Source organism: Eulemur rufifrons, chromosome 18 (genome assembly GCF_041146395.1).
Source record: "Eulemur rufifrons isolate Redbay chromosome 18, OSU_ERuf_1, whole genome shotgun sequence".
Taxonomy (NCBI): Eukaryota; Metazoa; Chordata; class Mammalia; order Primates; family Lemuridae; genus Eulemur; species Eulemur rufifrons.
Window position 1 is genome coordinate 614,878 of NC_091000.1, and position 140,727 is coordinate 755,604.

At 49.9% G+C, this 140,727-nt stretch overlaps 1 protein-coding gene across 1 annotated transcript; it reads left to right on the top strand.

Annotated features, from left to right (window-relative positions):
* The first annotated feature begins 2,170 nt into the window (after window positions 1–2,170).
* On the top strand, window positions 2,171–67,815 carry CPE (carboxypeptidase E). Its single transcript, XM_069493346.1, has 9 exons — window positions 2,171–2,438; window positions 55,829–56,025; window positions 57,719–57,886; window positions 59,518–59,635; window positions 60,167–60,349; window positions 63,230–63,369; window positions 64,594–64,693; window positions 66,154–66,272; window positions 67,717–67,815. The coding sequence occupies exons 1-9, from the start codon at window positions 2,171–2,173 to the stop codon at window positions 67,813–67,815; spliced, it is 1,392 nt and encodes a 463-aa protein (XP_069349447.1).
* The last annotated feature ends 72,912 nt before the right edge of the window (window positions 67,816–140,727 follow it).

The following is a 140,727-nucleotide window of genomic DNA, read 5'->3' on the forward strand; positions in this document are numbered from 1 at the left end:
GGATACAACCTTCTGCATAATTGTCTGTGAAGCCACAAACAAGTAACAGCTGACCTACACCTAAAACAGCCCAGACACTTGAAGACCAAGTTTTAGTTCCTTCAAACTGATGCCTTGGTGTATGTAGTATGCCCAGTAATTCATGAGGAGTGCTACCATTTACCAGATGAGGGGGAATTTACTTCAAACAGAGAACTTCCAGAATGTGCATTTTAGATCTGGAAGAGACCTTAGAGAACTTACAGGATGTTACTTCTCAAAGTGTGTTTGTCAATCAAACATTAAAATTAGAAACAACTGCTTTTCTTGTTGAAACCTAGAAGCTTGTTAATACGGGAAACCCACGTCAGACCTAATGAATTGGTGGGGGCTTGAGAATGGGCACATTTTACAAACTCTCCAGGTACTCTGTTGCACTCAAACGCTAGAGAATAGATAATATAATCTATTTGAAACCCCTCAAATGAGACCACATAGTAGTTATGATTCTACCCATTAAAAAATATTTTAAAAACCCCGTAAAATTGACATTTTGGAGAAAATAGAAAATTTGCCCTTTCTTGAAAGAGGCAGCTGAGGAGCAACACAGCACTTCAGTGAGTAACATGTTGTTTATATGTGTAGTTACTAGTCAATATGCCCCACCTAGCCACAAATTAGTGTGGTTACTTTAAATTACTAACATGAAAATCTTAACCTCCTACTTCTGAAGTTATTGGTTTTAGCTACTCTATTTTTTTCCTCTAGGTTTCCAAGGTTTCTGTTTGGGGGATGATTTTAGAAATATAATTATAACTCTGGTTTCAGACTTCTGGACCATGTAATCAAACACAGACTGGTCATAGTGGAAAATATACAGTTCCTGGCTCTCCCTACCCTGAGGAGGAAAATGGCTGGACCCACATCAACTCCACTGAGCGCTGTGTCTACACTGGCAGCTTCCCCCAAAGAAGATCCGTGCTGCTGGGGGATGTGTAGACGGTCAGGGAAGTTGCAGCCACCCTCTCCAGCAGCACCTCACCAACCGTGTCTGTGCTTTCAGTTTTGATCCAATAAAATCATCTAAATATCTGGATCCTTTTCCAGGTGAAAGTTCTTATTCTGTGCAATGCATTGTTAAACAGGTGGAGAAGGAGCAAGTTTAGAAAAAAATGTCTAACATGAAAAATAACCCACGTGGTGTCCAGTTTTCCCGCCTGGTTGCAATACCCAGTGGATTATTTATTTAGATTCGTGCTGTCCTCAGATCCCAACAGCAGCCTCCTCAGGGCAACATGGGCTACAGGAATACAAATCCTGGCTACGGGCGGGGCACTTAAAGCTGCAATAATTTTATATTTTTATAATAGCTTTGCGAAAGGAATGGAGGTGTCCCTTATCACCACCAGTTTCCTTTCTGGGACAGGGTTTAACCTCAGTGCCCAACTACACCCTTTGTCTGGCGAAGCCGCAGTCCTTGCGCGTGGCTGTCCCCGCGCGTGACAGAGGAGGCCGGTGCGCGCACAGACAGACATTCCTATCTGGGTTTTTTTCTTTTTCCAGGAATGTGCACAAATATAATTAAAGACAGTGTCTGCAAATTGCTAGAAAGCATTTCTAGTCTCTTAAACTTCTCAATAACAGGGCCTGGTGTTCTGATTTCTAGCCAGACTCTGCAGTAAGCGAAACCCGCCCCTGGGCCGCGTTCGGGCCGTGGATGCGGAGCAGAAGGCGAGCGGCGCCTGCCTTGTCCCTTCTCCCTGGAATAGTCTCCAGTTCTGGTGCAGGATGGACACCGATGGGCTTGGAATCCATGTCCCTTTAAAAGGCTCCGCTAACCATCCGGGAATATTTCTGCATATGCAGCGTCGTGGGTGGGTCACGGGTCTCTCGACGTCAGCGCCGCTCCGAGCCAGACCCCGGCTGTCGCCTCACCTGCGCGCAGCGGGCGCCATTGGCTCCGGCGGTTCCGACCCCGCGAGTCCCGCGCGGCGCCGCCCAGCAGCGGTTCCCCGGCGCTGTCCCCGGCGGGGGCGGGTGCGGAGCCTGCGGTCCCCAGCGCGGTCCCCGGCGCGGGCGGGTGCGGAGCCTGCGGTCCCCGGCGCGGTCCCCGGCGCGGGCGGTGCGGAGCCTGCGGTCCCCGGCGCGGTCGCGGGCGCACCGGTGCGGAGCCGGCGGGAGGCGGCGGGCCATGGCCGGGTGCGGGGCCCGGGCGCTGCTGGCGCTGGGCGCGCTGGCCGCCTGCGCGGGGCTCGTGGGCGCCGAGGCAGGCGCGCGGCGCCGGCGCGGGGACGGCCTGTCCTTCGAGTACCACCGCTACCCCGAGCTGCGCGAGGCGCTGGTGTCCGTGTGGCTGCAGTGTACCGCCATCAGCAGGGTCTACACGGCCGGGCGCAGCGCGGAGGGCCGGGAGCTGCTGGTGCTGGAGCTGTCCGACAACCCAGGTGTCCACGAGCCGGGTAAGGGCGCCGCGCCCGCCCTGGGGCCCGGGGGCGCGGGGCGGGGGGCTGGGGAGCCCCTGTGCGGTGTCTGGGGCGGGAGGTGGGAGGCGGAGGGAGGCAGGAGGTGGGGAGGACCCGGCCCAGGGGCTGCGGGAGGCCGGGCCGTCCCGAGCCGTCTCCCCGCGGTCGTGGGCTGGGGGCCGCGGGGGCCGCGCGCTCGGTTTGCGGCCGTGAAACTCCCGAGGGAATAACTGTCAGCCCCCGGGGGGTCTGGGGGAGTCGGCCCTCCTGGCTCACCGGGGTACAAGGATGAAGCAGAAGGCGGGGCTTAGGGGACAAGGCAGAGTCGTCTGTTAGGGTTCCTAATTCCCAGGACCCGCTCCTTGGGTCCCGCAGGCTCCGCGTGCGCATCTCCACCTGGACGTGCGCGAGGGCGGGGGGAGGGGGTGCACACGGGGCCGCGGGTGATCGAGGACGTTGGGGTGCTCGCGGGGCGGGGGGTGCTCTCGGGATGGGGGGGCGGGTGATCGGGGACGTTGGGGTGCTCGCGGGGCGGGGGGTGCTTTCGGGATGGGGGGCGGGTGCTCGGGACGTTGGGGTGCTCGCGGGGTAGGGGTGCTCTCGGGATTGGGGGGGCGGGCGCTCGGGACGTTGAGGTGCTCGCGGGGCGGGGGTGCTCGCGGGATGGGGGGCGGGTGCTCGGGGACGTTGAGGTGCTGTCGGTCGGGGCGGTGGTCTGTGCGGACTCGCAGGTCCTCCTACCAGGGCGGAAAAGTGGGCTCTGATAAGCGTTCCCATTTTGAAACTGCACGTGGTCTTTCTAAGGAGAAAGGACAATTCCATTTTGCCTGCTTTTAATCACGTAAGATGAATTGTTTGTCACCTGGTGTTTATTCCAACTGATATTCCCAAATAGCCATCCTATGCATCTTCCTTATAAGTGTGTCAAGGCACGTCGTAATTCATGTTAAATGTGATGTATTTAGTATTAATAAAAAGGTGTTTTAAAAATGTTGTAGGGGCTTTTTTCATTACGTTCTGCTGTTTGGAAATGATTTAGGCCTGGTCTTCTGATAATAAGGTGCTGCTAAAGTAATCTGGGCTAATAATATCAGCATGCAATGCTTATTTTTTTTTTTAATGACAAAGGAAGCAAGAAAAGTAGGCTAAAAATTCTCAAGAAAGGGCCAGAAGAGTTCTGTAATGATACATAGGGACGAAGCTGAGAAGGGATTAAAATAAGTGGTCAATAGACATTTTGATTTTCAAATGTATATGTATGGGTTGATCAAGAATAAATCTTCAGGAAATATTTCTTACCTTCAAAGAATATAAGAAAAAAGGTTTGCATAAGTTTGCTTTCAAAACCCCAAAATCAGATCCCAGAAAACATTTAATATAATGTACTCTAGTAGGATACGGCATGTAGAATAAGAAATTTTGAAAATTAGTTCATGCTATTTTCTGAAGATAAAGAAAAATTTTAAATGGACAACTTATTTTCAGGTAAATCAAATAAGTGAGGCCAAGACATCCCAGGCATAGTTAAAACTAATGTAAATATTTGTGATTATCCTGCTGCTACTTACTTAGAACCTTTGTTATCTACTTTTTGTAGATTGGTCCTCAGTTTGTTACATTGTTACTTCAAAGAGATTACATGAAAGCTAATGTTTAACTTTTTGTTGTCTTGTTTCAAATTTGGAAACAAAATGATAAAGTGATGTTACTGTTACAATGTGATATGCTTTTGAAAATGAAAACAATGGCGGTGGCTCATGCCTGTAATCCTAGCACTCTGGGAGGCCGAGGTGGGCAGATTGTTTGAGCTCAGGAGTTCGAGACCAGCCCGAGCAAGGGCAAGACCCCATCTCTACTGAAAATAGAAAGAAATTATATAGACAGCTAAAAATATATATATAGAAAAATCAGCCGGGCATGGTTGCACATGCCTGTAGTCCCAGCTACTCAGGAGGCTGAGGCAGAGGATAGCTTGAGCTCAGGAGTTTGAGGTTGCTGTGAGCTCGGCTGACGCCACGGCACTTTAGCCCGGGCAACAGAGTGAGACTCTGTCTCAAAAAAAAAAAAAAAAAAAAGAAAATGAAAACAATGATTCTTTTGCTTCAATATTTGGAATGTATAGTTCATCAAGATTTGCAAGTCCCTGATTGTGAACTCTATGATGTAGTGACTTTTTCTCCAGCATCCAGCTCAGGTTTGGCACATGGCAGGCCTGAATATACATTATGGAATAATATATATTATGGAAAAATATTCAATATATATTAATATTATGGAAAAAAGAATCAGTCAATAGCTGGATAACAGTGTTTTGATATAAAATGTTTTATTCCTCATCCACACAAAACATGTAGACTTAATTCATCTTACAAAAACAAACTCAGAAATGTACAATATGAGCTTTACAATTTCTTGTTAAATGAAGGAGACTTTAAGCCCATGGTATTCCTTACTAGTAGAATATAGAATGTTTATATCCATTGTATTTTTAAAAGTAGAAATAAACTATTATGAACCAACAGTAAAAAAACCTGTAAGGGCGATTTTCCCTCCACCACCTCTTATGAGCGGCAAGTAGGTTAGACACTTTCAGAAAGCTCATAAATCGGAGGTCTGGTCAGTACATACATTTGATAGTACTTGTGTAAATTCACAGGAAGTTTGGATAAAGGAAAATGTCCACCATTCTTAAGTGACCTTCAAATTCCTTTTAGATTAATTTTTTTTTTAATTAAAAACGAATCTCCCTACTATTGTGAGGCAGAAATGTGCTCGTTCAGTGTTTTTTGAGCACCTGGCCTCTCCATGTGGACCAGATGTCTGTGTGTTGCTCAGTGCCACACTGGGGAGCAGCCCCGGCCGCAGAGGATGCGAGAGTCAGAGCTTGAAGGACGGTGTGAGGACGTGTTGGGGACTCGGGAAAGGAAACTGGGGAAGCTCGTCGGGGGACTGGGTTACTGATGAATGGAGGACGAGAAGGCAGGACATGTGTAGATTATGGAAATCTACAAATTCCAAAGCAGCTCACATAGATGCATCTTTACGGAGTCCCTGCTTTTGGAAAAGGGCAACTAACTGTCTTAATTATTTTAGCCCTTTTGTTTGAAATAACATTCTGATTCAGCTTTAGAAAATAACGTTCAACTTAAATTCATTTACTTGACTCAAACTTTGATGAAGTTGCTCACACCCATTTTATTTTCCAGCAAGAGAGAGGTGCCAAGTTTGTTAATTAGTTTTCTTAATCTAGATTCTTTTCCTGAACTTCGAAAACAATGTAGCTAATTTCTAAGGGTTTAGTTATCATAATAGAAGAACTCCAACACAACAAAACAGCATGTTCCCGTACAGCACTTCCCAGTGGTAGAACAGCCAGTGAGAGGTGTACTTGGTTAGATTAGCGGTTTACAGACGGAGAAGTTTGTTGACACACCCAGCCTCTTCCTGAGTGGAAAGAAGTGATCTTATACCGGTTGGTGCAGGCTGTGGGCTGCACTTGAATTTATCTCCTGAAATGATTCAATCAGATGTTCAACATTTGAATTCATTACAAAAGGAAGAAAATTCCATTTTGACTTGATCAGCAAGGACCATCTACACCTGTTCTGTGATGACCCCATAGGAATCAGCTTGGTTCTTGCCCGGCTGAATGTTGGGTCTCAGTTGTCATTTTGTGTCACTTCGGGGATCTGCAATATCTGTGGGAGGAGGGTTGTGGGTATCAGCCAGCTTCAAGCAGCAGGACCACAGAGGGTCCTGACACGGTCACATCTCACACCCTGAGTCCGGACCCGATGGTTCCCGCTGTACTGAGAGTTTGTGCTTGCCACCGGCTTAGGGACCAGGTGAAGACTGTGCTTAGGCCGGGCCAGGGGCTGATTCCAGGCGCTCAGATAAATCCCCACTAGATGTGATACCTGCCAGGCACGATCATTTTCCTCACTTTCCTTTCCTTTTACTTATATTTTATACTTTTTTCTTATTTCCACACATAAGGACCCATGTGTTCCAAGCCAGACACATGTTTTCCTAGGCATGTGTATCCATTTTGAAACACAGTGTTCATGAAAGAAACCTTCATTGTGTCTGAGCGATGGAATCGTATTCCCAGACCACGCCTCCCAGAGTGAAACTCGAGTTAAGATTCGTTTATTTGAAACACTATTTCTTTTATATGTAGTTCAAGATTGCTTTTGGGAAGTAAATCTGACTTATAGCTGAAATGCTATCTCAAAAACATTCTTTAGAGCATGGATTTTTCTCTCTCGAAGGCTGTAATGATTATTTTGGACTTATTCCTCCCCTCCTCCTTCCCTGTGAATTTATATGCTTTAAAGTTTGAAGTGTATAAATGCCGGCATGCATTGGCCAAATATTGTGATGGAACATTTAATGTTGGCAAAATTTCTACACAACTTGAAAAAACAAGCTGGGGATTTTGATTATTTGTGTGGCCTCTTTTCATAACAGACCAGTATCTATTTGTGGGAAATGATTACAATTAAGTAACACCTTATAGGTGGTGAAGATAGATGTTAGATTTGGGGGAAGAATCTAGATCTACCTCATGTGGTCAAGAGCTATTTTTAGACTGAGTGCGTCAACACAGCTTTTGCCAGAAGTCCTGCTCTCGACTGGCTTGTGATTGGCTGATGGATGAGGGGGTGGGGCTCCCCCAGCCTTAGATCCTTTGTTCAGAGGGAGGCAGCTTCTGAGAAAGCTGATTGGAGAGGAGGCAGGTGGATCCCTGAACCTGGTTGCCTGTGGTGAAAGCCCCACTCTGCATGCTCCTCCTTTGGGAGAGAGATTATTAAGAAATACAAACTGGCCCCCGTAAGGAATGACACACCAACCCAGCTTTTCCCAAAGCGTATTCAGTGGAACCTTAGATCAGCAAGGTTTGATAGGTATTAGGTAAGAAAAGATAAACAGGTTTGTATGTTGCAAGGCTTACCAGAGCTCTGAATATGCTAATGTATGTTTCAAATCTCCAAGTTAGATGCACATTGGGCAGTATTTTCCAATCGTCTTTCACCATGGAATTCCCACCCCCCCTTCTTATTTAAAAAGGAAGCTGATCTTGAAGCTGGTGCTGCACTAGCTTGAGAAACAGCCTTGGCGTCAGCACTGGTCACCATGGCACTAAGATTGGGGGGGGCAATTCTCCAGCAGAGGGTCTTGTGCAGGGAGCACTTCCCGGTGGGGAATGTGTTTCCCATTTTCCCCCATAAACAGCTGGGATAGTGGTTTATGTACAGAAAGCTCTTGAGATTACGCTTACTGCATTCAGAGCTCGATTCTGAGGTCACGAGACTTGGACATACGACAGATCATTCTGACTGGGAAGATAAAGTTAGACAAATGCGTCCCAGCTCATCTTTGATTGTTAAATAGCCTCATGCTTCTAACTTCTGTTTCCCTCCTTTTCTTGTCTATAAAATGGGAATACTTTACAACTCAGACCTCACAGGATTGCCCTGAGGCTGAAGTAGTGTAGTATTTATATGTAGAAATAAAATTAATGACGTTGCTTACATCTGGTTATTAAGAAGACGGCTAATTTGTAAACTTTTTTTTCTTTTACTTTCAGTTGGTCTGAAAAGTGTGCTCCCTGGGGTTCATAGTCATTTAGTATGGACACCCTTGGGGTCTGTGCCTCCCCCCGCCCCCCACCACTTGCCACACGAAGACCCCCGAGGACAGTGCCCACAGGCCTTGCTGACAGCCCCAAGGACTCTTCCCTCTTCTCACTGTTTTCTCTTCCTCCCCCCCCTCCTCCCTCCCTTCAGAGTCTCACTCTTTCACCCAGGCTGGAGTGCAGTGGTGTCGTCATAGCTCACAGCAGCCTCAAACTCCTGGGCTCAAGCAATCCTCCTGCCTCAGCCTCCTGAGTAGCTGGGACACAGGCCCGGTTAAGTTTTTTCTATTTTTAGTAGAGGCGGGGTCTTGTTCTTGCTTAGGCTGGTCTGGAACTCCTGAGCTCGAGTGATCGGCCCACCTCGGCCTCCTAGAATGCTAGGATTACAGGCGTGAGCCACCTCGCCCGGCCCCAGTGGCTAATTATTTTAAGAATGGATGCAAGTCATTTATTCTCTACCTGAGCCTAAATATAATTTTACTTAAATTCAGGTTGCTAAAAAATCCCTTGCTGTGGTTACACATGTCAAGGTGATTGAGAGAAATGACAATTATCTCATTTATTGGCCCAGTGGAGGCAGCTCCTCATATGTTCAGATCCCAAAGCGATGCTGTCTGATTGGACCACCCAGTTTCTCTTCCTACATAGCTTAGACTGTGCAAAACCAGAAAATCTTTCCTTCCCTATGCAGCTGCTATTTGCTGACATTATATAATTTTTTTTCTAAGAAATATCCTAGAGATAATTCTCAACAACTTGCACAAATTATAACCGTTTTTTTGTTTTTTTTTTTTTTTTTTTAGACAGGGTTTTGCTCTGTTGCCCAGGCTAGAGTGCAGTGGCATCATCACAGCTCACTGTGGCCTCAAACTCCTGGGCTCAAGGGATCCTCCTGCTTCAGCCTCCTAAGTACTGGGATTACAGGTGCCTGCCACCATGCCTGGCTAATTTTTCTATTTTTAGTAGAGACAGGGTCTTACTCTTGCTTAGGCTGGTCTCGAACTCCTAGTCTCAAGAGGCCCTCCTGCCTCAGCCTCCCAAAGTGCTAGGATTACAGGCATGGGCCACTGCACCCAGCCTCAAATCATAAACTTTGACCATGAGTTTAGGGCACCAAAACTTCAATACAAAAGTTGAGTTGTCACCTCCCTGGGTGTGTCCTGAATACCCTTTTTCTTTTTCTTTTTCCTAGCCAAAGGGTAATTTCTAAAACAACCTTTCCTTGTAACTATTGCTGTATAGCATTCCACGCTGAAATCGACTTTCCGTGGTGAAAACATAGGCCTTTGTTAATATAATTAACAATTTCAGTTTAATTTAGGGAACATTTAATGAACACCCACTATGTGATGCTGTTTTACTCTATCTGCCGGCCACCCTTTGAAGCAAGTCTTGAAGTGTGTTGTTGTATCGCGTGCTTTGGAGTCACCGTTTCACGCAGGCTGAAGCTGCACTTGCACTGCGACCCCGGGCCCCGCGGTTCTGCGAAGCTCTGCTGCGTGCAGACACAGAGGTCAAGGGCTTCCTTCCATACCCGTCCTTGACACAGCAAACATGAAGACAGTATCCGTGGGGGGCTGCGGAGAATGTTAAAGACATTTGCAAAATAAAATATTTTTTGTTTATTTTGTGTGTGTTTTAGGTGTGGTGCTGGACATCTGACTTTAAAGTACAACAGTCCTATTGAAATAGTTTCATTTGCTTCCAATCGTGACATTGTTCAGTACAGATTTTTGTTTTTTGAAGTTTACTAGAAGAAACCAGCCTTACTCGTTATGGGAACTCAGTAAATGTTAAGCCAGATTCTCGACATAATTAGCATCGTGGGAATTAAGTTAATGCACTTTTGGAAACTGCATCAACTCCACAAGATCTCACACAAAGAGAAATCAGCATGTTAAATGTCTTTTCTCAAGAATCAAATTCAGTTTTTGGAAAATACCAAAGCAGTAAAAAAATATAGATATATGATTCTCATGTGAATACTTGTAGATCTATAGTGAGGGATACTCTGTTAGACATATAGACTAAAATACTATCTGGACGTGTAAGTTTTGTCTAGGTTTTGATAATGGCCAGATAATTGTGAATGCAGAAGGCATCTTAAATTGTTTTAGATTTAAAATTAGTGTATTTATAGATTTCACTTGGCTCTACAAAATAACCTTCTTTTTTTTTTTGAAACAGTGTCTCACTCTGTTGCCTAGGCTACAGTGCTGTGGCATCAGCGCGGCTCACAGCAACCTCAAACTCTGGGCTCAAGAGATCCTTCTGCCTCAGCCTTCCCAGGAGTTGGGACTACAGGCATGTGCCACCATGCCCAGCTAATTTTTTCTATATGTTTCAGTTGTCCAGATAATTTCTTTCTATTTTTTTAGTAGAAATGGGGTCTCGCTCTTGCTCAGGCTGGTCTCGAACACCTGACCTCGAGCAATCCTCCCGCCTCAGCCTCCCAGAGTTCTGGGTTACAGGCATGAGCCACCGCACCCGGCCTGAATATATTAAATTTATATATACTGTTTGAAATGTTTAAAATAATTTACTTAATTAAGTGGCCAAATCTCTTTTTAAAGTGAGTATAGAATTTGTTATATTTTTAAATAGATTAATACGATTTGTAAACTGAAGTTAAGTGTTTACGGATGAACTAAGATTTTCAATTTATAAGTTGTAACTAATAAACTGAATATTGATTTAAAAAAATTTTTTTTTCTGGAGGCCTAGTATACAGTGTGAATATTGATTTTAAAAGACAAAGTTAATTTCCAGTCTTTTCTATTCATACAAGTCACCCTCCAGGGCATCCGAAAGCTTGCATTTAACGTTAGTTTCTGCCCATCAGGGCCCAGACTCAGAACTTAAATTAGGGAGTCTTTTCTTAAAGTTTTTTTCTTTTTGTCTTTTTTGTTTATTTTTTTATTTCAGGATATTATGCAAATGTTTACATTACACATATTGCCTTTGCCCCACCTGAGTCAGAGCTTCAAGCGTGTCCATCCCCCAGACGGTGCACACCATACCCATTAGGTGTGAATATACCCATCCTCCCCTCCTACCTGCCTGACACCCAATGAATGTTATTACTATATGTGCACATAAATGTTGATCAGTTTTTACCAATTTGATGGTGAGTACATGTGGTGCTCATTTTTCCATTCTTGTGATACTTCACTTAGTAGAATGGGCTCCAGCTCTATCCAGGATAATATAAGAGGTGCTAGATCACCATTGTTTTTTGTGGCTGAGTAGAACTCCATGATATACATAGACCACGTTTTATTAATCCACTCATGTATTGATGGACACTTGGGTTGTTTCTACATCTTTGCAATTGTGAATTGTGCTGCTATAAACATTCTAGGGCAGATATCTTTTTTATAGAATGTCTTTTGTTCCTTTGAGTAGATGCCCAGTAATGGGATTGCTGAATCAAATGGTAGTTCTACTTGTAGCTCTTTGAGGTATCTCCATGTTGCTTTCCACAGAGGTTGCACTAGTCAGTCCCACCAGCAGTGTCTCTCCACATCCACACCAACATTTAGTGTTTTGGGACTTTTTGATAAAGGCCCTTCTCACTGGAGATAAGTGGTTTTGATTTGCATTTCCCTGATGATTAGAGATGTTGAGCATTTTTTCATTTGTTTATTTTGGCCATTATTCTGTCTTCTTTTGAAAAGTTTCTGTTCATGTCCTTCGCCCACTTGTCTGCCTGTTTGTTTTTTTCACTTTCATCTAAAATCTATCTTTCTTGCAGAGACGCTCTGGCTGCTTTTTCTTGTCCGCCATCTTGCCTCCCCTCAGGGAGTCTTTTTCTGAAAGAATTTTTGTTATTTCTTGATTCCAAATGCAGGAGCTGCAGAAGATTTTGGAGGTGTTGAACATGTCCAAAATACCTGCTCGAAATGCTTGCTTCTATGTGTTAATGTGCTGGAAGGATATTCTACAAGCTTTCCTCAAAATATCTTCCTTCAGGTTAGAATAACTCCGGGCTGAGTGTTGCTGGGAGTGGTCTCCCCAGAGTGTGGACTGGCCAGAGTCGCACCTGCGGGTAAGCGCGTTGTGCGTTTTCATATGCACAGGCTGTGCCCAGGGTCCCTGTGCCCCTCACCTGCTTCAGCCCCTGCTGTGCTCTCTGTGGGTGAGCTGTGGACTGCGCCGGGGACACTGTATTAAAAGAGCATGTTAATTTTACTCGTGTGTCTACACTGGGGGACTGTCTATTGAGGACGACTCTAGGGCTTCCTCTGGCAGTAAAACCGTGGACTGTGTGGTAATTACGGTTAGTATTTCGAGATCCCTTTTCCGTTATTCTCAGGCTTCTGGGACGCTGTTTGCAGTTGGTTCAGCTTGCTGGGTAGACGGGTGTTGAGGGCACCTCCTACTGTTTTAACAAACGTTTCCCCTTCTCCTTTGATGCAATTTCAGTTTGCACAAATCGTATCTTGAAAAATCACATCTAACTTTCAGGAACATCAGTTCAGTGTGAGTTTGGGGATATTTTTTCCTGAATAATTTAGAAACTCTTATTTTTGTTGCTGTTATTATTTTAACATTGAAGCTGAACCCGGTGGTTGCTGTAATTCCGTGACCTCTCTGCGCAGGGAGAGCGAGTGAATGGGAGTGTGTTTCTTAGAGAGTGTTCGGAAGGGTCAGACTTGCCAGTATTTTCTCAGAAATTCACGGGGTAAAGGAACGTGTTTCCGGGCTCCATAAAGACAGCAGCATAAGGAAATCATTCATCCCTCTGCCAACATTTCCGAAAGGCCAGGAAGGCTCTGGTTTGTGGAACCCACACACTTTCCAGGCTGTGCCCGGGTCTCAGGCCGAGTAACAGGAAAGCTTTGCTATGGAAAGGCCCCGCTAGCAGCTCGCAGGTGTGAATCAGCCGAACTGGACAGGTCACCGAGAAAAAATAGAGCCATTCATTCAGCAGGCGTTTGGAAATACCGGAGAGAAACGCTCCCAAACCAGTTCTCATTCGGAAATCTCGCTCCGGAGCAGGGGAGGCCATAGTGAGGTGCCGCGTCTCGTCTGTGCGTGGCCGTGTCTGTAGCTCCACGTGCTTATCTAACCGCGACAGCCCGGGGCCTGCTCTGAGTGACACTCTGCGAATCGAAGAGCTATTTCCAAAGGGAGAGGCAGCAACAGGCTCTCGCCAACACGCGGTGTGGGGCACCGGCCCGTCCGCGGGCTTGTGACGGCGGGAGGTCAGCAGGGGGGGCGTTCGGGGGCCGTGGGGTCTGAGCAGGGTCTGAAGGACGAATAAAACCTGGGACGCAGGAGTGAGGACGTCACTCTCAGCCGTGAGAGATCATTCACACTGTGTCCTTTTCCTCATTGTCTGGAGTGTGGTGACAGAGAAGCACTCAGCACGCGTGTGCCAGACAGTTGTGTCACGTTAACGTGGAATCTTCATCTTGTTGGAGAAGACAGTTTTCAGGATGTCGGCCTTGGGGTTGGTTTCCCTCATCTGGCCGGTGGAGCTACTCGAATGGAGCTTGTGCTAACATATGCGTGTATGTTAGCATGTGTGTGTGTAATGTAGGTAAGTCAGGCACACAATATGGTTATAGGACATATTGTATAAGTGTATATTCAGCATGTAATGTATTATTAATACATTGTAATAAGCAACAGTTGATTGCTAATACTTTTCCACCTAGGTAGCTGTTACTGAACACTCTCTAAAGTCATGGAGGAAAAAGATGTAATTTTGTTGGGCTAATTTCCAGCCGTTAAATATAGCTCAATTCTGTTCTGTTTTGACTATATAATTCAAAAGCTATGTTTAAAAACAAAACTACAAAAATAAGAACAGCAAACAAAAAAAGCCATGTAGTTTGAGTTACTGAAGGAGAACTGAGCACAGAGCTGTTCTCCGTGCATTGGCAGCTGTTCTAGAACATTCCTCCAGCTGCGTTTGAGTAACGATCATGTAGCTTGTCAGATGCCTTGGGAGAGAAATTCGCTATGCAGAAATATTTAGTGCTTAACCAATGTTTCCAATTATAGGCTTTTGATTAGGGTGAGTTTATATTGAATTACTCCTAATGTCAAACCCAGTCTTCGTTAGTGCCCCATAGAATTGTGAGAGAATTATAGAATTTTCTGTCCTAGCTGGAAGGAACACTCTCATTTTACAGATGATTAGGTTGAGCTCTAGAGAGAGATTAAGCACCCTGCCCCCAGTTGTGACGCGAGGAGCCTGGACTTGTTTCCTGCTGCACGGCAGGTGCTCCCTTTAGAGCCCGTCCCAGGACAAGGCACACGGGGGTGGGGGGTGAACATAACTGTTTCTTCCGTGGTCAGCGAGGACCGTGAGCTGTTGCGTGAACTGAAGTCTGGGAAGGGTTCACTGGAATGTGACTTATCAGTGTGTTTTCAAACCCTCAGGGCAGAGCCGCCTCCTGTGCTCTGTGAAGGGTCCGGGTGAGGCTCGAGTGGGTGGACGGGCCGGGGTAGCGGAGTCAGGAAAGCACTGGCATAAGTCACTCCCGAGTGTGTGCGCTCTCTGCAGGCACACGCAGAAAATGCTGTTTTTCTTGGCAGCAGAATCCACTGTCTAGGAAGAAACAGGCTTTTGTTGGAAGACTGCTCTGATGCAGGGCTGGGTCTGCAGGGCTGAGGATGAGCTGTGCTGGATGGAAAGGTCGAGAGTCAGAGGAGGAGGGAATGACGTAAGGGCTGGTGGCTTCAGAGGGACTTTGGGGATAATAGAAATGTTGGATGGGGACATCAGCAGAATCTATTATGTGCCACAGAGATTTGTGGAGTAAATTTCTTTGGAAGATGGGACGAAGTGCTTTGTCTTGCTGCAAGACAGGCATTGGCAAAACCCAAGATTGTCCCAGGAAGGACAGTTTCATGTACGTTGCAATACGACTGAGAGAGCTATGAGCAGAGACCAGAAACCCACCACACTATGGTGCTTCCTGGAACACAGACACGCAATCTCAGGGGGAACTTAAGCCAGGCATCTCCCACTTCCCTGACCATTCAGGTGCCTGAATTACATAGTCCAGATTGGACTCCTGGTCCCCCTGGGCCTTAGGATGGGTGCTGTGGCTTGTGGGGGCAGCCCTCGGTGAGTGCCACGCAGGAGTTGTGTGTGTGGTGCTGGCAGTTAGGGGTGGATGAGGCTTCCTTTTAAAAAATCGTACGTGTGTGGGTCCGTTCCTGTGTCTGCATTAAATTCTAATGTGGAAATGTTATCTGTGCTCAAGGAGATGACAGATGTGTTTAGCATGTTTTGCAAATCAACGATCATTACGCAGTTTCTCAAAGAACTTTATTTCCATATTTGTGAATTTCTTATAAAACATGTTAAAATGTCATAAGAATTATTGATGTTATATTGCATATTTAATAAATATCCTTTATTAAAAAGAACAAATATGTATAGAAACTATATCTGGAATAAAAGGGCCTCCTTAAATTATAGTGCGGATAATAGTGGTATACATCATTGTTAGAATTTAAGAATATATATGAAATACATGTGAGTGACATTTTTTGTTTTGATTTTTGTCCTAAGAGTAACTCCACCAAAATGATTAGATGTTATGTTCTGTGGGTGGTTCATGGTCAGGGTATCGGCCAGCAAGACATCCCCGAGTCTCCAGGCTGGTGTTCGAGTGACAGGGCGTGTTTTCATGTGAGCAGGAAATGGACGAATAATGCAGTGAAGAGACTTGAGATAATTTCACAGTTAATTTGGGGTAAAATGACTTTCATTTTGGTTATCACTTTACGCCTAGTGAAAGTATTGGGTCTGAATTATTCAGACAATTGCAGCAATTGCCCGCTGCATCTGCGTGTAGCCATAACCTTGGGTGTTAATGGGAGTGGGGTCGGGACCCGGTCGGGGGACGGGGTGGAGAAGAGGGTCTGTGTGTGGGGTCGGCGCCCACCACTGGAACGATCCGACTGGACAGTTTTATTAGCAGCCACTTACTTGACAGTCTAAAAACAAATAACTTTCGGGGGCCCTTTTTCAACTTCTGTTATGTAAATGGATTATGATGAAAAGAGTGTGTACCAGATTTCATCTTGTTTCTTGCTTTCTGTTAAATATGTTATATTCAGGTTAGAAGCTAAATAGCACAGGATAAAACTTGAAATAGTAGGTTCTGTGCATTATCTGAAGTTCAAAGGTATTACATGTCAATTCACAGGTAGAGAATTGTACAGGACAGTTGGGAAATGTCTTTTAACCCTCAGAGGAAGCTCCCTGGGCACACGCAGACCCGTAGGTGCGTGCGGTGCTTTGGAAGCAGAATTGCTAAAAAGCAAACTTGCAGTGCAAAGCGTGTAACCCCGTCTTGCAGGCCTGCGCCAGAGCACGGGCTAACTCTAACACGAAGACAAGTCCTCCCTTCTCCTAAGTTACTAAAACACTAGATGGGTTTTTACCCAGCCAGTTATTCTAAATCCACGACAACTTTTTCCTCTCACAAAGGTGTTGCTTTAAAGATGTTTCATTTACTTTGCCCTCCTTTTTTCCTACTCCCTCCAAAGGAAAAAAGTGTGTGGGGGTTGAAATTTCAAAGACAGCAGAGTTTTCATTAAAAAAACAACCACTTTTCAGACAATCAGATTTGTTCTCTGCACATGAGGTTTTTAGTCCTTGGGAGACACGTGACATCACGTCCCTGAGCGGGTTTCTGGAGTCCCCGGTAGCAGAGCTGGGGCCCTGGGTGGTGCGGGGACTGGGTGTGGGCGGCGTCAGGTGCTGACGATATCACATAAGTTAGGATGATAGAGATGGTTAAAAAATACGAAGACACAGAAAATAACATTTAAAATGAAGGAAGAAAGTGAAGGCAACTGAAAACAAAAAGCTTTAAAACACAGAGTAAGTTAGAAAATAAAGGAAAAAAATTAAAGTTTGAAGATGAGCTGAGCAAAAATGTTTAGGTGTTGTGGAGAGAGAATGAATCCGCTTTACATGTTTTGCCCACACTTATGTAATGCTTAGTGTATGCTGTTTAAAAACTTAACTCATCCACATAACCCATGATCCGTGTGGGGTTGGTACTGCTATTATTGCCACTCTGTTAGGAAACTGAGGCCCAGAGAGGTTCAATGATTTGTTTAATATCATGAGTTTGTAAGTGGCAAAACCAAGATTAGACTGTATGTATACATAGCTGCCTTGTTAAGTAAATGCACAGCTCAGTGAGTTAGACACCTGTTTGTTTTGTCTTCCTCCCTTCCGAGACTGGCTCCTCTCTGCTTACCCTTCTCCCAACCCTTTGTGGGGAAATGTTCCTTCTTAGGAAGTGATTTGAGTGGCAGTCCCTGCCCTCTTTCCAAGCTCTCAACACACACATCTTTCTACCTCACCCTCGTATCTCGAGTCTACATATATTTCCAGACGTTATCTTAGATTTTCTACATTTTCATCAGATAAAAAAATATAATTCCCTTTTATGGGTCAGATTGTCATTGCAACTTAGACATGGAGCTGTATTAAAAGTAAGATTTAATTGTTATTTTGAACAATTCATATGAGGTAACTTAGAGGCTGGAAGCAATAAGAGCATTATTCTGATATTTTCTACATTATTTATTTCATTGTTCACTGAAGTCGGAGACACTGTTAGTAAAAGACTGATAAGACCATGTACCAGTGAGAATTTTCTAAGACATTAACATCTGTCTTTGTATTCAGGACTGTCAGGCCCACACGTGCACGCACAGGCACACACACGTGCGCCTTTAATCTAGGAACGCAAGGAAGTCAGGAACCCAACGGAGACGAATGTTTAAGCATGGAGGAGCACATGGCTTTTCAAGAGAGCCCTGGTTTGAGGTCAGTGAAAAAAATCTAGGCAGTGACAATACTTTAGCTAAAGTATCTGATCATTATAGCTTCGAGGATCTGAAATTTTAAGGTGGGTGGCTTATTTCACTCGAAAATCCAGTATTTTTTCTGAAGTGGGTGTTGCCATGGTAACAGAATGAAGACTGATTTCACTGGCTTCCTGTTTGTACATTAATACTGGCCTCCTGCTGGTTTTTATTGAGGAGACCATCTGGCGGGGCTGGGTTAACGGCACAGCTCTGCTGAGAATGGCAGGGGGGCACACTCAGGTGGGAAGGACAGGCTTTGCAGACATCAGTTGTTTTAACCAGGCCGTGACCAGGAAGTTCCCCTTCAAATCACTGCCCATTAGAGCCAATCAATTTCATGACTCTAGGCTTTGACACTAGAAACTAAAGGGCTAAACGTTGGTCCCCACGGGAATGTTGGAGAAGTCTCTTTAGGAGGCGCCGCGGGAGCGGGTGGTTTGTGGATAATCTCGGGCCTTCGCTGGCCGTGGTGCAGCCCCAGAGCAGCTCGGCCCCCCTTCCGTCTGTGTCGTCGCAAAGGTGCCCCCCGCCCCTGAGCTCTGGGCGCCTGGGCGCGCCGTGGAGGGGACGGTGCCCTGGAGGCGGCGGGGTCAGGTCACGGAACACGATGTCGCGGGGGGGAGGCGGTGAGGGTCCCCGCCCGCCCCCGCCTTGCACGCAGTCGTGACCCGCAGGTTGAGGCCGTTTGTATGAGAGACTAAAACTAAAGGGTGGACTCAGTTTGGCTGTTTTTTGACCCTGAGTCTTTCAATGCGCAGATGAAATCTTGATCGGGAAAGATCGATAAGAGGATGTGCCAGCGTTTTTCTGCTACTGTGGTGGCCTCGCCCTGGCGCCAGCCTGGATGGACCAACCGTCTTGGGCTGCAGTTTCTTTACACTTTGCGCTCGCCCGGACCCTCCCCGCTGCTGAATTCTCTGAAACTTCATCGCGGGAGCGTGTGTGAGCGCATGCATGTGTGCACGTGTGAGCATGTGTGTGAGCGTGTGTGAGTGCGTGTGTGCACGTGTGTGCGCACATGTGTGAGCACGCATGTGCTTTGGGGCCATGTTTCTGTGGGTGCGTCAGGATCTGAGGCTACAGGACCAGCAGAAGCTGGGTTTTAGAGGGTGTCAACGGCACCTTCCCAGCCTCGTTTGCGGATAAATCTGAGGGCACAGAGCACGGTGAACGGAGAACGTGGCGTAGTCTTTCCAGTCCTGAGGGACAGGGGAGTGATCCCTTCACATGCCCGGGGATCTTGGCCGTAACATTGCTTAGGATAAAATCCGCCTCACTGTTTCTGGGAGTTGGTCTCTTTCTCCTCTCTAGCGGGATTCCCCTCCCACTTCTTTCCCCACCTCTGTGGAAAGAAATTATTAAAACAAAAAGGTATGTTGGAAGGGAGTTTTTAGCAGCGTCAGAGAGGCGCTGTCAGGACTTATTGGAAAGTGGACTGTCTTTGTCGACTTCCCGCTATCATCCCTCCTCCCCTCCCGCCTCCCCCTTCCCTGATCCCTCGTTTTATTCAGTTTATCTCATTCTGCGGAGCTCACAGGTCACGGGGTGACCTCCTGGTAGGTGCACTTGACATTCTGCGCAGCCGGAGGTCGGTGCCGTAGAAGTTGTTTAGTGACCGGCCGGGAGCAGCCCTGACCAATGAGCGTATCTTCCCATCTCACCCTTCTGACCAATGAGCGATCTTTCCATCTCACTCTCCTGATCAATGAGCAATCTTCCCATCTCACCGTCCTGACCAATGAGCGATCTTCCCATCTCACCGTCCTGACCAATGAGCCATCTTCCCATCTCACCGTCCTGACCAATGAGCGATCTTCCCATCTCACCGTCCTGACCAATGAGCGCATCTTCCCATTTCACCGTCCTGACCAATGAGCGATCTTCCCATCTCACTCTCCTGACCAATGAGCGCATCTTCCCATCTCACCCTTCTGACCAATGAGCGATCTTTCCATCTCACTCTCCTGACCAATGAGCGTATCTTCCCATCTCACCCTTCTGACCAATGAGCGATCTTTCCATCTCACTCTCCTGACCAATGAGCGCATCTTCCCATCTCACCCTTCTGACCAATGAGCGATCTTTCCATCTCACTCTCCTGACTAATGAGCGCATCTTCCCATCTCACCCTTCTGACCAATGAGCGATCTTTCCATCTCACTCTCCTGACCAATGAGCGTATCTTCCCATCTCACCCTTCTGACCAATGAGCGATCTTTCCATCTCACTCTCCTGACCAATGAGCGCATCTTCCCATCTCACCGTCCTGACCAATGAGCGATCTTCCCATCTCACTCTCCTGACCAATGAGCGCATCTTCCCATCTCACCGTCCTGACCAATGAGCGATCTTTCCATCTCACTCTCCTGATCAATGAGCGATCTTCCCATCTCACCGTCCTGACCAATGAGCGATCTTCCCATCTCACCGTCCTGACCAATGAGCGATCTTCCCATCTCACTGTCCTGACCAATGAGCCATCTTCCCGTCTCACTGTCCTGACCAATGAGCGATCTTCCCATCTCACTCTCCTGACCAATGAGCGATCTTCCCGTCTCACTGTCCTGACCAATGAGCCATCTTCCCGTCTCACTGTCCTGATCAATGAGCGATCTTCCCATCTCACTCTGCTGACCAATGAGCGATCTTCCCGTCTCACTGTCCTGACCAATGAGCGATCTTCCCGTCTCACTCTCCTGACCAATGAGCGATCTTCCCATCTCACTCTGCTGACCAATGAGCGATCTTCCCGTCTCACTCTCGGTCGCCTGGAGGCGGGGCTGGCCGCCTCCGCTGCTGGGAATGGCCCCGGAACTCCCATTCCCTGGAGTTCACCTGGAAGCCCTGCGACGTGCTTGAGGGTGTCTCGTGGGGACCTGGACACTGTCAGGAGGTCGGGCGCTTGGCAGATATTTTGTCTGTCTGATCAAGGATCAGCGCAGTGAAGCATCATCGAAATTCGGCCCGTGGTGAGCAGCTCGGATTGCGGCTCTGCCCAGGGCAGCGCTGCGCTTGCTGCTGGCTTCACCGGGGAGGGGGCGGGGAGGGGGCAGCGTGGGGCAGGGGTGGCTGCCCGCGTGGGCCCAGACTCCTCCGGGAGCCCGCACCACCTCTGTAACTGGCAGCGCTGTGTGTGCACAGGGGAATCGTCTCTGCAATCACCGGTAACTAACTGTCTTGGCACAGTGAATGGCTGCGTACCAGCCACCATGGTTGGGGCCATATGTCTTTCCCAGGTGTCGAGCCTGCTTCCGACTTTCACCCTGGAGCAGCCTCTGTCTACAAGCACAGCAGATTCGGTGATTCTCGGCATTTGGGCCTCAGCCGGCCTGAAAGTCAGGGTTTGCAAACGTGCTCAACAGGTTTTGTTTGAAAGGATGAAGTGCACTGTGGAAAAGTCGAGGAAGAAACAAAAGAGAAAGAAGCTAACTTTATGTTTGTAAGAACAGAAATGTGCTTAATTCAGAGATTGTGGATTTTTAAAAATATGATTTATTTGGTGATGGGGAAATGGTAGATATAAAATATATTTTATAGTTATATTGACACCTTATAATGACATAGTCCTTTATAATTTTCAAATAAATACTAACATTAATAAGCATCTGCTACATACCGGGCAAAATTCTAGATGGAAATAGGACAATGAGTAAAACAGGCATTAGTCCATGAAATCCTCTCAGGAAAGCCTACAGGTCAGGTACCATTCGTATCTCTCTTTTACAGATTAGGAAGCTGAGGCAGAGTTGCATAACTCGCCCAAAGTCCTACAGTTAGGACTGGGGGAGTTGGACTGAAACCCAGACTCGTCCCAGAGCTGTGGTCTGCATGACTGCACAGCCCGTCTAGGCAGGTGGCACTGTCCCCCGTGTGGCTTATCTTAACCCTAAAAACATGCCAGGCGTGGTGGCTCACGCCTGTGATCCCAGCACACTGGGAGGCTGAGGCAGGAGGATCACTTGAGGTCAGGAGTTGGAGACCAGCCTCAGCAAGAGCAAGACCCCATCTCTGCTAAAAATAGAAAAATTAGCCAGGCATGGTGGTGCCCACCTGCAGTCCCAGCTACTTGGGAGGCTGAGGCAGGAGGATCACTTGAGCCCAGGAGTTGGAGGCTGCAGTGGGCTGTGATGACACCATGGTACTCTGGCCCAGGTGACAGAGCGAGACTTTGTCTCAAAAAAACAAAACAAACAAAAAACCCAACTCCTGAGGGAGGCAGGAAAGGTATTTTTTTCATATTTTTCAAAAAATAAAATATTAAAAAAACTGAGAAGTGACTTATTGAAAGTCATGTGTTGGGAGTTCTAGTGTGGCCTCCTCCACCTCTTGCCTTGTTGACGCCTCGTCACTGGCACCGCGAATTGGCCACGTTCCTGCACTTCCCTCCTCTACGTCATGACAGAGTGAGGCTTGCACACGTGAAGTCCGTGTCGTTCCTCTGTCCACACTCCAGTGACCCCTGGTGCACCCGGGGTCAGGCCAGGCTTGTCCCGAGCTGCCGGACGCTCCTGGGAGGCTGCTCACCTGTGCGCTCCGGCCCTAGAGCCTCCCTCAGGTGACAAGATGAACAACGCTTGTTCTGCGTGTGGCTTCCTCTGCCTCAAACGTCCTTTCCTTCCCCTCCCTCTTCCTCTGCGCCCTTCTTAAGTGACTCTTCCTGTTCCTTCTTTAAATCTCCACCTGGCATGGCCCGGCTCACCCACCACCTTCCCCGGCCGGGACCCTGCGGTGGGGACAGAGTGAGGCGGGTCACGCTGTGCCTGCCAGCACCTGCTGCGTGCCGAGGAACGTGATGTGTTTGCACAGTGGCTCAATTGACAGAGTCTTGTGAACACCGGCTTTATCAGAGGTGATGCCCGCTTTGGGGCAGAAACATAGTATAATGGAGAATTTGAGGGGCTTTGGAGTCAGATGGCTCTTAACTGAACTCTGCCTTTGTGACTTATTACCTTTGGAACTTTAAGGAAGTCACTTAACTTTTCTGGACTTGTTTTCTGAAAAAGCAAGGGTCCCTAAAATGCTTGGAGACGTCTGTGCGGGGAACCGGTGTGTGAATAGGTGATGACGGTGCGTGCTGGGTGCTGTGACACGGACAGGAGCAGAGTGCGGTGGGGACACAGGACAGGACGGCCAGCACGGCTCATGCGGGCAGGGAAGATGTCATCAGCTTTTCTTTGTCCTTCTCAGGGCTTCTGGCACAGACTAACTGCAAATACCCGAAACCCGGGCTGCTTCCCCTCTGTCTGGAAATGCTTAGTCAAAGGTCTTTCTCAGCATGGGACGGAGCAATGATCTTCCATTCATGCATATTTATGATTCTGTTCTAAGTTAAATTATTAATAGCACTTGAGAAATACTCTATTTTTATATGGACAAGAAGAATGTTCAGTTTGAAACATTTCCTGAGCCTGCCTATACCATGCTGAGAAAAAATGTCCTGGTTTTGTTATGTTCAAAAGATTTGTATGTTTTTTTCCTGCAATATAATAGCAAAAATAAAATTCATAAATGATCTAGAATGTTAAGGTTATATAATTCATGTTCTAAGCCTTTACTGTTTCAGACATTCCTATAATAATTTGAGGAATTACTATTTAAAGAGAGGTTTTTCTATCAGGTTGATCAGATCCAATTTATCTTGAAAATAGTTATGCATCTTTGGATAAAATCTCTTTTATTCCAAAGAAAGCTTTTTTTATGACAAATAAAAACAAAGGTATAAATTTTTAAGAATATTATAAGGAATAAGATGACCTGCTTTGCAGAAGGGTGAATTTAAATAATCTGAGTGTACTTGTACACACCTGGAGGTCAGATGTTTGAAAAACCAGTGATGCAGTCAGGAAGCTACGAGTATTTTCTTGCATAAATTTTGTGAGTGCGTGTGCACATGTGTGTGCGTGTGTGTGTGTGTGTGTGTGTTAACAGCTTGAATGGTATTCTCTGACAGGCCCCCTGGTTCTCCCATTAAGGTAGTTTGATGAATATCAACTGGTTTACACAATTCGACTTAAATGTTGAACAAAAATAACCCAGAAGAGATGTATATAGTATAATAATTTATATAGACATGTACATTGCATATACGTACATACGTACAGTATTAATATGCAGTAATTAGAAGAGTTCGTCCAGAAATAAAACGGAGCTTCACAAGCACCGCCTCACCTACTGCAGGGGCAGCTGGTTATTTTCTCAGGATCGATTTGCATTTTGAAGTGAGCTGCAGCGACATTGCAAAGTGCCAGATTTGGAAAGCAGGAAGCCAATTTTTTAAAAAACAAAATATAATCAGCACTAGAAGAATGAGTTTTCTCATAATTACCTCATCATCATAAATTAATTCCAAATGAATGTGCTTGGATGAGACATTGGTTTTGAATCCTTCATTCGTTTTGTCCTTAGCCTTGTTGCTGACAAATCACAAATGAGTAAAATCAGTGACGATGTTGACAGTGTCAAACCTGAAATGTCCCCAGGTCACTAACCTTCTGAGTGGTGGAAAAACCTTCAAAGAAAGATTTTACAGGTTTCCATGGCAGTGAGTTAATCTGCATCTTCTCTAGGGAGCTACTGTGTAAGAACTGACTTCAAAGCCACTGCTATCTAGAGGGTAATTTTAATAAATACTTTTGTCGCCTGGATTAAATACAGCAAATGAGAGCAGCATTATTCAAAGGAGCTGAGCTGTCACCACGATTTTTAATATTTTCTCTGCATTATTTCCTTTAAAGTATATTTTGGGACAATAATGACTAATACTGAAATTTTCACTATGAGTAAAAACTTGTTGGTAAACATTTATGTTCCATGTCTCTCTCTTATTCCCTAATTATTTCACCTTATCACCTAATTATTTCATAACCCAAAAGCTTATAAACTATATAGAAATGTCTAAATCAAAATGAATACAAATATATTCATATAGTGACATATTACGTGTTGTATTGTCACATACGGTCCTTTATCTTCCTTTCAAGGGGTGTGGGAGAATGAACTAAACGTCCATTTGTTTCTGTGTCCCGTCCTCAGGTGAGCAAGGTCTTCTGTGTTTGTCTGTTTGCTTGTTTAGTTTCCTTCCGGATCTAGATCCACCAGAGGTAAACACTGATGCAGAACAGGGAGTAGAACCTGGCTCTGGGTTGTCCAGTTCTAGGCATGGCGTTAATGCTTTCTGGGACACTCAGGGCCTGGGCTAGACCAGGGGTGCTCCCGCTGTGCTCCTCTGTCCACGCAGCCCCCTCGGTGCTTCTGCGCCAACTCACCCTAACTTCAAATGGCACCGAATCACGGCCTCAAGGTCAGGTGTAAGGAAGCTTTCTGGCCTCAGTGAAGCTAAGCCCAGTCTTCCAGCTGGGCAGTGGGGGGGGAGGGGACAGCCTCTGGCCCTGCCCCTGCCCCCCCACCCCATTCACCTTCCCCCTGGGGGTCCCCCTCTGTTGCCACGGCCACTACTGGGCTAGCTGGGGGGTGGGGGGTTGTTCCTTTTAATGCTTTTCCCCCTGGTTGGGGGGGACACAAAATACTGTTTTAAATTTCCGGCAGTGTAGCTCATGGCAGGCGGAGCACTCACAGCAAAGGGTGCTGGAGGCTTCGGGGTAACAGGACGGAAACCAGCAAAGGGAGAAAGTGCGGAGACACCTTCAGCTCCTCGATGTAACTGGCTCATGTCCGGAGCCGCACTCTGTTCCGCCCCGGGCTGTGCACGTGCCGTTTCCTCGCTCGCGCTGGTCTTGCCGTCACCGCCGGGCTGTCTTCCTCCCCGTCACTGGATTTTGTGTAGGGCTCTGTCTTCCTGACCCCCAGGCCTGTCCCTATATGGTCCTACATGTGCCTCCTCGTAACCCTGGTTTGCGGTTTGTCCTGTTACCCGCACGCTCAGTGACAGCGGGCACCTGGTCTGTGTCAGCACCCTGGACAGGGCCTGGCGCACAGTAGGTGCTCAACACTTTCCGGTGAGTTGAATGAACGAGTCAGTGGGAGAACAGAATTCCAGAAAAAAGGAGTCAAAATTCTGACATCCAGCTTCTCCTCACCGTAGGGGAGGCTTCTTTCTTTCGCAATAACCGTGCAGAACTGGGGTTGGGTTTTATTTACAAAGCTGCCACGAAAGGCGCAAATCAACCGCGAGGCTTAGGAGGCAGGAGGAAGGGCCATTTTCTCAGACTAGAAAACGGTGCTGTGGAATGATTGGGGTGGAGGGAGGAGTGGGCGAGGGGGCTGGAGGAGCAGCAGCAGGTGGGGCATTAATAGTTATGAAAATTGGGAAACTGTCCAAGTCTCCTTAGTTTGAACTTTTTTTTTTTTTTTAAAAAAAATGAGTGATTTTCCTAGAAGCCAAATGTAACCATATAAAAATATTTGGGCCAAGTTAAATACAATTGCCTTGATATCATTGCATGACATTTGCCTTAGAGACAGAGCTACTGATCGCTGAGCGATTCCCCAGGGTCGGGGCTCCATGGAGATGATCTCCCTTAACACAGCCGTGTGCTGAGCGGGAGTCACGCTTCTGCGTCACAGATGAGGACACGGGCTGAGAGGGTCGGGTCGCTGAGGGGCTGGGGACCTGCGGAGGGGCAGCCGCTCACTCGTTCTTTCACTGCACACATTTATTGGCAGAAAACACTTTTGTCATTAGTTTCATCTTTTCTGATGGTGACGAGTGTGTTTCACTGAGAACCGTGATCTTAACCCAGAGAAAGCTTTGCAGAGACAGCACTAAGCTAAGTAGGTCACGTCGGCATGAGGCGGAAGCCTCCCACCTCACTCGTCCCTAAGTGTCTGGACCTTAAGTTCGTTCCTTTTATTCCCGCTTGAATATTTTGTCCGTTTTTGTTTGTTCGTTTGGTTGGATTTGCCCCTGAGTCCCAGCCCGGGAAGGGTGCCCGGAGCTCGGTGGGAACTCAGCAAGTAACTCATAGTGGGTGGAAAGACTGGGAACACACAGTCGTGTTCTGCTCAGGACTCGGAGTCTGACCTGGTGGTGGTGGCTCTGTGCGAGCGCGTCGACTCCAAGGTCAAAGCCACGTGTCACTGCCACACTGCCGTTGGAACCGCATTAGGAACGGAGGGTTTTGTGCTCTGACCTTTCGCACTGAGACACATGACATCCATGCCAGGAGTCATCGAGAAGAACGGATTCGGGTGGCAACGAATGTGCCGTTTGAAACACGGACGTCACGGCCAGGGCTGGTGCAGACCCACCGCGTGGTGAGAACCCGCCGCCCACGCACGCAGGGCCGGAGAGGTCGGGAGGCCGAGAGTGGGGAGCAGGGAGCCGGTGGGATGGGAGCGGAGACCCAGAGACCCAGAGACCCAGAGGGCCGGAGGGCCGGAGACCCAGAGACCCGGAGACCCGGAGACCCGGAGACCCAGAGGGCCGGAGGGCGGTGAGGGAGATGCCAGACAGCAGCCTGCGGGAAATAAACAGGCCCAGAAAACTCCCATTTGGCCTTAAAAAGAGGCAGATGGTGACAGGAAGTGTTCAGAGAGGAGGGATTGTGCTAAAATCACGAAGACTGTAAAATTATCCATCTGTAGTTTGAGGTTTTAGGGCAAAATGAAAACTCTTTGCTAGTATTTCACGGAAGGGGGTCGGTACAGAAACAGAATATCAAGTGAGTGAGTATTTGTGTCCGGATAACAGGATGTGAGGTGCGTTTTTCCATTAGAATAGAAGTTTTGTCCACTCAGAGACTGTGACCAAAATTATAAAAAGTGTTTTGTTTTGCACAAAAGCAGCTGGATTTGTATGAAATCTGTTCTTTTAACATTTTTGATGTAAGAAAGGATTCTCCTAAGGATGTTAGTAGGTTGCTAAGGTAGCAATGGTAATTTTCTAACTGAAAGAACATGTTAAACATTCTTCCTCCCCCGGCCTTTTTTCCCTTAGAAAGATCTTTGGAATGGAGTTTAGAAAATGACAAAAATAATGTTGAGCTTTACAGTAAAAAATTTTAATTTGAAAGTTGAGAGAAAATTATAGCCGAGGAAACTGGTAATTTGGAATGGTATAGGAAGAATTTGAAAAAAATTCATTGTAGATGTTTTAAGATAGACATTATTGAATATTTAGAATTGGGAAGGGTTTTTAAATTAAAGGACCTGGTTTTCTGTGCTTAAATGTTAATTCCAAACTACTTATTCCATTTTCATGTGGCAGCGTCCAACTTCAGTAACCAAACACACCTGGGATTTTACAGCCTCTGCTGATGTGTCCCGCGATGTGCTTGAGTATAAGTCTGTGATTTCATGCACAAGAACGATTAGATGCCCATTCTCCTTCTTTAGAAGAAATAGCCATTTAATATATTGTGTTCCTGTCTGTTTTTGTTGTTTATTCCTTGGATTTTTAGCCACACTTACTCAAGAGTAAGTTTTATATTTTGAGTTTAAATGAATAAAGTACGATGCTGGGAGATATGTGGGTGGTGATGCTTCTGCCCTTTTTCTTGACAACTGAAGGAGAAAAATAAAATATATTATAAAAATTTGTTTTATTTTTAAAGACATGGTTTTCCAGACAGAGAAACAAGCTCATGTATCCATATATTTTTAAATGAACTAGAACATGAAATCTAGGCACTTTACATGTATCATTTTATTTAATCTTCAAAATAATCTTTTAAAATATTAAATAGTTATTTTCATCCGTGTTTTATAATTGGGGAACTGGAAGCTCATGTCTCCTAAAGTCACACACCTAACAAGTCTCAACAAGCGTCAGGAGTTGCACTCGGTTCTGAGTGTCTGCCAAGCCCTCCCTGTGGCCATGCTCCCGGCAGGAGGGGCTCGCGCGTGACACTGGGGTCCCGTTGTCCTTTGGCTCAAGTCGGGGGTGCCCGGGCACGTGTGTGTGGACCAGGCTCTGGGAGATTCTGATCCGAACCTCTCGTTGGAAACTGCCGCATCCAAATCTTCACCAACCGACCAAGCAGCCTTCTTGCCTGGTGGCAGGTGAGGGCGTGAGCAGTGTTTCTGCATTGGCTGCCAACTGGCTCAGTCTTCTCCACGGAATGATGTTTTTAACCACAGATTTGGAATGTCTTTTTATCAAGTATGAAAATGAAAAATAGGTTATTTCTGAGAAACACACACATGATTATTTCTCACTTCTTGGGCTTACGCCATTTTTTTCGCTTTTGTAGTCTTGTGTGTGGAAACCTCTTAATGTCTCAAAGGACCAGTGCTGTATCCATCCTTGTCCTTAGATTTCATCTCTTTAATAATTTTCTGTGTTTTGTTATTCCCACCAGTGTGTCTTCTAGGAGGTCTTCAAATCTTTTATCATGTAACAAAATTTCCCTCTTTTATTTTGAGTGAAAATGCACCAAAGTATGAGTCTTGGAAAAATGAAAATATTTTACATCTTTTGTTTCTCAGAAAAGTGTAGCAGTTGTGTTAATATTGGTAGCATCTCCTCATTACAGTCATCACTATACAAACAGTATTTTTATTGCTGCTGTGGATAAATGTTCTTTCGTTATATTTTTAACTCATTATTGCTGGGGTAAAAGAACGATTGATTTTTCATATAAGTATCTTGTTTTTGGCCATTTTACTGAACTCTGAATTCTAATGGCTGTCTATTGATTCTTTCTGGTTTTTCTGAGTATCCTGTATAATTTGTACCCAATGTGTGCGTTTTATCTTTCAAAGCTTATACATGTGATTTACTCATGAGCACAAGTGAACAGTCGGGTACGCGGTGACCGCAGTGGGCACCTCTCCCCTGGTGTGAGTGTCCCTGTAGGCCACACACGCTCACACGCTACCGACCACACTGCCCAACTTGCAGATCGGATATGTTAGGTATTTGGAATAATTCATTAGTTTTCATTAAATGTCATTTTGATTTGAGATAAATTTTTATTTAAATGATACTAAGAATAAACTCTTGGGTGTGTTATTCTTTTAATGTATTTCTATTTTCTGATACTTCACTTAGATTTTCATATCTATGTTCATAAAGGAAATTGGCTTGTACTTCTCCATTTTATACAGTTTTTGTCAGATTTAGAATTAGAGTTGTAATTTATTTTCAGAAAATCATTTCATTGAGTTCTACCTATTGATAAATGTAATGTGAAATGGTTCATTTAGGTCTGTGTCATGCAGGAAAATTATAGTTCCTAACACTCTACGTGATTATTATAATAGTTACTTCTCCTTAATTACTGGTTTCTTCTCCTTAGCTACCTAAAACTGATCAAATTAAGCACGATCTTAAGGCAGAAACTCCTTGAGTGTGCAGCAGAAAGTAGAAAATATTTTGCAGTTGCTTTTTTCTAACTCCCGCACTGGGATTTGGGGACGTCATTGCTGTGCTCTGCGGGCTGGTGGCAGCAACAGGCGTGTTGGTGAAGGGGGCACCTCCGGCCTGCCCGCCTGCCACGCCTGCCCGTCCCCCGGGGCAGTGGGTGTGCGGGCTGCGTCTCTTGTGAGGCTGGTCCCCAAATATCTTCTGCCTCAGTTCCCTCCCCGGACTTGGCGTTCCTGCCTCTGTCCTCTGTGCCTGGCGGACCGAAGTGCGGCCCGTTCCGAGACTGGTGAATTCCTGTGCTCCAAGTTTGCCCACGGAACCCCCACATTTACCTGACACCCCCTAGGTTTCCTGCTCCTACAGTAGGGATCCCCGAAGTGTCCTTGTCACCCTCACCCGGGAGAGGACAGTTCGAGTTGTAGTTACAGAGCACTAGGCTAAACTTTTTGTGCTCACATTTTTACTCATCTTATGTGTCTTCATAACACCATGCCTGGGTTAGAACACGGGCCGTGTGAACGGGAGGCGCGTCTGGGAGTTGGAACACGGGCCGTGTGAACGGGAGGCGTGTCTGGGTGGCCGGGCCGTCTCATGTCACCTTCTCCCAGTTTCAATAACATCGGTGCGCACAGAATTCCATGTTAATGCCTTTTCCTCTGTTCATCTCATTATTTCCATTTCATTGTTTCTAATTTAATTATTTGTTTTTTTTTTCTTTAATGGTTTTGCAAGAAGTTTGTCTAGTTCAGCATTTTGCGAGCTGTCCTCAGAATACTAAAAAAGATAAATAAGCTTAGGAAATCGCACCCCCACCCTTCTTCAGGGTTCAAAGGACATATTAACATAAGGAAAGGTCCCAGAAGTTCTAAAGTAAAAGGCAAAACTTTTGAAGTCTGTTTAGTGATTAAAAGAACTTAAAAATAAAGAACTTATTTGTGTAGACGGAGACTTTTTCTTGGCACAGTTATTAATATCCTCTGGGATAGATTTTCATTTTTTAACACCAGTTTCAGAAGTGCCAATCTGTTTCATCATCACTGTTGTTTAAATAAGGAGCTTTGGAATTTATTTATTCAATTCATTGCTTTTCTTTCTTGTGACTATTTTTCACGTATATTTAATTATTTTTTACCTTTTTAAAGGAATTTTTTCTTGTTTTTACAATTTAAAAATTGTATAGTTCGTTTATTTTTATATTTTAACAGGGGAAAAAATTAAAGCTATGACAATGTCTCTGAGTTTGCCTTTGAACAATCCTAAAGGTTTTGATGTTTAGCAACCTCATTATTGCTATTTTATAAACTATTTGTCTTTAGGGTTTTTTTAATCTTAATTTAAAGAAAAAGTTTTAAATTTTCCAATTTTGTGCCTCTTTTCAAAGTTTTATTAATATCGGTTTCATTATATAGTAATTAGAGAATGTGATCTGAATGTTTTAATTCATTTTGTTTTTCTTTTTGTAATCTCTGCTGTTCTTGTTTTTGTCTGCTTGACCTACCGTAAACAGGGGCAGGTGGTTTGGCCTCTGTGGGTCTGATTATTTTTTGCTTCTACCTTATATGGTCTTGTTGCATTATCCATCCTCATTTACTCATATTTTACCTTTTCAACATGTATTGTCTTTTCACCTGCTTACTGCTTTTTAAAGAAATGGTAAAGTTTAAGATAATTAGTTTATCTTTCTTGTTTTATATTTTTGGGTTTACCTGACATGCAGGTACATATTCTGTTTGGTTTTTTCTTTTTAGTCTTTCCATGTCATTTGTTTTAGGTGTATTTATCAGAAGTCGCAGATTAATTATTTCTTCACCAGGTCTTAGGCTTTTTCCCTGTGACAGGAAGATACAAATGATTTATGTTGATAGCCATAATTATCACGTTTTATCTTTTTATTTTATGGTTTTATCTTTTATTACTATTTGTTTTCTCTTCTGCATTTTGCAATAAAGTACTTCTTTTACTTTCTGTTTCTATAATGATTTAAAAAGTAGAAAACTTTTTAATTGCACTGTTGCTTACTGTAAAGATAATATAGATTTATAACCTCTTTATTGTTATGAAAACATAAATCTTTCAACATTTATTGGTTCTTTGTATTGAACTCAGGAGGCTTTACTCTGATTTTTAAGCCTCTATGTTTTTATCTTGTTAAAAACCATGACCAGTGCTTCTTTATTGGATCTTCTGGTTCTTGAATCAGTCCCCTGGCTCCAAGGAACCTGCAGAGCTCCGCTGCGGCCATGTCTCGGCCCGATATTCCCTTTCTGTGCTCACAGGCGGGAGAGGGGTGAGGCCAGCTTTGCTGTCCGAAAGGCGCCACGTGCCCGTGTCCGAGTTAGACAAACAGGAGCAGGACGAGAAAACAGTCTGCCAGGGTCACTAGACATCGACCATAAAGTCAAATCATCGAAAGACTGATTAAAATCAGATCTGTTTAAAAGCAGAAGGTTTCCTCAAAATATTTTGTTTTCGCTTAATTCCAATAAAGTCAGAGAAGTTTTAGGTTAGTGGTTCTCAGCTGGGGGAAGGTTTGCTGCCCAGGGGACCTCCAGCTTTTCTGGAGACGTTCTTGGTGGTCACAGCTCTGGGGAGGGGGTGGGGGTGGGGTTGTGGATGCTGCTCAACCTCCTACAAGGCCCCCCAAGCAGAGAGCGCTGGGTCCCAGTGTCACTCCTGCTCCGCCCTGGGTCCCAGTGTCACCCCTGCTCCGTCCTGGGTCCCAGTGTCACGCCCACTCCGCCCTGGGTCCCAGTGTCACGCCCGCTCCGCCCTGGGTCCCAGTGTCACGCCCGCTCCGCCCTGGGTGGTGCCCGTCGGTGCCCGTGTGAGTTACCTGCAGGCTGGGCAGTGAACTTCCTGGTTGTTCTCTGTCTTTGGGATTTCCCGGCTCTCACAAGCTGTGCTCTGGAGTCTTTAGCCAGATCAAAATAACTGATAATTTCCGCCCACTGAAAAAGTTTTCCAGGAGAATGTCTTCCAACCCTAGAGTTTTAAGGCCCTATTCCTAGTGGCTCAACCAAAACTTTATGTACATTTGTAAATACTGTTCCTTCAAGAAGGATATTGTAGCAAGCGTCATTTCTGTCTCTTTAAAACGTAAAATCGAGGGTTAGGTTATTGGAGCAATTCTTTTACCTGAATTAAAGTTTTAGGTTAGCCTTTGTGTTATGTAATGACTTATTCTGTTTAAACGGGAAAAGTGCCCAATGCAGCGTCTGGCCACAGGGATTATGTCATCCCAGGTGCTCTTGGGCACCGCCTCCCCCTATTCTTTCCTGCTACGCAGACTGTGGTCCCCGCGCCCTGGGCCCCGCCAACCACTGCCACACCTGAGGCTTGTGGGCAGTGGGGGTTGTCCGCCCCACCAGACTCCCAAACCAGAATCCACGGTTAACAAGGTCCTCAGGTGGTTCATGCGCACGTTGAAGTTTGATGTGCACCTCTTTTGGCCTTGGTTTTATTTTCATTTTCAGTGGTCTGCTTCCTGTAATGGAAAACTGTGTCAGCTGCCTCAAATTTAGAAGTAGGAAAAGGCAAACATCTTTTGTGTCTGCATGAAGTAGGCCATTATCTGATTTATAAAAAAAAATACATACAGATGTTTGCAAAAACTGAGAAAAGTGTAAATAATTTAACCACAGCTAACCTTCAGCAACTACCTTTTTGTCCTTTTCCTATGCATGTACGTATGCGTATGTTACAGTTTTGTCCGGCCTTTTGAAAACATTGTGTCCTGAACATTTCTCAACCGTTTTCTATAGTATTTGTAGGACATAATGGTTGCATAATATTCCATTTTATGGACAGAGCATAATTTACTTAATCATGTTGTGGAGTATAATTTCTAAATTAAAAACAGAAAATTAATATGGGCATTGGCGTAAGAACCTACAAATATTTTGAATGATTTTTTTCAGAGTATGAGCTCCCCTAAAGGAGACGCTGTCTTCAGCAGTAGGCACAGAGCTCCTTGTCTGCGAGGCTTTGTTCCCCCGAGACTGTCAGGACTTCCCCACTGAGGCCAGGCGCGAGAAACATAAGCGGATGTAACACTCCTCAATATTGTCTATGGCATTTCTTCTGGCAATAGGTGAGAATGATTTAGAGCCTTCATTAATTTCAAGGTGTAGCTCAAAGCACCCATACCTTGCACATTTGATATTTATTTTAGATATAATTTTCTTCTTGGAAAAAAAAATCATGTGACTTTGTATTGCATACTATAATACAAAAATAATGTTCTTTATTACTTCCTAGTGAAATGGACACTTTTCCATAAGTTTTCCTTAAGATTATGCATCTTTATGCCATATTTTCTTAAACTCCTTGCCAAGGCATCAGTACTCCAACGTGAAAACACATTGTACCTCCAGAGAACTGAACTTCTGCTCGAAGAAAAAGGCCTCACCTGTAATGGAGGTACTTTGCCCTCAACATCACAGCACAGAGACACGCAGTGTCCCGGACACAGGTGTTCCCGTTGCAGTATTTCCTGTCCTTTTAAACGTACTTTAAGAATATTAAGCCTCTGTCGTGTTACAAACACTTCAAGTTCATAAGAAGGATGAAATACACATACACATAACGTAAAATCAGTAATAAGCAACCAAGATGAATCGTAAAAAATTACAAATATTTGCTTATGCTGTGCTTGTACTTGGGTTTGTTTTTTTTCAATGCCATATAGATGAGTAACAGGTAGGAAAAAATTTGTGCTTAACATCTAATCCCCAAGGAGATAGTAGCCTCGGTCGGCGTCAGGCCCTGACGGTGCTGGGAGAGATTCTGCAGCTAATTTCCAAGCACCGAGAGAATTTCTGATTATTTGAAAGCTGAACGGAAATATCAAAGAGAAATAGAAACAATGATATTATTGTTATTGTGCTCTTTAAAATGGATTGATTGTGATCTCACTTATTTTTTAGTAATTACAGAAATCACATAGTCTAGAGGCAGTTTTCCTCTCTGAAAAATCACTGCTTGCAAGTCAGCGTACGTGGCCAAATGGATCATGTGTGCTGACTCAATCTTTGGAAGAGGTGACTTAGTCAGACTTGCTACAAGACCTTCTTGTTCTCTGAGGAAAATGTCACTTCAGGAAATTTACAGGAGAACTTTCAAAGTAGTGCAAAACAGCATGTGACAAAATAGCATAAAAATATTTTTTTGGCTTGATTTTCCAAATGCAAGTGCTCGTGTGGGATTCAGATTGACGTTTATACATGGTTTATACACTTGTCAAGCAGGATCTCACTTCGCTGACGCTGGGAGGGAACAGACTAGAAGTGTTACCAGTTAATATTGACACGTCGCCATTTCTGGCGCAAATCCCAAAAGGACGACGATAAGGACTTTTAAAATTTCACAGTATGATTGATTGATGGTTGGAACCGTGTGGTAGTAAAATACACACTTTTCACTCCGCGTTGGGTTGGAGGGACGGGCGGGCTCTCCCAGGGGCAGCGAGGAGCTGTCTGCACCGACCTCCACGCCTGCCCGGGTCACGCCCACCCTGGGGGTCACGCCCACCTGGGGGTCACGCCCACCTTGGCCACGCCCACCTTGGCCACGCCCACCTTGGCGTCACGCCCACCCGGGGGTCACGCCCACCCGGGCCACGCCCACCCGGGCCACGCCCACCCTGGCCACGCCCGCCCTGGCCACGCCCACCCTGGCCACGCCCGCCCGGGCCACTGGAAAGGCAGAGCCGCCGCAGCCCCCGGGCAGTTCCCCCCACGCCCTGCCGTCCGCTTCCATCCGGAGATACCCTGGGACAGCGCCTGCATTTTCCAACCTTGGTGTCTAACTATTTAAAGTACAGCATTTTGTTATTATTATTATTTTTTTTTTTGCTTTTTCTGAAACATGTTAATAACTTCCTCACCCTAAATTTCATTCTCTTAGTAGGTCTGAAAAATATATATCCTTAAATAACTTCCTTTTTACATTTCTTCTTATGAGGCATATATTAAATATAAATAAAAATCGGGGGTGCAGGGGGTGTACGGGGTGCAGGGGGTGTACGGGTGCAGGGGGTGTACGGGGTGCAGGGAGTGTACGGGGTGCAGGGGGTGTACGGGGTGCAGGGGGTGTACGGGGTGCACGGGGTGCAGGGGGTGCACGGGGTGCAGGGGGTGTACGGGTGCAGGGGGTGTACGGGGTGCAGGGGGTGCACGGGTGCAGGGGGTGCACGGGGTGCAGGGGGTGCAGGGGGTGCACGGGTGCAGGGGGTGTACGGGGTGCAGGGGGTGCACGGGTGCAGGGGGTGCACGGGGTGCAGGGGGTGCAGGGGGTGCACGGGTGCAGGGGGTGCACGGGGTGCACGGGGTGCAGGGGGTGCACGGGGTGCAGGGGGTGTACGGGGTGCAGGGGGTGTACGGGTGCAGGGGGTGTACGGGGTGCAGGGGGTGCACGGGTGCAGGGGGTGCACGGGGTGCAGGGGGTGCAGGGGGTGCACGGGGTGCAGGGGGTGTACGGGGTGCAGGGGGTGCAGGGGGTGTACGGGTGCAGGGGGTGCACGGGGTGCAGGGGGTGCAGGGGGTGCACGGGTGCAGGGGGTGCACGGGGTGCAGGGGGTGCAGGGGGTGCACGGGTGCAGGGGGTGCACGGGGTGCACGGGGTGCAGGGGGTGCACGGGGTGCAGGGGGTGCACGGGGTGCAGGGGGTGTACGGGGTGCAGGGGGTGTACGGGTGCAGGGGGTGCACGGGTGCAGGGGGTGTACGGGGTGCAGGGGGTGCACGGGTGCAGGGGGTGCACGGGGTGCACGGGGTGCAGGGGGTGCACGGGGTGCAGGGGGTGCACGGGGTGCAGGGGGTGCACGGGGTGCAGGGGGTGCACGGGTGCAGGGGGTGTACGGGGTGCAGGGGGTGTACGGGTGCAGGGGGTGTACGGGGTGCAGGGGGTGTACGGGGTGCAGGGGGTGTACGGGTGCAGGGGGTGTACGGGGTGCAGGGGGTGTACGGGTGCAGGGGGTGTACGGGTGCAGGGGGTGCACGGGGTGCAGGGGGTGTACGGGTGCAGGGGGTGCACGGGGTGCAGGGGGTGCACGGGGTGCAGGGGGTGTACGGGTGCAGGGGGTGCACGGGGTGCAGGGGGTGCACGGGTGCAGGGGGTGCACGGGTGCAGGGGGTGTACGGGTGCAGGGGGTGCACGGGGTGCAGGGGGTGTACGGGTGCAGGGGGTGTACGGGTGCAGGGGGTGTACGGGTGCAGGGGGTGCACGGGGTGCAGGGGGTGCACGGGGTGCAGGGGGTGTACGGGGTGCAGGGGGTGTACGGGTGCAGGGGGTGCACGGGGTGCAGGGGGTGTACGGGTGCAGGGGGTGCACGGGGTGCAGGGGGTGTACGGGTGCAGGGGGTGTACGGGTGCAGGGGGTGCACGGGGTGCAGGGGGTGTACGGGTGCAGGGGGTGTACGGGTGCAGGGGGTGTACGGGTGCAGGGGGTGTACGGGTGCAGGGGGTGCACGGGGTGCAGGGGGTGTACGGGTGCAGGGGGTGTACGGGTGCAGGGGGTGTACGGGTGCAGGGGGTGCACGGGGTGCAGGGGGTGCACGGGGTGCAGGGGGTGTACGGGGTGCAGGGGGTGTACGGGGTGCAGGGGGTGTACGGGTGCAGGGGGTGTACGGGGTGCAGGGGGTGTACGGGTGCAGGGGGTGTACGGGTGCAGGGGGTGCACGGGGTGCAGGGGGTGCACGGGGTGCAGGGGGTGTACGGGGTGCAGGGGGTGTACGGGGTGCAGGGGGTGTACGGGGTGCAGGGGGTGTACGGGTGCAGGGGGTGCACGGGGTGCAGGGGGTGCACGGGGTGCAGGGGGTGTACGGGGTGCAGGGGGTGTACGGGTGCAGGGGGTGTACGGGGTGCAGGGGGTGCACGGGTGCAGGGGGTGTACGGGTGCAGGGGGTGTACGGGGTGCAGGGGGTGTACGGGTGCAGGGGGTGTACGGGTGCAGGGGGTGTACGGGTGCAGGGGGTGTACGGGTGCAGGGGGTGCACGGGTGCAGGGGGTGTACGGGGTGCAGGGGGTGTACGGGTGCAGGGGGTGTACGGGTGCAGGGGGTGTACGGGTGCAGGGGGTGCACGGGGTGCAGGGGGTGCACGGGTGCAGGGGGTGTACGGGGTGCAGGGGGTGTACGGGTGCAGGGGGTGTACGGGGTGCAGGGGGTGCACGGGTGCAGGGGGTGTACGGGTGCAGGGGGTGTACGGGGTGCAGGGGGTGTACGGGTGCAGGGGGTGTACGGGTGCAGGGGGTGTACGGGTGCAGGGGGTGTACGGGTGCAGGGGGTGCACGGGTGCAGGGGGTGTACGGGGTGCAGGGGGTGTACGGGTGCAGGGGGTGTACGGGGTGCAGGGGGTGTACGGGGTGCAGGGGGTGTACGGGGTGCAGGGGGTGTACGGGTGCAGGGGGTGTACGGGTGCAGGGGGTGCACGGGGTGCAGGGGGTGTACGGGTGCAGGGGGTGTACGGGGTGCAGGGGGTGTACGGGGTGCAGGGGGTGTACGGGTGCAGGGGGTGTACGGGTGCAGGGGGTGCACGGGGTGCAGGGGGTGTACGGGTGCAGGGGGTGTACGGGTGCAGGGGGTGTACGGGTGCAGGGGGTGTACGGGGTGCAGGCGGTGTACGGGGTGCAGGGGGTGTACGGGGTGCAGGGGGTGTACGGGGTGCAGGGGGTGTACGGGTGCAGGGGGTGTACGGGTGCAGGGGGTGCACGGGGTGCAGGGGGTGTACGGGTGCAGGGGGTGTACGGGTGCAGGGGGTGTACGGGTGCAGGCGGTGTACGGGGTGCAGGGGGTGTACGGGGTGCAGGGGGTGTACGGGGTGCAGGGGGTGTACGGGTGCAGGGGGTGTACGGGTGCAGGGGGTGTACGGGGTGCAGGGGGTGCACGGGTGCAGGGGGTGTACGGGGTGCAGGGGGTGTACGGGGTGCAGGGGGTGCACGGGGTGCAGGGGGTGCACGGGGTGCAGGGGGTGTACGGGGTGCAGGGGGTGTACGGGTGCAGGGGGTGCACGGGTGCAGGGGGTGCACGGGTGCAGGGGGTGTACGGGTGCAGGGGGTGTACGGGGTGCAGGGGGTGTACGGGGTGCAGGGGGTGTACGGGGTGCAGGGGGTGCAGGGGGTGCAGGGGGTGTACGGGGTGCAGGGGGTGTACGGGTGCAGGGGGTGTACGGGGTGCAGGGGGTGTACGGGTGCAGGGGGTGTACGGGGTGCAGGGGGTGTACGGGTGCAGGGGGTGTACGGGGTGCAGGGGGTGTACGGGTGCAGGGGGTGCACGGGGTGCAGGGGGTGCACGGGGTGCAGGGGGTGCACGGGTGCAGGGGGTGCACGGGGTGCAGGGGGTGTACGGGTGCAGGGGGTGTACGGGTGCAGGGGGTGTACGGGTGCAGGGGGTGCACGGGGTGCAGGGGGTGCACGGGGTGCAGGGGGTGTACGGGGTGCAGGGGGTGTACGGGTGCAGGGGGTGCACGGGGTGCAGGGGGTGCACGGGGTGCAGGGGGTGCACGGGTGCAGGGGGTGCACGGGGTGCAGGGGGTGTACGGGTGCAGGGGGTGTACGGGTGCAGGGGGTGTACGGGTGCAGGGGGTGTACGGGTGCAGGGGGTGCACGGGGTGCAGGGGGTGCACGGGGTGCAGGGGGTGCACGGGGTGCAGGGGGTGTACGGGTGCAGGGGGTGCACGGGGTGCAGGGGGTGTACGGGTGCAGGGGGTGTACGGGTGCAGGGGGTGCACGGGGTGCAGGGGGTGCACGGGGTGCAGGGGGTGCACGGGGTGCAGGGGGTGCACGGGGTGCAGGGGGTGCACGGGTGCAGGGGGTGTACGGGGTGCAGGGGGTGTACGGGTGCAGGGGGTGTACGGGTGCAGGGGGTGTACGGGGTGCAGGGGGTGTACGGGTGCAGGGGGTGTACGGGTGCAGGGGGTGCACGGGGTGCAGGGGGTGCACGGGGTGCAGGGGGTGTACGGGTGCAGGGGGTGTACGGGGTGCAGGGGGTGTACGGGTGCAGGGGGTGTACGGGTGCAGGGGGTGTACGGGTGCAGGGGGTGTACGGGGTGCAGGGGGTGTACGGGGTGCAGGGGGTGTACGGGGTGCAGGGGGAGCGGCTGTCAACAGGGACGAAGCCTCGCTCGCTCACCTGCCGCTCACCTCCTGCTGCGGCTGGTTCCTAACAGGCCACAGGTGGCACCTGTCTGTGGTCCAGGGGTTGGGGCCAAAATGAGAGAGGTGGATGTAGCAGATAGGAAAATAACATTCAAACATCTTCCTTTCCTGTTAATGCCCCTCCGTTAAAAACAATCAACACCTAATGGAACAAGGAATGTAAGATAACAATGTTAAGATTATCAGGATGGTGCCAGAGAAAAAGATCAGGAAAGAAAAGGCAGTTCCAAAATATATCTTCAGTACCCAAAAAACCAAAAGCCGACTGCGAGGGAAGAGCTGTTTGCTCCTGTCCCTCTTCACAGGCTGTTCTGTGTGGGCCAGGAGACAGCAGAGGAGCTGAAGGAATTGCAGAATTTTTAATAAAACTTGTCAATAGTCAGAAAAGTTTCAAAGCGAGGAATAAGAATCTGCGAGTCTCCCTTCCGCCAGCAGTTTATAGGTTCCAGGCGGATGGATCTTGCTTGTCCCGAAGTGCAGCCCTCCTGATCCGCCCCACCACCCTGTTCCTTCTCGACTCCGGCTGCCTACACGGCTCCCCCAGGAACCAGGAGTTATTCCGGTGCCGCCTCCTCCCTCGCACCAGCCACCACCAAGCCCCGTCCGTCCCTCTTCACTTTCTCGCGTCCCCACGACGCCCACGGCCACCTAGTCCAAGCCAAGTGCAGCTCCTGCTCCGACTTGTCAAAAGACAAAGTTACAACAGACTCGAAGATCTCAGTCGGCCTCATTGCGAATCGGGCAACACTGTATTCCACGGAACAGAACAAGGGTCCACGCAGAGCAGGTTGGCTTCAGAGACAGAGGACGCGGAGAGGAAAGCAGCACACGAGTGTTTTGTCCTTTCACAGGCACGTTCCCTGTCGGGCAGGGCAGGGAGACAGCAGAGCGAGAGCCGACTGGTCAGCACCGGCTGCCGCAGTGAGGGATCGGACAGGGGCTTCAGTTCACGTCGCCTGGCTTGTTGGGGAAATCGGCCCTTCTGTCCTGATTTTGCAGAAGGTAGGGTCACTCGGTTTGGTGACGAGGAAGCTCCGCACGGGTGACTCTGTCTGAGTTTTAGTCTGGTCTGTGTGGCCCAGGGCGGGAGCTCCGTCCCAAACACGAGGACTCTTTAGTTTTCATTTAACAGAATCCCCTGACTCCTTTTCCTCATTATCCTCTCAGGCCCCCTCCGCCCCAGTTCATTCTTAACTCCAGGTGTCCACACAGTGTTTCTGGAAAGGGCCAGATAATGACGATTTCCGCCTTCTGGGCCACAGAGTCTTGACGCTGCCACTTATAGGAGAAAGTGGCCATGGCCGGGGTGTCAGCAAACAGGTGCCGCGGCTGCCGGGGAAACGTCACTCACCGAACAGACCACGGCAGGGTCTGGCGTTCCAGTCCTGCGTCCCTGGTCCCCGCGCCTCAGACCGGAACCAGTGCGTGGCCTGTCGGGCACCGGGCCCCACGGCAGGAGGAGAGCGGAGCTCCGTGTGTGTTTGCAGCCGCTCCCCAACCTGGCATCGCCGATGAGCCCCACCTCCTGCCAGATCAGCGGGGGACTGGTCCTCATAGGAGTGGGGACCCCACTGTGCACTGCCGTGCGAGGGGTCTAGGTCGTGGTCCTTGTGAGAATCTGATGCCTGGCGATCTGGGGTGGAGCTGACATGGTGAAGCCAGCGCTGGGGAGCGGCTGCAAACACAGATTGTCACCAGCAGAGAGGTCTGACTGCACAATAAATGTGATGCGCTTGGATCATCCCAAAACCATCCCCTGACGCCCCCGGTCCTTGGGAAAATTGTCCTCCATGAAACCGTCCCTGGTGCCACTGAGGCTGGGGACGGCTGCTCTGGTCAGGCTGTCGAGGGCCCTGCCCCCTGCAGCTCGTGGTCCTCCCCTAGCACAAAGGGGTCCCGTCAGGCCCTGACGAACGCTGTTTAGCGACCACTCTGCCCAAGGAGAGAAACCCGCGGGGCCTTGCGTCCTCATCCTGCGGATTCCAGCCCTTCCTCCCTGCTCCGCGTGTCCCTGTCACCGTCCCCCATCCCGACCTCGGCTGCCTCCTGACGGCGTCTGCGCCCGCCGTGCGCCGGGGCTCCCGGGGCTCCTCACTCCCACTCAGCCTGTCCTCGGCTTCAACGTCACTCTCTCGGGAAAACCTTCCTTGTCCTTCCAGACGAGTTTGGCTTTTCTTCTGCTAGACCCATACTGTTTTCACAACTTTTATCTCAATTTTAATTAAATAGAAGTATGTGTGTGATTTTTGTCTAAAATTTAGCTCTTGGGGACTATCAGCTCTCAGGGTCAGGGATCACGTCTGAATTCTCAGCATCTTGCCCGGTGCTTTGCGCAGTGGGCACTTAGCAAATATTGCTACATAAATACATTTAAAGCTGTGATTTCTATCTACAACCTGAACGCTGATGTCAGAGGAACGGTTTCGAGGGGGTAAGCCAAGGTGGAACAGAGACACTGTCCTCAACTTGCACCCCCAGAGGACACACAGAGTTTGCAGGAGAAACTTCTAGGTTGAACCACACGAAACAGCCCATATCTGACTATTCTTGACCTACAGAAAGCCTATTTCATGTGCCCCAATCTAACACTAAACACCAGGTGCTCCCTCCCTTAGCTCCTTGGTTCCAGCAGTCCCGGAGCCCACGGGCATGGTGAGCGCCAACGTCACCACGGCGTCCGCGGCCCGGGTTGCATCGAGCACCGTATTTAATTAGTTCCCGATGGACAGTTCTGGAAGTCAGAGAGAGGGACCTGCAGTACCAAGGTGCAGGCAGGAAGAGGCTGAGCGTGTGATAACAGACGTCCGTGATAGTCTGGTCTGTCTGTCTCCTCCGAGTCTCACGTGGGAATTTGGTCCTCAGTGTCGGGTGTTTGGGTCACGGGGGTGGATCCCTCATGAAGGGCTTGGTGCCGTCCTCACGGTGACCAGTGAGCTGTCACTCGTTAGTGTCCACGAGAGCTGGCTGTGAGAAAGCGCCTGGCACCTCCCTCCTTCTCTCCCCCTACGATCCTGCACACGCCGGCCCCTTTGCCCTCCGCCCTCCCCGTCTCGGGCAGCAGACGCTGGCACCAGGCTTCTGTGCAGCCTGCGGAACCGTGGGCCGAGCAAACTCTTTTCCTCATGGCTGCTCAGCCGTAGGTGTTCCGTTATAGCCACACAGGTGGACTGAGACAGCATCTTTGGCGTTAGCTGGCCAGAGCTGTAGGAAAAAGGACAGGAAAGTGACATTCTCAAATAATTCATACCACCTCCAGGAAGTGGAACCGGACCATGATTTTGCACATAGCGGCTTTCTGAGACAGCTGAAATGCTGGTGCCTTTCAGGCTACAGGAAAAAAAAAAAGACTTTGGAAAAGAGCTCAGAGAAGCAAAAGAAAAAAGGATGAAAGCTTGAGTTTGTGTTTATGTAACAGCAGACAGGGAATTCATTTATTAATGGAATGTGTTATGAGCCATTTTATCATAGGAAAATCATCCTAAGTATGATTTAAAATATTAATTCCTGAAAATTTTGGAAAATACGATGGAAATTCTTTCCTTGTAATAACTTAGTGCAAGTCTTAGCCAGGACATGAGGACTGTGACTTCTTATGTGCCTTTTTAGCTCTGTGAGCCCATAAACGGTACAGAAGGAAATAAAAATGTAATATAATAACATTGCACATAGATTTGAGCACATTTTGTGTGCCGTCTACGACGCTGTGTGTGCTGACACACATTCTCTCCGTTACTATGTTCCTGTGCGTTGTGGGCATCCGTCTGTGCTGTTTTACTGCAAAGACTTTGTCTTTGGTTCCTCACCCCCTGCCGTGGATCCAGCCCAGCGAGGCCCCCACCGCGGCTGCACGGGGACTGTCACCTCCTCACTGCCCAGGGCCCGGTGGCCGTGTGGCTGAACGGTTCTGCCGATGGTTCTTTCCGTCGTAAAACCCTCTGTAACTTGGTTTCTTGGCCCTCCGACTCCTGGCTGATCCTTCCTGTTTTCTCTGACAGTTGCTCCTCACCTTCCCAAACTCGAGTGTTTAGAGACTCCAGGACTCTGCCCTTGACCCTCCTCTCTTTCTGTTTGCAGACATTCTTAGCTCAGAGACTTTCCAACGTATTTGATTCCCACGCATAAAAACTGCATTTTATGGCATTGCAGGTGTGCGCGCACACACACACACACACACACACGCACACACACACGCACACACACACGCACACGGAATCCAAGTCCTCACCAAACACGGCATTTTGATCTTCTCTTCCCTTCCTTTCCTCCCCTTTTATTCTCTTCTTTTTTCTATTTCACTAATTTTTCTTCCCAGCACTGAATTGACGTCACTACCCACTTCGTGGGTCACAATTTGTGGTCGAGGAAACATTGTTTCTAGGTGGTCTCATATAATCTCATGTGTTAATGGGAAAAACCCAAACTCGGTAAAGTGATTTAAAGAGGTTTATTGTGAGCTGAGGCCGTGTGACTGGCTTGGAGCGTGTGGCCTGGAGAGGCCCAGAGAGAATATGCCGGAGGCGGCCAGGTTCTAGGCTAGTTTTGCACGTTCGTGGAGACAGGAATGACACTTCAAATCATGCGTCAGTTCATGGAGGGGTACATTGCTTTCACCCAAAAAGGGGGAGCATCTTGAGGGGTGGCTTTCAGGTTGCAGTGGGTTCAAAGATTCTTTGATTTGTGATTGGTGAGAGACATGAAGCTTTGTCTGAGGCTGGGGCTGTGCAGGTTAAGGAGTCTGTTATCAGACAAGCCTGGGCACGTGCACCGGAGGCCGGCGATATGTTCAGTAAATCGAGGGCCTGCAGGTGTGGCTTAGCCTTGGTCTCCCGTGGCCACCGGTCCTGCTGGTGAGTTAGTGTCATTGTCACAAACGGTAACTCCAAAGGGCGGTGGGCGCAGGGAGGCCGCCTGTCTGACTCCCGCTGCTCGTGGCCAGCAGCTCAGCGCTGCAGTTTTTCCTGGGGCTCCCTTGGCTGGGGGTGGGGGTGGGGGGGGCCCTGGGATTTTATTGTAGCTCACAAAGTGACTGCGCGTTGCACAGAAATCATGCAGAGTGAGCCTCATAAACAACGTGATTGTTTCATGATGTTTAAAACTTTAAAAAATCATTTAAAGCTCACGCCATGGTGTGGCTGCATTCCAATAAAACTTTATTTACACAGAAGTAGGCGTCCAGCCCACGGACTGCAGCCTGCCGAACCCACAGTCTGACTGTTCCAAAGACTTTCTGGCTGGATCATGCTGGGCTCATCTTAGACACAGAAAATTCTCTGTTTTTAAGTGAATCTTGGACTGAGGAGAAGTGTCTGTAGGTCTGAAGAGGGGGAGCCTCCCCTGGGCCCTCTGAAGGTTCCTTGGAGACGAGCTCACGAAGGCAGGTCAGGAAGGGAGACGGCGTGTGACATTCGTTCAGGCTGCCTGAGCTCGGGGACTGCAGGGGGGGGCACCCAGAGCCTGTGAGGTCCCGACGCCGACACCCTTCTCCTCAGCGCGGGCGGGGGTGTGGGGGTGAGGGTGTCTGCTCTTGGATCAAAATCTGGATTCTAGCATTGCAGCTGGCTAGCAGGGCGATCTTGAACAGGTCACGTCACTTGGTTTCGGTTTTCTCACCGATTAAGTGAGAACATTAATACAAGGTCTGCACGATCAGAAGCTTGTAGTAGGGAGAGGCATCGGTCGCTATGATAACATACTGAAATGAATGAATTATATGAACATAAGGCTTTTTTTCTACTTGCTTCCTGGTGTACAAGAATTACTCTGTCTCTTCATTTCTCTACAGTGTACCCGTTTCCTAAGAATTAGCAACTTGCATTCTGAGCAAAACCAGTTCACCTGCTCTGTTCAACGTGGGCAGCACTTGGGTGGGGTGGTCCCGTGGGGTGGGTCCTCTGTGCCAGGCTGGGGGACACGCTCACCAAACGTCCCTGCCTTCGTGCTGAGCTGCAGATGCCCCAGGGCTCCGTGCTCTCGGGGTCCCTCTCGTACCTGCCCCCCCTGCCTGTTCTGCGGTGGGGTTTGCTCCCCGGCTGTGGACGAAGACCCGCAGGACAGTGGGTTCCGGAAGCCGAGAGTGACAGGCCCTGCCCTGTGCCCAGCCCCGGACCTTGCCCGTCCGTGGATGGGGTCAGAGGGGACCGAAGTTAAACCAGTGGCCTCTACGACCCTCACACCAAAAATGCCTGTAATTTGAGGCACCAGGAAACACCCGCCTGGTCTCTGGGAGTTTGTGTCAACGTGTAACTTCCCTCTGAAAGCTGCCGCCAAGTGGGTTTCCTCAGGCGCTCAGAATACCCCTAGACATTTTTCTGTCTCCTACCAAAGCACGTTTGAAGAATAACATCATGTGTTATTGGGCCAGAGATTTCACAGCCCAATTTTCTATTGAGTCTATTTTAGAGACAGTCCAATGAACACAGGATTTTAATAATTTATGTAATTGTCCTTTTTGTACCTCAACTGAACTCGTATTACAGAGAAACTCAGGGACTTTTTAAAGACAAATTTTATTTCACTTATGGAGAAATTATGACCTTCACTAGTTACTATTCTCCACTACTTTTTGAAATCAAAATTGGCCTGATTATGGAGCTTGATATCGCAAGTGACTATTTAAGTTGGTCGCTGTGTTGAAATTTTCGTAGCAGGGGATGGACATCCCAATTCTAGAGAAAAAGAAACTGTGCTGGCCACAGAAAGGGCGAGTCCCGGGCCGGCACTGGCTTCAGGCATGGCTGGATCCAGGGAGGATGTGGGGTCCGGGGGGCGTGGGCAGGAGCGCTGGCGCTCTGGGTGCTGACTGCGCTCTCAGACGGGGGCTCCTCGGAGAAGGTTGAGTCCCCACCACCGTCCTTAGCTGAGTTTTAGTGGCTGGCTTGGGTCACGTGCTTGGTCTGAGACAGGTGCTGGGGTCTGAGAGACGAGGAAGCTGGTCTGCGCGGCCGGGGCCAGGCCTGGACGGCTTTCTGGTTTCACGACTCGGGTCAAGGGGGTCACAGAAAGACTGCAAATCACGACTGCATCAAGGCCATCTCTCATCTGATTGGTATACTGAAATTTCTCTGTGCTCACTTAGTGATGTTCTTAAACAAATCAAAGGTTTTTCTGCATCTAAAGGCTTTTATAGGCAGCTTTTCCTTGGATTGTAATAACAAAATGTTTCACATTAGTAATTTTAAATAACTAATTTCTGTGAATTTTAAATTACGAATTTCTATGCTACAAATGAACACAGAAATTGCATTGCCATTTTTATGGTGAATATAGTCTTACAGGTCAAGACTGTGGGGCGAGCAGAGGAAATTTGAATGTCTGATATTATTGCTGATAAATATTTCAGACAAACTATTATATGGGTTCAAGTAAAATTTCTTCATTGATTTTTTATGGCTAAGTTTAGAGCAAAGGGTGATATGATCTGGTGAATCAGTAACTGCTAAGATCATTTACTCAGTCAGCAAAGACTCCCTAGCTCCCTTTACCTTTCCGTCCCCCTAAGTAGGATTGACGATGGTGCAGTGCTTGGAAACGGTCCTGTATCCATACAAGAAAAACCCAAACCAAACACCCTCTTTTACTTCTTCCAGCCTGAAATGAAACACAAGGAAAAGCAATAGGGTAGAGGCTGGTCTGATTTCATTTCTTATAATGTGCTTGAAAACTCTTCAGATTTCTTAGGTCTCTTTCCCCTCTGGCAGAGCCCAGGGGGCAGCGGGAAGCTGGTGTCTACCCTGGACAGCTGCCCTCCGTGTGCGCTGGCTGTGGACGAGGCTGGCACTGGCCGGCAGGGCCCTGTGTGTCATTTTCAGGAAAGGTGTGAGCCGGGTGACTTCACGCTGGCAGCTGCAGGTTTGTCCAGGTGGGCGTGTTCACGGCAGCGGCCCGACCTTCCTGTCACCAGGGACAGGTTTCATGGAAGACAATTTTCCACAGACGAGGGGGCGGGGGTGTTGTTTCTAGACAGATTCTCATAAGGACCACAACCCAGATCCCTCCCACGCGCAGTTTACAGCGGGGTCCGCGCTGCTATGGGGACCTAATGCCGCTGCCCTGGCAGCAGGCGGAGCTCGGTGACCAGCGCTGGGGGCGGCTGTGAACACAGAGGGGGCTTGGCTCTCTCCCCTCCGGCCCTGCGGCCGTCCCCAGCAGGCCAGGGACCTGCACCCAGACTTACACCGTGACATGGGCCCTGCTGCAAGCCAGAGCTGACTGTTGAACATGTACCAGCACACGCTGTGTATGAGGTATTTGTAAGAAGTTTCTAGCATGCTTTTGTGAAGGCATCAGATATTTTCATTTCAAAAAGTGAAGGCATTTCTGTTCCCATTGGAACTCTGACATTTATAACTTGGGAGGCTGGAAATATCTTCTGTCCTTTTGTTTACCCCTCTTTCTTCAGTTAGGCTCTCACTGGAAACATTCTAGATGTCATATGTAAGAGAACTTTAAAATTATATTAATGGCAAATACATAATATTTAAAAAAATAATTCCGTGATACGTCTCTGCAGAATAATTCTGGAATGCATTCCAGTTTGTCCATTAAAATCAGATGGAGCGAGACTTCACTTTCCAGATGTCCTGTGGTCTTGCTGTGTTGTAAATGCTGCTCTGAAGGAAGAAGCGAGGGGAGAGGACGTCAGTATAAAATGCTTCCACACCTGTGATTTCTTTTCCAACCACTTCTTAAATTCTTTCCCCTTATCTTGGTTTCCCTTCCTCCCTTCTAATGTTGCCCATTTCACTACAGTAATATTCTTGGTGACTTTGACTCTTGAAGTAATTTTGAAGGTCAGTATCATATTCGGTTGTACTAGCCTGTAGCTTATTTTTTATTCACGTTTTGCCTTAGAAATTCCTCCGTCTCACAATAACGACTCCTGTTGTTTTGTGTCAGTGCTGTCATTGCGTCTTTGCGTGACAATCCCCCAAACCCTGGCTTTGCTCCACACGCCTCAGCTACTCCTCTTGCCTGTTTATAAAATCTAGCACGACAGAACTCCACACAGGGCCAACGATCTCTAAGGGGGAACCCGACACTGTTTAATTCGTTTTACGCACTCCTTAGGAAAAGAGGAGTCTACTTTTCTAGCCATCCCCATCCCTGCTATTCTTTATTGGGCCCCTGGAGATTCGCATTTCCTTAGGAATACGCTCAGCATTTTTGGCTGCTAAAATGTACTAAAACACGAGGCAGTTAATGACGTTCCCATGACAAGTTCTAGGCAACCTGCAGGGGTCGGTTCTGCAAGAATGATTTATGACTGCCACCGGCTGGGACGTCAAACAGGTGGAAGCAATTAGCAGCCCTACTGTGTTCAGCCCTGGTTCACCAGCGGGGGAGGAAGACCACGGTTCAAAGGGCGTCTGTCCTGCGATGTGTCCGGCCCGCAGGGCAGCTTGTGAATCACGGCCGTTCAGCGACTGTCCTGCTTGGATGGCCCGTGTGTCTGTCTCTCAAAATCGTCGCGTGTGTGCGCATTTTCTCACGGTATCTTTGCAAGACGGGGTTTGGTTTGCGAACACTGCCGTTGTCCAGCAATGCGCTCAGTTGGTCACTTGCACCAGGTCCCGGGATTTTGAAATTGTCACCAGCTCTAAGAATTGTGTCATCGGTGAGCTAAATGCACACCTTGCAGACGAGTTAGTGGCCTTCTGCTTTGGCAAACATCTGACGTGGGAGGAAGAATAGAGGCATCTCGGTGCGAGTTTCGTCTCTATTTTCAGGATGAAAGACGGGAGAATTCGGTTACTATAATCAAGTTCCTTCTTAAAATACCCTTGACCTACTTTCCCCTAAATAACGATGTTCCACTTGTTACGCAGAATTTCACAACTTACAACCCGTTTTCACATTTGTAATTTCATTTTCCTTTGCATATTTTCCCCCTGCTGCTTTTTCCCGTCGAGGTCCCTGAGTAACTGAGTCTGAGGTTTGAAAGGGCTCGTAAGGCACCGTGGGCTGGGCGGGTTCTGTGCCCGGCGGTCGCCTGTTTCCAGGAGGGGAAAGTGCTGGGCGGGCGGAACAGACTGACCATGAGGCCACGTAAGGGGTGAAAGTAAAGTTTCTTTGTCATGGGCAGGGCAGACAATAGTGCTTTTTCTTTTGCCTGTTTATTTGGTCATTTCCTGCAGGGTCTCCCTGCTGGGCCTGTGGCCTCCTAACCCAGGGGCTCTCTGGTCACGTCATGGGACAGATTCCCTCGATTGTTCGGGGACGTTGCTAACTTCAGGCCTCACCCGCACTGGTGTGGATTTCTGGGGTGTTAAACATTAACATTTTATTTTTGAGGCCATAGAAATGTCTTTAAGTTGCTTTTTCCTGATTTGGTTATTTCGAATCATACTGTTACATAATTGGGGTGTATTGATAGTTACAAGTTTGGACTTAAAATCGTTTGTCTGCTCTGGTTTGGAATTTGTGTAGTTATTTCTCTTTCTCTTTTCTTTTTTTAAGAGATAGGCTCTGGCTATGTTGCCCAGGCTGGTCTCCAACTCCTGGGCTCCAGCGATCCTCCTGCCTCGGCCTCCCAGCCTCTCAGGGAGCTGGGACTGCAGGCGGCTGGCACGATGCCTGGTTTATGTAGATATTGCTGACTTCGTTACAACTGTGGATGTTATTTTTGAAACTTACAAAGTATTCTTACCTTGTTCTGTTGAGAGTGCAAATTCAGTCAGGCCCATTAATTGTTCTGTGACACAGGTGCTCAGACAGAGACGCGGCCCACGCAGGCTGGTTTTGTTGTGAAGCGATTGTCTTTTAATGTTCGCTGGACGGATGGTCGTGTGACATGTGACCTAACTGGACTGCTGATAGTCGCGTTAATTGCGGGAGAATCGGCGCAGCAGGGAGACGGCGCTTCCTGAGCCGACCGTGGCAACCCGCGCAAGTATGAAGCTTCCTCAGTTGCGAGACCGAGAGCTCGGGGCCCCGTGCGAAGAGGAAGATGAATCAGCGAGTGAGGAAGATAAGCAGCAGGTGGGAACAGCCACCCCAAGCGTCCCGCTGCGCCCCGTTGCCGGGAGAGGCAGGCGCTGGGCGCCAGGTGCGTGCGCGTCTCACCCGGCAGCTGCCACCTGCCAGACCTGGGGTTTGTTCCGGGTAAACACCGCGGACGGAAGGCAGGTGCCCTCGTTCACCAGCCTGCCGCGACCTCTTTCCTGTCTTTGTAGCGGCAGCAAAGAAAGTTCAGTGCTGATAAAAAGCTGTCACTCCTTTTTTTTTTTTAAAAGATAAGTTGAAGGTAAACAATTTATGGACCCAGGGGTGGTCAAAGTCCAAAGTCTTCAATTCTATACCGATTTCTGGATGAAGGATTCTGAAGGTGATGTTTCTGCAGAATCTGTTGTTTGGACTTTACAGCAAAAACAGCCGTGGGGAGCGGCGCTCGGGGCGGCCTCGCGGGACCGTGGAGACCGATCTTCCCCGGGACGCGCGGTGCGCAGCGGCTGCCTCCTGCTCGGGACGTCTCCTCCCGGCGGGGACCTGGGGCGCCGCAGCCGGGGAGGCCCCGCAGCCCCACGCGGCCCCGCAGCCCCACGCGGCCCCGCAGCCTCCCCCCCCCCACCGGTCCCACCCTTGCTCCCCTCGCTGTTGCGGGAAGGTTGCGGGGCCCGGGCTGCACCTGCCTCTCGGGGCGAGCTCTGCGGCCACTGGCTCCGCTGCGGGGCGGGGGATGGGAAGCAGGACGTCCGTTTGCACGTTTACTCAGGATTGACGGAGTCGGTACTTATTGTGCCCTCACTGTGTCCTAGACCTGCGCCGGCACGAGCGACACCCTAGTGAGCCACGAGGGTGCATCGGGACTAACAGGCCTCGAGCCCGGGCGAGGGAGGGTCAGATGCTATCAGGGACCAACGAGTGTTTCACATGGAGGCCCCAGAGCAGTAAGGAACCGGACCCAGAGCAGCGATGGGGGGGATGTGAGGGCGACGTGTGCACGTGTGCACGTGTTCGTGTGTGCATGTTTGCGTGTGCATGTGTGTGCACGTGTTCGTGTGTGCGTATGTGTGGATATGTGTGCGTGTGCGTATGCGTGCCCGTGTTCGTGTGTGCATATGTGTGCATGTGCGTATGCGTGCCCGTGTTCGTGTGTGCATATGTGTGCGTGTGAAGGTGCGGGCAGCATGGGCCAGGGGCCTGTGGCTGGAGGGAGCGCGCGGGGTCTCAGGAGGCGGCAGAGTCGCCGGGCCGGGTCTCGCAGAGGCGTCTGCCCGCGGTGGAAGCACAGGGAGGTCACCGACGGGTCATTAGGCAGAGGAGGCCTCATGAGTGCTGTGTCTTAAGGAGATAATCCCGGCTTTGGGAGGAAAAGCGGCTGGAGGGAGGCCAGAGAGGCGGGAGGAATATCCCAGTTTAGAGCCCGGAGCTGGTGAGTGATGTGTCCGGCACTCCTTCCTGGCCGCCTCACTCCGGAACGTTGTCCACGTGTCTGTGTCCTCCTGACCGCACGTCCCTGCGGCTCAGGGACCCCGACAGTTGCTGCGGGATCCCCTGGAGAGGTCTGGCCGTGGGATTTGCATGTCACGTTCCACAAACGCTGTGTTTAAACACTGCGGCTCTTCTCCGTCACATAGGACTTGTCAGTGAGCTGGAAAGAACTCGGCTCCTCCGCGTTCTGCTGAAATGTAGTGGCATCGACGGGCTCCTGGGGACAGAGAACAAAAGATGCGCTTGCCTTTCTTTTGCTAACTCACAGCGCCTTGCGTTTATTGCTACACATTGATTTCTTCAGTATGACTGTTGTTGTCCTGTGTTCATGGTGACCTACAGTGTTGTCGTTGTCACTGTTATTACTCTGTCCTCACAAATATAGCAGAGATATTGGAGGAGATTCGTCCTGAGAGGCATTTCCTGTGGAGCTGAAGAGAAACCATACTGGAAATTCACTCTGAAGATCAGGAGCTGCCAACGTGCATGAGTAAAGCAGCGATAGGGAACGGTGCGGCCTGCGGCCGAACTGGGGAAGCTCAGGCTCCCCAGGGTGTTCACCTCCAAATGCACGACACACCGTGGCAGCCAAACCAAACGTCTGGGGGGCAGGTTTGGCTAAGTGACTGTGAGTTTGGTATTTCTACTTTAAATGATTTAAAAAAAATTTTAAACCCAGAGAAGTAATAAAAAAATTTCAGTGTACTTTTGAGTTGTAGGTGAAGCCCTTTCGAATGGTTTGAAGCTTCAAAGCTGTTAGGGTAAAACAGCAGGACCAGAATGCATCCTGCCGTGCAAGTTCCCAGATAACTCTGCAAAGCGGCTTCTAGATCCCTCTGGTGTCCACCTGGTCTCTCTCTCTCTCTCTAAGGGGATGCTGCGGTTTCTCCTGTGCCCCAGTCAAATCAACACACCCAGTAAGGGAAAGCTTGAAGTGCGTGAGTCTCATAGAAAGGAAGAAGGTTATCACTTTCAGAATCAGAAGCCAAGGAAACATCTTTTCTCCTACCTTTCGGGCATGTCCCAGGGGGTAGTTTTATTAGAGTCTCCCTCAGAGTAAAATGAGGGGTATAAATAGCCCTGACCCTGCCGCACCCGATCCTTAGATTAAGATTAGCTCAGCTCAGGCCGAGCGGTCACACAAGGACACGGCTTTCTGGGCTGAGTAGCCACTTGGATCTGATGCTGGGGAACCTCGTGCAAAGGATGCTCAGATGACGTGTTTCCAGGAGAAAACTAATCCCGACCTCCTCTCTGACACCAAGAGCGAGCAGTCCTAGCGATTCCGTAAACGGAGAACCGTCCACCGCAGAAACGGCCCGTGGACGAATGAAGCAGAAAGGGGCAGAACAGCGGGGCTAGTTAAGGTCACGGAACGGCTGCACAGTGTCACTACTGCTCCTGAAACGCCACGGACAGCAGCACACACGGGTGACAGTGACTCTGTTAGAATTCTGAGCCCTTCAGCAAAAGCCTGTCCTCTGTGGGCTGCATTTGTACCATAATGAAAACACCAGTAACTGTCTTCCACATTTAGTAGGCTGTTGTGAAGAGAAGATTAGATTGTGTGCAGCAAAGCACCTCACAGTGACAAGATAATGTGATGTAATAATATTAATAATGATAAAGATAATTATATGCCGGGTGCGGTGGCTCACACCTGTGATCCTAGCACTCTGGGAGGCCGAGGCGGGTGGGTCGTTTGAGCTCAGGTGTTCCAGACCAGCCTGAGCAAGAGTGAGGCCCCAGCTCTACTAAAAAAATAGAAAGAAAGTAGCTGGACAACTAGAAATATATAGAAAAAATTAGCCGGGCGTGGTGGTGCACGCCTATAGTCCCAGCTACTCGGGAGGCTGAGGTAGGAGGATTGCTTGAGCCCAGGAGTGTGAGGTTGCTGTGAGTGAGGCTGACGCCACGGCACTCTAGCCTGGGCAACAGAGTGAGACTCTGTCTCAAAAAAAAAAAAAAATAAAATAAAATAAAAAGATAATTATAGCAAACACATAGCACTTGTTATTTGCCAGGCACTGTTCCAAGCATTTACGTTCATTATTTTACTTAGTTCTCATGGTACCTTCCTTATGAGGCAGGATCCCTTTTGGTATTCTCAGGTTTTCCACGTGGGGAGACAGCCATGGAGACTCACGGGCAGCCGGGAGGACTGGGGCTGGGTTTGAACCCGTGTGTTCTGTCTCTTCTCAATCTCTACGGTTAATGGGAAATACCAAAACCAAAACCAGATCACAGACCGTCAGGGCCAGCATCTGAGTCCTGGCTTCACGGGCTGTGTATGAATAATTCTACAACCCATTAATGTATTAATAATTAATAACCCATTAATAACTATGGCCAGGCTTCTTACTGTGAACTTCAGTTTGCTGATTTGTAAAATGGAGATGGACAATATTAACACTTACTTTTAGGTATGTGGTGAGGGTTGAATAAGGAAACATGGAAGTCGCGGTGTTTGGTCCACAGGAGGCTCGTGCTGTGCTATTTTTAGCTACTGGGGGTGAAGGGGCGGTAGCTGCTCGGTCAGGCGGCCAGAGCCAAGTCCCACAGCCTGGACGCCCACACAGCGGAAGTGCGTTTTCTCGCAGTTCTGAGGACCAGAAGTCCAGCCTCGGGGTGCCGCAGGGCTGACTGTGCGAGGCCTCCCCTGTAGGTGCAGCCTCGGGATGCGTCCTCACGTCGTTTTCCTCTGTGCGGGGGAGAGAGAGATCCCCGGTGTCGTCTTGGTCCTATGAGGACACCAGTCCTATTGCACTAGGGCCCCGCCGTTAGGACCTCATTTAGCCTTATTACTTCCCCACTTCGGTCACGTTGGGTGTTAGGCCTTCAACACATGCATTTTGGGGGGACAGAATTCAGTCCATGGGGGGTAGCTGGGGAGGGAGGAACAGATGGATAGAAGGTCGCGTTCCCAGCATTCCAATGTGTAAGGTCGATTTTGTAGCTGTCGGCTGGTCCTAGTAAATCAGCAGGTGCATGACAGATTCAACACCGCGTGTCACTTGCCTTCTCTTTGCTGTCATGCAAAATGTCCCCCAGGTGAGCCTGAGTTCAAGTACATCGGGAACATGCATGGCAACGAGGCTGTGGGGCGGGAGCTGCTCGTCCTCCTGGCCCAGCACCTGTGCGACGAGTACCAGAGGGGCAACGAGACGGTCGTGAACCTGCTCCACAGCACCCGCATCCACATCATGCCCTCGCTGAACCCCGACGGCTTCGAGAAGGCCGCGTCCCAGGTGAGCCCGGGGGCTGCTCTCCTGTCCTGCGTGTCTGTGCACACGCGTGTGTCTGGCAACAGCCAGCACCTGGCCACAGCTCACACCTGTGCCGTGGGGGGGGTGAGTACCTGGCCAGAGCTCCCACCTGTGCCGTGGGGGGGGTGAGTACCTGGCCAGAGCTCACACCTGTGTGGGGGAGGGGGGTGAGTACCTGGCCAGAGCTCACACCTGTGCCGGGGGGGGTGAGTACCTGGCCAGAGCTCACACCTGTGTGTGTGGGGTGGGTGAGTACCTGGTCAGAGCTCACACCTGTGTGTGTGGGGTGGGTGAGTACCTGGTCAGAGCTCACACCTGTGCCGGGGGGGGGTGAGTACCTGGCTAGAGCTCACTCCTGTGCCGTGGGGGGGGTGAGCACCTGGCCAGAGCTCACACCTGTGTGTGTGGGGGGGGTGAGTACCTGGCTAGAGCTCACTCCTGTGCGGGGGGCGGGGGTGAGTACCTGGCCACAGCTCACACCTGTGTGTGTGTGGGGGGGTGAGTACCTGGCCAGAGCTCACACCTATGCGGGGGGCGGGGGGAGGGGTGAGTACCTGGCCAGAGCTCACATCTGTGCCATGGGGGCGCAGGTGACACAGGACCCGGCTTTCTGCTGAGCAGAAAGGTCAGAGCAACAGAAGGAGGGTGGGTTTCTTCAACAGAGAGCGAATGAGAAATGTTAATGAATATTTTAATGCTGCTTTGTCTATGTTGCTAAATAATTTATATTTATTCCCCCTCCTTTGCGAGGAGGTGAGTTTTCTCCCAAAATCCCACAGTGCGAAGCGGCCTCTGCCCCTGCCCTGCAGAGCAATGCTGCGGCTGTTGCTAAAATAAATCGTATTTATTCCCCCTCCTGTGTGAGGAGCTGAGTTTTCTCCCAAATCCCGCATTGCGCCCGGCTGAGCCGGCAGCGCCCTCTGCTGGATCCCAGGAAGAACGACCTTGGCCACGTGGACGCTTAACTGATGCTTCATCCTCGGTTTTTATATGTGATGAATAAAGTTGGACAAACAAGCAAAAGCCCTACCTCCTAACTAAAAATAATTTAATGCACCTGACTTCGCTACAAACAGCGTCTGTTTAGGCTGCACTAAATTTGTAATATAGTAGTTTTTCTTCAATCATAAATTAATCTTAGCTTACTGTAACTGTTTTACATTATAAATTTTTAAATTAAAAAAAATTTTTTTCTCTTATAAAAACACTTAGCTTAAAACACATGATGTACAACTGTACAAAGATATTGTCTTTCTTTATATCCGTATTCTATAAGCTTTTTTCATTTTTAGAATATTTATTTATTTTACTTTTTAAACTTTTTGGTTAAGAGCGAGGACACAAGCACACACGTGAGCCTGCACAGGTCGGGACGTCAGGACGCCGCCAGGCCAGGGGGAGCTTCCGGCTCAGTGTGATCCTGCGAGATCGCTGTCCTGCGTGCCGTCCGTTGGTGACCAAAATGTCACCATGTAGTGCGTGACGCACTTTAAACCTGACACTTGGTGCTTGTGTTGACCACAGACTGAAAATGCCATCGTGGGAGGATATTGTTGAAATAAATAGTTAATATTAGAACATTATTTTAAAGCATTAATAGAGAATGCTGCTGTTAACCAGGTAGTGTCAATAATATAAACAACTGATGGTTTTTCCCTTTGATTTTGTTTTTCAGCCTGGTGAGCTCAAGGACTGGTTTGTGGGTCGGAGCAATGCCCAGGGAATAGACCTGAACCGGAACTTTCCAGATCTGGACAGGATAGTTTATGTGAATGAGAAACAAGGTGGCCCAAACAATCACCTGCTGAAAAATATGAAGAAAATTGTGGATGAAAACACCAAGGTAGGAACACGGAGTGTTGTGGGTTTGTCCTCTTGCCCAGGGACATGTGTCCTGACGTCTGTGTCCCAGTGCAGGGCGCAGGAGTGAGGTCGGAGCGTGGGCAGTTGGCCGGGCCGCGAAGGCCAGAGCTGGGAGGGCTGGAGCTTTGCGGTCAGTCCCGGCCTGCAGGACTGGCCAGCTCACCCCACTGAGGCCCCCCCGCCCCCTGCTGAGACGGGTGCAGTAGCCCCCCCAGTTCATTCTGTGTCCAGCCTCTGCCAACTCTGTTCAGCCTCCTCACGTTCCTCCAGAGTGATCTTCACACACAGACTGTCACCCTTTTGCATAGAAAACCTTGCCAGCTCTCCCATGCCCAGAGGATGAAGTGAAAATTCAATACAGCAGAGTAGCCTGAGGGTTAAGTGTGGAGACCCTAGAGGCAGCCACCTTGGTGCAAATCCTGCCTCCATACTTGCTGTGTGAACTTTGGAAAGTTACTTAACCTCTCTGCGCTTCAGCTTCTTCATCTGCCATAGGGAGAGGACAATAGGATCTACCGCATAGGATCTAACGAGGGCTGAACGCATCCATGTGCACAAAGCACATTTGAACCCGCAGCCGCGTGATCTTGGCCGTGTCATTTACTGACAACTCACCCACCCTCCGACCCCTCCCCTGACACGGGGTGCGCATCTCTGCGTACGCAATGGCGAAGTGTCTAAGCACGACAAACAGTCCACGGGAGGGCTGCTCGTGACCCGACAGAGACACGAAAATACAAGATCCCTCGTCACATCGAGCACTGCGGACGCGTGGGAGTCTCTGCCCCAAAGAACAGTGCGGTCGCGTCCCCGCACACCGTTCTTTTAATCAAAGAGGTGTTGGAGTTGGAGAGTCTCCTAGTTGCTGTTAAAAACTCATCACATGAAAGTATCAAGCTTTGGCTCTGGAGTAATCCTTTGGCATAAGTTTCTTTTTTCCTTTGTTTCGTTTCCAAGCTATGCAGGACGCCGAACCATTCAGGAGGCTTAACATGAGTCCTTGAAACTCGTGCCTTTGTTTTAAGTTTAAGGCGACTGTTCCAAAGTAAACTCATATTTTACATTCAGCTCTAACACAGACCCAATCTAATATTCTTTTCCAGGAACGATGTTTGAAGGAGTTGAAGGAAATTGGAAAAATTGTGGGCAAAAAGGGGAACTAAAATCTACCCTGTTTGAACCCCATAAAGGGCGAACTTGCCCTGCGGTTCGGCTGTTTCTTTTCTCCTTGTTTTATTTGCAGCATTTTAACAGGACGTGTGAGCCGCGCAGACCCGACAGAAACACCCCCAGATGTGTCAGTGATTTACATGCTGGATTTCGAGTTACAAAGAGAAAAGAAAAAAAACAAAACAAAAACAAAAACCTGGCAGCCCACAAAGAGCTTTGAAGGGAATTTAAACGCTATGGAACTAGTAATTTTTTACTACACGTTTGAGGAAGGCAGGTGTGGGGACGCTGCTGCTCTTCCAGAAACCGTTTTTCAATGAAAACAACCACAAAGTGGCGGAAACGTGACCGGCACTCAGCCTCTTTCCTCTGCCTTGTCTGTGTCACGTGACCAGGCCGCGACTCCCCGACTCGTAACCCTCTGACTCTGTCCCGCTGCAGCTCGCCCCGGAGACCAAGGCCGTCATCCACTGGATCATGGACGTGCCCTTCGTGCTGTCCGCCAACCTGCACGGCGGGGACGTGGTGGCCAACTACCCCTACGACGAGACCCGCAGCGGTGAGTCCTCGCGCCCGCCGTCCAGGCCTTTGCCCCGACGCCTGTTGGACCCAGAGACAGGCGGTTGGCTGGTGACGGGGACGCCGGCAGGCCTGGCAGGGTTTATAGCGCACGGATAAGAGTGCGGTGCATCAAAATTTATGTTATTTATTTTATAACACACGTGGGAGGTTTTTTAAAAACTGTAAACTCAGACGCTGAATAGCATGTGAGGGTGGTTCACGGTGGCTGCCCGGTCGGTGCGGGTGAGTTTTTTACATCAAAGATTTTAACGATGGGAATCTTGACATCCTCCCAATTTGCTGTGACCTTGTCACTTTTTCTGCGAACCTGTTGGTGCATAAGTGGAATGTGCCTTCTACTTAGATTCTGCTTTGTGGTGTTAGAAACGGAGTCATCCAAGCTAAGAACTGAGTGTCATTGTTTGGTAGTAAACTTTGCCCTGTCCCGCAGTGAGGTAGCTAAAAGCCGCGTCACTCTCCGGAGACTCGGTCTGTGCCAGCCCCCGAGCCTTGTGGGTTTGCCTTCCAGGTCGTGCCCACGAGTACAGCTCCTGTCCCGACGACGCCGTGTTCCAGAGCCTGGCCCGGGCGTACTCGGCCTTCAACCCCGTCATGTCGGACCCCAGCCGGCCGCCGTGTCGCAAGAACGACGATGACAGCAGCTTCGTAGACGGCACCACCAACGGGGGCGCTTGGTACAGTGTGCCCGGCGGTGAGTCCCCTCCTGCCCTCGGCCTGCGGCACAGCCTGGTCTCCGCGGCCGTGTGGCTGTAGACAGGGACCTAGATTGAGAGCCTCGGTCCCCCTGGTCACTGAGGGGATGGAACCCGGAGTCCTTCCACGGAAGCTCATCGTTTGCATGAATAGTTACTATGTGCAATTTTGTTGTGTTTTTAACCGAGATGCTAATTGAAGAGATACAGAAAATGAACTGGGAAAATGTAAATTGAATGTTATTAGCTTCCTTACTTGTCAGAGTCTGGCCTCAGGGAACAGGAGAGCGTCCTCACTGTGTGCTAGTCCAGCCTTCGCTGCAGGTGAGCGTGCGTGGGCCTGTACCGCACCTCCACGCACGAAGCCTTCATGTTACCTTTGCAGGTGGCGGGATCACGGGGACTGTTGACACGAAGCATTTAGTTTACGTTCACTGCAGTGCGGTCCCCGAGCTTTGTGGCACCAGGGGCGAGTTTCATGGAAGACGATTCTTCCACGGACGGGAGTGTTGGAGAGTGTTTGGGATGATTCAAGTACATCACATTTACTGTGCAGTCAAACCTCTCTGCTAATGACAATCTGTATTTGCAGCCGCTCCCCAGCGCTAGCGTCGCCGCCTCAGCTCCACCCCAGATCGTCAGGCATCAGAGTCTCATAAAGAGCACAGCCTGGATCCCTCCATGCACGGTTTACAGCAGGTCCCTGCTCCTGTGAGATCTGACAGGCGGCGGGGCTTACGCAGCGATGCCAGCGACGGGGACAGCTGTAAACACAGACGAAGCTTCACTTGCTCTCCCTCCGCTCACCTCCCGCTGTGCGGCCCGGTTCCTACAGCCCAGGGACAGGCACCGAGGCCCAGGGCTTGGGGACCACAGCAGAATGGCCATCACAGCTCTCAGACCAGGTGGCTTTTCACCTTTGTGGAGTTTAAGGGAGCAGGACCCGCGTGGACAGAGTGGGAGGGAGCCCCTTCCGGGCAGCCCGGCAGCTCCTGCCTCCGTGTGCCCACACGACTGCGCAGACCCCTTATTTTCATAGTTACCAAAGGATGAAGACTGAAATCCGATGACGTAGATCTATGTACAATAACATGTTATAAAATATAACACATTTTATATTACTTATAAAAATTACTAAATATTACTATAGTTTTCCTTTTCTCTTTGCCTAAGAACAATTTTCCATGGCTAACCTGGAAATAAAAATAAAAAGAGAATTAGGGAAGTAGCAGCATTAGCTAATTATTTTGTCTTGTTGGATATTTTTAATTTCGTTGAATTATACCCTGAGAAAAATATTCTTCCTAATTATTTCTTCCTGATGTGTGTTAATTCTGTTTTTATTTGTAGTTTGCATTTCAAGCATATCAGATTTAGTACTTTCTTCCTTATAGCTTGAAAAACACGATCTATGTCAGATTTAGGACTTAGGGTATGTGAAGTACATCAGCTGGGAAGTAATTTTTACGTTAGATTTTATAAAAACTATAGCAATTCCTTGGGAATTACCTTTTTGGACAAATGGTGTAGTGTCTACAGAATATCAGACAAGCTATATCAGTACAATACTGATGATGACAATATTAACAATAATAGCAGCATCAACCTTGTCAATGATTACGTCCCGCAATAACTGTGCAGTCAAAAAAGCTCTGACAGTCTTTAGCCCTCTCCACAGTGAACAAAACCGGTGTGTCAGGCCAGGTTTTCTGCAAGCAGAGCTTGAGGCAGGGATTCGGATGCTTGTCCTTTGCGGAGGCTGTTGGGGAAACCCTGCAGGGGTGCGGGAGGCCGGGTGAGGCAGGGTCGCAGCCGAGCAGGGATGTGGACCCGCGGGTCTTGTGGGTAAAGTCGAGCCTTGGCCCGAGCGTACGCGCAGGCAGGGCCGTCTCCCCATCGGCCGTGGGCTGCCAGGAGGGGGTGGCCAGCTCTGAAAAGCAGCCTGGTGGCACCCACAGCACCCACCACTAATTCCAGTCAGATTCCTGTTAAAATTGTTCTGGATGCAGAATCTTCTCTTTGGTGCAGTTTGAAGTGTTATAATCATGTCTTACACACAGCAGCTGCTCAGTGATTGTTGAATTAATATATACTGTGATACATGTATACATAAACATATAGAAAATTTTTTTTGTTTAGTGACAGGGTCTTGCTCTGTCGCCCCCAGGCCTGGGTGCAGTGATGCCACCACAGCTCACCGCAGCCGTGAGCTCCCGGCTCAAGCCACCCTCCCGCCTCAGCTGGGACTACAGGCATGAGCCACCACACCTGGCTACCTTTTTAAATTTTTTGTAGAGGTGGGGTCTCACTATGTTGCCCAGGCTGGTCTCGAACTCCTGGGCTCAGGCGATGCCCCCACCTTGGTCTCCCAAAGTGCTGGGATTACGGGCGTGAGCCACGGTGCCTGGACAACTTATAATAAATTACCAAGACTCTCTGTTGTGGTAATGTAACACGCCGCGGTATTAGTGGGACTTAAGGAAGGACACGGTAGGTCAGGTCATCTCACACGACGCGCCACGTTCTTCCATCACGGAAGGGGGCTCAGGGGCGTGTGCGTTTCAGCAGGTCAGTGGGGACTGAGTCTTCTATCCCGTTGTCTCCTCTGAAGCTCATCCCACAAACGTGGGCCGTGGGTGACGCCTGCTTTGGCACCTTAGCAGCGGCGCAGCCAGCAAACCGGAGCTCAGGAACCCGAGACAGTGTGTGCCCGGCAGGTGCAGAGTCTCCCGGGAGCACCGTCCGTTCCTCAGAGCAGGGGACGTCCCTGGGTTGTCCCCAGATGGTGTGTCTGCAACGTGCTCCCGGTGCCGCAGAGTGGCCTGAGCGGGGCGTCCGTGCCCACAAGCGTGTGCCGACTTTCCCGTTGTGCCTTGCAGGGATGCAGGACTTCAATTACCTCAGCAGCAACTGCTTTGAGATCACCGTGGAGCTCAGCTGCGAAAAGTTCCCACCTGAAGAGACGCTGAAGAGCTTCTGGGAGGATAACAAAAACTCGCTCATTAACTACCTGGCGCAGGTAAACCGTTCTCTGCACAAGAACTCGCTCATTAACTACCTGGCGCAGGTAAACCGTTCTCTGCACAGAAACTCGCTCCTTAGCTACCTGGCGCAGGTAAACGGTTCTCTGCACAAAAACTCACTCATTAGCTACCTGGCGCAGGTAAACCGTTCTCTGCACAGAAACTCGCTCCTTAGCTACCTGGCGCAGGTAAACCGTTCTCTGCACAAGAACTCGCTCCTTAGCTACCTGGCGCAGGTAAACCGTTCTCTGCACAAAAACTCGCTCCTTAGCTACCTGGCGCAGGTAAACCGTTCTCTGCACAAGAACTCGCTCATTAACTACCTGGCGCAGGTAAACCGTTCTCTGCACAAGAACTCGCTCCTTAGCTACCTGGCGCAGGTAAACCGTTCTCTGCACAAGAACTCGCTCATTAACTACCTGGCGCAGGTAAACCGTTCTCTGCACAGAAACTCGCTCATTAGCTACCTGGCGCAGGTAAACTGTTCTCTGCACAGAAACTCGCTCATTAACTACCTGGCGCAGGTAAACCGTTCTCTGCACAGAAACTCGCTCATTAGCTACCTGGCGCAGGTAAACCGTTCTCTGCACAGAAACTCGCTCATTAGCTACCTGGCACAGGTAAACCGTTCTCTGCACAAGAACTCGCTCCTTAGCTACCTGGCGCAGGTAAACCGTTCTCTGCACAAGAACTCGCTCCTTAGCTACCTGGCGCAGGTAAACCGTTCTCTGCACAAGAACTCGCTCATTAACTACCTGGCGCAGGTAAACCGTTCTCTGCACAGAAACTCGCTCATTAGCTACCTGGCGCAGGTAAACTGTTCTCTGCACAGAAACTCGCTCCTTAGCTACCTGGCGCAGGTAAACCGTTCTCTGCACAAGAACTCACTCCTTAGCTACCTGGCGCAGGTAAACCGTTCTCTGCACAAGAACTCGCTCATTAGCTACAAACACGACAGACTTTTTACGACACGGGAGGGACTTCAAAGCTTTTCTTTGACTCAGGACAAGACACTAATTTTCAGGAGGTTACTTCTCATTTCTCTGTTTAAGAAAAAGCAGAGTAAAAAGTGCACAAAAAATTCAGTGGCCTTTTGAGCACGTTTTGATTCTCACGCAGGGAGAAGCTGCAGTATTTTGCTGTAAAACAAGCAGATGCTCGATATGAAACAACTTTAGGTCATTTCCAGTACGAATGTTGTTTTTTCTTGGCCTTCACAGATACACCGGGGAGTTAAGGGGTTCGTCCGCGACCTGCAGGGGAACCCAATTGCCAATGCGACCATCTCCGTGGAAGGAATAGACCACGACGTGACCTCCGGTGGGTGTGGGCCTTGCTCTGGGGCTCTGGCCTTGCGTACGGCAGCACCAACAGCACGGCGCCGTAGCGATGTCTCTGGTGGGCCGGGTCGGGGGCAGCCCCGCTGGTGACGTGTTCAGGGCGGGAGGGCAGCGGTGGCCTCGCCTGGGCTGCCTCACCCGGGGACTCACTGCAGTTCAGGCAAAGGAAAGTGAACTCTCTGGAGTTGAAACACAGGGGGGTTCCCAGGCTCTGTAGGAGGCGCTGACGGGCTGTGAGCCGGCGGGAAGGAAGCGGAATTGGGCAGGGAGATTGGAATTCTCACACGCTCACACTTCTCCATTAGTCACGCAAGGTTAGATGGATGTCATGGGGTGGAGTGAGATGTTAGTTATCTCCGGGTTTGGAGCCACGGTCGTCTCCCAGTTAGGGGAAATTGATGCATTTTCCTGGCGAATCTACCTACTCCTGTTAGTAAACATCAGTCCAGCCTATTTTAGTTTGTCATTTGCTAGGATGTTTCCAGTGACAACAATGACGTTTTTAAGCTGTAAACTCCTTATGGCATTTCTTGACCTCGTAATGAATTAGCCTTTAGCTTATTTCCCAAATCACACTGTATCAGACCCTGCCTCTTTCTTAACTTTCGTATTAGTAGTTTGGATTTGTTTTCTAAATCTTTACCATTTGTCCTCTAAAACTCTATTTATTTAACAAATGTTTATCGGCAGCCCACTAGACGCCAGCTTCCCACCCAATCCTCCACGACGCTGCCCCCGGCCCTCGGGAGGCCACGAGAAGCCTCTTCCGTCTGTCGGCCCTGTCGTGCCGCACAAATGTTATTTCCTCTGCACCCCCCGACGTGAAAAGTTTAGGGGAATCTAACCTAGGGGACAATTGTGTAGGTGGAAGAAATGAAATCTGAGGGGTGGGCCCTAGGGGACCCCAGCTGTCAGAGGGCAGGGTGACCGGGAGAAGCCAGAATGAAGTGGGAGGCGGGGGGGAAGGGAAGTCTGTGGTCCCGGAGGCCTTGGAATGTGTCAGGAAGAAGAAATGAAAAAAGGCCAAGAAAGATGATCCATGAGACTGATCATGGATTTGGCAGTCTGGAATCTGAACTTCTAACCCGGGCTCGGGGATCCCGATGAGGCTCCCTCGGGCCAATGACAGGGTCTTCCCGGGCCCTCACCTGTCCAGGCTCGAGCCGCGGTGCCGGAATGCTCCGACCTGCGGCTCGCGGACGTCCGTCTTTTCACCTGCTGCCTCTGACCGATTAGAAGCCCCATGGTTCAGGAGGTTTAGTGGACAACTTGACCCTATTATCTGTGAAGGGGCTGTAAGAAATGGGGCCTGTAGAGAGAGGCACGCCCTATTCAGCAGAATTTCATGCAATTCCCCGTGTGACTACTGTGAACATTCCCTGGATGCACAGTCAGGACTTCGTGCACGTGCCTCGCGGTCTGACCTTCTGTTCCCTGCAGCAAAGGACGGCGATTACTGGAGGCTGCTTGTTCCTGGGAACTACAAGCTCACAGCCTCAGCCCCCGGCTACCTGGCGATAACCAAGAAGGTGGCGGTTCCGTACAGCCCTGCCGTGGGGGTGAGTAGTGGTAACAGTCATTAGCACTTACTGTCGCCAGGCGTGTTTAAGTGACTTATGTTTCCTCTTCATCACATCCCTGTGAGGTAGGTGCTGCTGCGATCCCATTCAACAGACGAGAAAACTGAGGCCCAACAGGGTTAAGGACTCGCCCAAAGCCTCACTGGGTGACTTAATGCCACTCAGTGTGGAGCTGTCACCTTTTCTCAGCTTTTGAAGAGATCCACAAGAAAATAAAACTTTAAAAAATTGAATTTTTATTTGCCGACCTTGGTACCTCGACTTCAATCTAGCTGGGACTCTGCTCCACGTGTCTGTTCCATTTCCAGCACCCAGCACCATGCCTTGCCCAGTGAGCGTTTGAAGGAAATAAGTAATGCTTACAAGACAATTTTAGGCAGGAACCAAACATTTATTAAGCACATGTTATAAGTAAATCTCTGCATGTTAAGTGCTATCGAAAACTGCGTCTTATCTATTAGATCACAGTTATTTTGCCGGGAAGGTGATGAGGCCAGAACCTCCTTAGAGCAGAATTCACCTCCCGCTTTGTGTCACGTTGCTGGAACCACGGGGAGGCCTGTGGGATTTCTAACCAGAACGCTGACTCGAGAAGAATTCATTGTATTTTGTTCATGCACCAGAGTTTAGAGAATAAATGCTTGGCCTTTGCAAACAAAATACCTTGCGTGTTTGGTGTGTGGTTTGGATGGGGAGCGTGTGCGCAGCGGCTGTGTGGCGGAGTCAGGATGCCCACGTGGGCAGAGGAGACCGGAACAAGCCCCAGGAGCAGGTTGTAAAGGTTTAACGACTTTGACACCTGGTCTTTCCAGCACGTGTTAGTCCGAGGACGTGGTGCGTGTAATCGCGTCCCCAGATAACCAGGGGTTCAAACTGCCGGGTCGGGAACCTGGTTCCACCTGGGCTGAGCCTGAGGGAGGGGGTGCGGGTCCCGCACAGACCCGGCCAGGACCCCCCCCCCCCCCCCGCCCCCCGCAGGACAGGGGCGCCGAGACGCAGGTGGGGACTCAGAGCAGCAGAGCCTGGTCTGGGCTCAGCACAGCGACCCCCAATGCGTCCGCACCTCCAGCCACTGGGACAGAACTCAAGGCTGCGGGAGCTCACTGAGCCGTCACAGGCAGAAAACTGCAAGTGACATCTTTCTAGGAGGGGACAGATCAGGGCAGGGATTTTGTTGAATTGTGTCTTCAAAGCTGTTAACTCAAAGCACGTTTTAAACACAATGGCTTTCGATTTTTTTATCCCACCCCCCCTCCCTGAAAGTATTTTTTGTTTATCACAAGAGATTTTTTAGTATCTACCTTAATTCAAGTGGCTGGATTGACCTTATTCTATAAGCTCTGAAACTGCTTTTTCTTAAATTTCAGTTTTTAAAAATACACATTCTGTTTGATAACAATGTGCTCTTGACTTTCTCCTTCAGGTTGATTTTGAACTGGAGTCATTTTCTGAAAGGAAAGAAGAGGAGAAGGAAGAATTGATGGAATGGTGGAAAATGATGTCAGAAACTCTGAACTTCTAAAAAGGCTTCTAATTAGCTGCTTTTAATCTACCCATGTAATGTAGTTTGATGTAATGTGGCCATATTATTTTACATTTTGTGCAGTTAATATTTAATGTTGGCTTATTTTTAATCACTTAAATATCAATTGATGTTACTTAAAATAAATAGAGTGTTAGGTGAAAATATAAGAACTTGATCTATTTCATTCTCTTATATAGCATTAATTTTCCAAATCAGTTACACAGAGGACTGCAGGAAGATTTAAGTGATCTTGCCATTTTAGGATTAAATGCAATATTCCAGGTGTTATTTGCAATAACAGAACTTTTTGAGTAATTCTAGCTTTTAAAAATTAGTGAAGTTCTTTTAATGTAATTGGTGACAGTGTCACAGTCAATGGCACCGAAAGGCTGACAGGCGGCGTGGAGTGCTGAGCACGCTGCCCCAGACGTCCATTGGCGGTGTGAGTTGTTTCCCTTGTGCTGAGCAGCTACATACGCATGATCTTGTGAACGCACTTGTGATGGTGAGACATGTCCGTGTTTGCGGGAGGTTTTGTGCACAGAATAAAGACTGACTTGCGTGCTGACACACTGGGGTGATGTCGTTTGTCACTTAGTCTGTTCACCCTCCGCACAGGCCCAGGCGGCCGGAATCGCGCTCTGAGCGAATAGAGGGTGAAACAGCCGCCGTGTGTGTTTCAGTGATTTTGTTCTCTGTGGTTTCGGTCCGGAGTCCTGGTCTCGCCGTGAGAACAAGAGTCCCCTGACGGCGCCCTCTCATCTGCGCCTCCTCCTTATTAAGTGACTGCTGTATGCGAGGCCCGCAAAGGCTCTGCCTCCCCTGTGTGGACAAAGACTCTGACTCCGTGGATCTTGGGGGTCAGACGTGGACACGGACTTCGCATAAATCACACGCAAATTAACGCGTAATCACGCATCCTGCCAGCAAGGTGTCAGGGAGGGACAGGGCACAGGGAAGAGAAGGACAGAACGACTGGAATTAGACTGGTGCGGGGGTCGGGGCGGCGTCGTGATGCTCAGAAGCCTAGGCCTGAAACGTGAGCGTGTGAGCGGTGCGGGGACCGTGCGTGTGCGGTGCGTGTGGTGTGTCAGCGTGTGAGCTGTGCGGGGACCGTGCGTGTGCAGGTGCGTGTGGCAGCGTGTGAGCCGTGCGGGGACCGTGCGGGTGCGGGTGCAGGTGCGTGTGGTGTGAGCGGCGCGGGGACCGTGTGCGGTGCGTGTGGTGTGTGAGCGTGTGAGCGGTGCGGGGACCATGCGGGTGCGTATGCGGTGGCAGCCGTGTGAACGGTGCGGGGACCGTGTGCGGTGCGTGTGGGGTGGCGGCGGCGGGTGGCTGACGGATGCTGCGGGTTCGGGTCGTTGCTGAAACGGCGCTGACCGCTGTCACGACAGACCCCAGACAGACAGGGGCGTGGACACAGCGCAGGCGCGTTTCCGGCTCCGGAGTCCGCACCGGGCGCGGGTGGAAAGCGGAGGCGGCGGCTTTTCCCCACGGTCGGGCCCTTCGGAGAGGCCCGCCGTCCCCCACGCGTGTCCAGAGCTGCCGCGGTGTCCCCGCTGCGCCAGCGGGGGAGGGGCTCGAGCAGGGGCGGCGCGGGGCTGGGGGTGTCCGCGGCAGCCCTGGGAGGGGTCGACCCTGCACCGCTCCCGCCACGTCGCCGGGACCGGGGTCGCCGGGACCGGGTCCCCGCCGCAGTGACGGCCTGGGAGCTGCGGCCCAGCGGCGCAGGGAGGGGCGAGGGGAACGCGGACCGCAGGGAAAGGCCCCGGGGCGGGCAGGACCGCGACCTGCCGGGGGACTGGGAAGGACGCGAGGACTGAAGCAGAGAGGGGAGAGCAGGACAAAAGCCCAGGAAACGGACGGAGGCAAAATCGTGCTGGACTCACCGGGGCTTGACCTGGGGTTTTTCAGCTTTACGATGGGTTTGTGCAGCCGTGACGCCGCGGTAAGTGGGGGCTCCTTCGGGCCGGTGGGGGCAGGGATTCTGCCGACGCCCCGCGCGTTTGCACCGTTGTCAGGTCGGGGCAGAAGCCGAGCCGCCGCGGGCCGGGTCCGCCGCGTTGCTGCCGTTAGTGCGTTTTTGGACTTAGCATGTTTCGACTTACAGCGGCTTTATCCGGATGTGGCCGCGTCGCACACCGAGGGGCGTGTGTGACTGGCACACAGATAACGTGGCCAAAGAATTTGATCTTCCAAACGGGGCAGTTTGGAGACTCGAAGGGGCACCACTGGCTGTGCCAGGGCGGCAGGTGTGACCCGGAGCCGCCGGGGACAAGCTTGGGGGCGGCCACCGCGGACGGACGACCTTCCCAGCCGAGGAGGCGTGTCAAGTCCCCAGGAAGAGCCCCGGGAGTGAGGGGGAAAGTAGGACGGGGCTGAGCTCTGATGGGACAGGCCGGACCGCGGCAGGGAGAACCGTCCCGAACCTCAGCTGAACGGCGGTTTAGTTTTCGCGCAAAGTCTGCAGGTCCGCGTGACCCTCCAGGAACTTTGCCCTGCACGCAGTGCGTCCGCGACGCAGAATGCGTCCGCCTGTGGCTCCCGCCTCGGCACGCGGTGTCCCCGGCTGTGGCCTGGCCACAGGCGGACGCGGCCTCTTCCGCCCTCGCTCGCGGGAGCGAGTCACGCGCCCGTCTGACCGCGGTGCTCGGCGAGCGGCCCGTCTCGCCAACACGCTCCGCTCCCCTTTGTCCACGCACGGGGCTCGGCCCACGCGGAGACAAAGTCGCATCAAAGCACGACTCCGAGCGTCAGTGCTGGGAGCTCTGACCGATACCACAGCCGTGGCTGTGCCCGGTCTGCGTCGGGCCGGTCCCGCCCCAGAGACCCGAACCGACAGGACAGGCTGCGCCCCGGCCCCTCCGCGCGGTGGTGGCGCGGGGTCAGGACACCCGCAAACACTCCCCGGAGGATGACAGGTGCGACCCGAGCGCTCCCCGAGCAGGTGCGTCACAGGCCTCCTACTTGGGGGCTGGAAGTGGCTCCTGATCTCAGAACCGACTCCACGCTGTGGGAAGAGCCCCCTCGCCTGCTGTCCGCGGGCTGACGCCCTCCGGGCTCTCTCGGCCACTCGGGCCCCAGGTGGGCGGAGGCCCCGTCTGCACGGCCGCTCCGTCTGGAACACGGGGCTGACTGGCACTAAGAGGGGCCTTGTCATTGCCTCAGCCTGGGGGGGGGGGGACACACGGCAGTTCTGCTCACGTGTCATCGTCCAGGGCAGTCACAGGCCTTGCCCGACTGAACGCGGTGCAGGCAGGACGGGCGCTGGGGCTGGCGGGCAGCCGGCGGCAATAGGCTCTTTGGTCCACAAATCCAACTTCCCTCTCCGTAGGGAACTAGCTTATCCGCGTAAAGCCGCAGTTCAACCCCTGTCTGGGGGCCTCCTGTGTCTTATTTTTCAAGCAGTTCTGCACTCAGGAAGGGAAGAAACGGGTAATTTATGTTGAATCCCTAAAATCTTCATGAGCCATAATATTTTAATATTTTGGGTGTGGCCTTTCCTTTTGTAAAAGTGAGGTGGGACCACTTTTGTCTGCTGTCCTGAGTCTCCCAGTACAGTACGAGATGACACTGACGTTGCGGGAAGCCGGTCACACTGTTGCCTCGTATGAGCTCAGATTGAATGAATCTCTGAGCTGAGATTTTCGGTTTGGTTTGGAACTTAAGATTAGCGCCGTCAAGCACACGGAGGAGACACGAGCTGAGATTAAACAGACCTGAACTGTGAACAAGAGGGTCAAACTGTTTCAGGCAGCAAAACTCAGAAAGGGAGGGGACTGAGGGGTCGATTTTAATACAATAATGAACACATTTTGAGATCTGCCTTTTTCTTTTTCTTTGTTGACAGTGAAAATCAGACACATTAGTATGGAAGGAATAGCTAATCTTAACTCATATTTTGATTTCCAATTTGCATAAGCAAAGATAAACATTACTTGCAGAAAGGGAACTATGAACTTTGATATTCACATTTTATTTATGCAGACAACCTCTGAAATCTTTCCACGATTTGGCGTTGTGGGAGCCAGAAAAACCATCGTTTGTTCCAACACATTACTCACCCTCTCTTTTCAAAATGCCCGTGAGGCTTGTCTTCTGTGGTTAGCGCTGGACGGCATTTGGAGTTTCTGCCTCAAAATGTCAGGAGAGACTCGAACTCGCGTCTCACATGGGGATGCGCCACGTCCCGGGGTTGCTGCTCCTGCACAAATGTCACCCTGGGTGCCTGAGACATCCGATTCTCCCCCTTTCGCCCTTCCCGTGGGACCCTCAGCCTGTGAGCCCGTGCCTGGGCTTCTGGCCGGAGCGTAACTCAGCTTGGTGGGACTGAGTTCGGTCCTTGCGAAATTCCCGAGGACCAGCGCTTTCAGAGACGGCGAAGATTGGGCTCAGCCGGGCTAAAGGTTACAGTGAATACGGTCAGCGACGATGATTCGGAAGGAAAAATCCTGCGAGGAAGCTCACTGGGACTTTTCCTGGCGCCAGGCCGCAGGGCTGTAGTGTTTGCCGGGCACTGTCATAGTTCCTTCCCGACGCTGACCCCGCGTGGCCCTCCCGGGCTTCTGGGGGCCACCCGGCGCGGGCTCTGGCCGCCGAGGAGCCGTCTGCCCTGAAGTCTCGGTCGGGAACCGCCGCAGGCGGGGCTGGGCGTGCGCAGCGTGAGCCAGCAGGGCCCCGAAGTCAGGACAAAGTGGCGTAGATGACACGGACCCTCAGCTCGCTCGGCGAGGCCTCTGCTCCTGGACGCGGCTTCCCCTCCGGTGCGAGCCGGGAGGGCAGCCCGGCGCCGAGGGCCCCCAGCGCGCGTGAAATGCATTAACGTCCGCAAAGCAGGCAGAGCTGCCGGGCATGTGATATGTGCTCACAAACCCAGTTCCTGTTATTACTAATATTATATTATATTATCATATTATTATCACTCAGTGTGTCGTTGCTCAAAGATGTATTTTTACGACTCAAAATGTGTTTTTATTTTTGCTGCCATTATTGCAAAGTGAGCTATGAGACGTGGTTCTTAGAACTGGGAGCAGGGAAGAGCAGGTGAAAGATGCACAGGTGAGGCCGGTGCGTGGCGGTGCGGGGAGCGTGTTAGCGGACAGTGCGGGGTGGTGCCGGGTGTAGACAAGAGTCCTGGAGCCGTTTAAGTCTCTGAGTCAGAGCGAGACGGGTCCGGGGACCTGCAGGTGACTCGAGCCTGGGATCAGGCGGTATTCAGTGGCGACCAGTGACGAACAGGCAAGGGAACCGGCGGGCCCTGCGCGAAAGGGGATCCCTTAGTAATAATTCAGTATCAACTTCAGCAGCGCTGGAAAAACTTAAACATTATTTAAAATAATTATCTGCGTTTTTCCCACTCATTGCTATTTAATCGGCAGTCCTGGAGCAGTAGGGCTGGAACGGTGAGATGAAAACAGAGGGAAGAAGCCGCAGCGGTTCACACGTGGAGATCCGGGAGCTCAGTGTCGCCTGCGCTGCCAGGGGCTGCTCGGAACAGTCGGTGCTTCTGCAGCGTCGCCACCCAAGTGGGCACCTGGGGACCACGGCGGCAGGAGGTGAGGGGACGTTGCCAGGCGTCTGGGTGGCGGGAATGTCGTGTCGGTCCTCAGACGCGGTTGCGGTCGCGGGAACCCGGGAGGAGGGACAGCGCGGTGGGGGAGGGGACGACGCCTGCACAAGCCACGCCGGCCCCGCTACCGCCGCGGCCATTGGACACATCCAGGAAACTTGGCGGGAAAAACCCGCTTACCAATGACATAGCCATGGCCTTGTCCTTTTTACTTCACAAACATTCAAAATTTACCAGCTGCAGTTACTACAAAATGGGGAGAGATGTGGTCTTTTTCACAGATTTCGTTTCTATTTAATTTTTCGGAATGAAATCATTACTGGCTTTGTGTCTTAGAGCTGCTCCCGCTGAAATCCTGTTCCCGGACTTCAGAAAACTGACTAATGGGCAGGACATTTCATGGGTTACGAAGACGTCACTAGCTGATCACCATAACACAAAGCTTAACAGGTGCACAAAACCTGCAAGCCAGAGAACGCACCGCGGCGCTCTCTGCATGGCCGGGTCAGTGGCCGGGTCAGTGGCCGGGTCAGTGGCCGGGTGTGTCCACCTCGTGGGCTGAGCATCGGTGACTCACAACTTTCCAGTGCGCCCTCCGGCTGAGGCTGCTCTCTCTTCTTGCCCACACTCACCCTCATATTTACTCTAGAAATTCCTAAAGAATCTGCCTGACTCTACCAGGCCCACGTCTGTCCCCGCCCTTGTTCTAGAACCATCTAAAGCAGCGGGACTGTCACTTGCCCAGAGCTCCCTTTGCTCCGGAACCGGCTGCGGCTTTCCTCGTGTTTACTTTAAACTCTGAGTTTGAAGGGCAAGGTGACCAGGGAGTAGCCTTGAGTCCAACCAGGGCTCCCCAAATTTGTTGCCATGGCTTATCCGGCTCCGCCAACCGCTGCTGTGGGATTTGGGGTCTGGTTAGGGAAGATTAAAGTGGTGGGTGGTGCAGCGTTCTTTGCTTAAAACCTAAAATATTCTTCCTTGTGGATTAAATACACAGAGGTATTTTGAAGCCAAGCATGTGTGTAATTAAAGTGACAAGTGCCAACTTCCTGCAAACCTGGAGCTCCCACTGCGCATGGGCTCTGTGTCACCCACAGGAGGCGCCAGGGGACGTGGGAAGGAGAGGTGGCACTGGGTTTGGTTGGGTCCCTGGCAGGGAAGGGCCCTGCGGGCTCCGGCCTGTGCAGGTCGGGTGTGTCGTCCCCTCCCTCTTATTCGCAGATGCAGGAGGGCGGGTGCGGCTGCTGGGGTCACGGCACAGGTTCTAGATCCTGATGTGGCAGCCGTGAGCCGCCCGCTCCCGAGGGCCCTAGTGGCCTGCCTGGGTGAACATGCCGCTGGCCTCGTGTCACCTCCCAGAGTCTTCGGGGCTGTCCCTACACAAAGCAGCGGAAGAGCAGAAAGTCCTTTTTGTTTTCCATCCGGGAAAACCTTTCGAACTCAGTGTCACTATCTATGAGTTTTGCGACACAAACCACGATGCCCACTTCGCTGTGTTTCTGCTGTTCTCCTAATTGCCGGTCCCTCAGGCTCATTTGCTCCATCCCGAGCTCCCCGCCTTCCCTCTGCCTCCCTTTTCCTTCTCTGTGTCTCGTTCAGCTGACAGTGTCACCTGCTGCAGCATGACAACAGAGTTCCCAGTGAGCTCCTAGGTCTTGATGGAGAGAACTCCACAAAGAATGTGAAAAGTGCCAACGCGGTTTTTATTTACCTGTGATAAGGTAGGAAAAGAGGGAGATAAACCAAAGAACAAACTGTGTTCACGATCCTAATATTTTCGCGTGAGTCTCACAGACCCTCTCTGATAAACAACAAGATTTTAAGAATCTAACAGCTCTGTCTGCAGGCCCAGGACAGAGACTAGCATGTCTCGATGTCTGTGGGTATCTCTTTCGCCTAACGGGGGAATCCCAGTGAGATGCACTCTGTCCCCTGCCCATGCCACACCCGTAATGCTGGTCATCCTGCTCATGAAAAACACTATTCCCTCGAGTACAGAGTAAGAGACGCCCTTGCTTCTCGGACGGAACCGTCCGCTGGGCTGCGGGGCCTGCGCCAGCGTCTCTGTTCCGTCCTGCGACCGTGTGGCTTTCGCTCTGCGGAGCTCCCCTGGCCAGGTTCAGGCTGAGACCCCCATTTTCCCGGTCTGTCCTCGCCAGACGGTGGCCAGACAAGGCGACCTCCCAAGCACACGCCAGCACTTCCTCGCTTCTACGAAAAGCGAGCGAGCAGATCCCAACCTCTGCGTCATGCGGCCTGTTTCTTTCCGCGCTGTCCCTAGAAGTGAACGTGGGCATCGCTGCGGACAAGATGAAGCCAACCAGACCAGCCGCCCTTATCGTCGGAAGCTAAGTGTGGGGAGAAAGGAGGGTGAACACGCTCGCAGTCCGGCTTGTTCAGCAGGGACCGAGCAGCCCCCTACGGATCTCACCCTGCTGCGCTGGCCGAGCCGCAGCAGGTTGTGAGCTTGAAGACGGTGTTTTCATTGCCCACAAAAGCTGGATAAACATCTCTAAGGGTTTAAGAGTCAGTTGAGAGCAGTAATGTACATTTATTAGAAGATACATAATTTTGTATGACTCAGGCATTTTATGATTATAGTCAGTGCCAGAAAATAAGCAGAAACATTTGTGTTCACGCACATGGAAATGCAGAGAAGTGACTTCGCCTCCCTTTGACCACGGTGCCCCCGTGCTGGGGGAGGGGAGTGAGAGTGCGGGGCCTGAGACCCCCCGCCGGGCAGTCAGAGGAGGAGGGAGATGAACGGATTTCATCCCGAAAATAGGGCGTTTCCTCCATAAATCCAGTGACAGTGATTTATTAGCAAGGACTTGGTCATAAAAGTTGCCTATTTGGCAGGTAAAAAATGTAAGAATTCACTTTTTCGTGCTGGGTCGTGTCAGGAGCAGCCTTGGTCCAGCAGAGCCCCTGCGGCCTGGGTCCCCCAGTCCCGCGGTGCGGCGGGTCGGGGCTCTGTGGTCGCCAGGGGGCAGTGTGCGCCAAGGAAAGGCTCACACACCGCGTTTCCCAGCTGCGAGCAGTTTAACGTGCTTTTAATGGCAAGGCAGTTTGACAAGACTCTGGAGAGAGGTGGCTGTGTGCTGGGAGTCAGGAAACGTGAGGCTGTGTTTTGCAAAGTGCTGCAGAACCTGATTGTCCTCGAGAGTGAGAGACGTCTCGGTTCTGCAGCCTGGAGCCCTCAGACAGTTCGAATCCATAAGTTGGTTTCGAATAAGCTGCAATAATCTTGTGATGTTCTTCTTTCTTCTGCCCTAAGGAAGGTTTGACGCGTCCCAGATACGAGGAAGTATGTGGAGACGGAACTGCTTTAGTCACATAAAGAAAAAAGAGAGGGAAACACTGGACCCAAGCAAGTCGCCCTCTGCCCAGCCCACCCCATTCAGGTGTGACCGCCTGTCCTTGCTTTGGGCACTGTGTCACCTGCATGGTCTCACCCTGGTCTTCAGTCTCCTCCTAGTGTGTCTAGAAGCCCCCTCATCTGTCAGAGCACCCCGTCGAGCAGGGGACCCTGTCGAGCAGGAGACCCCATCGAGCAGGGGACCCGCTCCTGGCGCCATCAGGAACACGGAGCCGGGCTGGACTCGGCGCTGACCTCCTGGTCCACCGTGTCCTGCACGGACGCCTGTGAGCATCTGCTGAGTGGCCGAAGAGCAGGGTGCCAAGATTGGTCCTCACGTTGCTTATAATCCAGCAGCAGAGAGAGACATTAAGTAAATAATCTCGTAAGTAACAAAATCAGTCAATGAAAATTATGAGAAAGGCTATGAAAAAGCACAATGTTATGTCATTTTATAACCGATGGTCCGACTTGATTCATTCCACAAATGCTCACCGACTGCCTACCCCGTGCTTGGCATTAGTTTGTGCAAGGACACAGCTGGCTCTGCCCGAGGAGCAAATGAGGCCATGGTAGGTCACTCTCGGTGTGTGGGATGAGTGACAGCAAGACTCCGATACGCAGCAGGTGTTGCTCTCTCTGCGGGTGTGAATCACTCTGGACTGTTCTCAAGAGGCAGGACGTGGAAGTCAGACGTATTTCTGGCTGAGAAACACAGAACAGATCGGACAATAAAGTACCTATTTGCCACATGTCACGGTTTTACCTAGACTCCCAAACAGGGAGACTGAAAAATAATAACGGGTATTTATTTAGATCTTAGTACAAGTGAGGCACTGTCCACGTATTATCGTGCTCGCCACCCTGTAGGGTAAGTCGAGTTTCCTGTTTCACGGATCAGGAAACCGAGGCTTGGAGTCTTGACCGAGGGTGCAAAGCTAGTGAGAAGCTGGCCCAGGATTCGAAAGAGGCTGTCATCTCTCAAGTTCTCCAAACCAATGACTCATCTTTTTCCTAACACGACCTATTTTAGTGGATCACATCTGAAATACACTGCTCACAACTGAAGCCTTTGACGCAGGAATGCACTTCTGAGGATCATGAAGACAAAACCCCATGAGAACATTAATGTAGACATATGTACATATATATATATATAATTTTTTTGCAGGAACTAGGTAATTGTGTTTTCACACAGGTATCTGCTCCTGTAAAGATTCTGAAACTTGGGCAATTCTTTCATAGCCGCCTGGACTTCCAAACGCAGCCAAACCTCTCAGATGCCTGAGCTTGGTGACAACACCCTGGGTGGCGGTAGCTGCTGGTTGGCCTGGTGACGGCGGGAGCGGCTGAGCCAGGTGGTCCCTGCTCTGCTCCCTCACGCGGTCAGGTCGGCCGCCCTGCGCCGTGGTGGCGTGACACGGGCTCCCTGCCAACGTGCACTGAAGCCGACACCGCGGCCCGGGGTTTGAGGAGAGAAAAAGTTTATTGTGAGTCGACCAGCAGGGACACGGGAGGCAGAGCTCAAGTCCGTCTCCCCAGGCTGGGGCTTGGAGCAGTCAGGGGGTCAGGGGGGACGGGTCAGGGGGGACGGGTCAGGGGGGACGGGTCGGGGGGACGGGTCAGGGGGGTCGGGTCAGGGGGGATGGGTCAGGGGGGACGGGTCAGGGGGGACGGGTCAGGGGGGACGGGTCAGGGGGGTCGGGTCAGGGGGGACGGGTCAGGGGGGACGGGTCAGGGGGGACGGGTCAGGGGGGATGGGTCAGGGGGGACGGGCTGGGGTGCGGGGGACGGGCGGGCCGGCTTTGATCGGAAGGACGTCAGACGAGACCATGACGGCAAAGCGTGGAAAGGGGTCTTACCTTTGCACATTCCTAGACGAGGGACCCCTCGCTCGTGAAAGCATCCCAGTGTTCAGGTTCCAGTCACCCCTCAAACTCTTGGTTTTGTAGGGGGGTGGCGAGACTTCAGTTCAGGGTGTTATCTGAGGTCAAGGCGTCCCTTTCTGCGCACGCCCTGGCTGGTGGCTTGCGACTCCTTGGCTCTGCGCCTGGACAGCAAGCTGACGTCCGTTACCAGCAGACGAGGGCCGGTGACAGCGGGTCTGGCGGTGACAGTGGTGTTATGTCATGGCAACAGGACCCCTCTGGTGTCCGTGTGCCCCACAGAGACTGGCTCAGGATCCAATCTGTGTAGCTCCATCGGACTTTTATATTATTATTTTCTACCAATAACATGAGCTTCCTTCCGAAACCAGCCCCAAACCACGTCTTCCACGCACTGCGGGAAACTGCCCCGAGCTGGGCCGTGCTGATGTCGGGGCCACGTGCGGGTGGGGGTGTCTGTGCCCGCATCGCTCTTTCTGCGTGTTTCAGAGGCATGCTCAGCGCTCGGGCTGTCGGGGCTGGCAGAAGCACCCGTTTTTGGAAGGACATCTTGGTATTCCAATGTAAAGGCAAAACACCAAATCGTTTATTGACGGTGTGATTGGAAACTCGGGCTCGGTCTTTATCGGTTAATGCTGCGCCTTCCCCAGACAGTTTCTAAGCAACAGCTCAGGGCAAAGGGGACCTTACTCTGTTCTCGTTTTTCTCGTAGCATTACACGTGTTTGGTCTGAAAAGGCCACATTTTGGAGCACATCCAAATCACTGTGTGCGTGTTCCTTTCTGGACCACAATTTCTCCAACACAAATTAAATTTAGAAGCTTCCTATAGTTCCAGATGGTCAGAATCTGAACATATCTAATTACCATTTCCCGCCGGAATTAATGCCAACTGGGGCCGAGCTTCTGTCCGAGGACATCGGCTTTCTCCTGGGTAAGTTCTGTTCCCGCACCTGCCTGTCGCCAGTTAAGGTGAAATTAAAACGTTCACTCTGTTCACAGGATTCCTGCCTTCATCGAGCTTGTACGATCGGAAGAGGGAAGCAGCAAAGCTTCTCTTAATTTAAACTGTTCAAAATGGAGGAATTTTTACATAGAACAGAGAGCTTCACCATATCTGTTATTTCTGAATTTACTCCTCTTCTTTTTTCCTTATCCTGAATGAAAGTTGCACAGAGCTTGTGTAGCTAATTACTCCCCCTCCAGGTATTGTGGTTTTTGCACTCTGTTAGCTATTATGGGAGATACAAAAAGGGACAAGATTTAATTCTATACCCTAGAAATTTATAGTTTTATAGAGAAGCAGATCAGTTAAAAACATACTATAATATTGTCAGTTCTGCATCATAAAGAATTAAACAATTTGTCTTTAGAGGAGAGATTAGGGTTAGTGGTGGACAAGAGGTTCTCTGTGTAGCCTGAATGTGCTTTTTCTACTTGGGGAGTTACAAACAATCCAAATAAATTCTAGCCATGTTTTAAATTTCTTCTTTTCCTTTCTTTCACTCTGAGGCTGAAGCGGAAGCATCATAAAGGCAGCGCAACACCAGCCCTGGGCCTCCCTGCGCTGGGGCTGCGGAGCCTCCTCCCTTCCCTCCGAGCCCGTCTGGGGCTCCTAACGCACTCCGTGTTCCACTGAAGATGCGACGTGAGCGCGTGACACCTCCAGCTGATGTGACTGCTTTGGTGCATATAATACAGATGATGTTCTTCGATTTTTAAAAATGTTTCCCACCTCTTTTACCTTCAGCAAGTCATCAACCTGTGAGGTCTACTATCACACCCATCAGTTAGACTATGGCTAACCAGGTCAACGGCTCCGAGACATTCATGGGGAAGAAGAGGGCCTTTCATGGGCAGCGTGAACTGTTCACACAGGCTCCTTCCGGTCAAGTGTCTCTGAGAGCGTCCGGTAAACAAAGGAGAAAATGCCCATGTGCCAAGAGCCAGCTGCCAGCGCGTTCTCATCCGTGGGTCACTTAGGGCCTGATCTGTCTCCTTTTTAAGAAGAACTGTCCATCAAGTTCAAATGTACAACGGTCAATGTGGATAAAAGACCACCAGGCATTTACATGGAACCCCCAGACGTCTTTTCACCAGTCATTTCAACTTCAAGTTTGAATCCAAACTCATCAAAGGAAGAAAAAAAACTATTAAAACATTACACATTCTTTAAAGAAAGATTCAGTATTTTACTTTTCTGACAGTTGAAAAAAAGGATTTAAATATATTTCAAATGGAATTTGAAGTATTTCAAATGGAAAAAAAAGGCTTTCATCCCTTTGTGGAATTGGGAGGCAGACAGACTGTCCCGGAAGGCGCCGCAGACCAGGGGCAACCACGGCACACGTGGCCCGTCCCCTGGATGGGAGCACGGCTGCGGCTTCTCTGTTACCTTCTCCTCTCTGAGCGGTCACCGACGAGGGTCACAGGAAGCCAGCTGCTGGGCGTGGCTTCCTCAGGCGCTGGTTGCTGGTTTACCTGGGGTGGAAGGTGTGGCGTGGAGGGAGCGAGGGGTCACTTTGGCCAGACTGCAGAGCTGACGCAGAAGGACGACCCTCACCCTGGTTAAGCTCGCACACGTGGCACCCACAGAAGACCCGCGTGGTGCGGCACGTGGGTGCCACGTGCACTTGGGGTTCAGGACACTAAGCGAACATGTGTTTTAATAAATGCCCTCTGTGCGCACATGAGACGCAGCGGGCTCTCAACCGTTTGCTGAATGAGAATAACAATGTATCTCGTACAAGGAGAAACCTGGCCTGACGCCACCAGCAAGCACCCAGGCTGGGGGTGGGGGCAGGCTTGTGGCCTCCTGAGCCCCCAGGCGCCAGTGGCAGCCCCCCTGTAGTGACAACCCAGTGTCTGCAGACGTCGCCGCATGTCCCGGCAGCACTGAGTGCCCGGCTGAGAACCACAGTGACGAAGGACTCGGCGGCCAGCACAGCCTGGCCTCCCCGCGCAGCTGTTTTCAAACGCGTCCGGAGCGGGCGGGAAGGACGGCGCCTTCCGTTCCGACCGCTGGTGAATAAACGCGGGTTACCGGCCCCCAGGGCCGCCAGGTGCCACCAATCGAGTGGCTTAGACAGCAGCAGCTCACCGTCCGGCTCTGGAGGAGACAGTGGGAGGCGGTGTTGGCGGCATCTGGCTGGGGGACCCCGCGCCGGCCTCTCCCCGCTGTGGTGGCGCCGCGACCCTGCGGCTTGTGGCTGACGCCCTCCCTGTGTCTCCCCGTCATCCTCCTCCTGCATGTGTCCGTCTTGGGCCAAACTTCTCTTCCTGTAAGGACGCCGATCTTGCTGGATTGGGGCCCCTCCTCGGTGACCCCAGTCTAGGCTGACAGCTCTGTGACGACCCAGTTAAGGTCACTGGGGGCCTAGAGGTTCTGCCTCCAGCATGGCTTTTTTGGAAGGGACACAATTCAACCCGGAACAGTGGGATTATTATTATTATTTTTTAGAGATGGGGTCTTGCTGTGTTGCCCAGGCTGGTCTCAAACTCCTGGGCTCCAGCAACCTCCCGCCTGGTCGCACACCTGGCCCCACGGCAGCGCGACCGCAGAGCTGAGCGTTTAGTGCCGGATGGGAGCCTGGGGCGCTGAGCCACTGACGGCTTTAATTTCCTCTCCTGGGCCACATCTCTGCCTCCCGGAGGACAAAGCCGCGGGACGGGTCTCACCGGGATCTTCCGGCACCTGCTGGGCCTCGGCGGAGGCCGACGCGGGCGCAGCCGCCCCGCTCCTCGCTCGGCCCTCGCGGCGCAGATTCCGTCCCCAACTCTCCGTCCCCCGCTCACGCCAGACCAGCGCCGGCTCCTTCCGATTGCGCATCATTTAAAATTCCATTTTAATTTTCAGTTGGAAAATTAAATGTACACGTATTTCCTAAAGGAATGAGTAGAGCACATTCGAACAGAGCGAGTGTGTGCAACGAAGAATAAATCTGCCGGCTTCAATTCTCCGATCTTTGTCTCCAAAGGCAACAGTTGTGGCAGTTTCTTGTATGTCCTCCCGGAGTGTTTCGCACGTAGAGAAACACGCTCCTATCACTTTCTGTCCTCTGAAGCTGGGTGCGGGTCGCCCACCCCCAAAGACAGACGCAGCGTCCGTGACTCGTGCGGGAGGGAAACAGAAGTAAGGGCAGGGTCACCGAGCGCAGGGTCACCGTAGAACCGAACACTCGGGAGCGATCAGAAGTCACGTTTGCCGCCACCAAGGAGCCACAGACGTTCCGGACGCCGGGAAGCGGCAGGGCGGTCGCGGGGCTGCGGGGAGGACCGGCGGGGACCGTCCTGCGGAGCCGAGAACCAAGCCCCAGGCCAGGCCCCTCGCCCCGCCGCGGCTGGAGAATTCCCGGCGACTCTGAGTGCGATGAAATTGCTCTAGTTGCGGACTCCTAGAGGCTGGTCCATGAGGATTGAGAAGGACGCCGTCTGCACAACCTAAAATTTAGTGCAGGGTGACGCAGCAGGTGCCGGTGGAGAAGCTGCAGCGGGTTATCCAGAGGGTCCGGCTGACGTCACTGGTGAGGGGGCTGCACCGAACAACAGTTTTCCAAGTAGACGAGGCAGCCTTCAGGTGGAGGAAGATGCCATCTAGGACTGTCATAGCCGGAGAGGAGAAGTCAACGCTCGGTTTCAAAGTCTCCAAGGACAGGCTGACTCTCTTGTGAGAAGCTAACAGCTGGGGACTTGAAGTTGAAGCCAGCGCTCATTCACCATTCTGAAAACCCTAGGGCCCTTAAGAATTGTGCAAACCTACTCTCTCTGTGCTGTAAAATTGGAACAACACAGCCTGGATGACAACACATCTGTTTACAGCATGGTTTACTGAATGTTTTTAGCCCGCTGTCGAGACAGACTGCTCAGATAAAAAAGATTCCTTTGAAAATATTACTGCTCATGGACAATACACCTGGTCACCCAAGAGCTCTGATGGAGACACACAAGGAGATGAATGCTGTTTTCACGCTGCTAACACAACACCCATTCTGCAGCCCATGGGTCAAGGAGTAATTTCAACTCTAGAGTCTTGTTACTTAAGAAATACAGTTTGTAAGGCTGTATCTACCATAGTGATTCCCCCGATGGATCTGGGCAAAGTAAGTTGAAAATCTTTTGGAAGGGACTCAGCATTCTAGATGCCATTAAGAATATTTGTGATTCATGGGAGGAGGTAAAAATATTAACATTAACAGGAATTTGGAAAAAGTTGATTCCAACCCTCATGGATGACTTTCAAGACTTCAGTGGAAGAAGTCACTGCAGATGTGGTGGAAACAGCAAGAGAGCTAGAATCAGAAGTGCAGTCTGAAGATGAGACTGAATTGCTGCATCTCGGCAAAGCTTGAGTGGATGAGCAGTTGCTTCTTAGGGATGAGCAAAGAAAGTAGCTTCTTGAGATGGAATCTACTCCTGGTAAAGATGCTGTGAACATTTTTGAAATGACAGCAAAGGGTTTAGAATATTTCATAAGCTCAGTTGAAAAGCAGTGGCAAGGTTTGGGAAGATTGACTTCAACTTTGAAAGAAATTCTACCGTAGGTAAAACGCTATCAAACAGCAGCACATGCCACAGAGAAGACTTTCGTGGAGGAAGAGTCCATTGATGTGGGAAACCTCACAGTTGTCCTATTTTTAGACATTGCACAGCCACCACCCCAGCCTTGAGCAATGACTGCCCCGGTGAGCGAGCACCACCGACCCGGCGGCAAGACTTTCCACCAGTGAAAAGGTTGTGAGTCGCTGAAGGCTTAGATGATGGTTAGCCATTTTTAGTAATGAAGTGTTTTTAAATTACGGTATGTACATTTTTTAAGACCTAATGCTATTTTACTCTTAATAGACTGCAGCATGATGTAAATATAACTTTTGTGTGCACTGGCAAAACCCAAAGTTTGTGTGACTCACTTTATGGTGGTATTTGCTTCCTTGCGGTGGTCTGGAACCAACCCCACAACTGTGCCTGTATTTGAGAGATCTCTAAGTAGAGCACTGCGCTCCATTTTTGACTTTGCTAGGAGTCGTTGTGTTGGAAAAGAGAGAAGAGGAGATTGCGGCGAGGGAGTCTGCTGAGGGCGAGCTAATGAGGAGGACGCCCCTGTCGAGCAGCCCCTGGAACATGATTATTCTCCCAGCAGGGCCTGGGGCAGCCTGGGCGGCTGAGTGCTGGGGAGAAGGGCGGCGGGAGACGAGCGAATGTGCCCTGGAGTCCTGTCATGCTCAGCCTGGACTCTGACATGGGGCTAAATGTGCAGAAATTTCTATGCTCAGATGGCGAGGGACCAGTAGAGAATCAGCCATGTGTTCACCTAAATTCTTAGTCAGATATGTTCACAAGAGTTTGTTCAGCGGTTTCTGCTTTCAAAACATCCATGTCACTCTCTTTGCTGCAGGGAGTCCCTGCCACCTGGAGTGTATTAAATATTACCTCTTGTCTGGGCTGGAACTTTGGGTAATTTAACTATCTCGTCAGGGCTTCTGTTTCCGCACGGGAAGTGCGGATGATCGTGCTCACTGAAGCTGCCCTGAGAGACGCTGGGGAAACCGGAAAGGCAGGGAGGAGAGAGCAGGTGGGAAGGCGTGCTGATGTGCGAGGCAGCCGGGGGATTCAAGGAAGCCCCCACGGTGTGGCCGTGAGCCTGTGCTTTGGCCGAGGGAGCCCGGGAGGACCGAACGTGGAGGCCTCTGTGCGGGAGTCAGCGCAGGACAGTAACAGGAGCTGCGTGAGCATCGGAGTGATGGCGAGCTGTGGCTCAGCGGGTGGCAGCAGGAAGCCAGTGTCCTCCAGGTGACGATCTCTGTCTGGTGGGAGATGGCGCTGCCAGAGGAAAGAAGTCTCGCTGGGAACATGAAGAGGAAGGAGTTGCCGCCTCAATAAATATTTTGGTGACATGGTCCGCAAGGGGCTTTCTGTAAGGAAGGGAAGGTGGAAAGGTCTGACCACAGCCTAGTCATTAAAGAAGTGCTCATTGTTTTTGGAAAAAGGAAACTAATAATGACAAACAAGAGATCTGCAAAGACTGTTAGAAACATGAGAAAAAGGTGCTGTGATGAGCTTGAGACCCAAGTGCCGGACCTTTCTTGAAAGAGAAGATGAAGATAATTTAAGGAGAAGGGTGAGAATAGGAGCTTCGACCCGCGGGTGATGTCACGGGGCCACCATGGCAGCCCACGGTCCAGCAGTTGGCGAGTGTGTCTGGTGCTCACCGTGCACCAGGCTTCTTTAGGGGTTGGGGACACAGTGGTGACAAGACTCAGTCCCCGCTGTCTTGGTGTTTATATTCTGTGGCACTTCAGATGATGAACCGATAAACAAAGACACCTACTGTGTAATGTCAGGTAACTGTGTTGTGGAGAAAAACAAGGACGGTGGGAGGACAGAGGCCGGCTGGCGCCTCCCTGCCAACACGGCACCTCCACAGGGCCCTGCGTGCACCTAGGGAGCCGGGCAGACACCTGGAGGAGGTTGCTCTCGTCAGGCACAAGGAAGAGCAAGTGAAAAGTCTTGGTTTGGGAATAGAGGACGTTGGCTTCCCTGCGACTTCGTGGGCTCCCCGTCCTGGGTGCCCAGCCCGGCCCGGGTTGTGGCAGGAGTGGAAGAAAATATTCCCGCGTTTGTTAACAGGTCAAACTAGTCAACCTTGAGATTTCTTTTCAGCTTTGAGATCCCATATATTTACCTGGATAAACACATGGCTTAGAACTTGAAAGAAATTCAGAAAAAGAAAAGAAGCAAAACTCTCTCTGGGAGAGTGAACAATAGAGCTCTAGGCTGAAGACTGTTTATGAATAACCTTCAATATTCACATTGAAACTTGGGGAGAAAATAGAGCTAAATATGAAATAGGATAGGGCGTGAGTCGTCAGAAGTTAAAGTAATTTGGGTCCTTCAGTTACGCAGAGATGCATACCTACCCTCCAAATGGTTCAGAAATGATAGGAAATGACTTGCAAGAGCTGATGCTGAACTTTGTATGGGGAGTAATTTTGTGAGAAACAATTGTTTGCACTCTTGCATGATGCAGCGTTTTAAATTAGAAAACCAGAGTGGCTGGAGGAGTATTTATAGATGTCTTTGGGCTCTTGTGAAGAAAAGTGTTGCCACGGATTTGCATTGTTCATGCGGTTGATTTCTTTTTACTTTTTAAAAATCAGGCATCTCATAAGGATAATTAAAATCAGAACCTGGCTGGGCGTGGTGGCTCACGCCTGTAATCCTAGTACTCTGGGAGGCCGAGGTGGGCGGATCGTTTGAGCTCAGGAGTTCGAGACCAGCCTGAGCAAGAGCGAGACCCCATCTCTACTAAAAATAGAAAGAAATTATATAGACAGCTAAAAAAATATAGAAAAAATTAGCCAGGCATGGTGGCACATGCCTGTAGTCCCAGCTACTCGGGAGGCTGAGACAGGAGGATCCCTTGAGCTCAGGAGTTTGAGGTTGCTGTGAGCTAGGCTGACGCCATGGCACTCACTCTAGCCTGGGCAACAGAGTGAGACTCTGTCTCAAAAAAAAAAAATAAATAAAAATAAAAAAAAATAAAATCAGAACTTATTTACTGTTGGACTAAAAAAAAATCTGCTGATCTATGTTTTTGTGTCTTTGTCCCTAGGAAAGGAAATTTATTTTAAAAATTACAATGAAGGATGTCGGTATTTCCTAGCAAGACTTGCAGCGTTATAACGAGGTATTTTATCTTTTGGAGCACACAGTAAGTGCACGAGTGACAGGTAACAGTGTGGGAATATTTCAGCCCCAGAACCTGACCATCAAAGGACACTTCCACAGACATTTGCACCTCACATCTTGACATTAATCAAGCAGCTTTGCAAACCACAGAGAGCTGTCAGTCTTTCTCGACATCGAGCACCTATCACAAATCAAGGAGACCTAATCTCCTGGAGATCGGGAGGGGCACACCGCGAGAGGGTGGGGACCCGGGACCACCACTGTCCCTCACAGGAGAGCACAGCCGAGGGCCGGCAGGGGGAAGTATCTGTGCAGCCTGACCGTGTCCGTCAGAAGAAAGTGCCAGGAATCAAGCCTGTGCCTGGGACGGCTCCCAGCTGAGTCGCCTCAGCCGCCGTTTCTGGAGCACAGACGTGGTGCCTCGGTGGTGCCCACGAGATCGGTTCTGCCCACTCCTTTGCTGAACACACGTGTGCGTCACACGTGCGCATTTGGCCAAAGAAGGGCCACGTTTTGCCAAGTCCTCGTCAGCAGACTTGTCTGGTGGCCCAGAGAGGACTCGCAGAACTCGGGAACGAGGCCGGGTTGGTGACAGGCGGGTCGGGCACCGTGGAGGTAGGACACGCCGTCCTGTCCGCACGCGTGGGGGGGGGGCGCTGTTTCTGCTCTAGTCTGTGTTTGGGCGAGGACATCGTCAGGGAGGCCAGGGGAGCTGGATTGTTGGAATATAAAAGGTATTTGGCCATTTTTCTTGAAATTCCCTGTCTTTTGTTTATTCGATTTCTGTATCATTGATTCTGCCTTTGGTTGGCTGTCTTGGCAATTCCATCCGGCGGATTTGTATTTGCATTTAATCTAGTCTCTCTTTCATCGTATGCTTTATACATCAAGCCTCTTGTCACCTAGAATTTCTTATTGTTTTCACGTTGTTTTTATTGCTAAAAACATTTATAGATCCATGGTTAGTTTTGTTCAATGATATATACATATACATTAATGCATATATTTGAATATAACTGGATCTTTTTGATGGTGATCAGTATTTTCTCATTTAAATTCCACGACATGGATTTAAGGAAGGAGACTGGCCACTGCTGCTCCTACCACCACTGCTGAAGCTGCAAAATCACGTGTATCAAATATTATTAATTTTTCTCGTTAGCACACAGTTGTGAGTGGTACTTGTGATTCTGAGCCACAGGTGAGCGAAGTTTCCCAGGCTTGGTGAATTGCTGGGGCTTCGTATGCAGCCCAGGCTCGAGAGCATTGAGAGACAGGGCCACGCTTGTCATGGCTGTCAACGTGCCTGTCACTGAAACCGCCTCTTCCCCTTCGCCCGGCGCACCCCTCTGATTCCGCGTGTCTTACCCGTCACGAGCTAGGAACTGGGTGGCCAGATTTAGTACAATAATGGCTATGTTCGTCCTGAGTAAAAACTCAAAGGCCTGCTCTAAACATGGTCATTGTTAGCAGATAGATACTGCAATACTTAGAGGTTTGGTTCAGGGAATTGTTTTCTTATTTACCTATTCTTTATTCCGTTTAGATACTGGGATTTCCAGATGAATGTGGTGTTGCTATAATATTTTTCAAATGTGTCCTCTCTGGCCTGCCAGTGACTATTCTGTGGATTTCACTGTGTAAAAGACAAACCTCCTCTGGCGTAGCAGCTGAGCCTTCCTGCCCCCCGCGCTCAAGTTGGAGGGATAATGAATATTGCATTTAATGCTAATTCATCCTGACAGTCTTGGTGAGATCTTGGAGATGAGTGTTTCTCAGGGAGCAGAGTTCTGTGCCCCATGAAATGTGCTGGGACTTCTAGAAGTCACATGGTGTCTCGGGTTGGCTCAGCTGAGGCTCTGCAAGGGCTCTTGGCTATCTTCCGGGTGAAAATCACAAGGCTCACATTGAAAGTTAAAGAAACTCTATGTAAGGCCCGAGGGGGAAAAAACTAGCTGGCTTTACTTAGAAAAAAAAATGAAGAAATTCAAGGTCACTCAGAAGAGATTCCAGCGCCAACACAAAGAACGTCGCAGACAGATGGTTTCTCCTGAGGGAGTATCTTCCCACGGAGGCATTTTTCCCCAGGCTGTGTTTAGCGCACGAAGAAAGTTCTAGGTGAACAACAAGCTGCAGCTGTTCCAGTCACTACTAGTTAATGAGATCATTAAGGATCAGCGGTGTAGTTTGTCTAAGACACAATGGAAAGAAAAATATTAGTAAATATGTCAGTAAAGGAAAAATAGAGAATGGTTGTATATTGTACATCTTGTTGGTGTAACTGATTTTGCCAGTGGCATTAATATAGAATTCGAAAGTGTGAAAGGTAGAAAAAGGGGCAAAGAGCGACCAGATCTGGGCCAGGGAAGGAGGTTGAGATGTGGGAGGCATTTCACCTGCGGCACAGCTGACGCTGGGAGCCTGGACCAAGGCGGGGTCTGTGTCCCCCATCGGGGGACAGGGGCCACGTTCGCCGTGTGCCTTGTGGGGTGAGGCCAGCTCCGCCTTTGGCTGGGGAGGGTCGCTGAACGATGAACTCACGGTGAGAGAAGGAGATTTGTCCGCTGTGCACAAGGGGAGAATCGAGTGGTCGCCGATGCCCAGCGGGTCTGGACGTTCACAGACCCTCATTGCAGAGGAGGAGACGAGGGGGACGGTGACTGGGGAGTGGCAGCGAGTGGCCGCTGGGGAGGACGGGTACTTGGAGAACGAATGGATGGGAACAGACTGACTTAGAAATGATGATCTTTGGAATTAAATTGACCTGAGAGACAGGTATCAGATTTAAAACGATTTGGGCCGGGTCTGGTTGCTTTCTTGATCTTTTTCCTGCAATGGATTGAGTTAACAGAGAGGGGAAGGGGAGTGAATTGTTCTTTTTCAGGGATCTGGTTTCCTATGAAGAAAGAGGGTAAGTCCCTTCCAGACCTGCTGATCTCTAAGGGCCTTTAATTCAAAATACTCCTTATACCAAGGAGTCATGCTTTGGGGTGAAATTTCCTGCTCTCCTTCAGTTTCCCTGTGTCATTAAAAAGTCCTGCCGTGTGATATCTAGGAGTATTGGCTTTGGAGTCAGACAAAACCATATTTGAATCACAGTTTTCTGACTTACAAGTTATGTTAGGGGTGTTAGGAAGATTAAAATGGAATCATTTTTCTGTACCAGTCAGAATTTATTTTTGCCTTTGCATCATAGAAAATCCAACGGTAAATGCCTGAAACATTAAGGAAAATCTCACGTAACGAGAATATTGGACGTAGGGTCATTCGGGTTGATTAATTCGGGTGCTTAGCAGAGATGTCAGGTTCTCTTCTTTCCTTCTGCTGTATCTGGCAATTTAGAATATGGTTAATAAACAGCTGTTGAGTTTTTCGTTAAAGAATTTTAAGATGAATGTGTCAGTTTAGTAACTAATGGAAATGTACAAATGTAATTCTGCACATCAGTTTTTTGTTTTCTCTCTTTATTTGCAACAGAGTGAACAATGCTGCTATTTCATGTTGTTTAATAGGGTCTACAATGCTACATATGCGAAGTTAGCTATAAATGCACAAAAGTCCCTGATTAGTCCTTTAGTTAGAGCCCGGCAAGGCACACACAGCTGAACAAACTAGGAAAATGGTGAAAACACCTTCAGTTAAGGGCCTGTTCCATTTACAAATCAGAATTTAGAGGCCTGGGGTAGGATTGACTTTATTATGTTAAAAGGCATACTTAGCACTTTGCTTTTTCCTGTACAGATTTAAACCAAACATAAGTAAGTTTCTTATGGAATTCATGGGGAATTCTTTGAAGATTTTCATTTCTAAGCATAGAACATTATTCAACAAGAATGTGGCTTCAGTCAACACTCTCTGAGTAAGTGTGGGTTGTTGCCCAGTTTTTCGTTTTCTTCCTTTATCAATCCTGTTATTAAATCAGAAACTATGTTGTCAATCTCTCTCTCTCTCTTGTGTGTCTGTTGGAGGAAATCCTTGGAAAATGTGAAAGTGAGGTTTGAATGTGTAGTGTTCAGTTACTTGTTTTCAAGAATCGTTTAACCATGAAGACTCCCAGGGTTCCTTCACTTTCCCTAGTATAGGTGGTGATCAGAGAAAACCTTAGTCGTCAGAACTATGGCAACAATTATAGTAACACAGTTAGCACGGTTGCCATTTACTTGCTAATTTAATTCAATTGTTGGTATTTTAAATATGTGGGTGATAGCTGCTGAGTATGGCGATATAAAGGTTATGACTTTTGGTTTTGGTGATAGTTTATGCAGCAACAAAAGGGTATATTTTTAGAAATCTCACTGTGCCTTGGACCATGAAGAAAGGAATTGTATTTTATATGCGTGCTACCCAAATTCCCTCATCATGTAGAATTTATAAGTAAAATGCCCTGGTTGGTTATTTGTTGAAAGAGGGAAGTGAGGGAGGAAGGAAGGAAGGAAGGACCCTCTTGAGTTCCAAACTGGGTAATAATAATATTAAATACTGCAGTTGAAAACACACGTTTAATTCCTACTATAGGCCAGATACTGTGCCTAGTGTCTAAGTATTCTGCATATACAAGACTGCAATTCTTTATTCATGATTCTAAAATTCAAAAACGTGGTTTTAAGCTCAATTAACAACAGGACAAGATGCCACCTGAATTTATGTGGTGGCAGAAATTGTCCTGAATGGACAATTTTTAATTTATAGTCTTTGTCTCACTTAGGTAAATACTGTAGGCTCTGCACACACGTTGTTTTGATTGCAGAGTGTGACCGGACATGGTAATGCAGTGTACTGTCTCTCCGAAGGAAAACAACTCTGAATGCTGAGACACTTTCGTCTAGGTGAGTTTGTATAATAGTTTTGTGGTAATATTAACTCCTTTAGTCTTCACAGCAACTTTATGAGGTTGGCACTATTATTGGTTCCATTTTACAGGGAAAGAAGTAGAAACGGAGAGGTTAGTAAAGGAATATTTACCAATAATGGGTGTTCTAAGGTCTGCAATTCTCTGGTTAGAAAATTCCTTGAATATACTTTTTTACAAAGGTTTTGATGTAACATCAGTCTCCGTGACACCTTTCAAATTTACCAGAGGGAAGAGAAAAGAGATGATCATGACGACTTACATGTTAAAACTTCTGGGATTTATAATAATAATTCTGCTACTATTTCTAGAAAGTTCCAAATGTATTAGGATAAACATTCAGAAATACGTTTATTGTGGGTGTTTTTTACTGCCAGAGTGTAATTGTTCCCTCCCATGTGGAGCTCAGTAATGTGGTAACAGGGGCCCTTTCCCTGACATCTGGCTTTATTTCTGCTCGTTGCATCTTCCAGACCCCACCCTCGCTCACTTGATGAAACGTGTGTCACGGCTCACTATGCTGTGAGAAGATTAAAAAAAAATGCTGGTGATAACTAATCAGCATTTACTTAATTCACAGTGCAGTATTAGCATTTGCTTAATTCATGGCACAATGGTAGTCTCGTTTAATATAAGGCTCTATCTCCAGTAATTATTATGGGCTTTTGCATTTCTATAGTTATTGAAATTTTACTTTAAGTTGCAATGTAATCATGTTTTAAATCAATTTTAAACATCTTTCTGTGTGCAAGGAAGACCATATGTAGCAATTTTACTTGGTTTCTTACAGATCATAAAGTTTGTTTTTAAATAAACATAACCCACTAATTAATTTCCCATAAATTCTTCTGGTTTGTCCGTGATTTGCTGGGCTGTGTGCAGGGTGGCTCTGTGACGGGCGGTGCACTCGCAGCCACTGGGGACAGTCTGTGGGCGTCGGTGGCGCTGGGACAGGGTCCTCGTTGAGTGTGGCCTTTGGCGCTCTTGCTACCTGGGGAGGCAGCAGTGTCCTTTGCTCTAGGCGTCAGCCAGCACCCGGCGTCTTACAGACCGCGGGGCAGAGGTTGGCCTTGAACCACTGCCCGGGAGAGGCCAGTGGCCCCGCGGACGGTGGCACTGTTTACGCTGCGATAAGCCCCCGAGGAATGCGGCAGGAGGATGCGCGGTCCAGCTCGGGCTGCGGCTGGAATGTGCAGCTCGTCCTTGGCTGTCGCCGGGCTGAACATGTTTTGACAGAATCGCCGCAGCTGCCAATGATCTGAGCAAATCCACGGCTGCTCCGCCCCCGCGAGTGTAGACTCCCATTCACTCCCTACCTGTCTGCACTCAGTCTGCCACACCGCATGGTCCCGGGAGTGTGAGCCTTGGTCCCCCGTCTCCCTCAGCCCGCAAGGCAGACGCAGCGCGCACTTGGCCGCTGCTGAGGCCTCCAGGGCCTGTCTCTGCTTACCTGATGCTTCCGATATTTTGTGAGGAACCACAGTTCTTCACAAACGTTGTCTTTAAATTTTCTGTGCCAAGTTCTAACTTGGTAAAGAACATGAGGCCAGGGCCCCCGTCTCTGTTTGTGAGCGAGAGTTTTTGGAATCTTCCCACGGCGCAGCCCACGATGGGACCGCTCTGTGCAGGACCGTTCATTTAGAAACACCCAGACTAACCCAGGACCATGGTTGAGATTTTATGTCAAAGAAGAAATGTAGTCAGAATGAAGAAATTTTTCTCTCCTGTTTCTTCTGCTTTGCTTCCCAGGAAAAATAAGAGCTGTTAATTTTGACCTCACAAGGACAGATGTAGCTTTTTCCTGGGTAAGGGGTGCGAAGGCGGCGAGACTTCCCACCGGGGAAGACGTTTAAACAGATAATACCCAGGAGAGCCATCGATCGTCTCTGAAGCCCCCAAGTAAAAGTCAATTTCAAGTCTTGTTTTGTTTCCCAAACTTGAGGGGATGACCCATTTCAGGCTGAGCAGAGACAGAACACCGAAAGCGGCCGCTGCGGCACCCGGCACCCGCGGACCTGGGCCGGGGAGAGGCGCAGAGCGGCCCCCGGATCTGCCCAGAACGGAGGTTTCCGAGCCGAGTGCGCGGGTCCCAGGTGCTGCCGCGAACGCACAGGGCGGCGGATGAGTTAATCCACGAGGGACGGAGCTGCCATCGGCGCCCGGGGCCACCGCGAGGGAGACCGCGGTTCCGCGTCGGGTCGCGCCGCGCTCCGTCTGCTGACGTCATGGTCTCAGAAGCCGAGTTTTTGGTGATTTCTAGCTAATTAATGAATGGAATTTGTAGGCATCTGTTTTGGTCTGGGGGTGCTGTGAAAACTTGCTGGAACACTGCGCATGCCCGAGCAGAGCAAGGCGGAGAACACCTGCTTTCAACTCCGTGCGCAAACGCGCTGCGGCGACAGCAGCTGGTGTTTACTCTAATTCCTGGTTTCATAGAAGGACATTGCCGACTGCGGATGTTAGACCGTGGCCCACGGGAATCTGTGCGTCGTGGTCGCAGGGGGCCGTTCTGCTCGGGTCCCGCGGACGCGGAGTGAGCGACGCCTTCGCCGCCGGCCGCGCAGCCCGGTGTTCCGGTCACAGAGCGCTCCTCGCTGTCCCCGCTGTCCCCGCTGTCCCGGCTCGCAGGTGAGGCCACGTCTGCAGTCCTTTGACCTTCTCACTCAGTTTTTAAGACTAAAAGAAGCTTAAATTGCTCAGTGGAGCAGAAAGCGCTCCGTGTTCGGGAAACCCCACCGGGGACTGCTCTGTCTTGGGACCTCGCGTCTCCGTCACCTCTGCGCGCCGGGCAGGAGTGAGATTAGTGAGCTGAGACTCTAGAACCGAAGATGAACGAGAGCGCGGAGGGTGACATGTAGGCAGATTATACAGTTGCATTTGTTCAGAATGTCAGTTTTGTAGCTCTTGTTCAAAATTCCCCAGTCCCGGGGCTGGCCAGCGAGCGAGCAGTTTCACGTGCTGTAATCTAACGAAAGCGTCGTGCGGGCCCCAAACCCCGTCCGCTGTCCCGACCCTCTGTGCCCCAGGGGAGCGTTCGCAGCCTACGTTCCAGTTGTTTGCATGTGAGGGCGTTTGGGCGACGGCCCCGGGTTAGGGACCTGTCACAGTGACAGCGCCAGCTTCAGCCACTGCGTGGGGACGTCTGAGCTCCGAACCCGCCGGCCGTGTCACGCCGCTGCCAGTGAGGTCAACCCCGGGCACCTGCACCGTCCCTGTCCACGTGGCCGCCGCCCCGCCGGGGCACCCGTTAGCTGCTCACCTGTGGCCGTCACGTGTGACCCGGGCACTGCAGAAAACCTGCGTCCTCGCTCCCGACGCCATCGAACCCCAGTGGGGAGCAGGTTCAGGAAGCCTCGAGCGGGAGCCCCCATCCCCCCCCACCCCTCCGCGACTGCAAACCCTGGTGGGCGAGTTCACCTGTTCACCTGTCCCTCCTCGTCAGTCCTCAGCTCGCTAGGACTCTGCCGAGACATTCGACAGGTACGTGGGTCTTCCTCATTTCATGTCAAATAAATACTCATCCTGGTAATTTCCTGTACACGAGACTCCCTCTGCATTCCAGGCCTCTGTCTGGGTCACGTGATCCTAAGTGGCACAGGGCCAGGTGTGACTTATGCCATAATCTCCAGCAGCGACCCACCCTCCTAAGTAGAGTCTTTTCCTAAATGAAATTTTTCCCGACTCAGATATATAAAGCAAAGCCAAGTTGCTCTGCTTCAAATCAGCACAGGAACCCTGCCCCCCTGGCCATGCCGCCCCAATTTCTCCTCCAGAAACTTCTCCCTCCACGTAACGCGCCTGGGACTTAGGGGAGCAGCTTTGAAAGACTAGATTGACACATTATTGGTAAACTTAGAAAAGCAAATCATCTTCTGATTGTCAGGAAACGTTCCATCTATTAAATGCATAGAGCGTCCCATTCTCGGCAGCTCCCACAATAGTGATTTAGAGTCCGTCCAACTACAACCTGCAGGCCAAGTGCAGCCACCACCCGATTTTGTAAATAAAGTTTTATTGGAAAATGCATATTTGTTTATGTAGCACTTATGGATGTTTTCATGCTACAGCGTCAGAGTTTAGAAGAGGCTGGACACCCTGCAGAGCCTAAAGTATTTATTATCCGGCCATTTAAATATTTGCCAGGAAGATATTCCCTGAGAGCCGTGTGCTTGGCCCTGTAATAAGCACAGTTTTTGTTAACCTGCGACCTACGAATCGCAAATAAGTGATTGAAGACATTCAAGTAACGGCTGTGGCTTAAGTCTGGTTTCTCACTCTTTGCCCTTTTGGAATGTGTTGACATTTAAAGTTGACATTAAACTTTATTTTAATTTTATTCCCTTTAAGTTCCGATAAGATTCGTCTCCACATTTGCAGTTTACCCCGCAGAAGAGGTGAATTCCCTGCTGACGGTCTCAGCTTAGAACGGGCTGTGCAGAGTCCGGACGCATCGGCCGGCTGTGGGAGTCACCATGCACCACAGACAGGGACCCTCCCGCCCCGGCTCGGGCTTTGACTAACTCCGGTCGATGTGCGGCTACATCCCTGCTTTCATCTAACCTGAACAAAGCCGCCGAGCCAGTGGCTCTGAAAAGCTTCCCGAGTCGGCCCAAGATGAAATAAACTCTCCTTACAGCAAAATAAACGGCGCCCTGCAAGGCCATTCTGCAGCACGGGCCGTTGGCAATGCCTTCCACTTTAATACTGCATCACAGCAGAGAGAAAGAGGGGACGGAAGAATCGGCTTTTACCAGCGAGAAAGATCTGAAAGATCTATATCCTCGCAAAGGAACGCTCCCCTCGGACCCTATTCTCTGAGAAATGCCAGTAACAGATAATCTAAGAAAAGGGGAAATCATTTGCTGGCCATCTTCAAGGAAAAGTGCTTATTTAGTTGAGGTAGCAAAGCATTTTAAATTGACTGGGGGCTTGAACAGATGTTTGTTGTTTGTTCATTTTTTAGATCAGTGATAATTTCCAGCCTGTGATCTTCAGCATGCAAAAGCTGTCAAGTCATAAATATTGCACAGATTTGGACTTACTGGCTTTTAATGTTCTATGGCCTAGAAGAAGCTACGCTGGACAACGGAAATCAGGAGGGAAGAAATGGAGGAAAGACAAAGCAGAAACGAGCAGGCCGCCCAGTGGAAGGCATCACTGTGGGAATGCCGGCGTCTGCTGCCAGCTGGGCGGCCGCGCTTGCTCCGTGGGCAGCTCCGCGGGCAGCTCCGAGGGCAGCTCCGTGGGCAGCTCCGTGGGCAGCTCCGTGGGCAGCTCCGAGGGCAGCTCCGTGGGCAGCTCCGCGCAGGGCCCCGCCGGCCCCGCCAGGTGTGTGCGAGAATAGAACCGACACACGCGGTGGGTGTAGCCACAATCGCCAGACTGATTTCAGGATATTTGAGGATTTACCTTTTTCCCACTCACGAAAATACCTCTAAAAGGCCAGAGTGATATCATTAGGATGATGGGGTGGATATGTCCTAGCACGTTATCCCTCGTGTGACGAGGACTTTTCGGTGGCAGCTGGTAGGAATCCCCTCCCTTCCTCACGTCATTCCCTTCCCCCCATCCGTGTCCAAATCCCCCTCCTGAGTTCCCTGAACCTGGATTATCAAACATCACTAATAAGTGGAAAATAGGTACAATTAGTCACCCACGTTTTCACCCAATCTCCTCCCACCTGGTTCCGGGGGGTTAGCTGTGCTGCCTCGTGGGAGTGGCCACAGTCGGGGGCTTCGGAGTGGGACAGACCCGGGCTCGATTCCCGACTCCTTCGCAGACCTGACTCGCGATGCTGAGCTAGTTAGCTAAGTTTCCGAGCCAAATTTTCCTGACCTGTTAAAGGGGTTTCCGTAGCAGTACCCACGTCCGTGAGCTATTGTGAGGACTGAGTGTGTGTTGGGAAATTGGTAAATAATTCGTGTCAGTCACTGCAATGATTTACTGGTTTCTCAGTCACTTACTATAACAGCGAGGAAACGTGTTCGGTATTGGCAATACTCAGGGATGGCGGGAACACTCGTTTGCCATTAGTGGGGCTGTTACAAATTCCCCTTCGCTCGCGCAGAGGAAATCCGCGGTGCTGGTCCCCGGGGAGGACGCAGGGGACAGAGGGAGGCCCACGCAGCAGCCGGAGCTGTGCAAGGAGCCCGCAGCAGGGGAAAACGCAAGGCCCCGGGACTCTTCTCTGCCCCCTTCCTTCCTTTCTTGGATTTTATAAAAATGCTCATTAGTTACTCATATTTATGCTGCGGTGAGGAAACAATGTGGTAATCCCAGAATCCTGGAGAACACGTGACTAGTTAAATTTATTATTAGATACAAGGTACACAATAAAAAGGAAGCATAATTTATCTGTTCAGTCCACAAATACTTACTGGCCTCCTGTGGTGGTTTCTGGAGATGCTCCAGAAAAGAAAAATAAAAAAGGAAAGAAAATCCCTTTTTCATTAAGTTTACATTCTTTTGGGGGGGGGGCAGTAAACAAATAAATACATCTTGGTCAAGAAGTAAGTCAACGTCAGGGGCGCAGGCGATGGAGGGCAGAGTGGAGGCCTTGCTGAGCGGCAGAAAACTGCGCGGTGCAGGGGTACTGGGGATGGGTGCGGGGGGGGCTGGGGACGGGTGCGGGGGGGGGCTGGGGACGGGTGCAGGGGGGCTGGGGACGGGTGCGGGGGGGGACTGGAGACAGGTGCAGAAGGGGCTGGAGACAGGTGGGGGGGTAGGAGATGGGTGCAGGGAGAGGTGGAGACGGGTGCAGTGGGAGCTGGAGATGGGCGCAGGGGAGCTAGGGACGGGTGCGGGGGGGGTGCTGGGGACGGGTGCGAGGGGGGGCTGGGGACGGGTGCAGGGGTGCTGGGGACGGGTGCAGGGGGGCTGACGTGCCATTGAGCTCCCACAGTGACTGCAGATAGGCCGAGCTAACGTCACTGAGATGCGCCATGAGCCGGTGGCTCTGCTGGGCATGTTTTGTGCATCTTCGCATTTAATCTTCCCCTTGTCCTAGGAGGTGGCCACACTTTGCAGACGCTGACGCTGCGACTGAAGTCAGTCAGTGTTTCCCTGAGGTCGCAGAGCTGCCCGTCACAGGGCGCAGGCAGGCAGGGCCCAGGTCGTAGCCCGGCTCACTCTGTTCGCTTTTGTCTGCCTGAGAGGGAAGCTGAGAAAGCTGAGTTCTCCCCTGAAGGATTAACTCACAGAAGACACGGCTTGGGTGAGTGTCTTCGCTGGGCGCCCTGTCTGCAAACGTGCTCTGTGTAGAGCAGGAAACTGGCGTGTCCGGCACGGGAGAGAGGGCCGGGCCGCAGTCTGGCTTCTGTGCATGTGATATCATCCTTTAATCTGGAAAGAATCAAAACTCATTTGGCCTAAAATGTTTGGATTCTCGCCTCAGTTACTCTGCTAGCGCCAGCCTGGCCTCGCTCACTGGTGACTCAGGGCGAGGTGTTCTCTCCACCTGGGGGCGGGCGGCGGGGACACTGAGGCCAGAGGCACCGACTGACAGTGGAGCATCTGGTCCACAAAGAGCCCGCGGCCCCGTCAGAGACGTCAGCTTGATTTGACGCAGATAATTACATCTCGCTGCCTGATGCCCCCGGCAGCCCCGCGTGGGGTCTTCGTTTCCCCCCAGCAGAGGCTCTGCGTGGGACGCTCGGCCTAATTAAACAACTGCCGCGCGGCGTCCTCAGGTATCCACTTCGCTGGGCAGTGGAGTGGTGGCCACGCGGGCCGGGAGAGCATATGGCCCAGACTGAATTCTCTCCAGGGAGGTTTCTCATCCAAGATGCTCCACAAAGGAAATAAATGAATCTCTGAGAAAGAGAAGAGTTTAGAAATGGAAGCAGACGTGGTGGGATCCGTGGGCTTGTTCTGGTGGGCTGGATTTCAAGATGGCTCTGCACTGTGTGCCCACCACACAATCTCACCCGGGCATCCACGCCGCGCACTGTGCAAGGACCTGGGGATCACTTGGTCTTGGGAGAAAACTCGAAACAAGGGGAAGGTTTCAGGCAGTTCGTTGACCTTCAGTCCAAGGGTCTGGGAGAACGTGGATGATGAATGGTCAGGGGATCCTTACGTCACGTTTACTCACAATGTTCTCAGCTGAGCAATTTAATTAGCTGGAAATGAGGCTTAGACGCAGACATAACCACCCAGGGAAGGCTCCGTGCTGAGCTACGGCCAAGATCGCACCTGGACTCTGGTTACCCTTTAGATGAGTATCGGTTATGAATTTTTCCATGAGCATGTTATAATTCCACCACAGAAGGAAGTATGATTTAAAAATCACTTTTATATTCTTAAATCTCACGTAAGTAGGATGAGTTTTTATGGGGCATATATTGGGATGGGCCCTAATATTGCGATGAATCAATACATTCTTCAGCCCTGAGTTAAAATGCCAACTTTTTATAAATGAAGGTTACAGAGCAGACATCAATTGTGATTTTAAAAAAGATGGAACATTACAATTTTGTGACTTTGCTCTTTTTTAGGGCTATAATGCATGTGGAGAAGAGGAGAAATCTGGTAAGTCGTGGGGCCTGTTTCCGTGCTGGCCACAGACACGCCATCCTCTCATGGCCCAGTGGCGTGTACTGAGGACACGTGGACAGGGTCCACTCTGTTCTCGCCTTGCCGGGGCGGGAGGGGCTGGGGCCGCGTGTGGCTGGGGACGGCGCCGCCGGGGCAGTGAGCGGAAAGTACACTGACATACGTGAGCTCGCCCGTGTCATAAGGAGGAATAATATGATTCCCAGGAAAGCATCTGGGGGAAAATGAGGCTTTTATTTCGGGCAAGCGCGGTCTCCAGTCCAAGGAACCTCCCTGCATCCTTCGAGCTTTGTCTCCGGAGCCAGGTAGACACAAGGGGGTGGGCAGGAAACAGGGTTTCAGTCCCGGCAGCCAACAGAGCTGACTTTTGTTATTGGGTTTCGGCTATAATGCTGGGGGCCTGGAAGGCCCCTGCTATGACTCAAATTATAAAACGTTTAGAGAAATGTTTACAAAATACTTAGAAAAATTGAAGTATTCTTTTCCAAGAGAACATTTTCCTATAAGTCTCAATAACATGCATTCAGTTCACCGGCGTGCCTTGGGCTGGATTACTAACAGTTTTTATTAAAAACTAATTTTCAGACTTTTATCAAGCCAGCATCTGGAACATTGTGCATTTGAGCTTGCATTTTTCTGTAGGGAGGTAACTCAATTATAATAATGACATTATGGAAAATTTTTACCATTTTATTGGTAAAATTATTACCTTCTTCTTTGCTACTCATAATTTATTTTACCTGCTCAGGGTAAATTGCTGAGAGTCAGAAAGTATTTCCAATCCCACTGCTGTGTGGGTACAGAATGCCTTAGAATATAAATTCTCACCCATTTTTTAATCACCCACACAAGCCAAATTCTATAAAGGTATTTATTATTGGAATAAAGGAAATCATAAATACTTAAAATGGAAAAGCAAGAAGAAGGCTTTTTTGCATCTGTTTCTTTGTCGCCCTTTTTGGTATTGTCAATTTAAGTTCTATTTCTGTTTAAAAGTGTGTTACTAGCAAGAAACGAAAGTAAAAACTGGACATACTATATTCAGATATAAAATATTTTACGAAGAAAAGTGAAAGCTTGCTGCTCCCCAGGAGTGGGAGCTGGCCGGGGCTGCTGAGCTGCGGAGCGTTGAATGTCCCCAGGTAACTCGCAGCTCTCGTGCAAATGTGGCTCGTCTTCACGAGAACGGTTCTGTTCCGAATTTTGATGCGTTTCCTTCCGTGAAATTAAACTAATTAGGAAGGGCTAGTCACAGTTGGTCGTGGTGCTTGGGGGAAACACGAACTGCTGAAAGCAGCTATGCTTTCAGTTTTATTATCATTTGAACAGTTTTCCAAACACATGAACTTCCCAAGGCCTTAAAACCAAAACGAAGACGGACGGACCCTCATTACTGAGGAGACGACGTAGGTGGCAGGTCTGGGGCCCTGTAAGCCCCTCACGTTTCACACGATTGAGAGCACAGTGAGTAGCTGGAAATGCCCCTCCAGCCCTCCAGCCGTGGAGAACTGAGTTCGTGACGCGGCCTAGGGACCCTCGCGCTCGGGACGGAAGGGCTGCTTTGCTCAGCGGACACGCACCAGACGCCGCGCCACACAGGTCACTGGTAAGTACTTGTTTGGTTCCAAGCACCTTTCTTTGCTGTCTGTGATTAATTCACTCCATAAGCTGCATCCATTCACTCTCTCCCTCTGCGTGTCTGTATTCGTTTTACATATCTCTGTATGTGAACACATTTGTGCACTCACACGTATGTACGCAAAAACATACATATGCACATGTGTGTAGGCATGTTTTCATCTCATTCTTTAACATTTAATATATTTTATAAACGTAAAAAAGACTGTTGCATACCAGCGAGAGAATTACATGATTCACCCACTAAAGTTATTTTATTTATTTATTTATTTTGAGACAGAGTCTCACTCTGTTGCCCAGGCTAGAGTGAGTGCCGTGGCGTCAGCCTAGCTCACAGCAACCTCAAACTCCTGGGCTCAAGCGATCCTCCTGCCTCAGCCTCCCAAGTAGCTGGGACTACAGGCATGCGCCACCATGCCCGGCTAATTCTTTCTATATATTTTTAGTTGTCTGGTTAATTTCTTTCTATTTTTTTCTTTAGTAGAGACGGGATCTCGCTCTTGCTCAGGCTGGTCTCGAACTCCTGACCTCGAGCAATCCTCCTCCCTCGGCCTCCCAGAGTGCTAGGATTATGGGCGTGAGCCACTGCGTCCGGCCTACAGTCATTTTTAATAGTGTGAAGCACTAAGTCGTGTGGTTCTCGGTGAGCAGGACTGACTCACCCACCCTGACGCACAGAGCATAGCGACTTCCCTGCTCCCACTGGGCTACGGTTTAGACCTTTCTGACAAATTTATTTGAATCTGTGAAAAAAATGATTGAATGGTTTCATCCCATATTTAAATATTACTGGAGATAATAAGTTACACTTTGAAAGACTTACGGTACTAGAGAAATGGTCTCTACAGGTGACAGAATTCACTGTTCAGTGGCTTCGTCCCGCACTGTGGAGACCCTACAGAGGAAGCATGCCCTGCTCACTCGGAGTTTTGCCAGTGTGGATGGAGTTGGGCCGTCGGCCTTAGTGTTTCAGCAGCTACCAGGGATTTTTTTATGATCTGGCTCTTGAAATGTCGCCTGGTTCTTCCCTGCCCACTTGGGAAGAGAGTCTTAGAGACACGTGGTCGGCATCTCTATCTGAAGGCCTCAGAGTTATGGGCAACAGGCCAGGAAACTCCTAAGCAAGCGCGCTGCCATGGCGGGTAAATGGTGCCTGCGTCTACATGGACAGCGAGAAACCACCTTAGAGAAACACGCGGGAAAACACACTTATAAAGAGAGATTTTCCCGTATTTATGAAGGACTTAAATAATGACCAATTCTAAGAGGTCTTCACTTTTTCGGGAGAGTAAAGGAAATAGAAGAATCCTGGGCAGGACGCAGCGCTCAGAATCTGCATTGCAGGAACGCCTTGTATCGGGGTCTGTGTTACTTCTTGTCGTAACTGAGTAATGACAATGGTGCTAGAAACTGGACACGAGTTGAACCAAAAGCTCAAAGCCTCAGCAGTTCTGGGAAACGTGGTTATTTCAAATTGATTTTTGCTTTTCTCAATTAAGGGCAGGCAGTCCTCGGTGGGCGCGTCCCTTTCTGTCCATTCCGAGAGTGGCTGCTCAGCCACTCGGCACAGAAAGGCCTGTTGCTGGGGACAAACGCAGGCAGCGCGGCCCGTCCTCCCACCCGGCTCAGGGACGTCTGACTCACGCCCCTCTCTGCGGGACAGAGGCCTCGCAGGCCGGGACGCTCCCGCCGAGGGTGGCCGGCTGGGGGTCGGGTTCCAGACCCAGCCCAGACGTCCGGGGTCTGTGGCTGGTTCGGAAACGAGGCGGCTTCTACTGGCGCCTCTGTGGTGTGGGACTGCGCACACAGCCCTTCTGCTAAACTTTGTCCCTTACACGTGAATGTGTCACGGAAGTAAGTCAGCAGTAGCAATTCCCTATTTTTGAAGAAAGCAAAGCAAAGGATTTGTTTTTTTACGCTGAGTAGAGAACGGAGCACGGGGGAGCAAATTGGCCCGTTGTTTGTAGGGAGGTGGTTTTGAGCTTTGGCGTCCGCGGGTGGCGCGGATTCTCTCTGCCGCCAGGCGCGTTGCGACAGTGCCCTGTGCGGTCGCAGCAGGGCGCAGTTCTGGGCAATTCTGTGGTCATCCTATTTTACATATGTAGGTGCCTTTCGAGTTTGAGGCAGGCTTGACGTCTTAAGTGGCAGCACACAGAAAACGGGTGAGGGTTTACGAAGGTGTAGACATTAGCTTTCTGAAACTCTTCCCATCAAGGGAAAATCGCCCCCCGGGGAATGTAGACGCTCACCCGGAGAGCCCCACAGTTCTGGGAACTAACTCATTACACAAAGACTCCACCAAAGGGGCCCCTGTGTTCTTATATTTTATTCTTAATAAATTATTTCAAAGGGAATGTTTACCTTTTTTCCTACAAGAGCGGGACTAGTGAATGTGCCTTTACCATGCAGATGTGAATTGCAGAACTTCTGAAAGAGTGGTTCTCAGTGTGCGATAACAGGTCTTTCCACCCTGACGCAGCGCAGAGAGGGTGGCGTCCTCAGAGGGCGGCCAGCACAGCTGGGGCCCAGGTGCGCGGACGTCACAGCCGGACCTGCAGGCGGAGCCGGCACCGTCTTTCTCTTGGATCCCAAACTGCTTTTCTCCTTTAATCTTCGTGCAAAATCAGGATTATGGTTTTCAGATTTTCACTGTTAGTTTTTAGTTTAAAAGCAAAGATAGCAATTGTGAACCTCTTTTCCCATCAAGGAAAAGTAGATTTCCAGTTACGGTGGAAGTGCAGCCGTAGGAAACCCTGTGTAATCTAACCTGCTGGATTAAGCCACCCGATAGCGATTATGCTCCACTTCTTAATTACATGGACTAAAATAAGATTAAGCCCCATCTTTCTCCGGATGGGTCCGGAGTGGGCATCTGTGGTGTGGTCCTCGCAGCCCCAGGGCCACCCCCGCCCGCGGCCAGAGGGAGACTATGTCATCAGAGTTTCTGTGCTTTGGGTCACCTCTTGCAAACGCACACATTTCTTCTCTAATCCCAACTGCACAAGAAGGAAAGTTATTTAATTTTTTTAGAAAGATAATTTTCTGGTTTCCTAAAGCAACTTAAGTATACATTCCTCAGTTCCACAAATGTCAAAAGCATGGAATGTAAGTATTATTTACTTAAGATATACTTTAATCCTAGACTATTCCTTCAAAGTTTGTCTTAATTATGATCAAGATATAAATGAGGCAAAGGATTATGTCTTCTTTGAATTCCCAGCAGGAAACTTTTGGTCGGTTTCAGGTGGTTGTATTTTGCTATGGACCACTGAGAAAATTCCACGGATCTGTGACATAATATTTTAATCCTACGGGGTTTTACAGCTGTAATTTATGATGCTGAGGTTAAAAGACTAATTTCAATAGAGCATCAAAATTACACACAAATATTCTGTTAATAGAAAAATTAGCAAGTTTCTAACAAGCACGTTGTACATAAAAGGGAAATTATGCAGGGAGTGGCCTTCTTGTGGATGATTTAGGTAAATCCAGAGAATTAGATAACGTGGCCAACAGACCCAGGAAATACTTCCTCCCTACCCCAGAGCATTTCTCTGTTTCTACCATTTCCATTCAAAAAAAAATATTAAGTGAAGTATCCCAAGAATGGAAAAACAAGCATCACATGTACTCACCAGAAAATTGGTTTCCCTGATCATCACCTAAATACACATCTGGGAACGACACCAATCGGATATCAGACTGAGGTGGGGGGTGGGGGAGGGGATGGGGGTATGCCTACACAATGAGTGCATTGCGCACCGTTTGGGGAATGGTCATCATATATACCTACATGATGGGTGCAACGCGCACTGTCTGGGGAACAGACACGCCTGGAGCTTTGACTTGGGGGGAAAGGTGGTACATGGGCAACGTATGTAACCTGCAATTCTGTATCCCCCATAATAATAAGATGAAATAAAACAAAAAAACCAAAAAAACCCACTGAATTTATGTCTTGAATCCAAACTTATCTGAACTCTCAGTGCATTAGTTTCTCATCTTTAAATGGAAATAATACCTAATAATACTAGGATCTATCTCATAGTGTTATGAGAATTAAAGTAAATAATATGTGTATGTCTGGTATGTCTGGAACCAAAAAAAAAAAAAAAAAAATCGCTCCTGAGACTCAGCCAAAGCGCATGTTATTCCCCTGGCCGCTGTGGCCTGCACTCTGGCCCCCCCCAGGGCTCCCCTCCCACTGTGCTGGGCTGATGTCCTCCCTGCAGATGCCGGCAAAGGTACCCGTCCTAAGGCACCTTTGTGAAAACTCAAAGAATTTCATTCATAACCATTGTAAGTTAATTACAGAAAGTGAGCAATGACACTATATATGTAATTTACTGCAGCTCACAATTGTCCATGTGGAAATATCTGAGAATCCCAGGTACCGAAAAACACACAGTCCCCATCATCTTAACACCAATTCCTTCCAGTGCTGCCCGCAGAACTCTCCGCAACACAGGAATGTCCCTTCCTGCCACCCAGCACCCAGCCCTCGGTCACACGTGCCTGCCCAGCTCCTGACAAGCAGTCGCCCTGGAGACCTGAGTTCTACGTCACTTTCATTTCATTAATTTGGGTGTGAGTAGCAACATGCAGCTGGTGACCACACCATGCAGAGCACAGGGACACAGTAAGCAGGGACCCAGGTGACCTGCTAGTTAAGAACACCGAGGGCACACTAAGCAGGGAACCAGGTTATCTCCTAGTTAAGCACAGACAGGGAACAGTAAGCAAGGACCAGGGTTCTCTGCTAGTTAAGCACAGCAAGGCCATGGCAAGCAGGGACCCATGTGATCTCCTAGTTAAGCAAAGCGAGGGCCTAGTGAGCAGGGACCCAGGTGACCTCTTCCTTAAGAACAGCCAGGGCCTAGTAAGCAGGGACCCATGTGATCTCCTAGTATAACCTCAGCGAGGGCCTAGTGAGCAGGGACCCATGTGATCTCCTAGTATAACCTCAGCGAGGGCCTAGTAAGCAGGGACCCATGTGATCTCCTAGTTAAGCCTAGCAAATGCCTATTAACCAGGGACCCATGTGATCTCCTAGTTAAGCACAGTGAGGGCCTAGTGAGCAGGGACCCATGTGATCTCCTAGTTAAGCCTAGCAAATGCCTATTAACCAGGGACCCATGTGATCTCCTAGTTAAGCCTAGCAAATGCCTATTAATCAGGGACCCATGTGATCTCCTAGTTAAGCCTAGCAAATGCCTATTAATCAGGGACCCATGTGATCTCCTAGTTAAGCCAAGCAAATGCCTATTAACCAGAGACCCATGTGATCTCCTAGTTAAGCCTAGCAAATGCCTATTAACCAGGGACCCATGTGATCTCCTAGTTAAGCCTAGCAAATGCCTATTAATCAGGGACCCATGTGATCTCCTAGTTAAGCCTAGCAAATGCCTATTAACCAGGGACCCATGTGATCTCCTAGTTAAGCCTAGCAAATGCCTATTAACCAGGGACCCATGTGATCTCCTAGTTAAGCCTAGCAAATGCCTATTAATCAGGGACCCATGTGATCTCCTAGTTAAGCCTAGCAAATGCCTATTAACCAGGGACCCATGTGATCTCCTAGTTAAGCCAAGCAAATGCCTATTAACCAGGGACCCATGTGATCTCCTAGCTAAGCCTAGCAAATGCCTACTAATCAGGGACCCACATGATCTCCTAGTTAAGCCAAGCAAATGCCTATTAACCAGGGACCCATGTGATCTCCTAGTTAAGCCAAGCAAATGCCTATTAACCAGGGACCCACATGATCTCCTAGTTAAGCCAAGCAAATGCCTATTAACCAGGGACCCATGTGATCTCCTAGTTAAGCCTAGCAAATGCCTATTAACCAGGGACCCATGTGATCTCCTAGTTAAGCCAAGCAAATGCCTATTAACCAGGGACCCATGTGATCTCCTAGTTAAGCCTAGCAAATGCCTATTAACCAGGGACCCATGTGATCTCCTAGTTAAGCCTAGCAAATGCCTACTAATCAGGGACCCATGTGATCTCCTAGTTAAGCCTAGCAAATGCCTATTAACCAGGGACCCATGTGATCTCCTAGTTAAGTCTAGCAAATGCCTATTAACCAGGGACCCATGTGATCTCCTAGTTAAGTCTAGCAAATGCCTACTAATCAGGGACCCATGTGATCTCCTAGTTAAGCCAAGCAAATGCCTATTAAGCAGGGACCCATGTGATCTCCTAGTTAAGTCTAGCAAATGCCTATTAACCAGGGACCCACATGATCTCCTAGTTAAGCCAAGCAAATGCCTATTAACCAGGGACCCATGTGATCTCCTAGTTAAGCACAGCGAGGGCCTAGTAAGCAGGGACCCATGTGATCTCCTAGTTAAGCCTAGCAAATGCCTATTAACCAGGGACCCATGTGATCTCCTAGTTAAGCACAGCGAGGCTCTAATAAGGAGAGACCTAGGTGATATCTTAGTTAAGCGTAGCAAATGCCTAGTGAGCAGGGACTCATGTGATCTCCTAGTTAAGCACAGTGAGGGCCTAGTAAGCAGGGACCCAGGTGATCTACTAGTGAAGCACAACCTGGCCTCAGTAATTAGGGAAGCAGGTTATCTCCCAGTTAAGCACAGCCAAGCCCTAGTAAGGAGAAACACAGGTAATCACCTAATTAAGCACAGAGAGGGCCTAGTAAGCAGGGACCCACGTGATCTCTCAGCGTGTGGCCTTAGCAAGTGCTTTTGACGCTGTCACCTGAGGCTGCCCTGTGGTGATGAGGCCACACTGTGCTGGTACCGGTCTCCGCAGGAAGAGACCCCAGGGGAACCTGGGGAAGGACGTCCAGGGTGTGTGCCTATGGCCACCAGGGAGTGGCCAAGTGCAGAGGATGCCGTCTCCTCCAACAGCCACCAGCGCCCGTCCCCAGCATCCCCTCCCGCTTGCAGGCCCGCCCCTTTCTCGCTGCTCGGCAGCTGGTGCCTCTCCTGTCTCTGGTCGAGTCGGACCTTGCTCAGGCCCCCGTGGGAGTGCTCTGCAGAGACACCCGAGGGCAGGACTCGGAGCGGAGTCTGGGCGGCCTTTGCGTTGCTCAGAGCAGCAGCTTGGAGGTTAACGTTGCTCGGTGGCTGGAGGCAGGAATGTCTGTCCCCAAGGAGGCTATGCTAGGACGGTGACTGTCAGTCCAGTCTCCGGGCGTCTCCCCCGTGTGGCCGGGGCTCAGGGAAACGCTGGGTCTCCGTGTGGAGTCACCTCCCACTTGGGTTCGGGTGGCGGTGGCGACCGCGGACGTCTCACGCCCTGGACGCGGCAACTCTGCAACCAGGGTGCGTGTTCCCTCCGCTCTGCCCTGCGTCATCCTCCGCTGTTCCCGCCTCTAAGACTCACAGCCCTGGGAGGAGTCTGGTTCCTGAAGCAAGTTACTTCGGTGGGAGGCCGTTGTCTGCAAATTCATAGTTTTACAAAGCTGCAGGAAACGCGCTCTGGCCGCAGGACTCAGAGAGGAGAACCCACGGTCCAGGCCTGAGCACGTTTCTTTGCAAACTGACTCTCAGCGTCTGAACAGCGGCTGCAGCAGTGACGACCTGGGGAAACCGTGGTGCGATTAGAAAAACCGTGTTCCAGGCGGGGGGACAGATAGACACACACTGTCCTGGCTGCTGTGTTGTCATTAGTCACAGCCTCCTCGCCCGGGGCTGCAAGAGCGGTGACATTTCCACGCTGGTTCCTGGGCTGGCTCTGCTGAACATCTGTGTGTTCAGAGGGATCCTGGTCTGGCCCTTTGACCTGTTTCATTTGAACTGTTCTGGATGTGAATTTTTTTAGCCACTAAATCTAAGCGCAGGGTGTGAATCACAGCTGGGTGATGAGAGGTAGTTGGACACGGAACTTCACCGGGGCATGAGAGCATCCGAGATCCCATGTTCTCAAAGGAAAGAATTTTTTTCAAAAAAGGGAAAGTAATGGGATGGGAATTTTTTTTTTTTAATTTTCCTGGAGAAAATAAATAGACTTTTCAAATAAATTCTTTTTCCAAAACAGGCCAAATGTTTTAACAAAGTGCTTAATACACATACATATATACATATACACATAACACTATATGCATGCACACTATATATATACATATATACATGCTATATATACACACGTATACACACTATATATTCATATATACATGCACACTATATACACATACATATGCACACTATATACACACATTACATATATACACACTATGCAGACACACACTATATATAGACACACATGTACACACATACACACTATATACACACACTACATATATACACACATACACACACTATATGCATGCACACTATATATACATATACACACATATGCATACTATATGCATGCACACCATACATGTATACACATGCTATATATATACGTGTATACACACACTATATGTACATATATACACACACTACATATACACACACTATATACAGACACACACATATATGTACACACATACACACACACCTTGCCCCGGCTCACGAACGGGAGGAGAGACTGACTCTGCGTCCCCAGCTGGCAGAGCAGGACCGACGTCGGGAGAGAGACGTGCACAGATGCCAACTTCATGAGCAAGTTGGTCCTCGCACGGGTTTGACCTGTGGGGGTCACTTGCCCACAGACTTTCTTCTGCATCTGCCACCCTGAGACAAGGCCGACCCTCCTCGTCCTCCCCAGCCTACTCAGCGCGAAGTCAATGAGGACAAAGGCCTTAAGGTGACCCGTTGCACTCAATGACTATAGTCATCAAGAACATATTTCTATGCCTTATGATTTTCTTAATAACATCTTCTTTTTGCAAACTGACTTTATTGCAAGAATGCAGTATATAATACATATACGAAATATGTGTTGATGGATTATTTATGTCATTGGTAAGGCTTCTGGTCAACAGTTGGCTATTGGTAGTTAAGTTTTTGGGGAATGGAAAGTTACGCGTGGTTTCTGACCACATGGGGAGTCAGTGCCCCACCCCGAGGTGTTCAAGGGTCAATTGCAGTTGAGGTTGTCTGCACACCAAGGGTAATAAATGGAAAGAATTTGGTTTTTTTTTGTTGTTGTTGTTTGTTTTTTAATAGAAGGCAACTGCTGTGAGAGTGTCTAGGTGGAAATATTTTCAGTGACTTCACAGGAGACGTTCGTGCGCTGGGAGACAGGTTATACTTGATGATGCCTATTCTCCCAATTCTAATATTCTATTACATTTTTTAATAGTTTACATTTATTATTAACTTCAGAGAAATCTATTTCATTCATTTTATTAAGCTAAGTTAAAGCAAAAAATCTAGACAGTTATTATGATAGAGTCAGAGAATATTTGGCAAAACATTTCAGAACAACTAGAATCATTTCTAAGTGTGACTCTGGGAAAAAGGAGGTAAAAGCCCGTCACATTTATGTCTTTAAGTGTTTTTAATTCAAATCATACCATCAAAAATTTATTTTATATAACTGGATTGTTATCTCTGAACCATTTTAGTTTTTTGTACCAGATCCCTGAACAATCCAGATTTGGAGTCTGGGCTGAGAAGCTCCAAAGGAGAGAGTGAGGGTGAGCAAAGCCGGGCGACTGCGTGTGGTCACTCCGGGTCCCAGATGTGCAGGAACAGGCGGGGTCTCAGCAGGACCGTCAGCAAGTAGGTGCCAGGGCCGGTCCCAGCGTCCCTAAGCCGCGGGCCTGCTCTGCCCGCCCCCCCCGTGAACGTCCGCTGGGGGCACAGGGAGTGCGGGAGCTGGGCGGCGGCTACAGTCCCATCCTCGCTGCGCCGTGCCGGCTGCCAGGTAGGTGACAAATCCAGGAATTCCCAGCGCTGCATTTTTATTGAAACATTTTGCAATCCCAAAGTCCGGCTGTGCCTAGCTTCCCACAAGCCGCGGAGTAGCGTGTCCTCCGGTGGCTTTCTGTGACATAGTTTCCCCTCCCGTCCCCGCGCTGCTGTTGGCGCCAGGCTGCGGACATGGACCCCGCGGACGGCGGTGGCACCGGGGAGCCCTGGGCGGCGACTCCGCTAGCAAACACGCGCCGCGCACACTTTGACTCGAACCCTGCGTACCCGGCGCCTTTTACCAGCGTTGACGGAGCACAGAAATCCGGGGACCTTAAGGCAAAGGACACGTGCGGCCCCGTCCGCCCCTCGTCGGCTGATTCTGTCCAGTGCGCGACGAAGAAGGAACCGGCACTTATCACAGATAACGGTTCGCTCCCGCTGCGCTCGGAGCCCCTCCCTGCGGTCATCTCTGTGCCACCGCCAGCGTCCCGGTTCCAAGCAGACGGGACTGTGCCCTCCTGCGTGAGGGTCTTCCCTGGATCCTCCAGTCTGGGGTCAGCTGAGACCTCTCGGTAGAGCAGCCGAGTGGCGTTTCTCAGCCCCCACCTGCGCTTCAGGTGCCGCAGGTGTTACTCGAGACGCAAAAGCCAGCTCAGGGGCGAGCGCCTCTGCGCGGCCCGCCTGGTCGTGCTGGTTTCTGCTCTCAGACACCTGCTCCCTCGGGCTTCCTGCCCTGCACACCTGCCACCCACCCTCCTGCCGGGTCGCAGAACTTGCCCTTCCCAAGTGGACGGGGACCTGCGTCTCTGGGAAGCGGCGTCTGCTTTCGAAAAATTAACCATCACCTCCTCTGCGCTCCGGCTGCGTCTCCGCCGGTGAGTTTGGCCAAACTGCAGTCAGCTTTGTCCTGTACGAGTTTTCACGGTTTTCAAGAATACGGTATTTCGTCCTTAACTACAGTCGCCGTGCTGTGCGGTGGGGCTCTCGAGCTTCCTCCCTCCGGTGTCACCGTCATAGCGTGTCCTTTGATGGACGCGTCCCTGTCTCCCCTCCCCCGCAGCCTCGGCCCCGGGGACCCCCGTTCCAGCCCCGACTTCCGTGGGACCCGCTTCCTTAGATCCCACACGTGAGTGGGACCACGTGGTATCAGCTGGCGCGGAGAACCCTACGGAGCTTCCTCAGGAAACCCGACATCGCTCTAACGTGTGACCCAGCGGTCCCCCACTGGGCACCCACACAGGGGACTGAAATGCTGTCAGAGACGCCACCCCGTGTTCATGCAGCGCGGCTCACAGGAGCCCGGACGTGGGCTCGACCTCAGTGTCCTCCAGCCGATGAGGAGATAACGTGTGGTGCGTGCACACCGCGGGCTACCGTCCCACCGTAGAAAGGAGGAAATTCTGCCGCTCGCGACAACACGGAAGAACAGGGGTCACTGTGCTACATGAGATGGCCGGGGACACTTGTCACTCTTTCTTCACGGCAGCCCCGTGAGACGGGACATTTCCCACACTTAGCTGATAAGCGGTGAAAGAGGCTCGGAAACTTCTAAAGCCACCGAGGCAGGGCTCGGAGAGACTGAAAGTGGGGTCTCCGCACGCGCCTCCACATCCGCGCCTCCACAGAGTCGCCTCTGAGAGCGAGGTCGCCACGTGGTTTTTGTCCCCTAACAAGAAAGACTTTGGAGATTTGTGGGGGGCGACTGTAAGTGAATTCCTTCCATCCCTAGTTCTGAACACTTTTTTTCCCAGTGTTTCTGTTAAGGAAAAAGAAACACTAATAAAGCTGAGTGTGGAGTCTCACTAGCCATAGATAATAGCTATTCTTGAATATATAATGAATTTTAGTAGCCCCATCCATTTTATTAAAAGAAGCATTTCCAAAAAATGCTTTTTATAATTAATAATCATTTATATGTTACTAACATATTTATCTTGTTTTGATCATTTGTCTACTACTAATAAAACTGGTGACCCAGAAAAAATATGTTTAAAACTTAGATCTTTATGATCACAGGAAATTTTAAAAATCTCTAATTTTAATTTCTGTACCTATTCTATTACAGGGAAATGGGATGGGTGAACAAAAATAGACTTTTGAGCTTAAAACTTTATATTCAAATACGATTCTATGATAGACTTGGAAGGAAAATATGAATTCAAAAAGAAAATGGGATAATGTAAACTTTTGGTCTGTGAAAGAGACTGTTCTGCATTTTTCCAGTGGATGATGGTTGGTGGGCATTGAATATTTTAGGTATTAGATTCAAGTGGACACATTTAAAAGAGCGAGGAAACGGCACTGTGGAGAATGTTTGTTTCTGATACACTGTTTCTTACACCCTCACAGCCCGCCAGGGGAGGGTAAAGCTACCACCAGCTTCCCAGGGAGTTAATCCCCGATTTCCACGGTGTGGATACTTCCACCCAGGCTGGTTTCAAGCTACCAAGCGGTTAGCAATTGAATGACAAAATCCCCGAAAACTTAACGATTGGCTCTCACAGGCTGTAGGAGCCGGCTCGGTCCGTGATTACGACACGACACTGAATGTCAGATAAACACGCGTGGAGGACACGTCTCGTCCAAGTCCCTGCATTTGAAAGCCTTTGCCAAACTTTTGTGATAAACTCACCTGGAACCCAGGTGCGTCTCCAGGCCGTGTGCACCCTGACCTCTGCTTTGCACGCTCCGGGGACTTGTCCTTTCCTGCTGCGAAGGTTTCACAAATTAGCTTTGTCTGAGAATTACACGTGGAGCTTTGGGGAAAGGTCAGACTTTGGGGCTCACTTCAAACTCACTAAATGAGAAGTTTATCCGAACAAGCGGCACAGATGGGCCCGGGACGCCCAGCGCGCATGCTCTGTACGATCACAGCGTGAGGAAGAGCAATCGAGAGGTCTTCCTCACCTTCCGTGCGCAACAGCTGGGAGCCTCAGCGGGCGGGCTCCGCGCTCGCTTTCCTGGGGAGCCGGGGGAGGCTGGGAGACTGTTTCTTCTGTGCTGACGAGTGACTGATTCCCCAGGTAAGTTCGGAGGCGACGCTTGATCGTGGCCATTTTCCGGAATGACCTTGAGGGAGCGGAGGTGCCGAGAGCTCGGCCGGGAGCTGGGAACGCGCCGGGGAAGGTCCCAGCCCCCAAAGAGTCCGCGTCCGCACCGGACCCCAGGGCCCCGCTGTGCTCTGAATGTGGCCCCCGAAGTTGGTATGTTGGAAACAGCCCCCCGTGCAGCGGGGCTGGGGGTCGGGGCCCCGGGGGGGTTCAGGTCAGGGCGGTCCGACCCCACGGGTGGATCCATGGGGGCGGCTTCCCTCTTCCTCCGCGCGCCCTGGGGGGACAGGGCGAGGAGGCCCCGCCACAGGCCGGTCCGGGCTTCGGGCTCCCCGTCCCCCGACTGTGGGAGAACAAGTCCGGCACTGCGTCAGCACCGGGCTCTGGGGTTCCGCGGCGGCAGCGCGACGTCCCCAGGCGGTCCCCGCTCCCGGCCTCGTCGCCCTGCGGCTCCCACAGCGCAGGCCCTGGCGCGCCGGAAGCTGGAAGGACTCAGTGAAATGGTGTATTTGAAAGTGCTGCGTAAAAGTTCGGGGTTTCATTTTGCACATCGAGAGATAAAGCGTTATTTCAATTCCAAACCGACAGAAAAGAGCAGCAGCCGGCGTCCTCCCAAGGGCGCATCTCTGAGCTCCACGTCCAGCGTCCCCTGGGACCGCGGTGCCACCGTCGCAGCGTGGCGGGCGCAGAGCCGGGCGTGGGAAAGTCGGCTCTGAGGGGGACTAGGCAGGAGGTGCCCGGGGCTCCTCTCCGCGGGGCGCAGAGCCCAGCGCTGCCACTGCGGTCCAAGGTCTACCCCCACGTGTCCTGGCGTTTCTGGGCCTCAGAACCCGTCCGTGCTGTCCCCGTCACTTAGGACCGAAGCTCCGCGTTGTCTGTGTGTGTCTGACACTGACTCTCGCTACTAACGGAAGAGAAACGTGGCCAGCTGTGAAGACGAACTCGGCCTTCGTCCACCCCCCTCTGGCCACTTTCCGCTGGTCCCTGGACTGGGTCCCATTAATTAATCCAAATACAGGCCACAGATGTTCTAAACCCTTCCCGAGAGTGTGAGAATTGCCCGTCCACTACCGCTTGGAGCAGAAGATTGCCCTGGGGACGGGGACCTGCCAGTTGGACGGGGCTGGCCACTTGCATGTCCCATGTCACTCCCAGGAGGCCCCTGGAATATAGAGTGTGTACTCAGGGTGGTTACTGGAGGCTGCGTCCTCATCCAGGGCGTAGGAAGTGCTCATGTGAGCAATTGCGGTTAGACGTTTCCTGCGGAGACGCTCCCAGGTGCTGGAGACGTGGACTGATTGGCCGCGGGAAAGCGCATTGCTCACTTTGGTAAGTGCGGTGGCTTTGGTTGAGCTAAATTTCTCATGGAATGTTATACAGAGAAGCACGGAGAATATGGTGTAACTAGCATCCTTTAAGTTACGATACAGTAAAATGTTACAGATTCAATGAAGCATTTCAGATTGAAAGACAGACCCTGGGTGGCCGTTCCTGGCCGTGTCTGCCTGTCCCTCCTCAGAGGGGCCACTGCTCTGAAGTTGGGCTGCTTCGTTCTTACGCAAACATTCATATTTTTACTATATGCATATATTTCCATAAATAATGTGAAATGATGAATGTTTCCAAACTTCATATATGTGGAATAGTATTGTATGTGCCAATCTGCACTTTTCCCCCAGTGATGCCTAAATCATTTATATGTACAGCATGTAATCCTATCGTTCAATTTTATTTATTTTTCTTTTTTCACTATACGTATATATATATTTATTTATTTTAGCTGTTTTCCAGTTTTTCACTATTACTAGATATTTAAAATGAGCCTTTTTTGTAAATATCTTCTTGTGCAAATAGGGTATGAATTCTTCTATGTTTCATACCTAGGAATGGAATTGCTTGGTCAAAACTCGTCTTGATCAGGTCGACTTTGTTGTGTCAGAAGATCTTCCACTATGTCGTCTTCCAAAAGCTTTAAAGTTTGCACTTTTAGGTTTTTAATCCATCTGAAATCAATTTTCTGTGTTGTGTCGGGCAAGGAAAGTTGTTTTGTTCAACATGGAAAAGCGCTTGTCCTAGCAGAATTTATTGACTGGCCCTTCCTTCTCCCACTGACTTCACTCCTGCGGTGGACAGAATTTCCACATTCCCCAGCTCTCTGTTCTGTTCCACTGTTCATCACGCTTGTGCCAACACCACACGGTTTTAATTACTCTAGTTGTGTAATAAGATTTACTGTATTATAGGTAACTTATTCTTCTTCAAAACTCTCTGAATTATTGTTGGCTGTTTATTCTGCCATATAAATTTTACCATCATCTTTTGAAGTTTTGCCCATTTCCTACCAGGATTTTTATGGGATGCCAGTGAATTATAGATCCATTTTAGGAGACTTAATACCTTGGAATAGTGGAATTTTCTATGTATGTAGGGCTCGTTATGTCTCTCAATGTTATTTATTTTATTATATCTTGCACAACATTTGGGATTTATCCCTCAAGGTTATTTTGTCGTTGTCATTGTTTTTTCCCCATCACCAGAATTTATTTCACTGCTCGGAATTCAATGAACTCTTTCAATCTGAGCCTTGGGCCCTTCTTCAACTTAGAGAAATTTTCCTTTATTATTCCTTCTTTTATTGTCTGGGTTCTCTCTTTTTGAAAATTTTTTAAACAGATGTTACACTTCTTATGCTAATTCTTCAAGCTATGTGTGTTTTTGCTCTATGTTTTAGGAGATTTTCCTGACTCTGTCTTCTGAATTATCAGCCTAATCTTCAGCTGTGTCCCTTCTAGAATTTGATCCGTGCTTTGATGCTTCAGTTTTAGTAGTTACGGATTTCATTTCCAAGATGGCTTTCTCCTTCTTCCATTGCTTTCTTTTATATTAGCAAACTTTTCTTCTTTTATGGACAGTACTGTTCAGAATATTTTTAAAGTTCTCTTGTGTTCTCTATATTATTTATTTTTCTCATGGTCAGATATTCTGCTTGTTAATCTTGGTTTCCCCCTTCCTGATTGCTTTTTCTCAAATATCTGTTTTCCCTCAGGGTCTATGTTTTTATATGGAAAATTAGGCTCAGTGGGGTAATAGCGAGTATGGATTTTCTCAGCTGTCTGGATGAAGGACTGGACTAAATGCCATTTTACCCAATTTCCAAAATAAAAATGTCCGTACAGTGCAGCATTTCCTGTAGGTGCCTCGTGGGCCTGGTTGTGTTTCCCCCTTTCTGGGATGGCTGCTGAGATCTGGGCTGCACACGGGCTGAAACAGCCCTGCCGGCCCCCGAGTGTTCACCTCAACTGCAGTGTGCATTAGCTGTGTGACCTCAGTCAGGTCACTTGACGTCTCTGTTTCTTGTTGAAATGGGGAAAGTAGTAGCATCTACGCTGTTGAGTTATGGTGAAGATTAAATGAGTTAGTGCTTGTAAACCACTTAGAACAGGGACTACACGTAGTAGGTGCTTTATACACATTAATAATGCTTGTAACCTATGTTATTATCTCCATAAGAACATAAATTAGGCGCCGACATTCTTACAAGAAGACCTCGCTAAGCAGATTACCTCCCTTTAGAAGAGAGCGATTGATTTTGGGGTGTTGGCCTATTTGGAAACAGGCCGTCAGCTCGCGGGAGTGTGGGACGCGGTGGGGACGCGGTGGGGACGCGGTGGTGGCGGCAACACTGTCCTGAGCGTGTTCCAGATTCCTCACTTTGCGGTTCTGAGGACGCCTGCGTGATCTTCCTCTGTGTGGTGTTTGGGCCCCGCCTCTCCGTTCCTGTTCCTCCTCGGTCCTGTCACTGTGCGAACCGTTTAGGAATTTCTCAAACGTCCTCAAGTACCGATTCTGCCCTTTTCCTCATTTCTCAGTGAAGTTGTGGCTCTGCCCTTTGCTAAAAGCCTTTATGTCGTCTCCAGAATTGTGCAGCAGGACGTGCCACGGTGAATCACGTTTGTCCCATGCCCTTGACCCAAAAGCCATTCTTTGGATTTTGCGACAAGAAACGCGTGAGGGACCCTGGTGAGGGCAGTCCCGGACCGGTGGGGGGACTGCGGGTGTCGGAGGCCGAGCGGTGACCGGCGGACGTGGAAGCCACCGCGGCGAGTGCGGACGACGCGCTGGGCTGCGGGAGGGTCCGGGTTCCGTCACCATCTGGGACATGTGGCATGTGCCACAGCGTGTCTGAGAGGCGGCAGAAGCAGCGCGCGGTGTTCGGAGGAGCTGGCAGCGAGGGATGCCGAGCGTTTTACACCGGTGGACCTGCAGCTCTGCGCAGAGCCCTGGACGCGGCGGGTCTCGGCCCTGCGGGGTCCCCGCCAGAGACAGGCGAGGACGCGCCCGCACGCACCGCCCGCGTTCCGGGGCCCGATTGTCGTCACGCACAAAAGTCAAAAGAATTTCTTAGTCATCTGGGAGTTTCTATATGGGTCGTTTTCTAAGAACACGTCACTGGGATTCTGCAGAGCTAAATGTTCATTAAGTGTGAACTTTGATTTTGTTTCTAATGGTTGGGACAAATGTCAGCTCACCAGAGACTGTGCTTTCAGTGTTTCCCCAGGAGCTATTCGGAAGCAGCGAAGAAAGCAGGTGTTTTCATCGGAGCGAAGACCAGCGCCGGGTACCGCAGCGCGGACTCCAGCCCCGCGACTAGCCAGACCCGGCGTCCGAGTGAACCGCGTCCGCGTCCCCAGCACCGACACGGAGCCCTTGGTGACTCTCTGTGCGCGTGAGGTGAGTGCTTCTGCCCAGACTTACCCTCCTTTGAACTTTTCAGTAAAGGTTTTGGGGTTTTCCGCTGTTCCCGTGTAATCTCTACCAGACAGAGGGAAGAAGTCACAAGTTCAGTCACGTTGTCGCGATGCCAGCCAAGGCAGGGAAGAGGCGTTTTCACCTGGCGGCTTCCAGGACAACGCGCATGGCGGTGCAGGTGTCCAGGTGTCCGACAGCAGCGCGCGAGCGCTGGATTCCGCAGGGATGCTGTGGCCGGGAGGTCCCGCGAGGCACACACCGGTCCCACCTTCGCCCCTTCCGCACAGACCTGCCTCGCGCCCCCGCATGGACATTGTTTCATGAGCACTTTCCGAGTTACATGAGGTTTTGCAGCTCACTCGAGCGCACACTTTGCGAGCCTGCGTGCTGCGGAGGGGGTGGACTTTGCCCTTTTGTTCGTGGTCTGAGCCTGGTGACCAGGACGGTGCCGTCTGTGACGCCCCGGGGCACAGAGGGGGGACAGGGAGCAGAGGATGCGTCACTCTAGGGTCTGTTGACCCCACATTGGGAATTGGAGGCCAACGGGCTTGAGATGACGTGCAGATAGCAGCTGTGTTTTACTTGAAAACAAAATGTTTTATAATAGGGAAATCTCACTTAAGAAAACGAGCGTTGTGACTTCTCTGGACTTGAGCTGATGGCGCAGCCCTGGCGGCAATTTCGGGGCCCATGAGCGGCCGTTGCCTCGTCCAACCTCAGTTCCCTGGTTTCGTGTGTTTCCCTTCATCCGTGTGGCTTTCCTCTGGGCCCTTAGACGTCTTGGTTTGTGACACCTCCCCTCCGTCATAGAGCCTTAAAACTTAAAATTAGCCGGGACATGTTGGATACTTTTTGGCATTTTAGAACCTCTGCAAAAAGTCTGCAGTGAACTAAATTTGTGCTTTGTAGATTCACTCATTTCCAGAAGTTTCTTGAACCCCATCAGGAGTTCCATGTCTCTCTCCAGGTCCCCCAGAATGTCTGTCCCCACCAGGGCGCTGGGTGTCACCCGGGAGCAGACACTGAAGGTGGCTGTGCCTGCTGACGCGGGGTTTGGGGGAAGGGCTAGTCCTGCACTGTGGGAACAGCCCTGTGGTGACCTGTCATCGCCGGGGTCGCAGACCCGTCCTCGGTGCCCGCGGACCCCAGGAAGGGTGACGGCGCTGGTGACACGTCCTCGGCCACCGTGGCTCACAGCAGAGCTTTGCCCGCCTCTGTATCCCTCTGAGGTGATTCTTCAACAATGGCGCCATTATTTTCATATTTAATTGTGGATTTAGCATTTTAGCATCATTTGTGAGTCATTCTGACGATCAGGGACTATTTTAACTCGCAGAAATTATACCTGTGCTGTGTCCAGCACTGGCCACACGGGGTGGGAGAGTGTGCAGGACACGTGGCTTTGCCGGCTGCGGGTCCCGCACACGCATGTGCCTGCGTTGCCAGTGTGTTGCCCGTGGGTCCCGCACATGCATGTGCCTGCATTGCCAGTGTGTCACCCGTGGATCCCGCACACACATGTGCCTGCATTGCCAGTGTGTCACCCGTGGATCCCGCACACACATGTGCCTGCATTGCCAGTGTGTCGCCCGTGGGTCCTGCACACGCATATGCCCGTGTTGCCAGTGTGTCACCTGTGGATCCTGCACACGCATGTGCCCACGTTGCCAGTGTGTCGCCCGCAGGTCCCGCACACACATGTGCCTGTGTTGCCAGTGTGTCGCCCGCGGATCCCGCACACGCATGTGCCTGTGTTGCCAGTGTGTTGCTGCTGTTCTGTGTGTGCTTTGTGGTGTGTGTCTGTGCTGCGTAGCCCTGTGATTGTGGCCTCAAAGTAGGAAAGCGTCATGGGTCCACCCTAATAACTAGGCAATTGCAATACACCCTCAAGTGCAGAGTTAAAATATTTTTTCCAGATTTGGAAATGATTTCCAGGAATAAGTCGGATGGCATGTTCTCAGAAATGTTTCTTCAGGCTCCGTCTTTGCTTTCGGGTGTTGCTGGCATAGTCTTTCCCTCCTTGGAGGCCTGTGTCTCCAGGATCTGTGAGGCTGGCGGTGTTTTGTGCAGAGTCACAATAGCCCTGTGTCGCTGGGCCCAGCCGCACGCGTGGGCGGGGACGCGGCCTGTCCCACAGGTGCCAAGAAAAATGCTTCCTGCGAAACTTCTCAACAGTGGCCCCTTCTCAGAGAATAAATCACTCTATGTTTGCTTTAAGAGTCATTGCCAACGTTTAAATATTTATAACTGCAGAGGAAGGCAGAATCATGGTTTGGAAGTCTTTGAAGCCTGAGCTGAAGTCTTAGGCCCTATAGTTAGTAAAAAGCTACGTACAGATACAACAGGTGTGTGGAAGATCAGTGTTACCTATTCGACAAGGAGAAGTGAAATTGGATTTTCCGTTAGCAAGAGCAGGCTATTTTTCCACCCGAACACTTTGACCTCCTGTGTTGTCGTGTCTGGCACGAGTGTCAGGCCAAGGAAGGCAGGCTGAGCGGCTGGGGCTTCGGAGCAGAAGGGGTTCGCCCGCCTGGCAGGGAGCACAGGGGACCAGGACAGCGGAGCAGGCCCAAGGGTGCGAAGTCCCTGTGGGACGGTTTCCAGCCGCCGTGTCTGCAGAGACGGGGCCGTGTGGGCGTCGCGGGAACGACCACGCACCAGCGCCGGGGCAGGAAAAGGCGCTTGGAACCGTTAGTGTCCCAGCCTCAACTTCCTTTCCTCACCCCCCCGGCTGCCGTCAACCCAACACAATTCGACAACGGGGTGCAGGTGACGCCAACAGAACACCTGGAAGGTGGTGTGGGCAGGTCAGGGAGATGTCACTGTTCTCTAGGACGCTTTTCCAGCAGTCCAGGGAAGGAAGCACAGCCCCAGCCTCCCCCCGGACTCGCCTCCCTGAGTCAAGCCTCTTTCCAGGCTGGGAGGTGATGTGTGGCCAGCAGCCAAGAGTCTTTCTTTTGCTTGTAAAGAATGTTCCGCAGGGACGCGGAGCGGGAATCAGAGCAAACGGAGAAGGAAAACGACGTGGCTGGAACTGTTCCTCGCGCAGCCCCGGGCCCTCCCCACTCTGACAGCGGAGCCCTCCTGCCCCAGAGGCGAGGCCGGCCTCTACGGGAGGCTGGGGGCCCCGGGGAAGGAAGCACCTCCTTCATACCCGGGTTGTAGCTCTCCCGCCTGCTCACTGCCCTCGAGCGTGGGGCTTTCTCTGTAGCGCCCACACGCGCAGCGTGAGCTTGGACGCTTCCTTCTTAACGGGTCACGTCGGTCCTCCAGGAGAAGTGCGGTGAGACCGATTTGGTCTCTTCTGTCGACTTTATCCAGACCCGTCTGCTCAGGTTGCCCCGAGAGACCAGTAGAAATTAGATGTGCTGATTTTTAACAGTGATGTCTGGTTCAAAGCCAGAATGAATTCCAAAGATTTAGAGCAAATGTCTTTATTATTGAGAAAGAAGTCACGGCCTGTTTGGGAACTCCTGACCTGGTATGGTGAGGACTGCACCAACCACCCCTGCCTCTAAGTAGTCACTCACTTAACTCCCTCGGAGGCACGCCGAGCTCATAATGGAGATCAGTGTTGTCCTATGGAAATAGTATGTGAATCACAAATGGGAACCACACATGTACTTTTAAATGTTCTACTCGCCACATTAAAAAAGTTTTAAAAAATACCCCAGAAAAACAAAAAAAAAACACACAAAGATGAAATTACTTTTTTTCCATTTTTTATTTAAGTGCACAGAAGGGCACCAGTAGGTTTTTTGTTGCATGGATGAGTTGCATAGTGGAGAAGTCTGGGCATTTAATATACTTGTCCCCTGAATAGTGTCTGTTGTGCTTTTTCACCTGACATCCCCTCTGAGTCTCCAGTGTCCATTGTCACTGTGTGTGACCCTGCACCCACTGCCTGGCTCCCACTTACAAGGGAGAACATGTGGCATTTGCTTTCTTGTTCCTGGGTCACTTCACTTGGAATAATGGCCTCTGGTTCCAGCCACGTTGCTGCAAAAGACAACATTTCATCCTTTGTCGAGGCAGAGTGTTGTTCTGTGGGGGCTGCGTGTACACAGACATACACACCACCTTGTCTTTATCCCTCGCCAGTTGATGGGCACTCAGGTTGGTTCCATATCTTTGCAGTTATGAGTTGTGCTGTGATAAATATTAATATTTGGGTGCAGGTGTCTTTTTGATATAATGACCTCTTTTCCTTTGGGTAGACCCCCAGCAGTGGGCTTGCTGGACTGGGTGGTAGGTCTACTTTTGGTTCTCTGAGAGTCTCCATACCGTTTCCATTGAGACTGCAGTGATTCACAGTCCCGCCAAGAGTGGATAAGGCAGCCTTCCCTGTCTACCACATCTGCACCAGCATCTGTTGTTTTTTGACTTTCTAATGGCCATTCTGACAGAGGTAAAGTGGTATTTCATCCTGGTTTTAGTTTGTGTTTCCCTAATGATTAGTGATGTTGAGCATTTTTGCATGTTTGTTGGCCATTTGTATGTATCTTCTGTTAAAAATCTATTCATATGTTTTGCCTGTATTTCATTGGGTTATTTGATTTTTTCGTGATGATTTATTTGAGTTCTTTGTAGATTCTAGATATTAGTCCTTTGTTAGATGTACTGTTTGCGAATATTTTTCCCATCCTGTAGATTATCTATTTACTCTGTTGCTTATTTCTTTTGCTATGCAGCAACTTTGTAGTTTGATTAAATTGCCTTTATTTATTTTTGTTTTTGTAATATTTGCAAAAGGGTCTTCGTTATAAATTCTTTGCCTAGGCCAACATCCAGGAGAGTTTTTCCTAAGTTTTCTTCTAGAATTTTTATAGTGTCATGTCTTATATTTAAGTCTTTAATCCATCTTGAGTTAATTGCTATGTATGGTGATTGATAGGAGTCCAGTTTCATAAAATCTCAATTATCTCTCTTACAATTGGTTCTGTTGTGTTGTTAAAAGGTTTTCTGCGTGAATTTGGCATTTCAGTAGTATGTTTGAAATAATATGGGAAAAACAAATTATTAGAGTTTGTCAGGGGTGGGGAATGTTTACAAATCCTCAATTAAATTTGTACTGTTTGGTCACATGGAGACAAAAACCCGAAAGCATATCTGAGAAGAATGTTTGAGGCAAGGAGACAAGGAAAGCAAAGCTAGCTCATGGACGCTTCCGATGCATTTTGTGCAGGTGTAACTGTCTATACTTCACTGTGTTATAATTTACCTTTCAGTTCAAATCTTACCTTCCATTTCAAGTTTTGGAGGGGAAAATGTACAAATGATGAACAAAATTAGGAAAGCAACAAAGATGAAAGATATTCACAGAATTCTCATAACCTGATTATGTGTTCTTAAGTTCTCTCTCTGAAGTTTTGAAGTAACTCAATGAATAAATAATTGTTTTTTTAATCTTATTTGACACCATTGGTAAGAATATATTAATATTTTATTGTTGAGACTGTTCCTTTTATAGAATGAGGCTTTAATACATGACAGAACACTGAATTCTATTGGGCCACTGAAGCCTTAAGTAAACAACGTGCGGTTATTTTAAGAGAATTGGGTGATAGAGGTCTGGTGAAGGTTTTATTAGCAACTAGCGGTTGGATTCGACAATGATTCTGGCTGAGCATGGGGGGAGACTAGTGTTTTCACACAGGCATAATGGTTTCCATACAACCAAGCGTCAGGACACAAACAAACCCATATAAAACTGCTTCGCCTTGGGACAGATCCTATCTTTGTACCACTAGTCTCATGAATTTTAACCCTTTAAAATAATTTTATAAAAAGACAAAATAGAAACACAGACATAGGACACGCAGCGAAGGCGTGGGACCCTGCGAGGCCTCTACCCCGAGGTGAAGCAGCAGATGTTGGGACCATTGGGCTGCGCTTGTGGGCCTGGTTTTCTCAGACTGTCTGTGCTGCACCCAATGTTTTCTCCTAACCTCTAAATTTCCCCCAACCCTCTTCCTTTCCCTTCCTCTTCAAAAACTTCTTAGACTCTCCCCTAAAAATATTATTTTTATTAATAATTCAGAGTGGTAATGATGTGATAGATTCTTAAAGATACAATATAAAACTTGTCAGGTGTGCTGAATAAATTCTCAGATTAAGGTGCTGTTATTTTATTTTTCACTGCGAGAAGAGAGCATCGTCTGAGGATATTTGGGAAGTGATTACAGCACAAACTTCCAGGGCGAAGACATTATCTATTTCAAAACCACTGTGTAATGAATCACAAGACAATAAAAAAAAAATATCTACTTTTCAGAGTCACAGTGGAATGAAGGACCTTAATTATTGGAGTTGGAAAAGATTTTAGAGAGTATTTAGTCTGCGTCCTTCTCTTTATAAATGAGGGAGCTGAGGTCCGGCGAGGGCCGGTGACTTCCACGAGATTATGCGGCTGGTTACAGGCGAGGCCCCAGCCGCTCCCGGAGGCCCCGGTTCCCCCTCAGCACCAGGAACTTCAGCTATTCTGCACCTTCCACAGCAGCAAAATACAACTGTCGTCTGAAACCAGCGTGCGGCTTCGAACCCGCCATCCAGGCTGCATCCGGGCCGTAACTGAGAAGGTGTCTCAGGACACAGCGCTTGACAACGTGTGGCTTTTTCTGTTAACTCAATTTTTCTCTATGTAGTTTCCATCTGTTCAGAAAACAAAAAAAATATTTGGATGAAAACCTTAAACTTTTAAGGAAAAATCATTTGATGGCTAATGTTAAATACATTAAAAAGACAAACTTTTGTCAATACGTAAGGCAAAGAATTATAGTAAACTCTCCAAGGAACGACTATTTGGTGCCAACTCGCTCAGACCCACGGGGCTGCGTGGTGGTTTCTCTGCGCCCGCAGGGGTGTTAGAAGTTGATTCTCTTTGTTCTCAGGCCCCACACGCCCGGGGGCTGTTAAATACTGGTTTGGACACAGGAGCCCATTTTAAAGTGGACTTTGTGCGACGCTGTAGGTTGCTCCCGCGGTTAGATAAACTCCCTGCCTCTTTCAGCCCCCACGCCAGAGCTCTCTGAAAATCCCACACGTGGTTGCTTTGCAAAACTCAAATCTTGTGTATTTGTCCTTGGATATGACAGTTATGTATGGTTCATTTTCCAGATGGAGAGAGTCTTTGTCATAAAAATCAATAACTTTAAAATATATATATTAGTTAGCAGTAACTTGGAAATGATTCAAAGGGCAAATAAAGCTATTTTCACCACTAGTAATTCCAAAGGAATTGTAAAACTTTCAGTGGTGTTTGAATCAAATTATAAGCTGCTTTTCCTTTAATTAATGGAAAGCACACAGAAATGCAAGATAGTCTCACTTTATGAAAATTCTTAAAATCTTTCATATTTTTATTATGTATTGCCTTTAGTTTAGGTTTCTATATAAAACTAAAATGACCAAAGTATATATTTTAATCTAAGTATATATTCAGAAAAATATTTCTCTCTAAATATGGAGAGCAAAGTGTATTAATCTCAGAGATCCCACACTTAACAGTATGTTAAGGCTATTTAGGTTTTCTGTTTAACTCTCATGCTAAGCTACTTTATATTTAAATACAAAATATTATTATTCTTTAGGTCACGATTTTGGCTTTTTAAAATCTAATAAGAAAAACATTTATAAAACCTAATAGAAAGATTACTGAGAATTTTAGTGAGAGTTAAATTCACTGCATTTCAGCCCCGCCCAGCTCCTTTGGCCTCTGACCTCGAGACGTGTGACCGTGAATTTGTGTCATGTGAAGCCACCGGGTTTGTGGCGATTTGTTTCGGCAGCAACAGACACTGGAGACGCTACACTGTCACGACATTTGGGGGGGGGGTGGTGTGTTACCTGCTCACCCTGCCCCCCACTCCGTAGGAACTGCTTCTGCTGAGGGCAAGGGCCAAGTTCACACAGCCGGGATGCCCACGCGCCCACCTAGCAAGACAGCCACTCGCCCCGCTCCCTGCTGGGCTGCTCCAGGCTCGGCCACCGCAGGAGGCACTGGTCCCACGTCTGCCCGGCCGCCCCTGGGTCCGGGCACAAGAGAGCCCTCAGACCCTGCTTTGTGGCAGGGGATGCAGGCGAGCGAGACCCACTTTAGCGTGTGAGTTCAGCTGAAGCTACTCGTACCTGTGTCTCCGTTCTTGTCTTTCATCGATTCCAACCGAGTCTGAATCCAGCGCAGGGGCTCTGGGGCGGAAGGGGCCACCCTAAGGAAGGCAGAGGAGAGACCCCAAGAGCCGTGTGTGGTCTGAGCCGGGCTGCCACGAATTCCCACGGTCTTGGTTTGGGTTTATCATTCCCCAGTTTTAGAATGTTTGAATGGAATGAAATCAGAACGTGAGATTTAAGGTGGGAAACACGACTTAACGTCGCCGAGCCCTGTCTGCACGCCCGGGACCTTCCTCCCGCGTCTCGCTTTCCCCTCTGCTCTCACCGGGCACGGCCGTCGCGTTGCATTCAGCTCCTCAGTGACATCCTGATTCCTCTGTGATCAGGACCCTGCCCTGGTCGCTCATGTGGTTAATCAATTTGAATTCTTATTCTGGGACGTCACGATCCTTTGCCCAAGACTCTATCAGAGCAATTTTCACAATGCTGCTATTGACGACAGCATTCGGTGCTTCCGATCAATTGATGACTTTGCTAAATCACAGCCACACACTTGTATCCTGTGCCCAGATTTTACCTTCTAATTATCTGATGGATACTCGTCGTTTTCTTTAGAAGTTATTTTTGTCTGGAATATTAATGAGGGAGTCTTTAGAAATAATTAAAGTGACTACTTTATAAAATTAATTTCTTATCTTACTGACTGGCTACTCAGGGCTCTTTGCCATTTTATGCTTCATAAATCATGAAAGTAAACTGTGGAAATAGTTCTCCCCTTCCTCTCACTGCTTTGCTCCCTGCTCTTTCCTTCCACCTCATTCTGGTGGGCTCTTCTTCCTTGTTAAATGTCCTGGTTCATAGATGCCTCTTTTCCGTAATGTACTTATATCTTACTTTGTCATCTATTATGTCACTTTGAACTCTAGACTCTTCTAAGTGACATAATCACTAACAATCTTATTAATATCGCCGTTAGAAAATATTATTTTGAGCAGGCAGTTGAAGTCTGATTCATCCTGGGACAGTAATTTTCCTGGCATTACTAAGTTGGAGTCACCGCCAGCTGGTCACACGCCCCCGGCCCACAGGACAGGGCCGGGGAGAGCCCAGCATCTCTTCCTCGTGCACCGAACAAATAAAAACTAACAGCTTCACTGGGAAAGGCTATCACCCTCACTGATTTTTATTAAGTGTTTACAACATAGGAAAATTAAATATTGTGCATTCTTTATAGACTAAGTTCTATGGTTTTGTCTAAAAATAGGTAACTGAGGTGCAAGAGACTCTGTTACCAGCTGAAACAGCATTTTCTGAGATTCTATCACAACTGATGATCTCTGGGCATGATTTGCTTTTTAGAATATTAACTACCTTGATCATACAGAATTTTCCTTTTTTTTTTTTTTTTTGCTTTGAAAAAAAATCTCTGTTCTTCCTGTAGTGGAAGTTCATAGCATATAGCAGTCCAATAATTTCATCTCTTTTATTCATAAAATAATTACTGAATGGGAAAAGACAATGTCACTGAAAAGTAACGAAGAACCTGTCTAAAATAATGCAATACTTAAGTGTGGAAATGTCTTCTGAAGTGGTAGTCTTGTTCCTTTAAATTTAGTGCTGACCACAGTGCTCTGTAATTTTCCTTACACAAACTGCATTTTCCCAGCATGACAGCCCGCGCTGGCATCAGGAACAGACGCTTACAACACTCATGCCAAGGAGTTAACAGGAAATATCTTGGCAAGTTCAGAGTCAGAAGGAAAGCACAAAATGGTCAGAGCGCATATCGTGTTTCTCAGAATCGTCTGTATCGTGTTGGAAGTTTTTATACGGAAGTGTGTGTTGACACAAATGAGTTCGGCCGGGACTCCGACAATTGACAGGAAGATGACCCATAAATAAGGGCCCGCGATGACTTGTCCCGCAGTCATTAAGCGGGATAGTGTGGGGCCGTTTCCTCCCTGTGGTGTCCCGGCTTCCGGCCGCTGTGAAGTCCTTTTCCTTGGCGGAGATCACTCATTTTGTCTGAGACCATCAAGTTTTCTCTGGGCTTCATCGAATGATAGTTTCATTCACTCTCTTGGCAGACAACAATATCAAACAGGTTCACAGGCCTCTGGGAACACATTTTGCTTGCACAGAAATTTTCTCTGGAGAGCCTTTGATTTTCTATTTCTGTATAAAATGCAAAATAAACTACTTGAAATGTTGAAAGCTTAGAATTTTTTAAGTTGAAGATAAAGGTTAACTTTTAAAAGTCATTAAGCAACCAGTTTGCCTACTATTTTGTGTCACACACAACCTATTTTGTTCCATTAAATTAATGAAGTTCAATGTAACTCCACGGGAAATGGTATTCAGAAACTCACATATAGTTCAATATTAAAATTCCTTTATTTTACCATACGTATATCAGAAGTGAAATGTAAATTTCTAAAAACCATGTTAACTGAACTGAGGATTGTAACTGTCAGGGACGGCAAAGGAAACTGCTTTGCTTCTGGTTCTCAGGGGCTTCAGCAAGATCCTCTTCTCCGTGTCCTCCCCCTTCCGGGCCCCGGGCCCCCTGTGGCCTGTGCTCTGTCCTCCTTCCTCCCCTCTTCCCTCCTCCCTCCACGCGGTGGGCAGAGCACTGCGCTGGAAAAGTCAGCCTGCTAAGTACTATTTTCTAAACCCACGAGAAAAATGCACACATTTAGGCACTTATAGGAAAAGAAAAATGGGGAATTTGAAACCATGTAGTACTATGGCCATATTATAATATATTAGACCAACATATAATGTCATAAAAGCAAACAGGTAATTAAGGCTGAGAAATCTTTACAGAAATCAAAGTATGAGAGTTCCATCACCACATAGAGAATCAGTAAATTCTACCTTTAATGATTTACTGATACTGTATTGCTCATTCTAAACAATAGCATTGGGATAACTGATTTCTGAGGACCACTTTTTCAAATGATGACTTTTAAGATGTCTGCATAAACAATCTCACATCCCCTCATATCTGAGAAAGCACGAATGTGTTGGTCTGTAACAACGTTTAGAAGTTCAGAGGTGAAAGGGCCTTAGAGTCATTCTGTACAAACATAGTGACTTAGTGAAACTTCACTTAATCATTTCAAAGTGAATCGTACTGAAAATTCATGTATGTAGCTCTTGTATAATTGCTGCAGAGCTGACCATGAAAGAGAAATGTGTCAAAAACTATTTTCCAAAACTTTTGGGGTCAGATGTGCTTTGGTGTTCAGAATTGTTTGGACTTTAGACTAGTACTGTGGTGCATATACCATACGTTCCGTATCACCTGCTGCACCCCATTATAATTGTTAATATTCCTGCTGTGAAACACATGCAGATTCACCAGAGTAAGTGAAATAAAGGCCACGTACAGCCTGGTGTGAGTCAGGTCATCCTTTCAGCCAGACACGCTCTGTTTCCACAGACTCCAAACTGCGGTTCTGGACGTTGGCATGGCAAGGACGGGACCCTGGATCTGTAGTTCGACTCACTGAGCGATTGAAATGACTCTGCGGAGAACACCCTGCCGTGTTCCAGGGTTACACACGTGGCTGTGATGAACGGGAACTGTTGTCCATACAGCAGTCTTGGCCAACACTGAATTCACGCAGCATTCTTTTAGTGGGGACATTTAATCCCAAAGATAGAATTTCTGGTTTTAGTGGCTTACTATGAGGATAAAGTAACATTTTTACTTGATTGAAACATCCTTCTATTATTTATTACATATTTTCATTTAAAAATATATGTCCAGAACACAGAACTACAAGAAGCGAAGAATCTCTCTACAGAGAATATGGTTTTCTCCATTAAAATGAACACTCAAGCTTAACATGGAATTGAAGACCAAAGTTTAGCCTTAAATATTAAAATTTTCATTTGAATCATTGCTTAATTCTCATTCAGCCAGGCCCAATTTCTTCTATGTACTGGCCAATGCTTATAGTCGTGTGTGCATGTGTGTTCACACGTGTGTTCATGGGTGTGCACACGTGTGTGCATGCATGTGTACATGCGTGTCTGTCTGTCTCCACGTCCTAAGTGAATTCTGGCAAATGTGGTGTGGAATGAGGGACTGAGGTATCATACAAAGAGCATGCAGACGGGGTTAGTCCTAAATTCTAGTCCTCTCGTAAAAGCCTTCTGACTGCAGATCATTCGGCTTTTCTGAATCTAAGTTTTATCATCTGCAAATCGACACCTGTAAACAAAACTTTTTTTTTTTTTTTTTTTTTTTTTGAGACAGAGTCTCACTCTGTTGCTCAGGCTAGAGTGAGTGCCGTGGCGTCAGCCTAGCTCACAGCAACCTCAAACTCCTGAGCTCAAGCGATCCTCCTGTCTCAGCCTCCCGAGTAGCTGGGACTACAGGCATGCGCCACCATGCCCGGCTAATTTTTCTATATATTTTTAGCTGTCCATATCATTTCTTTCTATTTTTAGTAGAGGTGGGGTCTCGCTCTTGCTCAGGCTGGTCTCGAACTCCTGAGCTCAAACGATCCGCCCACCTCGGCCTCCCAGAGTGCTAGGATTACAGGCGTGAGCCACCGCGCCCGGCCTAAACAAAACTTTTTAGAGTTGTTTTTAGGGTCTCGTAAGATGCTTGCCAAGCACCCATGACAGAGCAGTCTCCGGGTAAGTGCTAGTGATGACAAGTTATTACAGTATTAACAAACCTGAGCAGAGACATGTGGGTGAAGAGTATAAAATTATGTCAGACACTGGCTTGGAACCCACCTTGTGAGCATGTTATTCTGCTTCTCCCGATAAAACTATCACATGTTTCTGCCACTGAGGTTTGGCCAGAGCTGTGTTTGATCCTGTCTGACGAAACTGCACAGTCTGCTGTTTTGCAACGTCCCGCGAAGCCCTGGTCGGGAATTCCAGCCCAACTAGGGGAAGAATGCTCAGAATTCCAGAGCAGCCCGAAAACATTTTATTCAACAGGAAAGATGAAAATTATAACCAGGATCATTCAAAACTTGAGGCTGTGACTGAATTTTGACGTAGTGAATGAAATTGGGTCATGTTATGGAGGTTTGTGTTGCCGGCTGAGCTAATCGGGCGTTTTATTGCCAAACCTGAACTGTGGACAAGCCACGGAGTCCACTAAGCCATTTTGTCGGAAATCCCTCTTCAGACTGGTTACTTAAGTATCAAATGCAATCAGGTAATTGACTTGTTTCTCTTTTGTTTATTTGTTTTTTCACGGCTTAGTTCTTATGGGAAACTCTATCCAGGTCATCGCTACACAATTGAAAGCCAGCGATAACGCAAGGAATGCTAATTGGTTTCCTCCGGCTTATCACGGGCCCAGCACAGCAAGCAGCTTCCACATCTTTCCTCGCTGCTGCCCAGACTCTCCGCGTGTCTGGACGGTGCCCTGCTCTGCGAGTGACCGAGAGCTGGCACGGCAGCGCGGCAGGGACAGGCCGTGTGGAGCCGTGGGCAGTGTGACGCCCTTGGACGAGAGAGCGTGTGGTCAGGGTCACCGCATCAGGGCCTCCCGGAGCCAGCACAGAGCCCAGCGCTCAGGGTGACAGGCAAGGCCCAGCTCTTGCCCGCCGGGAACCCGAGTCCAGCGGGGGGGACGCACGAATAAGCAGACGCCACACAGCACAGTGCATGTGACAGCAGACTGTAGCCAGAGTGACGAGCGCTCAGACAGACAGCGAGCAGGCGGGCCCAGCAGGGACGGGCCGTCACTCTGCCGTTGCCAGGGCCCCGTGCTCTGCTCTGACACCTCCGTGGCCGAACCGAGCCATCCCGGGTCGGCTGAGCCGAGGGCTGGGCCCCATCCGGCCCTTCAATCCCGCCTCCTCCAGGGAGCCCACGAGGGCAAAGTTCATGAATCTGCAGGCCCTTAATTCCCGCTTAATCCAGCCAATATCAGGGGTCTCAGTGACTCCTTTAAAAATAGTATAAAATATGGCAAAAATGAAGTCTGTTTTCTACTGTATTATGCTGTTTCCCTGTCTGACACAACTTCTCCCAGCCTCTCTTCTCCTTTCTCCACTCCCAGGCAGCTGTGCCCATGAAAGACCTATTTCATGACGTAAAAAAACTCCCCTAAATTTCTACTCGTAACATCCCACCCACCTCTGCCACACGGAACCCCAACTGAGAACCCAGTTTCGCCAGGAGGCCGCAGGGGGTGGCTGTACCTTTTCTGTCACCCCCCCCATGTGTTGTGTGTCAAGCAGTAGGGTTGGCACGTCTCTTCATTGCCACTGAGGTTTAGACCCGTCTTCCCGTTGCCCGTAGGCTCCGCCATGACGCAAGTCTCACCACTGACAGCCCCGCCCCGCTGCCCACAGGGTGCCCCTGCCAAGCTCTGCTCCACCCCCTCCATGGGGCATAAGGACACCTGGGTCACAAGCACTGTCTCTGCATTGCGGATGCCTCTGCCGTCCTGTGAGCCTCCAGCCCGTGGACACCCACTCGTTTCCAGTGGTCCCCTCTACTTCACTCTGACACCATTCTTAAGGCCACACAGTGGACCTTTCCATCACCTAAAACTAACAAAATGTTAAGTCTTCTGTCCACAGAGAATTTATTTTTTTCAGCTAATTCCATGATGACCTTTTCCTAATCTTCAGTCATTTGGCCCTTCACATTCTACTCTCCCTAACCTTACCCCAACTCTAACCATGACCACATGACCACAGCCATCAGCAAAACCACAACCATGACCACACCCATGACCGTAGCCACAACCAACACCATGACTATGACCACGATCATGGCCATGACTATAGCCATGGCTATAACCATGACCATCACCCTGACCATGCCCACAACCATAACCATAAACATCACTATGACCATGACTATGACCACGATCATGGCCATGACTGCAGCCATTGCTATAACCGTGGCCATGACCATGAGCGTGCCCAGAGCCATAACCATAAACATCACCAGGACCATGACTACGATGACAATCATGGCCATGACTGTAGCCATGGCTATAACCATGACCATGACCCTGACCATGCCCACAACCATAACCATAAACATCACCATGACCATGACTACGACCACGATCATGGCCATGACTGCAGCCATTGCTATAACCGTGGCCATGACCATGAGCGTGCCCAGACCCATAACCAAGACCATGACACTTATTTTCACTGCCCTCCTATTCAGCTTAGATTCCACAGTCCATTATTTTAATTATTCATTTTTTCCCTGGGAACTCTCATTCCTTGTGTCTTTTCATTTCATTTGTCTTTTTTTTGCAAATCCTAAAGATATGATTTTCTGTGTCTTAGGCAGCTGAGTGACACAGGAGGAATGACAAACAGGACAAGGTAACACTGAGCTTATCATCAGCGTCAGCTCATTAATGGTGCTGCACATCCTGCTATATTTCTTTCTCACCAGCCTCAATTATTCACACTTTTCTCAATTTTTTCTCAATCACAGTTTACACCATCCCAGACCCATCATTTTCAGACCCAGGTGAATTTACTTCCTAAAAGAGAGAGAGAAGCATCCGATGAGCACACTCGCAGTTCCCTCCGTCGGTGGCGTCTGTGCCCACCCTGTCCTCCTGCTCAAAGGGAAGGACCACTGCCCCCCCCACCCCGCTTAAGGTCGGTTCTCCCCAGTGCCTGAGATTCAACCCCTCTAACCCCCCAGGGGCTCCCCACGCCAAGCATCTTTCTCTCCCGTGTGACCGCTCTCTGGCCACCCATTGTCACCTCTGCCCATCCCCTTCCAAGGCTGCTGCCACCGTGATTTACACAGATGGTTGCATGTTAGGCTGTGTGACCAGCACCTGGGGACAGGAGTCTTGTCTTGCTCATGATCACATCCCTGCTGCAGCCAGGGCTGCATGTCCAACACTGATTCATTCTGTAGAATCTAATCATGAAAATTTCTACATATGGCAGCTTTATCAGCAGTTCTCCATTTATGGTTTTAATTATCTTTTTAATAAATCTTTGCAAAGTCTCTCATTTTACCTAATTTGGCTTTTCACACCATAAAAACAGAGTGGATCATTTTTAATCTGGTCTTTCTTATATAGACACAGAATGGAAATATGTCTATCTTCTTTAACATAAAAGTTATGGTCTAAAAATGTTACCTGTGAGCCAACTTGTATGTTAAATTCTAAGCTTTTATCTCAAAGAAATTTATAATAAATTGCATGTGCATTCCTTTGGAAAATTCCCTGGGAATAAGACATAATAAATTCTCAATATAAGCACTCATGTGAACAACAAAAGTCATCAAGATCACAAAATATGAATGTATATTTTATATTTGGCACAGTAGTTTAAACACAATTTCTATCAGTACTTGTTTTGCCTCTAAAACACAGTAGTATGTGCCATTTGTCCAAACTCTTTCTGTGTAAAGGCCGACACCTTTAGAAATGAACAGGCCGATCGAGTCTGACGGGACCAGGAGATGCAGCAAGATTGGGCGACAGGTCAGCGCTGCCTGGGCGCTTCTTTCTGCCGGACCACCACGTCCCTCCAGCGCTGCCCCCGCCAGGCTGGCGGCTGGACGTGAGCCTCCTCTCAGGGCACTGGCGTGGCTGGGGGTCGGGCTTTCCTGACGTGGTGTCCCACAGAAGGCTTTGCACAGGGCAGGGACTGAAAGTGGTTCATACGATTGATTTAAAAACTGGACACAGGAAGGAGTCTGTGAAGTGACTCTACTGACCCATCAGTGGAACTTACAGGACACAAGTCTTCAGATTCAGAGCAAAGATGGGACACCCAGATGCGTCAGTTATGCAAAATTTGATGTTCTATGCAGTGAACTGCGCTTATAGCCATATTCAGGGAGCATGTGTGTGTGTGTGTGTGTGTGTGTGTGTTTGTGAAATGGCTCCAGCTTAAGTAGAAGGGAAGAGATAATTCTCAAAAAGATGCTGGCTTTTTTTTTTTTTTACAACACGCCATTTGCTGTCCTGCGTCAGATAATCTGTCTGAATACAAATGCGCGCTCCTTCCCTGCCGTGGCTTCTGCCCGCAGCTCTGGTCCTACAACGGTGCGTGGCTGTGTTTTCCTCGGCTCACGTGTCTCTCCCTCATGACCTGTGGAGCATCTGTTACACAATGTATTGAAAATCAAGTTGCCTATTTTGGAAAAGGTGATTTATTTTGAGACAGTCTTAATCTCCAAGGAAGATGCAGAGTCACACAAAAATATGCACAAACAGCTGGAGTACAGGTTGACGTTAGCAAAACCAAACCTTTTTCTAAAATTATTGGAAAATGTGAGTGAAGTTGCTTTTTATAAAACTTCCCTGCTGTTCCTTCAGCACAGCATGCAGCCCGATGAGAACTAATAGGCTATTTTTTCACACTAACTTTTCTTAAAGTGGGTCAGTATGGCTTGTCTAATGTTAACGGAATACACCTGATGGAAAAAATAAATCCTCTACATTTAATAGCAGGTTTGTAAAACATGTATTCTAAAGGAATTTGTTTGAAATACTATGCTGCCAAAACATGTAAGAATATATTTACTCTTTAATTTCAGATTACTCTCACTAGGTTATCTTTAATGTAATTATTTTTAGCCATCATGATTTAACTTTGGCTTCACGTGATCCATCTGGCTGGAGAGGAGCCAGCGCTCGTATGTTCCCCTTGGGTTTGCTGAGTGCTCACGTGTGTGTTAGCTGGCAAAGGAGGCGTCTCCCTGATCCCACTGCGCAAATGCTCGATGATTGCTTCTGCAGATGTTCCCAAAGATGTTAAGGTGAACTCTAAAAGTCCAAAAGCTTAGAATATCTAATTGTTCTGTTTTTCCCAATAAACTACCAGACACTGAGTTATCAAAAAAAAACCTTAATTAACAATCTCAAAATTATGTAAAAGTTACATTACAAATGCAAAAACATGCTAGACCACATTATAATTCAGTGCTATTAAATTAAATAAAACCAGGATAGAATTTAATATCTAATTTTATCAAGAATTGACCGGTTAGGAAAAATTATATAAACATTCCTGTATATTACTGGGTGAAAGTAACTGGCAAAACCTTTTGGAAGACTGTATATAATACGTGCATCTTTGGCCACATGTCTATGGTGTATAAATATGCACAAAAAGTATTAAAGCATCCATATTCTTTAACATAGTAATTCCTCTTCTGCGAATCTATTTTTTTTTAAATCCTAAATAATGAGGAAAATATCGTGCATGATCCTCGGGGCAGCAGCGTTTACAAGTAAAACGTTGAAACGGCCGGTTCGACACGGGATAGTGGCGCAAGTCCAATACCGCGCGGTTAACCGGGCACCGCCGGGTGCGCCGAGGTCGCGGGGGCTCTCAGGTGCCGCAAAGGCGCCACCGCAGGACGAGCTGTCACCCCCGGCGAGGGGAGACGGGGGGTGGGGGGGGGGAAACGCCGGAGCTAAAACTGGGCGCCTCGGAGCACGGTCCCTGCGGACAGAGCCCACCTCGGAGAGCCCAGCCGGCGTCAGGCTGAGGAAGCGGGTCCGGGTCCGGCAGGTGTCGGGACAGGTGTCGGGACAGGTGTCGGGACGGCGGCACCGCGCAGGGCGGACGCGCAGCGGGGGCGGGTCCTGGTGTCCCCGCGGCAGGTGCCCCTGGAGCGCCGCAGAGTCCAGGGAGAGAAACGCTCTGGTATCCAGGGCCGGGGGAAATTTTGAAAGAGTGACGGCGTCTTTATTTCGTCTTTTGGGTTTTCCTGATCCAGAACTTACTCCGATAAACCCAAGGTGTGAATCAAGGGAGCAGCCCCTGTCGCACCTCGTCCTCACTGTGCGCGACCCTGGCGGGGCCTCGGCCGCGGGAACCAGCTCCGAGACACCGGGGACGGGAGCTCGGCCTGGCGCGGGGGGAGGTGACACGGGGACACAGGGACACCGGGACACCGGGCACGTGCGGGGCGCGCATCTGCTCCAGGACTCAGCCGTGCGGCTAAATCCCCGCCTCTGCGCACCCGCAACCACGGCGCAGCTGGCGTCGCTTCCAAGTAGGCGTCATTTATGAATAATCGTATCAATGAACGTAGATATTGGGTGTTTTATTGTGGGCCAAGCACGACTTAACTGTTTTTATCTACGTTAACTCATTTACTCTTGCAACAATTTGTCACATGGATGCTTTTATTTTCCCAGTTTTACTAAAGGGGAAATGAAGGCGCAGAACGTTAGATAACTAACCCTGGGTTACAGGCTGGAAAGCGGCAGAGCCGGGATTTGAACCCAGGCCATCCAATCCGCCTGCGAAGCCCTCCGTTAGCCCCCGCTACAGAGAGTCGTTAATAAGACTACGAATAAATGTATTCTGAAAGCCAAATATTCTGTGAATCTCTTGGATATCTGCAAGGATTTGTGGAGTGATTGTTAATAGGCACTTTACCCAATTCAGCCAAAATTCCAAAGAAATCATCAACGCAGAAACCCGCAGCTGACTGAGCTGAGAGCACCAGGGGTGGGGACAGGAGGTGTCTCCTTCGCAGGGGTGTCGGGTAAAGCTCAAATCCCGCCAGTCGAGTTGTAAACTGTCATTCCCCCGTTAGGGGACAGCCCGGAACTGGGCACAGGACAGCCCTGTGAGGGCTCGTCCCACGTGCTGGCCTCAGGAGCCAATTAAATATGGTCAAAATTAGATTTAAAAAAGAACTCCAGTTATTCTAAAAAAAAAAAAACTGAAAGGAAATACTGCACAACATTGACGCAGTTGCCCTTGGATGACAACACAATGGGTAATATTTTTCCCTTTTCCTTTTTAAAAACTCTCGGTTTCAAAATTTTTCTTAATGAGAAAGTATTATTATAAAGGGAACGTTTATTTCTTAAGTATAAGAAGAAATTTGACACAGACCCTTCCCCTAACTGAAACCAGCTTTGGGCCACACTTACCTACCTAAAAAAATGGAAAACTGGGAAATCTGCAAAAGAGATATTTGAGTAATAAAAAGCTGGTACTAAAGGTCTAAGTATAAAAGCTCACTCAGCGAAAGTCCTCATGTCTTTGTGGCATTTCCCTTATTTTACCCACAATTTAACAGATTAGTCTGTCCGCTTTCTAAGGTCAGGGAGATGAACCGCGGATGCTGAGAATGGTGAGCGCGCTGCGTCCGAGACGCAAACCTGAACCCTTGGCGTCTCACTAGCCGGCCGCTCGGTGAGTAGTGACAACACTCTGCAAAGGGGACAGGACCACGGGTCTAAGCTGTGGGGCGCACGGCGTCCTGGTGCGCGGACGAGAGCTCTGCCCTCCCCATGGGCCCCGGGGACTCTGACGGGGACGACCGTCCTTGCTGCTGAGCGTCATCGCTGGCCACCCTCTGACCAAGACGACGGGGTGTCATATCGCAGGAAGAGTTCCCTCCAAAGGGGTGAAGATGAAATACTGAATTTTGACAATTTTGTCTACTGAGACTGGCTTGTTTCCCTGAGATAAGGGGAGAACGGAGACAGGTGGAGGAAGGCCGCAGGACGTGAGAAAGAGCCGCGTCTCGCTCCGTTAGTCAAGACTTTATGACTAACACAGATTCCTTTAAAAACTCTTGTATTGTGCAGCACAGGGAGTTTTAGGACAAGTATAGATTGGATTAAGGGAAAGTTGTGAAATAAACCTTCACGTTGATGCCAGCGGTCACCCCCGCCCCTGGCAGGAAGACGCTCTGCCCGGCCTCCCGCGCCAAGCGCCGTCTTCCCGGGGCCCTT

Coding starts and splice junctions, on each gene's coding strand:
- CPE (XM_069493346.1), top strand. CDS start 2,171: ATGGCCGGGTGCGGGGCCCGGGCGCTGCTGGCGCTGGGCGCGCTGGCC. Junction 56,026..57,718: donor TCGAGAAGGCCGCGTCCCAG/GTGAGCCCGGGG, acceptor TTTGTTTTTCAG/CCTGGTGAGCTCAAGGACTG. Junction 59,636..60,166: donor CTACGACGAGACCCGCAGCG/GTGAGTCCTCGC, acceptor TTTGCCTTCCAG/GTCGTGCCCACGAGTACAGC.